Source organism: Ostrinia nubilalis, chromosome 12 (assembly GCF_963855985.1).
Source record: "Ostrinia nubilalis chromosome 12, ilOstNubi1.1, whole genome shotgun sequence".
Classification (NCBI taxonomy): Eukaryota; Metazoa; Arthropoda; class Insecta; order Lepidoptera; family Crambidae; genus Ostrinia; species Ostrinia nubilalis.
In genome coordinates this window covers 2,788,216-2,891,352 of record NC_087099.1, presented here as the reverse complement: position 1 = coordinate 2,891,352, position 103,137 = coordinate 2,788,216, and the positions used below count along the sequence as shown (strand labels likewise).

The 103,137-nt window shown below is 39.1% G+C and overlaps 9 protein-coding genes and 1 long non-coding RNA gene across 11 annotated transcripts; 4 read left to right on the top strand and 6 right to left on the bottom strand.

The window, feature by feature from the left end:
- Positions 1–6,529: 6,529 nt before the first annotated feature.
- On the bottom strand, positions 6,530–8,188 carry LOC135076466 (uncharacterized). Of its 2 annotated transcripts, XR_010258262.1 has the most exons (4): positions 7,780–8,188; positions 7,114–7,281; positions 6,828–6,924; positions 6,532–6,587 (listed from the first exon to the last, which is right to left on the bottom strand). It is a non-coding gene; the product is annotated as an uncharacterized LOC135076466 (long non-coding RNA). The 2 variants fall into 2 exon arrangements; XR_010258261.1 differs by having other exon boundaries at positions 6,530–6,924.
- A 129-nt stretch (positions 8,189–8,317) lies between these two features.
- Positions 8,318–55,724, top strand: LOC135076646 (E3 ubiquitin-protein ligase RNF19B-like). The gene is made up of 3 exons (XM_063971068.1): positions 8,318–8,954; positions 43,232–43,329; positions 55,539–55,724. Exons 1-3 carry the CDS (start codon positions 8,822–8,824, stop codon positions 55,722–55,724), a joined length of 417 nt encoding a protein of 138 aa, XP_063827138.1. The 5' UTR covers positions 8,318–8,821.
- A 213-nt stretch (positions 55,725–55,937) lies between these two features.
- LOC135076809 (E3 ubiquitin-protein ligase RNF19B-like) lies at positions 55,938–69,979 on the top strand. The gene is made up of 7 exons (XM_063971259.1): positions 55,938–56,023; positions 60,444–60,558; positions 61,035–61,222; positions 64,073–64,214; positions 65,101–65,335; positions 67,293–67,482; positions 68,207–69,979. Exons 1-7 carry the CDS (start codon positions 56,011–56,013, stop codon positions 68,494–68,496), a joined length of 1,173 nt encoding a protein of 390 aa, XP_063827329.1. The 5' UTR covers positions 55,938–56,010; the 3' UTR covers positions 68,497–69,979.
- Positions 69,980–72,557: 2,578 nt separating this feature from the next.
- On the bottom strand, positions 72,558–76,229 carry LOC135076788 (E3 ubiquitin-protein ligase RNFT2). Its single transcript, XM_063971221.1, has 6 exons — positions 75,915–76,229; positions 75,452–75,793; positions 74,986–75,140; positions 74,613–74,883; positions 74,310–74,525; positions 72,558–73,963 (listed from the first exon to the last, which is right to left on the bottom strand). The coding sequence occupies exons 1-6, from the start codon at positions 76,107–76,109 to the stop codon at positions 73,730–73,732; spliced, it is 1,413 nt and encodes a 470-aa protein (XP_063827291.1). The 5' UTR covers positions 76,110–76,229; the 3' UTR covers positions 72,558–73,729.
- A 1,595-nt stretch (positions 76,230–77,824) lies between these two features.
- On the bottom strand, positions 77,825–81,454 carry LOC135076645 (uncharacterized). Its single transcript, XM_063971067.1, has 4 exons — positions 80,854–81,454; positions 80,307–80,589; positions 79,034–79,650; positions 77,825–78,352 (listed from the first exon to the last, which is right to left on the bottom strand). Exons 1-4 carry the CDS (start codon positions 81,010–81,012, stop codon positions 78,170–78,172), a joined length of 1,242 nt encoding a protein of 413 aa, XP_063827137.1. The 5' UTR covers positions 81,013–81,454; the 3' UTR covers positions 77,825–78,169.
- Positions 81,455–82,663: 1,209 nt separating this feature from the next.
- LOC135076465 (prefoldin subunit 6) lies at positions 82,664–83,411 on the bottom strand. Its single transcript, XM_063970930.1, has one exon. The coding sequence runs from the start codon at positions 83,268–83,270 to the stop codon at positions 82,896–82,898; it is 375 nt and encodes a 124-aa protein (XP_063827000.1). The 5' UTR covers positions 83,271–83,411; the 3' UTR covers positions 82,664–82,895.
- A 476-nt stretch (positions 83,412–83,887) lies between these two features.
- On the top strand, positions 83,888–84,973 carry LOC135076463 (ADP-ribosylation factor-like protein 6-interacting protein 4). Its single transcript, XM_063970929.1, has 3 exons — positions 83,888–84,239; positions 84,318–84,423; positions 84,616–84,973. The coding sequence occupies exons 1-3, from the start codon at positions 83,972–83,974 to the stop codon at positions 84,746–84,748; spliced, it is 507 nt and encodes a 168-aa protein (XP_063826999.1). The 5' UTR covers positions 83,888–83,971; the 3' UTR covers positions 84,749–84,973.
- A 382-nt stretch (positions 84,974–85,355) lies between these two features.
- LOC135076462 (thioredoxin domain-containing protein 5 homolog) lies at positions 85,356–87,356 on the bottom strand. The gene is made up of 8 exons (XM_063970928.1): positions 87,058–87,356; positions 86,833–86,969; positions 86,622–86,740; positions 86,404–86,547; positions 86,150–86,305; positions 85,884–86,074; positions 85,651–85,777; positions 85,356–85,573 (listed from the first exon to the last, which is right to left on the bottom strand). The coding sequence occupies exons 1-8, from the start codon at positions 87,225–87,227 to the stop codon at positions 85,373–85,375; spliced, it is 1,245 nt and encodes a 414-aa protein (XP_063826998.1). The 5' UTR covers positions 87,228–87,356; the 3' UTR covers positions 85,356–85,372.
- Positions 87,357–87,954: 598 nt separating this feature from the next.
- Positions 87,955–99,519, top strand: LOC135076785 (serine/threonine-protein kinase Warts). The gene is made up of 6 exons (XM_063971219.1): positions 87,955–88,313; positions 88,638–89,129; positions 90,862–92,944; positions 96,340–96,439; positions 96,935–97,130; positions 97,753–99,519. Exons 2-6 carry the CDS (start codon positions 88,875–88,877, stop codon positions 98,173–98,175), a joined length of 3,057 nt encoding a protein of 1,018 aa, XP_063827289.1. The 5' UTR covers positions 87,955–88,313; positions 88,638–88,874; the 3' UTR covers positions 98,176–99,519.
- On the bottom strand, positions 99,435–101,834 carry LOC135076787 (valacyclovir hydrolase). Its single transcript, XM_063971220.1, has 5 exons — positions 101,541–101,834; positions 101,085–101,342; positions 100,651–100,804; positions 99,876–100,131; positions 99,435–99,667 (listed from the first exon to the last, which is right to left on the bottom strand). The coding sequence occupies exons 1-5, from the start codon at positions 101,628–101,630 to the stop codon at positions 99,574–99,576; spliced, it is 852 nt and encodes a 283-aa protein (XP_063827290.1). The 5' UTR covers positions 101,631–101,834; the 3' UTR covers positions 99,435–99,573.
- Positions 101,835–103,137: the final 1,303 nt, after the last annotated feature.

Below are 103,137 nucleotides of genomic sequence, written 5' to 3'. Positions count from 1 at the left end.
TAAATAAAATCGGAAAGTTAAAAAAGACACCCGCCAAGTTTAACGTTTCCCGCGCTTTTTTCAAAAAAAAAAAAAAAAAAAAAAAAAAAACTATTACTTAGGAAATGACTGCACAGAGAAACGCTAGCTACGACTTTTTTGCCTACACGTTTTTTGGTAAAAAAAAAAAGTTATGATTAAATTTAGATGATTGTCATTATTAGTTACATTTCATTTTGAAAAATCCTTCGGCAACAAAATTTACAAAATCATCTGTCATTTTATTCAATAATTGTTACCTATTACTTTGATTTGATAAGAGAACGATGGATATCAAACTAAAAATATGTTTAGAGACAGTCTCTGTTTTGCTTTACACAATCAACAAATCATGTCAACATTCAACATTTTTGTAAGCAGTTTGTTGAATGTTGAAATGTTTTTAATGATTGTGTGATGATGATATAGGGTAAAGTACGGGCTGGAGACCCGGCTTTATTGGTTGCCCAACGAAAGTTGAGACAAAACGCACTTACACTGATTTGATTATTCGATTAGAGAATCACTATTATAAGACATTGGTTCGTCGTTCGTTTCAGCCAAATGACGTCCACTGCTGGACAAAGGCCTCCCCCAAGGTTTTCCACAATGAACGGTCCTGCGCTGCCCGCATCCAGGCTCTTCCCGCGACCCTTACCAGATCGTCGGTCCACCTAGTAGGAGGCCTGCCCACGCTACGTTTTCCAGCCCGTGGTCGCCACTCGAGAACTTTCCTGCCCCAACGGCCATCGTCTCTACGAGCTATGTGCCCCGCCCACTGCCACTTGATTTTAGCAATTCTGCGAGCTATGTCGGTTACTTTGGTTCTCCTACGGATCTCCTCATTTCTGATTCGATCACGCAGGGAAACTCCGAGCATAGCCCGCTCCATCGCCCTTTGGGTGACCTTGAGCCTTCTTATGAGGCCCATAGTAAGCGACCACGTTTCGGATCCATATGTCAACACTGGCAACACACACTGCCCGAAGACTTTCGTCTTGAGACACTGCGGTATTTCGGACATGAGTATATGGCGAAGCTTCCCGAACGCTGCCCATCCGAGTTGGATTCGACGATTGACCTCTTTCTCGAAGTTGGACCTACCTAACTGGACTGTTTGTCCCAGGTATACATAATTGTCGACAACTTCGAGTGTAGAGTCTCCAACCTTCAGAGGAGTGGGTGCAACACGGACAGTAGACATGATTTTTGTCTTGTCCATGTTCATTCTGAGGCCCACTTGTTGAGAGGCTCTACTGAGGCCATCGAGCATTGTGCCTAGATCCTCCAAGGTCTCAGCCATGACTACGATATCGTCCGCGAATCGAAGGTGGGTGATGTACTCGCCGTTGATATTTATGCCAAATCCGTTCCAGTCCAGAAGCTTGAAGACATCTTCCAGGGCGGTGGTAAACAGTTTTGGAGATATGACGTCTCCCTGTCTTACCCCTCGCTGCAACTGGATAGGTTTCGAATCCCGATCCTGGAGGCGGACCGACATTGTGGCGTTTTTGTACAAACCCCTCAACACTTCGATATATCGATAGTCAATTTGGCACCTTTGGAGAGACTGTAGCACTGCCCAGGTCTCGACCGAATCGAAGGCTTTCTCATAATCCACAAACGCCAGGCAAAGTGGTTGATTATACTCCTCGGTCTTCTGTATAATCTGCCTTAGCGTATGTATGTGGTCTATGGTACTAAAGCCTTTTCGGAAACCGGCTTGTTCGGGAGGCTGGAAGTCGTCGAGCCTGCGAGCGAGACGATTCGTAATGACTCTTGAAAACAGCTTGTAGACATGGCTCAGAAGTGAGATGGGTCTATAATTCTTCAATAAGGTTTTGTCACCTTTTTTGAAGAAGAGTACCACCACACTTCTGTGCCATGTCGTAGGCGTTTTTCCTTCGAGGATGACGGAATTGAACAGCTTCTGAAGAGCCCTCAGTACCGGCGTTCCGCCTGCCTTCAAAAGCTCAGCCGTGATTCCATCATCACCCGGTGCCTTGTTGTTCTTCAGCTGTTTGAGAGCCATTCTAATCTCGTACAGACTGACGTCCGGGATATCTTCGGTATAGTGTCGGGTCAGTCTAGCTCTTGGGTCTTCGGCTAGATTTGTGACAGGTGCACGTACACTCGTGTATAATTGTCCGTAGAACTTCTCGACCTCTTCCAATATCTCCGGCCCCGACGAAATGGCTCTGCCATCCTCTGTCTTCAGCTTGGTCAGTTGACTTTGGCCAACAGACAGATCTCTTGCGAACACTTTAGAGCCCTTGTTTCGCTCAATCGCCTCTTTAATACGGTCTGTATTAAATTGGCGTAGGTCGCGAGTCAAAGACTTGGAGATCTGTCTGTTAAGGCGCCGATACTGAGCAGCATCTTCAGAGGACTGCAGAACCAAGTTCCGTCTCTCTTCCATGAGTTGATTGGTGAGGTCAGAGATCTTTTTGGTTCCTTTTGAACGACGGGTTTTAAAGAACTTAGACCCAGTCGTTTGGACAATTTCCACGAACCTGTCATTGTATTTGTCCACATTTTCGCAGTCTCCTAGGCATTCGAAACGATTTTGCAACTCGAGCTGAAAGCTTTCGGGGTTTTGGAGTTGGATGGGCGCTGGGCGGAGCGTAGACTTCATCAGTCGACATCTCTCGAGCTTGGGTCTGATATTCAATGTGCCTCTTACCATTCGGTGATCGCTTCCTGTTTTGACCGAATTGATCACAGAGACATCATTGAATATATGCTTCTTCGTCGACAAGATGAAGTCTATCTCATTTTTTGTAGCGCCATTGGGATGCAGCCATGTCCACTTTCGCTGTTTTGGCTTTCTGAAGAAGGAGTTCATCATAAAGAGGCCCTCCCTCTCCATAAAGCCAGCCAGCAGTTGGCCACGTGCGTTCCTCTCTCCGTACCCAAATTGCCCCACTTTCGGCTCATTATCGCTTCGTTTACCTAGCTTCGCGTTGAAGTCCCCCATCACAACGGTAAAATGGGACCGGGAGCCATGTATGGCTCTGGAAATATCCTCATACATGGTCTCCACTTCGTCGTCGGGGTGTTCCGTGGTCGGTGCGTATACCTGTATGACCTTCAGCGAATACCGTTTGGTGATTCTGAGTATCAGGTACACTACCCTCGCCGAAACACTCTCGATCTGGACCACGTTGTTGACAAGGGACTTGTGGACGATAAACCCGACACCACCCTGGGACTGCTGGTCGCCCTCCCGGAAATAGAGCAGGTTTCCGGATTTAAGAATTATGGTGTCCTCCCCCTCTCTTCGGACTTCACATAATCCTACGATATCCCACCGTAACCTGCAACATTGGTTCACATAATCAAATTCCTCGCACAACAAATTGTTAAAGTGTCTGCAAACGAGTCAGAAAGCACGACATATTAATCCAAATTCAGACATTCGAAGACCTTTGTTTTGATCGCTTCAACTCTTGCTGCGCTACTACTTTTTGCTGATAAAACCATAAAGTTAACGATCTTGCTCAATCTAGTTTTAATAAGTCAAAGTCATGAAGCTACAGATAAAAATGGAGGCCACACTCCGAATACCTACTTGAAGCACAAACTAAGTATCACTATCTCGCTCTCTTTTTTTTGGCAGACTCGCTCTTTCTAAATAAACAAAAAATATAAAATTGCTCAAATTCAATGAAACCAATGTAAAATCTTTATTTCTTGACATAGGTATCATTAAAAATGATAAGTGTAATTACTGGTAAAACGTTTTAGGAAGAAATTACTGTAAAAAATGTGAAAAATGTTTACAATGATTAAATGTCGGAAATCACGAAATAAACACTTACGCGTGGAATCGATTATGTCACTTCCAGGACACCACGTACTACCGCAACCACGCACTACAAAATTTTGCACCAATTCTTGTGATAAAACAATGATTATTTCCTTTAAACAATCTCAAACGAAATTAACTGCTTAATAAACAAAATAGTAAACAACCGCCATGATGCGCCGGATTGGGCCGATGTTGCCACATGGTACCGATTACCCAGGAATTGGGATTGTAATTCCCTGATTCGCCAACACATTAAGCCTAAATGGCCGACAATTTTGTGATTTTTTATTTAACTAGGTAATCTTAGTTTCAAATATTAATTATTTATTTGTTTAACTTCTGATTTGGTTAGTGAATTGGCTATTTCGAAGAATTTACAAGGAGATTTAAATCAGAAGATAGCAATACTACATACAGTTCACACTTAAAAGAGAGGTAGGGCCGCAGAGAGCGAGATAGATATAAGTAGGTATTTGACCAGTGTTTCCACATTGAGGGGAAATTCCCCTTTTGAGGGGAAATTAGGGTCAAGAGGGGAAAGAAAAGGGGAAAGACTATAAAAGGGGAAATTGCGGGAAATCGTAGATAAATCCTTTCGGAAGTAATGAGGGTTTTCGCGTATGATAAATGATGGCTCTAGCTGCTACGATTGGTGAATTTTGACAGTATCTATCAATGCTATGCCAAAAATATCCAATCATGCAGCACTCGGACGGACCTCACAAGTCACGCCTGCGTATTGCCATCTAGCGGATTTTTCATACACGAAATCTTTTATTATTTATGGACTCTACCGTGGACTAGTGTGTTACCGTATGAAAGGAACTGCGACAAGCGACAACACGAGCAGGTGGCGTATACTTACCCTTATTTCAATTCTGTTTGAGGCCTAAAATATTATTCTGTGCAAAAATGTATGCGCTGACAGCGTAAACTAATTTGGAATAAAAAATGAGTACACAACTCCAAGTTTTTATTATATTTCTGGTCAGTCTGTAAATAAAACACAAATCGTTTAGTTATATTTTATTCATGCTAAGTCTAATTTTTTTAGATTCGCTTGCACTTGCATTAGACTGTACAAACTTGAGGTGTGGTATTTCTAACTGATTTTTCATTAGTTGTACAGAAGTTGTTCCCGTTCTTTTCAAGCCAGATTTTACACAGAGGATTGATGCAACCGTTTCATTATCGAGCCTATTGCGTTTATCTGTTTTGATATTTTTTAGATCACTAAATAATCGTTCAACAGCAGCATTCGAAAAAGGCAACGACATGAAATAGTTCACTAAAATTGGCAGTTGAACGAATTTACATCTGCTGTCAACATTTTTTTTTTCAAAAATTTTTTTCCAATAGCTTACCGTATCTATGGAATCATTACAATCCATATCGGACAGGAGACTTTGATTTCTCCATTCCTTGTCCAGCTCTGTTAAATCTACAGCAATGTGCGATGGAATGTATTTTTTCGCGATTTTGTACAATGATGTAGGGTGCAAATCAATGGCATTTTTCGGGTTTAAAAAAGACGAATCATTGTGCACATCTTCAAATACAAATCGTTTCTTGATTTGTACGATCGCTTCAATATAAAACAATTTTGCTGACTGAAAAATTTTCTGAATTTCACTCTCTTCTTTCTTTTCTATCTCTGTTAATAAACAGATCGCATCTACACCTAAATAAATATGTTTTAATTCAAGATGTTCTTCTGTCTGATGAGGATTGATTTGGTTAGCAGGGATTTGCTTAACATAATTTCTGTTCATGAAATTTAATGCCAATGTTTTGATTAACTCCTCAGTTTGAGTCTTCAATTCTGAGAACTTAGGATAATCAGCTTGAAACATGCAATTAAAATCATTAAAAATTCCAAGAGCGTAGTCTACAAAATGCATTTGGCTCTTTATCAAAGGGTTCTCCAAGGTTTGGAGAGTGTGACAGTTTGCATGTGTTGGATCTTCGTAGTTTAATATTCTCCAGTAACTCTTCAATGGCTCCCACTGTTCTAAAATTCTTCGCACGCATGCTTGAAGTGACAACCACCTGGTTTGACAAGCTCTCAAAATCTTGTGAGGTTTGACTTCATGGAAGCTTTGAAATTCTTTGAAAGCAGCAGAATTTTTAGGACTCCTCCCAAAATGATTGTATACATTGCGGCACAAATCTTCTAAAGAGTTGCTTAACTTAGTGCATGCCTTACTTGCCACCAGATGTATCATATGGCAAGAGCATTTTGACACGAATACTTGAGGATAATTTAGTTTGATTAGTTGAGACACAGAGTTATGCTGTCCCATCATGACTGCAGTTGTATCAGAACAAAAGCCTATCCAGTTTTGCAGAGGTACATTATTTTCTTTTAGCGTGTTAATCATTTGTGTGTACAAACCCACAGCGGTCCCGTCAGGGCAATCTACTACGTCGATCACATCTACTTTTGTTATAAAATTATGGCAGTAGCTGACTAGTATCGCTAGTTGCTTTGTGACGCTTACATCAGTTGTTTCGTCAATATAAACGGAAAACAAATGATTGTTCAGTTCATTAATAAGTTTATTATTAAAAAATGGGCGCAATCCATTCCTAATGACATTAGTGGCTTTTTGTTTCGCTAAAGAGATTTGCGATGTGATTGCCTTCTCTGGTAAAGATTTAATCAATTCAATTAAAGCTTCAATTGATGAAATAGGAAGATTGTTTTCGACGATATAAGAACAAATGGCAGCTTCGGTATTTTTCAGCTTTGTATTTTCTGTAACGAATGTTGTAATACTAGGTTGATTAATATTACTCTGTAGCCACGCCTCCATATTTTTTTTATGAGCTTTTCCATCACCATGCTTTTTAAGCTCTGATTTTCCCGCCTTCATAACCACATTGCACACCTTACAAATTGCATTATCATCCTTATTCCCATTTAATAACCATGCTTTGAACTCAGGTTGCTTAAGCCAATCATGCTGAAACTTCTTCTTAAATATCTTTTTCCTACCTTTTGCCATAGATTTTGAACTACCAATCTGCTTGAACTGCTTTTTTTCATTTTCAGTATTGTATCCCTCTTCTTCGTCTTCAGTACAGTTATCAACCTACAAAATACAAGAAGGTAATGAGCAAATTTTAGAAAACTCATTTATAAAGGTGATTTATTACAGAATATGGAAAAATATGAATATTTTAAAAATCTCGGCGATTGTCCGGCGAGGCGATCCTATAATTTAAGTATATAATAACCCAAGCAAAAGTAACTTGATTATATTAAGTAACATGACAATTACCGATTTTTCATTTTCGATTTCCATTACTGACGAAGTTTGAGGATCTAATTGTTCTTTCTGATCCTCGACATAACTAATGGACTGAAAACTCGTTCCGGGTTGAAGTTCATAAGAGCATGTACTAGTGCCGGGTCTTTCGGATGAGCTCAGAGGAATCTTTTCTTCATTCTGAAAAATTATTGATAGGTTTAGCAATCGCCATTCACTCAAATTTAAATTCCTGTAGCAATGTCAGGCAAAAATTTATTTAAAATTTTTCCCCGACTCAAATCAAAAAACCAGTTGGCAACATTCTTAGCACTTCAATCTTATCTTAACAATGATCGAAGGAATTAAACTTTTTTAATTAAAATAATTTTTAACTCACCTGGAGCCTAATTCTCGGCCCGTGATATTTCTTAAATTGCGATATATATCGCATGAAAACAGTTTTTTTTGTATGGAGTTTCATTCGATATCCGCCATGTTTTTTAATATCGAAAATCCGAGAATAAGGCTCCTGTGGGGTGAATGGTAGTACAAATCTTTGCCTACCAATCAGCTTGGACATAAAAAAACAGTTTTTTCATAACATAACCTAGATATTTTTCATAACATTCTAACCTAGATTTTCATTGTGCACTAAATTATATACTGATTAATATAAAAATGGAAGCACAAACTTACCGATTTTTTAGCAGCAGTATTTATTAGCCACCGATCCATTTCTTTTCACATTAAACAACCGTCGCAATAAATATTTCTAGCTGTGATTATTTATTTGAATGGATCACCGTACCAACCACCATAGAACAAGTAGTACCAACAGTAAGGAAATTGATAGCTAGTGATGTGCAGCTATATCAAAATAATAGTAGTAATCTGCAAAGTCGACTGTCGATGATTTTGTTGACGAATTTTGTGTAAATAATAATATTAATACAATAGACTATAGAAGAAGAACGATAAATAAACTATAAATTTTAGGTGTGGCGTGTGGTGTCAAAACTACAGCAAAATAATTTTTGAGGGGAAAAAAGTCCGTAGAAGGGGAAATCTGAATTGCCGTGTGGGGAAAGGAAATCGTTCTAGTGGAAACACTGTATTTGACTCAAGTTTTTGTTCCAACTCTGCCCTCCATTTTTATCTTTAGCTTCATGGTCAAAGTACATTTGTTATTGTTTTTGGGTTTGGTGTTAATACTCTGTGGGCGGTTTAAAAAAAAACAACGCTAGTTTTCTTTTGACAGAAGTGGTTACGTTCGTTCTCATCTGTGGTTCGTTTCGCTTTTGTGGTCAATTTATTAGTTTTGTGACTGTTTAGTTAGATCTATGTTGTGACTATTTACATCGCTGCCGTTGTTTAGGAGGTATCATTTAAAATACCTCCGCGTCATACATTTGTGTTGTAGTGGCACGATTTGACATTTGTATACTGTTAATGTTAGCTAGCCCTGCACAATGGAAGCTCGATAAACAGCTTCCCCACCTGAGAGACTGAGAGTGCATCTGCAAGAACGCGGTCGCGGGCACGTACAATCCGTCTGGCCATCGGCACTTTCTCTCGCTGATGCGTTGCGAGTCTGTTACTCAATACACCGTTGTGCAAAGACTTGTGAGACTCGCCAATGTTTCCTAACGGTAGTGTGTAAACTGCGGGGGCTGTAGTTGGCCGCGTTGCACGGGTTCGCAAGAGTGTAGAGTGTGATGTGCTTCGGGAGTGTTTTGTGATGGTGGAGCGCGACGGCATGAGGCGTGGCAGCGGCGGCGGTTGCGGCTGGGGCGGCGGAGTCCTGGGCCGCTGGTCTCTCCGAAGACTGCTCCTCGACAGCCCTTTGGTGGGCAGGAGACTCGCGCACACAGGTAAACTGAACCACATCACCTAATACTTATCTTAATCCATAAACTTCGTTTCATCATGTCACATTTGGAATAACATTTGGTAAACAAGTGGAATTCAATCTACCTGCAAATATTATCAGAATATTTTTTTTTCCACATAGAACCAAATCATTTTTTTCTGGCAAATAAATTTATGCATAGAACGATTTTTCTTATAAAAAATTTTGGTATTTCCTTTGTACCAATTGATTTATTTGCTATTTTGGAGCTGAAATCAATTAATAGATGTTTATCATTTGGTGTTGAAGACATTCTTTGATACATTAACAACTCAGCCAATTGAGTGACATGCAGGCATTGGTTCCCCAATTATTATAGGTCAATGTCAGCACTAATCAAAGAAGTGTGACCTCATTGTTCAGTTGCATAACATTTAATTACTTACTTTTAATTAATATTCAACATTCTACTTTATACAGAGTGATTGACCTACATACTGTGCCTTGCTTTTAAGTGCTGTATACTTCCTTGATGTGATTAGATAACAGTTATTGTTTTAACTCTATTGTTTAACTTAATTATTGTTATGTTGCTTGTAAACAACTGAACTTGAATTACAATAATGTACCTTTAGAGCATGTAATTAAAAATTACTGCGTGTTGTAACAGTAAATTATTGTGTTGCATCATAATTAAATTCATATGTTCGGTATTTAATGATGTGAAGACTCACTTTATCATATTTTGATAAATGAAAAATTATTACTATAAGAATCATATTTTACAATAAATTTGACTACTGCTGATAAATTTAGATTTTTCAAGTAGCTGGTGCATACTATGGTTGAAGAAAATGATTAATTTTGGTGTCTGTGACTTTCTATGATCTATTGAATAGGCATGCAATTGCATTCTATTAATACCCACTTTCAGTTAAAATATTCTGTCAGGTTTTGAAAATTGGGAATCCTCATAAATAACAATATTTAACATTTTATAGATTTTTTGAATAACTAAATATTCAATGGATAATTAGCATAAAGTTTTGTAATATTTTTTCTGCAATACCCTTGAGAAAAATGGTTGTGAAATTAATCATGTAACAATGGTTTTCTGTTATAATGAAATAGTTTATAACTTATGAGATCACATCAAAGTCAGGTGTCACAACAAGGGACCATAGAAAAGAATACTATGTCATCTCAGGGCATTCTAATGTTATTGTTTCAATCTCAAAGTGATAACAATGGTCTGTCATTGTTTGAATTGTTTCAAGGGAGCCTGGGCACAGTTGAGTGCAAGATTCATGGGAAATAAAACAATTAAATATGTTTTTTCTGAGGAAACAATAAATGTGCCATAAAACAGCTACATTCAACGCTAGGTAGTTAAATACATGTTGTTGATAATAATCACTGTTTTAATTTAAAAAATATAGGGAACCATTGTTTCCTCAAGTTCCCTCAAGCTTTAGTTTAAACAAGCTTTTATTAAATCTGCTACCATGATCAATATTTGAGCCATTTTTCCCATAACACAAATGTTATAATGAACAGAATATTAATGTAAACAACCATTAAAAGTATGACAAAACATTAAAATGCAGTTTCAATCCGGCATTAGCCTTGGTACATAATTATCATAAAGTCTAAATTTAGATACTAGGTATTTCGACATTTAATCTCACACACTTGAATTATCAAGTAGGCAAAAATGTCATATAATATTAATGTATTAAGTCTGAATCGTAAATTGGATTGCTTTTAATGTTTTTCAATATTAATATGATTAGCTATTACAATAGTGGATGAGCAATTTGGTGCAATATTTCAATATAGACCATGTCACTGTCACTGGAGTCCCGAAAAAAATGAGGGACAAATGGCGTGGTAGTTCAATTTATGTCGGCAGGCACTGGATCCCAGGTTCGAAACACGTACAGATCATGTAAGATTTTTTTAAAAGCTAGCTAGGTCATCTAAGCCACGTTTAGGCAGAAACGCAATTTCGTGCGTAACTTAGAATGTTAGTTTTACATAGAGATTGTAATGTCACTGGATTATAATACCTTGACGCTACACGCTACTGTCGAAAACACCAAACATTTACAAAAACAAACTGTACAACAATCAAAATCCGCAATCCTTCAATCTATTGTTACGAACGAGCGTAGGCACGCCGAAGAGGAAGACTACAAGGCTCTCGTTAAAATGGTAATTCTACTCGGCATTTGTTGTATCTTCCGCTGCGGGAAGCGTTCTTGGACATAATCAATTATGTAATCAGTAATCAGTTGTTTAGATAAAAAAGGTAAATTATACTTTTCCGAGGTGGTTTAACGCAGCCCATAATTGATGGATTGTGAAATTGTGTCTTTAGATTCGTCTCTACGTCCTCCTCCTTCCTCTCTAATTTACCAGACAAATAGAGAAATTACTCCATGATGGACAGACAGAATTCACGAGATAGGGAAGCCCGATGTTCGTATATTTTCCCTTACTCTCCTTTTATGATATCCACGTCTATAGCTAGCCTTTGGGCCTATCTATAGAGTATTTCGATTTTGAGTTTACCTGGCCGCCGATCCATTCATCATCGCTCTAATCCATCCCACGGCCGAGGGATAACCGAATAAAACGTCTGATCAATCGCACTTTCTTTGACAGTGCGATTTATTGGAGTGGTCCATGGGGAACCTAATCTCCGCGATTATTTCTCACTAAAATATGAGGAATATCACGAATATTGTACCAGAACCAAGTCTGTGTTAATGGTAACAGGAAACAATAATTTTCCGCAACTTTATTAAAATCCAACTCCAACTGATCGGTTAATTTTTTTACCGAATTCTATCTTTTATCTGTATTTTACGAAATTTCCGGGTGATTGTAGACCTAGCCTTACCTACACTTTTATTGGTTTTGGCGGAAAAATATTATGGTCGTAATATTATCAGTTACAGTTTCCGCCTTCTCGGGCAAGTAGTAAAGACTTAAGTTTTATGTATTGTATTTTACCTGCGAATGCGAGTCGCCATTCACAGTCGCACATCATGCTCAAACTTGCCAAGTTACGGGCAAACAGAATATAAATCAAAGCAACCGTACACGATGGGAATGGATAACAAACGACGCCACGTTCGTGGAATGCTTTCCCCAAAATTTCCCATTTAGTGATTACGCTAAATAAGACCGGTGTTTGTAAATTATGTTTTCAGAACCCTTCGATACAATTAAAATTATTTGATTGATAGATAGGTGTATTATTTAAGACTTGAGCTATTGTAGTATAGTTTTTCATTAGCAAAGGCCTGAAAATACATAGTTTTAAATTGAGGAGAATAGTTTAAGTCGTTAATTTCGTCATCGCACAGACTCATTGTTGTCGTAGAAACTGAATGGAGAAAGTGACAATAAGTTTTTCTGAAGTGTTGTTTTGTGTCGCTCCTCATCTAGGTAACCTTAATTTGACTGAGTAATGACTTCGTTCCAGTAAAGTCCTCATTTTCATTTCATAAGTAAAGTTTCTTTTTTTCTGCATTGTGTGTTGGTGCCTCCCACAGAATTCTTTATAGCTTGTCGTACTATAGTCTCAAGGGCTGTGGTCGCTTCCCGTCATGTCATTACTCCCGAACCCTTTGTTTCCACTATCATTGTTGTCGCGCCCCATGTGACACGGTAAAAGCTTTTAGGAAGATCCACTCTGGTATCGAATTTCGAATCGTTTATAAGATACCTAATAAATTAACCTAGTCATTATCTCTGTCGTGAATAATGGAAAGCGTCGGCTCCCTTCGCTAATGTATGAGATATCGTCGGCTGATTTCCATCCATGCAAGTCCAGCTAAGTTTACTAATGCACTCGGCCAGCCAGTACAAGCAGTACAAGGGCGAATTGCACGCAACTGCCTCGCTCTCGCGAAATAACGCATTTGTACGTATACCTACGTTCGATAACTGATGCAACGGTTTCACTGCCACACGCTCAGTATGCATAACATATCGCATTCCTCGCTTCCAGACCCTATAATTTATTGTTGCTCCTTAGCGTCGGTGTTGTTGGCGCCTCTGTCTAAATTTACAACCTACATTTTGAAAGTTTAGTGATTTTGATTGGTCACCATTCGGTGAAGTCAGTTCTCAAATCATTCGGACTAAAGTATAGTAAACAGCCAGTTGCTCCCCGGCTAAAAATGTTTAAAAATAGGTATCTGAAAATCACCAACTTAAACTAATAGACATAATGACCGTCAAAGCAAATGATAGAAGAGATAATTTTAATTGACACAACGAATGATCGTTGACATAATATCGCCAAACGAATCGTACAGAAACAAAGCCTTGGCTCAAAGGTTTGTTTAAAGTTTGGAATTGGTATCCAGTATCTGATTTGCAAGCTAGCTGCATTCTTTACTGCTTTAGGTCACGAACTGATTTGACTAAAACCGGTCTTGGTATTTACTCTGTGTTTACTCCATCAATTCAACTTTGAGTTAGGTTCTTTATTGCTTTCAATAAAGTTAATAGCTTAAGCGTCATAAATAGGGCATATTAATGTTAACATGCTTATGGGTAAATCCGCGAAACAGTAAAAAACTTATGTTCCGATCGATAAAAAAAAAACTGTTGTAGTTCTGGTAAATTAAACTTCTGAATAACGATTCATACAAGTTTCCACATAAGGCGCCATGATCCATATTGATTAAATACTTCAAGTTATTTCGATAATCAAGAAAACACGCACTAAACGTCATTACCATCACAGTAAAAGTACTGACCTTTGCCGTTGTCTTTTAATTTTTTGTACTTTGCCTATACACAGACCAGATTTTGATTATAAATTTAAAATGTACATATTTACCGTGACAAAATAACAAAATTATATTGAAATCGTATTAGCCAATAAAATGGAATCATGAATTGAAATATTGTCACGAGAAATCGTCATAGCCATCGCGGCAGCATCAAAGGTTCTTTAATGCGGCTGCGACGCGACTTATCCCCGCTTGTGTCCGCGCGTCCCACTCTTCAATTCGTTGCTCGTAACAGAACAGAATGCACGTAAAATTTACCGGTAAATCCGCGAAACAGTAAAAAACATATGTTCCGATCGATAAAAAAAAAACTGTTGTAGTTCTGGTAAATTAAACTTCTGAATAACGATTCATACAAGTTTCCACATAAGGTGCCATGATCCATATTGATTAAATACTTCAAGTTATTTCGATAATCAAGAAAACACGCACTAAACGTCATTACCATCACAGTAAAAATACTGACCTTTGCCGTTGTCTTTTAATTTTTTTTACTTTACCTATACACAGACCAGATTTTGATTATAAATTTAAAATGTACATATTTACCGTGACAAAATAACAAAATTATATTAAAATCGTATTAGCCAATAAAATGCAATCATGAATTGAAATATTGTCACGAGAAATCGTCATCGCCATCGCGGCAACATCAAAGGTTGTTTGATGTGGCCGCGACGCGACTTATCCCCGCTTGCGTCCGCGCGTCCCGTTCTTCAGTTCGTTGCGCACAACAGAACAGAGTGCACGTAATATTTACGCAGCTCCGAGACTTTTTAAACCCCGTAAACGAGAGACACTCGCAGTTTGTCATCGGCTCGCGTCATTCCCATTTTGTGCGATTCGGTAAGTTTTATAATATCGATATTTTTCTAATAATTAACACTTTGGAGCATGTGATTACAATAAAAAAATGGCGATATTGAGGTCTCCCAATAGTGGCGACAATTATTTTTATATAATTTTAAAATCGTTTTCGTCATTACCATTAACATCATTACCATCTCATTTGGGCTTATGGTGATGACACTTTGTATATGGTAATGACGACTATGAAAGGTTTCCTAAAATTTCTTATGCGCATGGAGCTGTCACTGTCAAGTGTTAAAATAGGGTGAGGGGGAGGTAAGAGGGTTGCGCGCGGGTGATTTTTTGACAGCTCCATGCGCCAAGTTCATTAAAATAATCGTGTTGTACCTCTCTTTGGAGGTAAGTGCGTAGGGATGATGATACTAGGGTAGAACCTAAGGGCACCTTCATTTAGCGCGCTTTACAAAATAAATAAAAGATCGTAACTGGCACCTTAATATTTTAAATGCAAAAGTATGGGCTTGTCCACATCACGACGGCACGACGTCGGCGCCGTTCACCGGCACCGGCACGACATCGGCGCGGTGCCGGCCGACGTCGGTGCCGGTGCCGGTGAACGGCGCCGACGTCGTGTCGTCGTGATGTGGACAAGCACTATATCTGTTACATTCCACGCTTCAACCGTTGAACCGATTTGAATGAAATTTGATATGGAACTATAGAGGTGATTTCAGACCTGAGAAAGGACATAGGCTACTGTACTACGGGAAAATCGGATGAAACTGCAGGGGAAAAAGCTAGTTCGTTCATAAACGTAACCCACAACTATGTTTTATTTTCAATAAAAGCTTATTTAGCTATTTATTAAAATCCGTACATTCAATTCCCTTCTTAAATCCTGTACATCTCACACGTATATATACTTTTTATTATAAACAATAGTTATCGTATTGTTGAGTTCACAACTTACGTTAGCGTATTTGGTTGCAGATCATATTAAACAAGATGAAGCTGCAGTATTATATATTAAAAATAGAGACAAATCGTCATTATGTGGATCCCAAATATTTTTTGAGTATCATAGAAAATTTCTGTCCAGTTTTTGCGACTTATGATGGCGGAATCTGCCTTGCTTTATGCGAAGACTTTGATATGAAGTTATATAAAGACTTTGATGTCAATAATTTAACTGAGTTTTTCGCATACATTATTAAGTTATCTGATCGTGAGCAAATAATGGACTTATATGAAATCGTGAGAAGCCACGGTCAAGTAATAATAAACAATTCGAAGAAATGGAATGTGGTTCCATGAACAGAAAACTGCAAATTCTGCAATTTTTTTAATATTTTTATAATTAAAGTATTATTATCAAAGTTACTAAGTAAAGACCAAGATCAACGAAAATCTATTGTTGAGATATTGAATATAAATAATATATTATAATAAGGATAATTTTATGGAACAAGAGTTGATTTTAAGCAATGACTATGGTGTAAACTAACATAATATTAAGGAGACTAGTTATGAAGGTGTACCCCACAAAGCAGTATGTGGTGTACCCAATAAGTTAGTTATATTTTAGTTTAAACTGAAATGACTGTCTAGTTACCAAATAGTAATTATTTATGTAACCAATATTGTTATTTTTAGGGATTACTGCAGTCATGCCCAGGAAACAGAAACCCAAAATCAAACGGGCAGAAAAACAAAGAGTGTACAGAAAAATTAAATATGCAGATATTAAACAAGATCCAGTTTTATATGACTTAGAGAGAGAAAAGGAAAGAAAAAGATATCAGGAAAGGAAAAAAAAGAAACAAATCAAAAGTATCGACGAAGAATCTCCCCGTGATCAACGAGAAAGACGTAAAAAATGGCGAGAAGCTTCTCGAAAATATAGACAGACAAAAAAAGAAGACAAAATGCGCCCTATTCCTGTACCTGAATTGATTTTGGTAGACCAAGCAACAACAAGTAAAGAGCACCAGGCTGAAATTCATGTTACAAGTGACAGTCAACAACCAGTTAACAATCCATTGGGACCTTCGGAGTCAACAGTGAATATACGAAGAATAAAGCACATTGAAAAGAAAAAAAGAATGCACCTGATGCGAATAATACAAAATCTTCAAAAAGAAAACAAAATGTTACGCAAAAAATTACAAAAACAGGACAAAGAAAAAAATCACCCAAAAAATGTTAACATGTTATCTAAAAAAAATTCTCATAAAAAAGCTCAAGAGAAAAAAAAAGAAGACTCAAAACTGATGAAATTGATAAAAAAAGTACGAGAATTTTATCAGGATGATCTGAATAGCACACTTGCTGCAGGGAAGAAACAATATGTTACGAAGTTAAAAGTACAAAAACAAAAACGGTACATGACATGCACTCAAAAAGCGTTACACAAAAAATTCATGGCCAAATATAACGTGACAGTCAGTTACAGTTTCTTTTGTAAGCATAAACCATTTTGGGTTTTGAAACCAAGAGACTCTCAACGCGAAACATGCTTATGCATGATTCATGAAAATTTTAATCTGAAGGTTCAAGCTCTCAAGACACATTCTATATTGGACGAAACAGGTTCTGAAGATTTGATAACTAGCCTATGTTGCTCAAAATATGACGAACAATGCTTAAAAAGGGAGTGTGAGTCATGTAAAAGTAAATCATTACAAGTGAAAGAGTTTTCCAATGATCAGGAAATTACTTATTATAAATGGACACGTACAAGAGAAAGTATAAAGACAAAGCAAGGTCAGAAAATTGTTACTACGACTAAAAAAGAATCGGTATTAGCTAAACCAACAGAAGTGATCAATGATTTACATGAAAGTATACCAAAATTCTTAGAGCATTGCTATGCTATTCATAACCAATATTGCAACATGAAACTCCTAAAAGATTCATTACCCGTTAACTGTGCAGTTATCCACGCAGACTTTTCCGAAAATTACGGTCTGAAATTTAAAAATGAAGTGCAATCAATGCACTATGGTGGAAATCGCAAGGAAGTATGCCTTCACACAGCCGTAATATACAATTTTGATTTCCATGTTAGTGCAACCAAACCAACATCAATTTGTACTGCGAGTTCTTGTCTGAGACACGATAGTCCAGCTATATGGGCACACATCATACCACTGATCGAAAGAGCTCTCATAGATAATCCTTTCATAGACACTTTACATTTTCAGACAGACTCTCCAGTCACACAGTACCGTAATAAATACATTTTTTACATGATTTCCCAACTTCACCACGAATTTCCACAAGTAACCACAATTACTTGGAATTACTCTGAGGCCGGACATGGCAAAGGAGCCCCGGACGGTGTAGGAGCTACAATAAAAAGGACTGTGGATTCCTGTGTTAATCACGGTGAAGATGTGGGTACATATGACAAGTTCTTGCGTTTGGTTAAAGAAAATGTAAAAAACGTCGTCATGTTTGATGTGCCTGAGGAAAATATAGCCAAGAGAGAAAGTGCAATGCCAAAGAATTTACCGACATTTAGAGGCACCTTCGATGTACACCAAGTGTTATGGAGAAAAGATGTTGTGAACCTAACATTTCGCAAATTGAGTTGTTTTGAATGTGACTGTGGAGTCATATGTACTCACGGAAAACATCTAGGTTTTCTAAAAATGTCACAATATCATGAAGCTTCCTCCGTTGATGACAACCAAGTGGTTCCCCTGAGTGTCACCAAAAGACAAAGTTCCTTACTGACTGATATCACCAATAGGTTTGAAGATTCTGACATCAATATGATTTCTATCACTGCTAATCCTTCAAAGATAAGAATCCTCTCCAACAAACGCTTAGTCGTTTCGAAGACTGAAAACAACAATATTTAAGTTTTAAATTGTAAAGTTCTCTAGATTATTAACTCTTGTTTATCGAAAGACTGTTTTCTTATTATAGAAATCAAAACTGTGATTTAAAGCCATAGCGTTTAATATTAAGATAAAAAAGTAAATTCGAGCTTATTGTCAAAATAATAAGTTGTTATTAGTTAAAAAAATATTTTTAATATTTTCTTGTATGTTAATTTTTATCAATGGATGTCCATTTATTTTGACACACTGTACCTACATGTAAGTTTAGATATAGTAAAGTCCTTGTCCACATCACGACGGCACGACGTCGGCGCCGTTCACCAGCGTCGGCACCGTCGTCGTTCACGGTCACGTACCAGCTTGAACGGTGCCGACGTCGTGCCGTCGTGATGTGGACAATCCATTACTCTCTTGCTTATCGAATGACTTGTTTTCTATTTTAGTTATAAAAATCAAGACTGTGATTTAAAGCCATACCAATCAATATATAAAAAACAAATTTAAGATTTGTTTTCAAATGAGAAGATTTTTTATTACTTTACGAGAAGACGTTTTTTTTTTAAATTTATTGTATGTTGACTATTGTGTAAGTCTAAGTAAGAGCACCTAGGCATATTTTGCAATCAAAATCCTCATTGGTTTAAATATATTTTCTTCTGATTCTGAATAATAAATATTAGGAACGTAAAAAAATTTTCGTATTGTTCCAAATTCAATAAAAACATTAAAATATTGAATACATTTATTTTCATTTCCAACCCATTCTTTAATAGGTTTCTTTTTCTATAGAAAAAGTTGGTGTTTAGCTAAACAATTATATTTCGTCATCACCATTAACATAAGATCATTACCATTTTAATAAAATCATTACCATTAGGAAAACGTCATTACCATTTTGTGAAAAAATATTTGGACGCTTGTTACTTCTAAAATCACGATTGAATCTAAGGGCCTCACACTGATCTAAAAAGCTTATTGCTTAACCTTTCAGTTTAAGCTAGTTTGCACGCATCCCTGTTAAGTTTTTCAAAAAACGTAAAATAAATCCCGCGGAATAAAATCGGCGGATCTACCCTTACGCAGCTCCGAGACTTTTTAAACTCCGAAAACGAGAGACACTCGCAGTTTGTCATCGGCTCGCGTCATTCCCATTTTGTGCGATTTAGTAAGTTTAATATATCGATATTTTTCTAATAATTAGCACTGTGTAGCATGTGATTACAATAAAAAAATGGCGATATTGAGGTGTCCCAATAGTGGTGACAATTATTTTTATATAATTTTAAAATCGTTTTCGTCATTACCATTAACATCATTACCATATCATTTAGGCTTATGGTGATGACACTTTGTATATGGTAATGATGACTATGAATGGTTTCCTAAAAGAACAATGTAACAAAACGTCCCCAGAACTGTAGCACTTTAATACCTACCTTATAATACTATAATTTTATTATATTATGACAGCTCAAGTGTGACATGCGTGTCTCAGAAAAAAGTTATATCTAAAATAAAAATCCATAAGCAACCCTGAAAAAATACATACAAAATCACTTTTGACCAACTTCAATGGGTATCACGACAGCTTAACCCCGGGACAATTCGACTCCTGTGACAACTCGACCCCTGCGACAACTTGATTTTTTTCAACACTCAACACTTTTGACTTACTTCAAATGGTTTCACGACTGCTGGACAGTGGCGGCGTAGCATGGGTTGGCACCCGGGGCATAGCACAGCACAGCACCCCCCGTCATAAGTCCTTAATGTAAGTAAGTTGGGTATACATATAGCGGGGAGGTAAGACACCCCAAAATGGTCCTCCCTTACGCCGCTGGTGGCTGGACCCTACGACTGCTTAACCCTACGACCACTCGAACCCTCCGACAACTTATACTTGTGACCCTGTGACAAGTCGAACACTGCGACACGTCAACCCCTGCGACTACTCTGAGCATTTATTGTAGATTCTGTTCAGGCATTGATTGATGGAGCTAAATGGTTTACAATAAGTATCATAGTTGTCATCGGGGTCATCTGGACCTCTGTGACAACTCGACCCCTGTGATAACTCGATTAAATTAATTTTAACCTACTTTAAACGAAGGTCGACCCTACAAAAACTTGACCCGGACAACTCGACCCCTACGACAAGTCCAAAATATTCAACTATGATACTTATTGTAAACCATTTAGCTCCATCAATCAATGCCTGAACTGTATCTACAATAAATGCTCAGAGTAGTCGCAGGGGTTGACGTGTCGCAGTGTTCGACTTGTCACAGGGTCACAAGTGTAAGTTGTCGGAGGGTTCGAGTGGTCGTAGGGTTAAGCAGTCGTAGGGTCCAGCCACCAGCGGCGTAAGGGAGGACCATTTTGGGGTGTCTTACCTCCCCGCTATATGTATACCCAACTTACTTACATTAAGGACTTATGACGGGGGGTGCTGTGCTGTGCTATGCCCCGGGTGCCAACCCATGCTACGCCGCCACTGTCCAGCAGTCGTGAAACCATTTGAAGTAAGTTAAAAGTATTGAGTTTTGAAAAAAATCAAGTTGTAGCAGGGGTCGAATTGTCCCTGGGTCAAGCTGTCGTGCCCTTTGAAGTTGGTCAAAAGTGATTTTGTATGTATTTTTTCAGGGTTGCTTATGAATTTTTATTTTTGATATAACTTTTCTGAGACATGTCACACTTGAGCTGTCATAATTATAATAAAATTATAGTATTCCATTCAATTTATTCATTTAAAGATAACAATGATCCACATGGTTAGTAAATGGGTGCCTTATACAACTATGTTAGTAATTTACTTATTATAACATACCACTAATTATCCAACCCGTTCGGTAAGAAGTAGCCGAAGGAAATGTCGGATAATAGGAGAGTCGTACCTCTCCGCCACGGTCTTCAGGATACTGTTGGGGCTCGCCCGTATCCTACTGAGCAACGAGGCAGTCTTCTTGCATAGGACAGCAAAGAAGCCGTCAGTGTGCGACTGAGCAAACATTTGAAGCGAGGCAAGCCCAACAGCATCCTGAAACCGTTGTTTGTTATATTGGACCCGAAGGACGCTAAGCGATTTCTGCGAGTACGTGGTCCACAGGTTTCCCGTGTATAGACTCTGACAGTATGCTTTAAACAGAGTGATCTTGACATGGTCATTACATCGGGCAAACCTGCGAGCCAACATATTACACCTTACTGCCAGCGCCCTTCGTTCCCTCTCGATATCAACATGATCTTTAAGGTCATCAGTAACGTAGTGTCCGAGATATTTAAATTTAGTGGCTCTGTTTAACTTTACCCCATTAAGCAAGAGGTCGGGTACCACGTTTGGACATTTACTGGCGGCCTTAAATACCATGTATTCGCTCTTCTTCACAATATACAATAAGCCCCATGGCTTATTGTATATTGTGAAGAAGAGCATAGAGTGTGAAGTGTATGCTAAATGCCATCATTTAGCATACACTTCACACACACCCACCATCTTTCTGAGAGCCCCCATTGTTGGCGCCAGCAGTACCATATCATCAGCGTAGCTTATGTTGTTGATACAAACACCATCTACCCAGCATCCGATACGCATACTGCTAAGGGCAACAATGAGGTCATTTACGTATAGGTTGAAAAGCCTGGGAGACGTCAGCCCACCCTGTCTCACCCCGCACTGCAACCCATACTCCTCAGAAAAAACGTTAGCCCATCTTACGCTGTTAATCTGGTTAGCATACCAATAATGGAATATTTGTGATACTTCTGACGGGATGCCCTGCCTCCTCATCTTATCCCAAAGGATGTCATAAGACACAAGATCGAACGCCTTGGAGAGGTCGAGGAAGCATGCGTAAATGAGAGTCCCCTGATCCGTGTAGTACCTGACAGTGTGCTTAAGACTAAGGATGGCGCTCTCGGTCGACAGTCCAGGCTTAAACCCGAATTGAGCATCATGTGATTTTAAATATTTATCTAGTAGAGAGTCAAGCACACTGTCAAGGACCTTTGCCGTGATTGTAGCTAGAGAGATCGGTCGGGTATTAGCATGGTCTATCATATAAGGTAGGTATTAAAGTGCTACAGTTCTGGGGACGTTTTGTCCCATTGTTCTTTAAGCTTTGTTTTTAAATGAGAAGGTTTTTTATTAGTTTACGAAAAGACTTTTTTTATTCATTTCTTGTATGTTGACTATTGTGTAAGTCTAAGTAAGAGTAGCTTGGCATATTTTTCAATCAAAATCCTCATTGGTGTAAATATATATTTTTTCTGATTCTGAATAATATTAGGAACGTAAAAAATTTTTAACTAATGTCCGTATTGTTCCAAATTCAATAAATTCATTAAATTATTGAATACATTTACTTTTATTTCCAACCCATTCTTTAATAGGTACGTGCTTAGCTAGGAAAATAACATAGATAAAATTGGTGTTTAGCTGAACAATTATATCAAAATTTTAGTTTTCAAGTTATTTTAATTTAATGTATTACTATAAAATTATATTTCGTCATCACCATTAACATAAGATCATTACCATTTTAATAAAATCATTACCATTGGGAAAACGTCATTACCATTTTGTGAAAAAATATTTGGACGCTTGTTACTTCTAAAATAACGATTGAATCTAAGGGCCTCACACTGATCTAAAAAGCTCATTGCTTAACCTTTCAGTTTAAGCTAGTTTGCACGCATTCCTGTAAAGTTTTTCAAAAAACGTAAAATAAATCTCGCGGAATCAAATCGGCGGATCCACCCTTATCGACATTTTATGATTTCCATGTAATGCTTTAAAATAAGTTTGTGTTTGGGTAGATCCGCCGATTTTATTCCGCGGGATTTATTTTACGTTTTTTGAAAAACTTAACAGGGATGCGTGCAAACTAGCTTAAACTGAAAGGTTAAGCAATGAGCTTTTTAGATCAGTGTGAGGCCCTTAGATTCAATCGTGATTTTAGAAGTAACAAGCGTCCAAATATTTTTTCACAAAATGGTAATGACGTTTTCCTAATGGTAATGATTTTATTAAAATGGTAATGATCTTATGTTAATGGTGATGACGAAATATATTTTATAGTAATACATTAAATTAAAATTACTTAAAAACTAAAATTTAAATATAATTGTTTAGCTAAACACCAATTTTATCTATGTTATTTTCCTAGCTAAGCACGTACCTATTAAAGAATGGGTTGGAAATAAAAATAAATGTATTCAATATTTTAATGAATTTATTGAATTTGGAACAATACGGACATTAGTTAAATTTTTTTTACGTTCCTAATATTATTCAGAATCAGAAAAAATATATATTTACACCAATGAGGATTTTGATTGAAAAATATGCCTAGGTACTCTTACTTAGTGTGGCGACACCACATGACATACGTCCGCATCATACCGGCAGCACCGCCGCACTGGACGATGAGAGCTGCTTTGCCCTAGACTACGACTAGACTTTTTATTTTAAGATGTCGGTAATCTGTTTTTATTTATTTATTAAAGTACCCTTGTTTTTGTGTAATATTTATGTTGTGTGAAACAAACGTATACTAACTTCTTGCTGTCCTTATCTATCTTGCTTATTAATTAATATTCGTGTACCGTCTTTTAAGTGTTATTTCCATGTTGTATGAAACAGATGTATTTGTAAGTTTAGGCTATCTCATTCTAAATTCAGTATCAATAGTTTGTGTACCCTCCATCTTATTTATATTTGTGTAGTGTGAAATAGATATACTTTTCTCCTTCTGTCTCGCTCTGACCGTTTATGATAATGTTTGTAGGTAATCGTTTTATTGTCTCACCCTAAAATGTTTGTAATTGTTTTCTGTGAAACAGGTATATGTTTTGTCCTTGTCTCATTTTGTAAATATTTTTCTATATAAGACCGTCCGTTTTCGAAATAAATGTTCATTGTAATTTGGAGTCAGCCTTTAATTGACCACACATAGCCCCTCTCAACACTTAGACTTACACAATAGTCAACATACAAGAAATGAATAAAAAAACGTCTTTTCGTAAACTAATAAAAAACCTTCTCATTTAAAAACAAACCTTAAAGAACAATGGGACAAAACGTCCCCAGAACTGTAGCACTTTAATACCTACCTTGTATGATAGACCATGCTAATACCCGACCGATCTCTCTAGCTACAATCACGGCAAAGGTCCTTGACAGTGTGCTTGACTCTCTACTAGATAAATATTTAAAATCACATAATGCTCAATTCGGGTTTAAGCCTGGACTGTCGACCGAGAGCGCCATCCTTAGTCTTAAGCACACTGTCAGGTACTACACGGATCAGGGGACTTCCATTTACGCATGCTTCCTCGACCTCTCCAAGGCGTTCGATCTTGTGTCTTATGACATCCTTTGGGATAAGATGAGGAGGCAGGGCGTCCCGTCAGAAGTATCACAAATATTCCATTATTAGTATGCTAACCAGATTAACAGCGTAAGATGGGCTAACGTTTTTTCTGAGGAGTATGGGTTGCAGTGCGGGGTGAGACAGGGTGGGCTGACGTCTCCCAGGCTTTTCAACCTATACGTAAATGACCTCATTGTTGCCCTTAGCAGTATGCATATCGGATGCTGGGTAGATGGTGTTTGTATCAACAACATAAGCTACGCTGATGATATGGTACTGCTGGCGCCAACAATGGGGGCTCTCAGAAAGATGGTGGGTGTGTGTGAAGCGTATGCTAAATGCCATGGCTTATTTGTATAATGTGAAGAAGAGCGAATACATGGTATTTAAGGCCGCCAGTAAATGTCCAAACGTGGTACCCGACCTCTTGCTGAATGGGGTAAAGTTAAACAGAGTCACTAAATTTAAATATCTCGGACACTACGTTACTGATGACCTTAAAGATCATGTTGATATCGAGAGGGAACGAAGGGCGCTGGCAGTAAGGTGTAATATGTTGGCTCGCAGGTTTGCCCGATGTAATGACCATGTCAAGATCACTCTGTTTAAAGCATACTGTCAGAGTCTATACACGGGAAACCTATGGACCACGTACTCGCAGAAATCGCTTGGCGTCCTTCGGGTCCAATATAACAACGGTTTCAGGGTGCTGTTGGGCTTGCCTCGCTTCTGCAGTGCTTCGGAAATGTTTGCTCAGTCGCATACTGACGGCTTCTTTGCTGTCCTATGCAAGAAGACTGCCTCGTTGCTCAGTAGGATACGGGCGAGCCCCAACAGTATCCTGAAGACCGTGGCAGAGAGGTACGACTCTCCTATTATCCGACATTTCCTTCGGCTACTTCTTACCGAACGGGTTGGATAATTAGTGGTATGTTATAATAAGTAAATTACTAACATAGTTGTATAAGGCACCCATTTACTAACCATGTGGATCATTGTTATCTTTAAATGAATAAATTGAATTGAATACTATAATTTTATTATATGACAGCTCAAGTGTGACATGTCTCAGAAAAGTTATATCAAAAATAAAAATTCATAAGCAACCCTGAAAAAATACATACAAAATAACTTTTGACCAACTTCAAAGGGCACGACAGCTTGACCCCGGGACAATTCGACCCCTGTGACAACTCGACCCCTGCTACAACTCAAACCCTGCGACAACTTGATTTTTTTCAACACTCAACACTTTTAACTTACTTCAAAATAATGGTTTCACGACTGCTGGACAGTGGCGGCGTAGCATGGGTTGGCACCCGGGGCATAGCACAGCACAGCATCCCCCGTCATAAGTCCTTAATGTAAGTAAGTTGGGTATACATATAGTGGGGAGGTAAGACACCCCAAAATGGTCTGGTGCACCCCCTCTTTTGGGTTACCGATTGAATGAATGAAAGGTGTTAGTTCGAATGAGCTATATGATACTAATCGCAGCACCCCCCCCCCCCCCCCCCCAATCATGGCATATCCTCGTTATACTAGCGCCAGTGAGTACTAATCTGCGTGACTTTTGTCACCCCCTGATGAGTGGCACCCGGGGCGGACCGCCCCCCCCTTACGCCGCTAGTGGCTGGACCCTACGACTGCTTAACCCTACGACCACTCGAACCCTCCGACAACTTGTACTTGTGACCCTGTGACAAGTCGAACACTGTGACACGTCGACCCCTGCGACTACTCTGAGCATTTATTGTAGATACAGTTCAGGCATTGATTGATGGAGCTAAATGGTTTACAATAAGTATCATAGTTGAATATTTTGGACTTGTCGTAGGGGTCGAGTTGTCCGGGTCAAGTTTTTGTAGGGTCGAGCTTCGTTTAAAGTAGGTTAAAATTAATTTAATCTTGTTATCGCAGGGGTCGAGTTGTCACAGGGGTCCAGTTGTCGAACTGTCGTAGGGAACCTACGACAGTTCGACCCCGATGACAACTATGATACTTATTGTAAACCATTTAGCTCCATCAATCAATGCCTGAACAGAATCTAGAATAAATGCTCAGAGTAGTCGCAGGGGTTGACGTGTCGCAGTGTTCGACTTGTCACAGGGGTCGAGTTGTAATAGAGATCGACTTGTCGCAAGGATCGAGGTGTCCAGGTCGAGTTTTCTTAACGCTCAAGCAGTCGTGATACCGTTTGAAGTAGGTCAAAAGTAATTTAATCGAGTTGTCGCAGGGGTCAAGTTGTCGGAGGGTTCGAGTGGTCGTAGGGTTCAGCTGTTGTATGGTCCAGCAGTCGTGAAACCATTTGAAGTAAGTCAAAAGTGTTGAGTGTTGAAAAAAATCAAGTTGTCGCAGGGTTTGAGTTGTCGCAGGGGTCGAGTTGTCACAGGAGTCGAATTGTCCCGGGGTCAAGCTGTCGTGATACCCATTGAAGTCGGTCAAAAGTGATTTTGTATGTATTTTTTCAGGGTTGCTTATGGATTCTTATTTTAGATATAACTTTTTTCTGAGACATGCATGTCACACTTGAGCTGTCATATTATAATAAAATTATAGTATTATCATGTACTATCATATTATAAGGTAGGTATTAAAGTGCTACAGTTCTGGGGACGTTTTGTCCCATTGTTCTTTTAAGAAACCATTCATAGTCATCATTACCATATACAAAGTGTCATCACCATAAGCCTAAATGATATGGTAATGATGTTAATGGTAATGACGAAAACGATTTTAAAATTATATAAAAATAATTGTCACCACTATTGGGACACCTCAATATCGCCATTTTTTTATTGTAATCACATGCTACAAAGTGCTAATTATTAGAAAAATATCGATATATAAAACTTACCAAATCGCACAAAATGGGAATGACGCGAGCCGATGACAAACTGCGAGTGTCTCTCGTTTTCGGAGTTTAAAAAGTCTCGGAGCTGCGTAAATTTTACGTGCATTCTGTTCTGTTACGAGCAACGAATTGAAGAGTGGGACGCGCGGACACAAGCGGGGATAAGTCGCGTCGCGGCCACATTAAAGAACCTTTGATGCTGCCGCGATGGCTATGACGATTTCTCGTGACAATATTTCAATTCATGATTCCATTTTATTGGCTAATACGATTTCAATATAATTTTGTTATTTTGTCACGGTAAATATGTACATTTTAAATTTATAATCAAAATCTGGTCTGTGTATAGGTAAAGTAAAAAAAATTAAAAGACAACGGCAAAGGTCAGTATTTTTACTGTGATGGTAATGACGTTTAGTGCGTGTTTTCTTGATTATCGAAATAACTTGAAGTATTTAATCAATATGGATCATGGCGCCTTATGTGGAAACTTGTATGAATCGTTATTCAGAAGTTTAATTTACCAGAACTACAACAGTTTTTTTTTTATCGATCGGAACATAAGTTTTTTACTGTTTCGCGGATTTACCCGTTTGTATGGTGCGTTTAGCTCAGACACGTCAGCTATTTTGACTGTTGCAATAACTGTCGGCAGTAGCTTGCTTGTTAGCGAAAATATTTCCTTTGCATACATATTTTCAGCACCATGCTATTTTCTAAAAACTACTAGGTTTCTTTTTTAGGCTATAAAATTCTTTTTTAAACTATAAAAAATTTGTTGTCGAGAATCCTCTTGTTTATTAATACGTATTGATTCCTGATTGGAGCGTTTTGTTGCCTTTGTCTTGACTTGACATGTAGTGTATTATTCAGTGGATCATTAACATTCACGCGTTTCACGCTTATGTTGAAACAAAAAAGCGACCCCTGCAACCTTGCATTTTCTACTAATAACAAAAAAGAGTGGAGAGACGCCTTTTCAGGCAGCAACGATCCGGGCATAATATCTGCGGATTATACGTTCAGCAAATAACTACAGAAATTGAGATTTGTTAGCAAAACGAAACACGAACGTGTAGTTAGGCATATAACACGTTTTCAGCATGAAGGAAAACTGTACAAGTTTTACTGTGATAAAATAATTTTATGCTTTACTAATCAATATCAAGCACGGCAACTATTTGATTTAATATGCTGAAGCCCAATTGTAAATTGAATCTGTATTCTGTACATTGGCCTGGAAGTTATCGCAAACTGTAAGGGCGCATTCACGTTCACACGGTTTTCGTTTTCAGGAATATGACACTCGCAATTTTTTAGATAGATTTATTTACAAGTTTATGTTAAAAGTTTTAGAATTGCGAATCAGAGTGACCACCGAAGTTTACGTCAAATGTGTCATAGGTAATTTGATTGACATTTTACGTTGCCATTTGCACGTGTATATACTTGAGCGTGGACATTAGTTTCGCCCACGCCCTGTTTGAAACTCCGCGTGTGTATGCACAAGGCCTAATGTTTCAGTTGAATGCTCATTCGGGAGGGGCGGGAGATTCGTGTCAACAAACTTCAGCACTGTCATATCTAGAACGCTTTGCGAGGCGAGATACATTTCCATTTTCAATACAGTCATGAATTTTCCATGTCAATCGATCCTTTGTTTCGTGATTTCTGAGGGCTATAAATAAACAAATCTATTCAAACTGATGTTTCAATAACTACAAGTGAAGTACAAGTGTTGTAGCTGCATGAGGGTAAATTGACAAGCTCTATCTCCTGAACTCCGCTGAAAAACCTTTATTCCAGATGGTTTACAACGTAATATACGTTTACATGCTCTCGAAGGGTATGGCACTCAACAAGTAGGTTCATTAAACTTTGCGTTAATTATTGGGTATCTAACTTTGCGAAAAGTCATCGACTAGTTTGGTTTGCCAATTTCAACGCTAGCGTTATTTCGTGTTATTGAATCAACTTTCTATCACACGCTCGAGGCGATCCATCGCGATTGCGCCTGGTGGGTGACCCGGCCGCGGCCCAGTTGCGTCGGTGCTCTGTGTATTTAGCTTACACTCCGCTATGACGCGAGATTAATTGCTTTCTATAAAAATCGCGCTCCGCACACTCCATTCAAGGCGCGACGTTATTGGCTCTTTAGAGGCATTGATGGATGACTATCCGATGTTAGACGCTACATTATAAGTCAGTCGCATAATAATGGGCTATTTTTGTTACAACGCATATAATGCGTATGTAAGATGTATAAAACTCTCTAGAAAACTTCATAATGGCATTGAAAATTATGACGTAGTTAACAAATCACAAAAAAACCTAACTAACAAAATATCTTTAAACTAGGTAATTCAGAATTTTCCGCTACGCCAGTGCTTCCATTGTAAAGTCCAGACACTGTATTACCATATAATATTTATGCTGCGACAAAAACCACACGAGGAAGTGTTTGAAAAACCGCAGCTTGAATGGAATTTGAAGTGTTCTTGAGCCCACGGCCTCTTTGATGGTACACATCACCAGAAACAATAAAACATTTGATTACGCGTAATAAGTGGGCTCATCGGTAATAATTACACTTCCTGAATAAATTTCTTGGTTAACAACATCAGTGTAGATGACTGCAACAACAAAGGCAAGACGTGTACTTTTAAACCTTTTTGATATACAATATTGTTATGCATGCATCCTGAGCTTCTTGGCGCAAATTCAAAGTGGATCACAAATTGCCTTGACTGTAGCTCCATATCTCTTTAAGACTTACGGTAGTGTGGCAAGCCAAGTGCAAAGTAAAAACGGCGAAGCACGATTCATGTTTTATTATGATGATCTCTTATTGTCCAAATAAAGCGATGCTCCACCTAGGAAATTATACGCTTAGAATATTAATAGCATGCTTATTGCAGTTCACCTGTAATCAATACCCCACAAGGTCCCAACCTTGCTCCACGGCATCAGCGGTATGCCATGTTGCTTCGCTTGTGGTAATGCAAATGCCACAGAATACGTAATAGACTACATATTTTATTTAACAGTGACCTTTACCAAAACTAGCATTAGAGAATAATGGATAGTCTCATAAATAAGCGTGCTAAATTCATACCGGTGTATCGATCGACCTTTAGTTTGGTGTTTAGAGTCGACGATGTCGGTGAACGCAAGATTCGAATGGCATATTATTGCAAATAAAATTATCGAATGCTTCTAATTTATACCTACATTCGTTATTTACCAAAGACACACTAAAGTATTTTCGAGACTTTCAAACTTTCATAGTGTAAAAGTGAAATTTTACAAACGAAAATTTCAGTCCGTAAAGAACTCTATTTTTGCAGGAGATAATTTAAACACGACACAGATATTATTGTGTGTGACAGACAGTGTTACTGAAGTTGTCCGTAACCGTAACAATGTTAAGAATTAAGTTCTTATTCATATGGGACTTGTATGAATAAATCGTCAGTCAGTTAAGTAGGACTTCCGTCGGATTTGTTATTCAAAAAAAATCTCGGTAAAAAGTCTCGTTGTGATGGATAAACCTACGTCATAATTATTATGTCGTCACTTATTTTTTTGCAGTTGTATCATCCCAGATACTGGTTATAATCTCAGTTCTGTTTTTCCTTATGAAGGAAAAAGTAGAGGTCACGTGTAAACCAACCAAGCCCTCAAATGTGTCATTTGCCGGTTTTGCGCTGTGGCACAGTTACTTCAGGGAATTACAAAACGCGCTGATTGATGTTTTTTGTAAATTATTGTGAATTTCGTAACTGGGGCAGTGTTAAATGTTAAGTAAACAAGTACGAGTATCGATTAAATTGCGATAATTTCAGCGAACCTTTGTTATAAAAAATACAAAACTTTCATCTATCAATTTTGCCCCAGACAGAACCCAGACTGATTAAAGCTTCCCGAAAAAGGTATTACTATAGTGTAGTTTAACTTTAACACTTTAGGTGGGAGGCAAAATGAAGTCAAGCCGTTCAGCGCAGCCACCCAGGATACATGTTTGTAAAGTTGTTTCTAGCTTTGTTGTCTGCAGGCAGACAGACGCCGAAATGAGGTCGCTTGAACGTAATGAGCTAGCTTGTAACTCGAGTGCAGACTTCTTAGACCGAGCATTTTGCCAAAATCGTTGCTCTGACGCAGTGCTCTACTTAATTATATGACTTTTCCAAACACCATGTTTTGTAGAAAGTGTGATTTTAACCTCAATTGTTTAGTTTTTCTCACGATGTTTCTCAGGTTGACCTTAGAGATTATACTGTAGCAAGCTATCTTGACTGGAATGTTCTATGGCTCATAATAATCGCAAATAGGCGACACTAGAATGCGAATATGGTCATCTTTGCACATGGCTCCGATATAGACGTGACTCTAGCTGCCTCGGACCGCTAGTGCTGACCAAGTTGCGCAAACAATCGCGATTGTCTCCGTGTGACTCAGGTGAGATGATGAAACGGTGGCTCAAATATTTCCGCTGAGTATCAAATTAAAATATTTCCTGGGAAAGATCAAAGATTGCCGATGAAGACCGCACGTCACAATCTGCATAAAGATAGAGATTGCGTCCGGATTACATGTAAAATAAAAACTTTATAAAAACATTACAGTGGCAAAACAAAAACTTTATAGGTACAAAAACAAATAAATTATTATAAAAACTCCAACGCATTCCGTCTGTTTCATTAAACCAGTAAACGTCTCCAAATACGTATTGATTTATCGGTAATGTTTTCTATTACTGGTCAGGCCGACACCGTCCAATGTAAAACATTAAATACCCATCCATTCTAATACGAACCAATTCGAATTGGTTCAGTCTTCGTCACGGGCATCATCGACACGTTGTTTGTTACGTTGATCATTCGAATGTATTATTTATTGATTTTTTCATACGCAATTCGTTGCTGTGACTTTGGAATTTATTTATAGGTAGGTAACTAAGTTCAAGCTCTTCCATTATGCAAAACAAAATGCAATATAATTTATGCAGCTAGCGTTGTCCTTGTCCGTTTTGTGATGGGATGACGAAAACATGAATTCATTAAGTAATTGACTATGAAATTTTTGCATGTCTTGTAGACGAAACATGTTGAACCTGATTGTTTTTATCTGACATCTGTATTGTACCATGTTCCTGTGCAAATAAATGAATTTGAATTTGAAAAAAAAAAAAATTTTATACGCCTGTTTTTACCCGACTACGGCAAAGCAAAAGGAGGGTTATGATTTTGACAGGCTATGTATGTATGTATGTATGTTCATCTGTTCCCTCGTAACTTCTAAACTACTTATCAGAATTCGACAAATGTCATATCATTAGAAGCGTCTTAATTGTCCGCTGGTTATAGGCTATATGGGGTTTCACAAAATCTAATGTGTCGCCCTCTAGCGGACAAAACATACAGAGTAAAAAAATAAAGTTAAGATAAATATGCCGTGTTTGGTATCATTTGAAAGCGCTTTACTTGTACATTTTGAATATATATAAATTACTAGCATTTGCTTGTGACTTTACCTGTATTCATGGGCTGATTGCATATAATTCACATCTTTTCGTTCATAGCTAGGCTTCTTTACTACTTATTAGTTCATCAATTTAACTTTTGTTAATATTATGCGCCACAAATACACTTTAACACCAAAATAGTACAAATAATAATAAAAAGTAAAAAAACTAAAACCCAACTACGACAAAAAACGACGCTGAAAAAGTATAAAACAAGATTTTCAGAATACTGAACTGAACAAAGTTGCTAATGTAGTTGCATAGTAATTTTCATATTTGGAAAGGCGTAGTCACACGTTACATATACCTACCTACCGTAGCACTTTGACAACGTGTGACTGCGGTTTTCCAAACATGAAAATTACTATGCAACTACATTAGCAACTTTGTTCAGTTCAGTATTCTGAAAATCTTGTTTTATACTTTTTCAGCGTCGTTTTTTTTACTTAATACGGAGTTGCGTTGTACTCGTAGATGAATATTTTTAATGTGAACGATCAAAACTTACTTGAGATACAATGTTTTCGTTTAAATTCTATTACATAATGAAAATATCAATAAAAATCAACAATGAAAACCGTAACCTTCTAGCCTACATTCAAAATTCTAACTTGATGTGGCAGCCATCCGCCCGTAATTAGGGTAATTATAAACAAAACAATTTAACCTATATTTATTTTAAAAGTTTTCAAAGTGACCTTTTTATGTTTCACACGTATTTAATGTTCCATTGTTTGTAAATTATTTTATTTTGAAAACGAATTTGACCTGCGAATTAAATTATTTTTATAAATAATTTACTAATTAATATTGTATTTAAATAATATAAGCGATATAAATAATAGAAGGTCGACAGAGGTAATATCACAGAATAGGTACTATATTATTTAAAAACAAAAGAGAATTATCTGTATTTTATTTACATAGTCTAATCAAATTACATTTATGTTTGTGAAGCCGGATGATACATAAATAAATAAATACCAACAACATTAGTTGAAATGTTTTACACGTTGAGTATTTTCGGCCACAGCTATCAGCGCAGGTTTTCCCAAGCAGACTCGCAAGGGGAAAAATAACATTTTTGTCGTCAAACCGATGGGCAGACGGCGCGACGAGCTTGGAATTGTAAATTAATCTTCACAGTTTTAAAATTATACTTACTTACCTACGTGATATTATGCTACTGTAAATACATATACAGTGTGTCCGGGTTTGTAGTGATCAAACTTTAAGGTTGTAATCTATGGACAATTTTATCGATGAAAATACTTCAAATTTGGGGCTTGACCCATTTCTCGCAAAATTACGAGGATTTAAGTTTTTAATTTTTGGTTTTCACCTCTTCCTTCAAAAACAAGTGAAAGCGTGGGTAGCTTAACACTAATAAGCAAACATTTTATATCATGCGATAGCCAATAAAATTATCTATTAGCAGAAGTAGAAAACAGATACAAGTTTCATACATTTTAAGGGAGTAAGAATGGATTTAATTAGAAAAAAACATGACTTTTTTCACTTCTTTTTCAGTTATTTTCCAACACAAGAAAAACCAGGTCGTTAAGGTATGTTTTATTTGCATTGTATTATTAGTATTTGAGCTATTCTACAAAACGAATGTAAATTTATTAGTCTACGTTTATTATTTTCGACGTAATTGTTGACCAAAGATACCCCTTCCCAGCGGTTTCCATAGTAATCGGAATAGGTTGTGTGATTCTTTCAGGCAGTGTATTTTCGCATGTCGCGTGCGCTATGGAAACCGCTGGGAAGGGGTATCTTTGTTCAACAATTACGTCGAAACTAATAAACGTAGACTAATAAATTTACATTCGTTTTGTAGAATAGCTCAAATACTAATAATACAATGCAAATAAAACATACCTTAACGACCTGGTTTTTCTTGTGTTGGAAAATAACTGAAAAAGAAGTGAAAAATGTCATGTTTTTTTCTAATTAAATCCATTCTTACTCCCTTAAAATGTATGAAACTTGTATCTGTTTTCTACTTCTGCTAATAGGTAATTTTATTGGATATCGCATGATATAAAATTTTTGCTTATTAGTGTTAAGCTACCCACGCTTTCACTTGTTTTTGAAGGAAGAGGTGAAAACCAAAAATTAAAAACTTAAATCCTCGTAATTTTGCGAGAAATGGGTCAAGCCCCAAAGGACAATGGGCAAAATGGTACCCGGCTCCAATAGATATGAGTCTAGTATCGTTTGAAAGGTCTTACCAAGATGAACAACTTTTACTATGACCACCAGCCTCAGATCTGGTTGTGTACGAAGATATACATACTTTTTTGCAGAATGGTACCCGGCTCCAATAGTTATGTTTGTAGTGTCATTTGAAAGGTCTTACCAAGACGAACAACATTTACTATGGCCACCAGCCTCAGATCTGGTTGCGTTCGAAGATAAAGATACTTTTTGTGTAACCTAAGTATCATACAGTATGAAGGGGGACGCGCTCGGGGCAGGGCACCGACGAGATGGTCGGACGCGGTGAGGAAGACGGTGGGCGGGAGTTTGCATCGTGCGGTCCACACAGCTTATGACCGCAGTCTGTGGAGGAACACTATCATCTGTGGTCGCGATCCTCATCAGTGAGGGACCGAGGAAGAAGAAGAAGAAGTATCATACGTGTCCATCGTATGGTACTTAGGTTATGCGAGGCAGGAAGGGTTTACTGCTCCAGCATCCTTCCTTAACTCTATAATTATTGATGGGGATAATTGTGAAATAAATATTTTTATTTAAAGAAGTACTACCCCCTTATTAATAAAAAGTTACACCTAGGAAGAACCTTGGATTAAAATGACATTTCCATACCAAATGACAATTTAAGCCAGAGTTCAACTAGGGTGTAACTTGTATTAATAAAGGGGTTAAAGTTTTATTACCTCTTAAGGGTTTTATTATGGGTTGCTAAAGCGAATAAACCCACAAGACCCAATAAGTCCACCCACAAGATGGACCGACGACCTCATAAAGGTAGCGAGAAGGCGCTGGATGCAGGCCGCCACCAACCGGCCATTGTGGAAATCATTGGGGGAGGCCTATGTTCAACTGGACGTCCTATGGCTAAAATGATCATGATGATGATGATGAAAGCGAATAAAGGGCTAATAGCTTGGGTAGTTCATCGTAGGTATAATCCTTTCCTTTTCAATGCTTCTTTTAGTTATATTAATAGATTGTAGTCATAATACATACTCGTATACATGGATGATTGTGTTATACTTTCATTATAATACTTAGTGGAATTACTGCTTTCAAAACGTGAATTAGAACTGGCCCCATAGCAGACATTTTCCTACATCTAAAGGCCTTTTAAAATATATATTGGTTATGGCTATTGGAGCGGGTACCACTTTCCATACATTTGTGCCCATCATCCTTTGAAGTATTTTCATCGATAAAATTGTCCATAGATTACACCCTTAAAGTTTGATCACTACAAACCCGGACACACTGTATAAACAACACAAAACAGGTAAAACAATCTTACATACCTACACGTACAATACTAATATACCTATTATTACGAGTACATACAAACATTATTATGTATATTGACTGTTCGTGTGTGAAGCGTTTTATGCCGATAATTTTATCATAGATACAATGTTGCAACATGCAACTATAGCTATGCTATAATAACTAAACAATGTTAACTGTTTATGCAACTTTTTGTGCCAAATAATTATTTGAACGAGAATATTTTGAAAATAAAAAAATATAGCAATGTGTTTGCTGTGTAAAGGGTGCTTGAGTCGACAGCAAGTGTCTGTTTGTGTTTGTGTCGCTAAAAAGATGATACGTGAAAATCTGTGAAACTCAGTCGGGTGTGCCCAGCAGACTAATGAAGTGTAGATAATTATGCAAATGTTACAGAGCATTAATTTATTCGATAACATGTGAATGAATAAATAAACTAATAAGACACATTGTTGATATTAAATAATTTTCCGTTCACGTTATTTACATTTTATTCTAACAGCCATACGTCGCACTGTGGTCAATTTTCAAACTTTAGCGGTAGAAAATTCAACTTTATCAATGTGCAGGTAATCCGAAAAATAAACGATATTTCTATTTTAGGGTTAGTTGTTTACATTATAAAGAAATATCATCAGTGTACTCTTATCGGTTCCTAAGATTCATTAATTTAAAGTTAATAATCTGTGTGTTCTAGTATTTCTATTTTAAGATAGACGGATTTGTGCGAGTTTTCTTTTGTTATTTGCTAAATACCTATCCAATAGTGAGTTTAGTAAAAAATGGTGATAATTAGTGAAGGTCAGTACATTCTATTTTCATATTAACAATTTAAAATCTGGCAGATTTTCATATCATAAATAAATAGGGAATTTGACTACAGTTTTTATACATATTTAGCAGATAAAAAGGAACATACGTTTTTAGGAACTAATTAGAAATAAAAACTTTTGTTATTTGGTCATAGGCTGAAGTGTTACCTATTCAAAAATATCAGTTTTATTTGCAGAAATTTGCAGTTTCATTGGATTTTTTCAATTTTTTAGGCAATGGAAGTGCTATCAAAAACATGGAATTATTTGAATTATTATCAAAAAATCCTCCGATGAAGCTGATGTCCCAGAATAGCAAAGATTTATTGTTCAACTTTATTTTAGACTCTATTGGAGTATCAGAATTGAACATAACAAACCAAAAAAAAATTTAAAATGCAATTCATAATTTTTGTACAATTACTTCAAGATTGTGGCTGAAATCAGCTCAAAACAGTAGAAAATTGCGAAATATCACCTTCACATGCCTTCATAGGATTTTATGAGTGTCTGTTACATATTTCGTAAAAAATACAATAAGAAATAAACAAGCTCGTGGCGAAATAAACAAGAAAATTGTAGCAGAAAGAAAAGTACACATTCAAACGCAATTCAAGGAGTAACTTGGTTTGCTAGTTGATGTTCCTAAGCCTGGGTTCGGGAACAGCAATGATGGCAATACTGCTAGATGCTTCTTTGCTAATCCGGGTAAGTATATCGTCAAATATTACCGGAATTGATAGCGATCTAATTTAGAGGTTCGGTATCATCTTAAAAACCCTTATCTCTGGTTACAAAATAAATAGCGTCAAATTCGGAGAATATGCTAAAGACACTGCTATGAAATATGTTGATCTTTATAACTGGTATTCTATGACACCAACCATTCAAGTTTTAGTACACGGCAAAAACATCATAGACAATTTCATACTACCAATCGGCATGCTCGGAGAGGACTCGCAAGAAAGTCGCCATAAAGACACCAGAAAAATGAGCAGACAACTAAACAATGAAGATCTCATTAAAATACTGCTTCTATCTTCAGATCCCATCATGTCTAATATGAGATCTATAACCGTGAATAGAACACCTTGTCAGCTGAAGTTCTAAATTTGTTACAAGAACCAGAAGTCGTAATCATTGAGGGATGACATTCACATACCTAAATTATGTATAAAATAAAAGTATTTAACGTTTAAGCATGATATTCTATATAATATAATTAAGTACCCCTAAATTCTTAAAATTGACCACTGTGCGTCGTGGACTTATCGACGGCTTTTAAAGATACTTCTTTTTAAATTACTGCAATTTTCATGGAAAAGGCTGTTCTTTTTATTACAAGCTTTATATTGACTTCACTTGTTAGTATGTGTGGGACAAATCTTGCAACTGAATTTAAGACCAGTTCTCCTCAACCGATTGAGCTGAAATTTGGTATACTTATGTAAGTACGATGACAATGCAATATTATGGTACCATTGAGCTGGTCTGATGATGGAGTCGGGAGGTGGCCATAGGAACTCCTAAACAAAACGGCGGAAACTCATCGAGTTTGGGTTCGTTGGATTTGTCTTTTCGAGCACTTTAGTGTTAGATAATGTCCAGGGTCCTGAGATTAAGATATAACTAAAAAGTTTAAAATAAAATTATAATAAAAATAAACTTTTTTAAAAACAAGCTTTTATTCTGAATTTCGAAAGCTTGTAGCGCAAACAGAGAAAAAGAGGAATAAATTCCATGCGCGATACAAGCTTTCGAAATTCAGAATAAAAGCTTGTTTTTAAAAAAGTTTATTTTTATTATAATTTTTTTAATTACTGCAATATTTTCGGCTCCCAAGCCATTATTTTATAACATAAACCGTTGCACCAAATGGATTTCCCAGGAATGCTGGCCATTTCTATAATAGGCCATTCATAACGTAGTGAGAAGTCTCTGAGACCGCAGATCGTTCCGCGGCCATTCCGCTGAGCAGGTTTTATGAACGGCATGAACCCATTATTCGCCCGCTGCTATATGCCCTGTTTTATCTCGAATATTGTAAAGTAGAAATATTTTATAAATTAATTCACGAAACTACACGAGACTAGCTGCCAAACGCTAACAAAATTCGTGAATTCGTAGATTTGTTTATTTGTTTTCACGTACATCGAAACAGGATCGATCGATAAAACTACTTACTTAACGAGTGACGTGAAAATGCATTGCATTTTGGTGTTAAAGGTTACTTTATCCGCACTAAGTAGCCAAAAAAGTAAAAATTCTAACATGATAAATTTATTTCCTACTGAAGATGTAACCGTAAAACCCGTATCACGAAGGACTCGGAGTAAAGGCGATTGATGAGTCAGCAAAAAGTCGACTAAATGGATGGGTCACGATCCTAGGAAGGGATCAAGGGAGATATACTAAAAGGTTAGGTACTAAATTAAATTACTAACATGATATGGGCCTAACTCGGGACATTTTATTTCAGAGACTTAAACTCGCTGTAATAGCGCTACAATATTAGCCAAAAAATTTGTTCAACTTTTTTGTAGATTTTGTTATCTTTTTTAAATTAAAATTAATGAATTCTATCTTGGTTAGGCCACTCTGGCTTAAGATAGAAAAAGATACTATATCTTGAAGTTCGTCGATAGTCATAATAGCGGATAACTTTCACATTTCCATTATCAATTGTATTTTCCTTGATGCAAACCGCGAGTTATGACACGAATCAAAATACCTAATTTACAACTCCCAAGAAAGTGAATCATTTTATTATTGTTACGTGCACTACGTTTTCTTTCAAAACACAAACGTTCCTTGCTTCTACGATCACGTAAAACAGAAACAGTTTGCGTTCGTAACGTAAACAAATACCTTTTATTTTGACATAGAGAACAGTTGCATTCGTATTATAGCTTTTGGCAAGAATTTGAGCCCAAATTCTTTCTTGTTGGCTATTTCTGACGAAAGATATTCAGTAAATGCGCGTGTATGCACTTGAATTCACTTGATGAATGCGTGGGGGTGGACAAAATCAAACGATTGTGTAGAGGTATAGTGATCATGAGGATGGAGATATTATGTTATACGGCTAGATGTTTGTTTCCAGGCGGACTAGTGTAATGCTTGTATGCAAATAAATACTTCTTACACTGTTTGGATACTAATTTCTCGCACTGCACTCTATCAATAAAATGTAGGTCCAAAAGGATGTCTAGATATCGCTTTCAATGGAAGATACAACAACCTAATTCAACTGACTGCTAGCTATTATTAAGTAATTTAACTACTTATTTTTTCATTGTCCATTAAAGTAACCTATACCTATTTCACGCATGTATTTTATCTATTTTTAGGCAGTCCCTACTCTAACTAAATTCTTCAATAAAATAAACGACGTCTTGATTAGAATGCAACTACATAATTATGTTAATTTTATATTTTCTTTGTGTTCTTCTCATGTGAGATACTGTTTAATTATATGGTTTGCCGGAACATTATTCCATCCATATCATGTAATTACATTAACTACAATAAATATTTATCAAGTTCCTTTGCAATAAGTGAGCGTGTTATGTACCTATAAGAAATAATTTTATTACATTGAAGTGTTTGCATTTTAATGATATCAACTTGACAAACAACACGCTACTAAACGATTGTACTGTTTACAAATATGATAGTTTACGTTGTCATGACTAATAAGTATTTTCCCTTAACGCGGTGCATCGTGCGACCATGCCCTTCAAACCTATAACTGACGCTCTAATAGTCTCTAAACGTCACCCTACAAGCTTAAGGCTGACTCACACTAGAGTGAGTAATCCCATTTTCATCAAATAATGTGTAGAGTATCAAAACGTTTCCGTGTGCTTGCTCTCTAGACATGTGATAGTAGTTTATCGAATAATTTTCCTAATCGTTGCTAAATAACCATAAATTAATACGGTTTTATAGAGTCGAAATCGTAATAATTGTTGACATTTGTAGTGGTACTGAATCTTTTTGTTACATAATATTTTGCGACTGTTTTTAATTCGTCTCTTTTTTGTGAACTTATACGAAATCGAATCTGTCACGACACGAATCTTAGACGTACTGGTTATGCTCTCTAGAAACAGGTCCGGAGGTCGCCAACGAAAAACCACTTTGTGTAATTGTTCCCAATTTGGTTAAGTCATTGCAAACTAGAATTAATCTGATTGTTCGATAAGGAGTAATGATTCAGTGCACATGGGCGCATGTTTAGCCTTTAGATTGCTTGAACCATGTCAGATGCTAATATTTATTTTGCTTATAAAGTCTGTCTGTCATCAGGCTATGATATCAGTTGGGACAGCCAGCCCGCACGATGGAAGTATTATGTCAAAAACAATTTGATTACTTGATATTTTGTTAATCCAACCAAGTGTAAAGGCAATATCTAGCGTCCAGTAATCAATTAAGAACAATGAAAGTTTACTTTTTGATGGAACTAATCGATCAATAAACGAGACGATGACACGGTTTATTTAATTCGAACTCTTGACCTGTAAATACTTTGGACGCTTATTAACCGTTAATGAATATCGAATTAATTAAAAACTCCATTGTCATGATAATATTCGGAGATAAAATATCAATTTACAATTAATTTACTTACCACATTGCGGTTAATATACGGTACTGTTACGGTGAAATTAAAATTCAATTGTTTAATAAAACTGTGCTAATTGGTGTTGTATGTTTTGATAACAGTCGTTTACGACATTTATTACTTTTCGTTTTCCAATTATTTTACATCACAAATACTTGCGACGTTTATCTTTTCAGCAGTAATCTTCTTGTTACATATTATGATAATGTTATGTTTGATGATGTACTTATTGATTGATTCACTAATTATTATTAAATGAAATGTGTAATTTGCGAACTACTTAATTAGATCATATTATTATTATTGTGAGTAATCATTGGTATTTGGTATAATTACATTATTGTGCCTGGTGCCTTAAAGGCACATAGACATCCCCTAGAAATTACCCATTCATGAGTTGGGAATTTTGGATACATTTACATTACTCCAAAATACTTTGGAATTAATGTATGGTAGTTATTAATTTAAAACAGTAGACAGCGTAAAAACTACCGATTGCTAACGTCACCTTCTATTTTTACTTGCCTTAAATTGGGGGCGGACTGATTACGCGCTATTGACTGGGTCAAGTGCAAGGCACGCAACTGTATCGAATCAGCTTGGAGACTACTGAAAAACTCCTCAGAGGCATAAGCATAATAATTATTACTATGCTATGTAACCTACATAAGTGCGTTAAAAATTCCGAACTGTCCAATAGGAGCAATCAATCAATCTCTTTCAGGAATGTGTATGTTAATTCCTAAAGCTCATGTTTAATAACATTAAACCACTCGTTTCATGAATATTCGACAAGCAGCCATTGGCCGTGAAAAATATGTCGAAACATTTTTTATTTTATTTCAATGCTTGCCATATTTGCGGACATGAATTTGCTCATAATAACGAACAACTTTTACTATGGTATGATTAACTTGTTCGAAAAAAGGACTAAATATTCGCTCTAGGTTATTTATTAATGGAAAGACAAAACCTGTTATTTTAATTGTACTGCAAGTTACTTGTACTGACATGGGACATTCGGTCGTTTATGACCAGGATGTAAATCAAGTCTGCATTCGTGCAATTCGTTCACATTGTTTTTGTTTTCCATCTACGAGCTCCATTCCACATGTGTTGTTGTTTGTTTCAGTGCTAGACCAGGGCGACTCGCGGCCGTCCAAGTCGAGCGCGGAGCAGCAGCAGAACAAACAGCAGACTACCGTCGAGTTCATAGCGGAGGACGAGGAGGTTCGTACCAACTGCCACACTTCATACTGATGACTGCGCTACATGACGCGAACTGCGATCGTGCATATGTTAGCTAGGGAACCTGAAGCCTGAACCTTGTCGCAAATATCCGTGGTCTTATCCACTTTAGGTTTATTACACCTTAATGAATTTGCCTGTTTTTGCTACAGTGCAGTAGGGTCTCTACCAACCACTGCTATAGGTACTGAATTTCCAACTACAATCCAGTTAGTTTCCAACGGAACTACTCAAACTAGTTTTTGTTTTGCAGAGCTATCTTGGATATACAGGAGTTGAAATCAGAAATTCCTTTCTGAGTTAGTACTAAATATGGGGGGGTGCGTGTCCTCCATCTCCATACACCATAAGAACTCGTGTAGACTTGATATCACCAAATATAGCCACGTCCCAAACTTATAATGACCTTCCAATGGCGATCTCACCAATTTCTCTTGCCAAGATAATATACCAAAAAGGATAAAGAATCGATTCCGACCAGGGTTTCGATAATCGTGTTCATGTGACCTTGGTACAGCGCCGCGAAGTCTTGACAAACAAATATCATTGTGTAAGCGGCTCTACAAGGCTACCTTGGCGAACGCTGGCTGGTCACGTCGCGGATGCCTTAATCCGCATGCCTCGGGCGCGCCACTACAGAAGAAAAAAAACACTTTCTATCACAGAAGTAGATGCTAGTCGCATGCAAATTATAGTGTATCTATTGCGATAGTTACGAAACTGCTAATAAAACAAAGGTTTTACTCGTAACTTGGTAACAGCTACAAGTGCCTTTACGACGTTCTGGTGCAATATTGCCTTTAATTAAGGGAAATTATTGTATTATTATGCTTGTCACATCGTAACGTAAATCTGTCCGTTATATTGCGGCGATAAGTACACATAAGCTAAGTAAACGGAATTTATACGAACTTTCTGTCATAATAACTTATGGATTTATGAAACGTCGTTTTGTATTTAAAATTAAGTAAGATTGTATTTTTGTTTAATAAGATTCCTTTGCCAGCTTCTTTGTTTCCAGAAGATCGCGGTAGTAGGTAAACTTTAGCTGCGTCATTATTTGGCATTAAGTTAAAAGTTACACAATTTGGAGAACCGATTGCCTAAATGTGACGCTCACTTTTATGCTCACATAATGAGCACACTCGAAAGCTATGATGTAAAAGTTATCATGTTATTATTACACGAACACACACATACGTTAAGTTCGAGTACAGCACGAACTTTGGAGTTAACAACGATAAAATTGTTCCCTGGGTAGAGTAGCAACAAGTAAGAAAATGTAGATAACGATAGTCAACTCTACTTTATAGAGCAAATTTTTCTTTTTAGAATACTTGCTTGTAAAAGGTTGGCCATCAATGTTTTAAAAAAAGTCAAAGTAACTGTTAGCTCACGAGTGTCGTGAGATATGCAGGTGTACGTGCAGTGCACGTGCCCGATCCGTAGGTGTATAACACTCAACATGGTTTTCCTTATTGCGGTGCCTCGTTGGTAAACGTATGGCCAGATATTTAATATTAACTAGCGTCAAACAACTCCATCCACTTGACAGTGTTGAGAAACCAACTTATTTGAACTTATTAGCAGAGTGTGATCTCATCTACGTGGGTTTGAGATCATGATATTGTTTCGTCATTAAAAAACGTTATGGGATTGTTTCTTTATTCTGCATAAGGTATGCTATGGGATGTATTTTAGGAGGCAATCTTTATCGTACCAGTAAAAAAATACACCAAGTTAAACAACGATGCGCTTTTTGTGGTTGTATAGCGCTATCGCGAACAAAAATATCGTCAGATATCTATTATCGATTGTATAAATGGAGGATTTCATTAGCTTGCTCTCGTAGTCAGTTTCATAACTAAAAATGACTGGCAAAATTCAGATCAAACAGTAAAAAACCCTGATAAACGTAGATAAAAACATAGACACATCTGGGATTCATTGTGCATTACTTTTATTGAACCACTTTATTGCAAATTGGTGTTATTAGTCCTTTAGCAATCGGATCACATTAGCTCCCATATCTTATCTCAGTGAGTCCACAAAACAGATCATACAGATAATACGAGTACCAGAGCTGTACATAGTTTTCAGTGGACTGGATTGGATAACTAATATTCGTATTAATAAGCTTAGCGTGAACTACAAGGTTATTGATTAGATAAATAAGGTGACTATGACGTAAACCAATCCTACACCTATCATTCTGACTCTATGAGCTTCGATTTGTGGATTTTTTTTAGTTCTCATATAAAACTAGTTATTTATTTATATTTCTGTTCAACTGTTATTTTCTAGTTATTTGCTATCTGTAAACCAAATAATCAACCGACGTAGAAAACCTCTCTTAATTAATGACGCATTAATATGACATTAAACTCGATAGTGCACTCGAACGATGCACATCAAATGGAACTATGTGACATCTTATCTCGTTGTAATAACTGCGATTTTGCAACAAAAATATTATAACCTGATGTGCTGCACTGTAACCACCACATAATAATATGTTATTAATGAAAACCGCACCGCTCTGTATTGCGTCAATAATAATTTTACCTGTTTCGTTTCAATGATTTTATTTTTAAAATACTCGTATAATTCCACAATATTTAGTAATTTCATAAACAATATAAATTACTTTTGAGTTTATCTGTTAGCTTTTTTGTTTGTTGGTCTAGATACTTACTAGGTAAATCCTAATATTATGTTGTTTTTTTCTTATTGCCTATTTTTAGAAAAGGCTGACTACGTAACTTCTCTAACCAGTGTTTTATGTAAGGAAAACAAAAAGTACCTAAGCTTAGTCCTCATTAAAATGGGAACTACAGTTTTATGTAATTGTTTATCATAAGTAAATGTTCTTATTCTGCATATCAAGTTCATGATCATGACGCCATTAAAGTGATGGGGTTTCCCACGAGCATCATACATTACTTGCGAGTTATGGTTATGTCGTCAACCTTATTTTGGTTAATTTTAAACGCATACGTGTTGTTTACCACTACCAGTACCAGAATGATGCAGTTTGTTATTAATTTGCCATACAGTCGCGCTACATTGTGTGGCACAGTGATAGCACATCAGACTATTCGATTTTTGTCATAAAATAGCATCTATTTCAACTGAATAAGATGCCACAATAATTACCTTGACATGCCGTGGTCTCTACAAATCACAGTGACACAGATAGAGCTCGTACGCTCGATATCTCAGACCTGCCTAATTGCCCGTTCTGTTGTTCGGCCATGCTCTATGTCGGATATCCTGTTAAATAATTACAGGCTTAGCCGCTCCTCAGCTGTTTGTCCATACTTTTGAATTAAATTAATATCATCCAAGTATACATAAATACACTCAACATCAAATAAATCGCACCTCCCGCAACAAGCACTTTCAAACGAATGCATCCCCACTTCCCACCAATATTGGCACCATTTAAAAGCCTAGTTCTAAGCTTCACTTCATTAAAGGAAAGGTTTTTACCCCAAAAATGTGTCTTTAGAAGGATCCAGAGTCACTTCTTCAAAAAATAGGCTATTACGCTTGAGCCAACTTTTATGGCTATAAAACTGTTAAGTTGGGATTAATCGGTATCCATCTGTTAAAGAGGACACGTGTGATCATTATTTGGTTTTATAACCATAAAATTTGGTCTAATTGATCCCAGAGGTGAGCCCAAAGTGAGGTCTCTTTTCAAGTCACATTTATGGTATATGATAATCATTTATTTAGAAATTAAATGTGTTTTTCTTTAAGGATATTTATTGGGCTTTCAAATAACACCAATATTGTTGGGGCACCATGATTGTGTCAGAAGAAAATCTTTAAAGTTCGCGTCGCGGAAGGTGCGGTTTATTTGATGTTGAATGTATCATAAATGATATGGGAAAGTTACTCTATCGTTCTGTTATCAATATGTCTAAACCTCTGAATAAATGTAATGATTTTATAGGCAATCCAAAAATTATCTAGTTGCATAAATTCAAAGGAGAGTTCGTCGTCTTCCAGTTAGAGATAAAGGCGATATGTGCGAAACAGACTTTCGGTGACAGATCTAATCTCACGCGAGAATAGTCGCGTGCTGAAGCTTGTATTCATTAAGTCTCCAACAGCCGTATAAATAATCAAATAACAGAAATAATGATACCGTTGTGATTAAATGAAAATTGTATTATTTTCACGTGACCAATTTAATATTCATCAAGTCATCATCTGGTTTTTAGGGTGTTTTTCCTCCAAAAAGTACAAAATAACTTATCAATTTATTAGTCCAGCTGTTTTTTTTTACATAAATCTGGAGTTAATATTTTTTATCACCGCAGGCACCTTGCATTTTTTTTTACTTTTAGACCATTATATTGAAACTAGCTGTGCCCGCGACTTCGTCCGCGTGGAATAATGACTTTGGGTAGGCACTTTTAATAATTTAGTCTAATTATTTTACAAATAGCTTTTGCCCGCGACTTCGTCCGTGGAGAAGTCGAAAACGTTCTCATACGATTATTTTTAAATGTTTTAACGTTATTTAAATCTAAATGTTTGAATACTTTTAAAATATAAAAATCAGGTTAAATAAACATGAAAATATTTTTTTCTTATATTTTATGAATATGCAGCTCGGCCTTTGATCCGGTGAAAGTTACTCGGTGGTATTATTTTTTTACAACGAAATCGAAAACTACACCTACCGCAGTATTATTGGTAAACTTTTTTTTATATTTTCCTACGGGTGCTAGAATTACCAAGCTTCCAGCATGCCACTGGCCGTGGGAGAAGAAGCTTTTCCTCAAGACTACTCCCACTACCTCAAGGGCCTCCGCCAAAACTCTCGCGCGAAAATGAGTTTATGTATACAGCGCAAGCAGGTGCCCGCGGCATGACTTTCATGCATTACTATGCATTGTTGGGCGAGCGCACGCAGCGGGCACCCACTCTAGAGTATGGTAGTCGTTAACATGACGTCATGATTGTAAAAAAATGCACTAATAAGTAATTAATATCAACTTTGAAGCAAATCACCACTAAAATAACTTTCTACCCCTTTTTAACATAGTTAGGGGGTGCATTTCACTAAAATACGAAACACGTCTTCCATTAATTCTGTTATAGAATGCTTATGCAAAATTTTAAGTAGATTGGACGAAGGAATCTCGTTATTTCATACAAACTTTGCCCCTCCTTTTTACCTCCTTAGGGGTAGAATTTTGGAAAATCCTTTCTTATCAGATGCTTACGTCATACAAAGAACACACTGTCCAAGTTTCAGGTCTTTACGATCAGCGGTTTAGGCTGTGCATTGATCCATCAGTAGCGCGCGTAGTACTTGATCATTATTTTGCTGCGATGTGATTTTAAAACTGCGATATCTCCTAAGATATTTATTGAAATCGAATGGTGTAAAGGGCAAGAATGTTTAAAATTAAATACTTGTGGTGAATAATTTATTTATTTGGATAAGGATTAATATCATGTTTATAAAAACACCTTCGCAAATAATGCATTATTTTAAAACAGATTTTTTTTGCATAAAAATGGTTACTATGAGCCAACCTTAAAAGATAGACATATGCTACCGCGGACTTTTTTAAAGAACTTTTAAAGGGGAACAATCCTGTCATACATGATTTTTGCGAAACTTTAACCGTTTACGCAGCGTCAGCTCTCAAAAGGAAAAAATTCACTGATTTGAAATATTCTTGATTGGTGCTCCGCTCCTATTGGTCTTAGTGTGATGATAAATAGCCTAAAGCCTTCAGGAACTAACGGGCTATCCAACACAAAAAGAATTTTTCAAATCGGTCCAGTAGTTCCTGAGATTAGCGCGTTCAACCAAACAAACAAACAAACAAACTCTTCAGCTTTATAATATTAGTATAGATTAATTAAGTAATACTAATAATAGTGCAACGAAATACATTTAAATATATTTACTTTGCTCATTTTTAATGCAGGAAAAGTCCACTGAAGAGAGTTGTCCACACTACTGTGTGTGGACACGACATGATTTTGCGATGTGGTCCAGAAAGTTGATACGTAACATGTCGCCCATTCTGTTCTACTCTAGAACCTGTTTCATAAGTTAGTTGTTTGAGGTGACTTGTAATTTGTTCCTCGACTCTGGCTTATACTTGGTAACACTTAGCTACTAGGTATTCTAGCATTCTGGGGCTTAGTTATAATTCTGGAGCTTTGCAAGACTTCGAAAGTGTCATTATCATCAAAATGCATGGCGAGGTAAATGTCAAATGAGTTATCAATTACAAATGTATTTATTTTAGGAATTTAATGTTATTATTTATGATAAAGTTATGTATCGTTCGAATGTCTCAAAATAACAAGCACACCAATTATTGTCTAGAAACTTCGAACACGCGTGGAATTTTCCTTCTTATTATAGAAAAAACTTCACCCTGGAATTCAGGCTTGAATAATAGAGTTCTTATTGGAATGAATGCTGATATTATCAATATTGTTTTAGAGTTACTTTGTCTGATTCTTCGTATAATGCTTATTAAAAACGATACAGTTGGCTACAGATGTTTATTAGAGTGGTTTTCATTTAGTAAAAGATATCACAAATAACAATCTATCCATAAAACATCTTAAATATCAATGAATATTATTCTGACATACGTATAATTAAAGAAATAATAACATCTTGTCAAAACGATGCAAGGACAAGTAGTCTACGCACTTTTTCCTTATACGGCACTGCGGAAAAGCTCCTGCCTGTTGAATGGATTTTAAATCAGATTTACAATAGCCTTCGAATTGTTGGAATTCGCGATATACTGTCAACAACAAATAAGTAAAAACAAGTATATGTATTGAAAATACTTTTATGTATTTATAATACATAATATGTAGATAGAGTCGTGCTTAACAACACATTTTATTAATCTATTTCTCGGAGGATAAAAATGTTCTAAAAAGGGTATTGAAATTTTTACAAAGTACATACTTGCAAAATTTTTTTATTACTAGTCCATGGTAGAAGCGGAGAAGAAACTAGCCGGTTGAGTGGCTTGCTTACCTTTAACGCGTATGTCGTAACTAGCAGACAAAACTGCCTTTCTCTTGCTGCACTGTGTAGCACATGCACTGAGATTAAGTGGTTTAAAACTATAAATATTGCTGATCCTAGAACAAAATGATAAAGATGTTATCAACATAGGTATTCGACAGTTAGAAATAACTTTTTAATTAAGTACTAACCCCGAACGTGGGTACGCATTATTATGTTATAGGTTATTATACCTTCCTCTTGCGTCATTAGTTAGGTAAAACTCCTAGAAAATTCCCTGCTGTAGATTTTGAGGTAAACCTATTCAACAAGCAGGGGTTGGAGATATGAAGTAATACCTTATAAGCACTTCCCAGTATTGAGCTGGTTCCAACAATTGAATATTTGATACGTATCCAGAGTACACTATCTTACCATCGAATCGAAGCGAAGACTCAGAATACCTAATAGTATGCGAAAGTAGGGTTACCATCATAAATCTTGAATTTTTTTTAGTTTTCATGGTAGAGCGCTCGGATATGGGTCTCAAAATAGTGTCTTAATGAAATTTTTCTAGTAAAAAGTTTTTTGAATGGTTCGTCTGGTAACGGCAGTTTCAATGATGACAGCCCTAGTCGGGTGTCTGACACTGTGTGTCTAATGCGCTCGGTCACTCCTCTGGCCAGCCAGCTCCCGCTTTTAGCATTCTTAGAAATGCAATGCGATATGGTCGGAAATTCGTAATACTCGTACATTACGAACTCTACTTTTTCCTTAAAGGACAATGAGTTAACCTTGTGAGTACTGTAATTGACTCATTAAGCAAACGAAGTTTTTGAAAGTAAGGGATACAATTTACGCGGACAATAAGGTTGATTGTGTTATGTTTCAGGAGAATGTGTTCACGGATATCCCCGAATGTTTAAAGCTACAACGATGCATGTTTTATAATAAATCTTTAAAGTGAGCTAAGGCAGCGTGCAAAGGAAGCGTAATTTTGAAGCATTAGAATTCCAATTCGATTTATACGATTTTGTTAGATTTGTGGCTCGTACATATTTGGTGTAAGAATCATTATCTATATCTATATATATATAAAAGAAAGTCGTGTTAGTTACTCCACTTATAACTCAAGAACGGCTGAACCGATTTAGCTGAATATTGTCAGGTAGGTAGTTTAGAGCCAGGAGAAGGACATAGGATACTTTTTATCCCGTTCGAAATTAAAAAAAAAGTCTGCTAACTTATTGCCATTAAGGCGGAACAAAGTTCGCCGGGTCAGCTAGTTTTTAATAAAGGTTACAAGTGAAATCGGCGTTATTAGCCGGTTTTCGTTATTCTCCAAAGGTTATCGTCAGTTTTCTGATTTCATCGGTCAACTAAAACAAAAATCATCAAGAATGTTTTTTCGAAGTTGCTTAAAAATAGACGTGACGAAAGATATTAATGTAACGCGAGATTATTTTAATACACTGATAAGATAATTATTTGAATTTTGAATGGACACGAATACATCCAAATGTGGTTGTGAGATAAACCGCAACAGTAACTCAATAGAGGCAATGCGTGTGACATTAAGTAGAACATGCTTGGCACAGACAGACAACTAATTTGGTCAGCTGCACAACAGTAAGTTATAGTCACCGTATATGACTCATCATGACATAACTATGCTATACTCATTACATTATGTTATGTTCACCCTTCGAATAATTTAACGATGAAGTATCACCGCCTATCTCATATGTAAAATCTAAACTTCTCCGACCCGAAGGTAATTCTGGAGTATTAATTATATTAATTGCCACAAAAACAAAAAACTAACAGATGAATGTCATCTTTATGTCTAATCTACATATACCCAAGGAATAAGACTTCAATATTTAGTTTAAAATTTTTAAACTGAATATTAATGAATAAAACATTTCTACTCTTAATAAAATAGATTGAAAATAAAATAGGTAGGTAATTGGGAATTTCAGGCGAATATTTTTTACCTTCGTCATTTGAGTTAGCTAGGTACCTATTATTTTAGTACGGACTTACGGATACTTACAACGAAAACCTTTATTGGAAATAGGATAGCGTCGATTCCACAAACTGAGAACCTACATAGAATCTCTGATAAGCTCTTTCTAGAAGGGAATTATTAGATTATACATTAGTTAGAAATTATTGTGGAACTATAACATAGTTGAGACATGATAGTAATAGTTTTCCTCTTAGAAACAAAACTAACTAAATTTATGCGTGAACATGATTCTACCAAATCGTTTCATTGGTGACTCTACATAATATGAACCTTGATAATTCGCTAGGCATTTATTTTGAACAAGTATTTAAATTTATACTGCTTTCTATTCACCCTGTATTTAGAACCTGTGGTGGGTGTAACCAATTTCGCAGAATAGTGTTTTCGGATTCAAGCTTTGGAGTGCTAAGTCTCCAAACAAATGTTCAAAGCTATTCGCTCCGTAACTTGTTTATTGCGAAATATTTTCCATTGATCTCGTGGAAAATGTTTTTCTCTTTAACTGACGTACCTACTTCGGGGAAAGTTCTATTATTACGTTTTCTCGGATTCCCGGAAAAATGTCTCAAAAGAAATTGTTTTTCATTTCTTGGTATTATTTATATTCCCTTTCAAGGCTCTGGTATGAAATGAGTAGCTAGCTAGTTATGTACCTAGTTGATATGTAGTATGTTGGAATTGGGAGTGAAACTCCGTTAGCGGTGTTTTACGTAATACAGATACACGTAAAAAGCTTTTGAGGTGAAGCAAATAATGTCAGACGCACGCACGGCACGTCGATATAACACTTTTGCATTCAAATGATCAATAAAATTATACCTACCGCGCAGTTACCTCTTAATAGTTAATGGGTAACAAGCCGATTGCATTCATAAATCGATATCTTAATACTGTATTACGCGAATTACACAGTTAATTTTTACTGTTTCAAATGTAGCGTGTCGTCATTTTAAGCAAATATGTGGGTAACTATGCCGTTATGGTTCGTTTACCGTTTATTTGGAAAAGGGTAAACCATGTAGTGTCGGGTATCTAAAAAGCAGCACGGCAATGCTCGTTTGATTGAAGTAGGTATGAGTAGTAACAGTAAAACTAGCGTCACACGGTATGTCGGGTTCATCGGCCATTATCTACCTTCTTGTAGTCATCATCACATACAATCTAATAATCACACTGTACGAGGTTGTGTCCAATGATTAAAATACACGTCAAATCATACAAAACCAGGGTAGGACAGCCAGGTTACGAATAAATAAAGCAGACCAAAGATATTGAATTGAGAAAACTACATCCACAGGACAATGGGCGATGTAGATGATTTCATAATGTTTGTTTTCTAAATTAATGCGACTGGGAATCGGCGCTTTGGCATATCACCACACCATCAAGCTGTCAAAATAAATCATCTCATAAATACATCCGTAGCGTACCTAGTTCTGAATAAACGTATGAACAGTCAAGAGCAAAAGTGTTTCCAACAATTTTGAAGCAATTACCAATAAATTAAACAAAATGTATATTACCAACTCTGCCATAGTAACGACGACCCTGCATAAACTTTTTAAGCGTCTCTACCCAGAAGAGCTTTTTTCTAGCAAGTGCTTTGACCGTTCGAAATCGAGTTCCTGTTCTAAAAAATGATTGTTTACTGACATGAGTTCATTACACTCACCTGTAGAATCGTGTCGTTGCTTTGTAATATTTTATTCAGCAGTCTGGCCAAGTTATTAATTAACTTTATGTAGGATACTGAATAAAAGGTGTGGTTAAAATGTCAGATACAATCCGCTTGTAGATAGGTATAATAGCCTCCATCTTTGTTTTACCCATTACAACTACAACTAAGGACATTGCATGTAACAGAGTTTAGCTTGGTGTAGCATCGACGCTATTGTCGGTACGGAATTAAGGACCTATTGACACTTGCATCAAGGTGTCGAAAACGGGTGAACATTAATTAATTGCAATTACAACAATCCTTTGACGATAGGTAGAGCGTATCAGTAACAATTGATTCGATCCAATTGGTCGAGAGGCCGTGCGTTACGTTTGGTGGCTCTGCATGTGGCATGCATGCACATTTTCACTCATATGCCGATTCATAAACCAATCTCAGATTTGTTTTTTTTTTTGTTGTTGCATGAACAATAAAAAGTATCAACAATTATTGTTTCTGATAAATGAAATTACGATGAGATAACGAGCGATATTATAATAAAGAGGCCTGCAGTTACAATATGACACGATTATTGGGGAACCTAATCGTTACTTTATTTTCATTACATTTTCTTTACATCTGTTTGTGTGTCTACCTTCTAATCTACCGACTGCTCTGACGCTAGTCCAAGTGTCCAGTATACTTTCATCTTGCTAGAAGTACTGTATTGTAAACTCGTAATGACTAGGCGATTTACTTACTCGATTAATAAATTCTCAAAGACTGAGATCACATTATAGGTATGCGCCGCCAGACCGCTGTTGCGCTGCGGCTAGCACGAAAACAAAACGCTATTAGTTTTGAAACATATTAATGGGCTCTGATTGCTTACATAATTAAAACGACGATTGTTATTATAGCGTGATAAGAATTAATTCGGAGGCATAAATAAACTTGTAACATGCAAAATATCCTCATGCATGCTTAGGCTCAGTTAATTATTATTAGGTCATCTTGCGTAATGTGCATTTTATGCTATCGTTAGCGGCAACATTTATGGTGCATTGTTTCGGAACGTTACTTTGTAAAACTGCATCAGTGCACACAATGTATTTTTATTTCAAAAAAGTGTCTACATGGTCGTGTTGCCAAAAGAACGCCCTATTTTCTGACTGAAAATGCGTTCGTGTTTAAAATATTACATGGCCATTTGGCCATGCGGGCTGCCAAGTGGTTAAACCATTTAATGGAAAATAAAGTAAAAATAACAAAGTAAACTATCAATAATACAGACGTAATTAACGAAAATAACGTTTAAGGAGGCTCAGTAATAAGGCGATCTAATGGGGCGTAGGCGTAACGTTATTTGTCTAACTTTGGAAATCTTTATTTATTCAGTATTGAACAATTAATATGAAAAACGTGTAAGGTTTATAATTTTACTCATATAGGATCCATCTTTTCTCACGTTCTGTGTCTCCTTCTTACAGAGCGAAGGGCTCGAGTGTCCACTATGCCTGACGGCGGTGACGTCCGCCAGCGTGGTGCGGCTGGCTGGCTGCTTCCACCGCTGCTGCGAGTCCTGCCTGCGCCAGTACCTCGCCATAGAGATCTTCGAGGCGCGGGTACCTGTCAACTGCCCCGTCTGCCACGAAAGCATGCACCCATCAGGTTAGTGCCAACTCTATAGAGACCTATGGTATTATATTGTTTCTTCAATTACTGCTGTGAGTTCTCCCTGCGCCAGTACATCGCCATAGAGATCTTCGAGGCGCGGGTACCTGTCAACTGCCCCGTCTGCCACGAAAGCATGCACCCATCAGGTTAGTGCCAACTCTATAGAGACCTATGGTATTATATTGTTTCTTCAATTGCTGCTGTGAGTTCTCACTGCGCCAGTACATCGCCATAGAGATCTTCGAGGCGCAGGTACCTGTCAACTGCCCCGTCTGCCACGAAAGCATGCACCCATCAGGTCAGTGTATAGTCGTCTTTTCCACCGCTATGCGAATTCAGTCTGCGCCTGTATCTCATCATCCATGGATATCTTCGAAGCCTGTCATCGGCCACCACCCATCAGTTCTGTAGTCTGTACGCCCTTTGGTCGCGGTTGCCATGCTTCTATGGCGGCTTCAGGTTATGACGGTCCAATACTAAGACACCTCTACCATAAAAGAAATATAACATCCTTCATAAATAATAATCACATGTGATCTATAAATAGACGAATCGAAAAGTGATTCAAGGATAACATCAAGGTTTTTCCTTACCAAACCAAACATAATAAATCCCGAAATAGTTTAACTTAAGGGTGCCGAAATAAAAAGCTGTCTTAGCTGTACGTACTTGGAAAACTTCTGTTTAATTAATCTATAGAAGATGAACTCGAATTTAAACAACTTAATTATTGAAATCTCCTCTCAAATTGCAAAACCCTGAGTCATATCCGTAAATAAATGCTGATATTTCACCCCAATAATGTGATTTGTAACTTTCTTGAAGCTGTGATTGCTTTAATGGCCTGACTCAGGCGCACGTTCACCATGAATCGACTTTTCACAGAAGTCTTATCTCAGCGTAAAATAATATTAATGCTGATTATAAAATTTATATGTAGCTGCAAAAAAATACTGGGCCTAATCGATTGCATTGTTACTGGTGAGGCGTTTACGTGTTATTGGCTGCCCTTCATACGGTCAGAGTCATGGTCAGAAAATAATTCACCCATCAAAAACAATACTTGTCAAAAAAACCAAGTCTCGCAACTCAGTTGTTCTACGGTAAAAAGTTGTGAGATCCATGTAATACCAAGTCCAGGCCAGGAAATCTTTAACCTTTTACATAAATATATTGACTAGGCCATCGCACTAAATAATTTAATTTACACGTGTTTTCATGCGATGGCCAAGTCAATATATTTATGTAAAACGTTAAAGATTTCCTGGCCTGGACTTGGTATTACATGGATCTCACAACTTTTTACCGTAGAACAACTGAGTTGCGAGACTTGGTTTTTTTGACAAGTATTGTTTTTGATGGGATCTCATTTCTTTTTGTATTTTGTAGACAGCAGTTATGTATCTAGAAAACTGGACCGAAATTGAAAAATTTTACTCGACTTGGCGGTTGCACTACCGTGCCCCCAAATATTTTAGTTTTTCCTTGATTCATACACCAAACACTACTTATATTCCAAATTTGAAGCTTCTAGGTCTGCTAGAAGTGCCTTAGAATTTTGATGATCGGTGAGTCAGTCAGTGAGTCAGTGAGTCAGTGAGTGACAAAATTAAGTAACTTTGACCCGTTATAATTCTTAAACTACTGGTTCAAATTGAATGAAATTTTAAATATACCGTGTCTTTACAATGCCTGCATAGCTAATGAGAATTCAGCCTTCTAGTTTTATCCACAACGAAGTTACAGGCAGTCGAAAATGGCCTGAATTGCTTCGAGAAAAGGATGGTACGGCCGTGCCGCTTTTTTGCTCGACTTGGTGGGGGCACTGCCGTGCCCCCAGATTTCTAATAAGTAATTTCTTTATGGAAATCCTTGGGGGAGGCAGCGTGGACGTCATTTGGCTGAAACGAACGAACGAACAAAGTAATTTAAAAATGAAAATGAAATATTTTATTCAGCGACACAAAACAGCATCAAAAATATGAAACAAAAGTAAAGTAAATTTCGATCATATCTTTAAAGAGACATTATCATTTGTACCCAATTTGTGTAGATGCGAGAGTCACGACTGGTTAGTAAATAAACCGTAATTGTCAATTATCCAGCTCTTCCTTTTGGGGTTTATATTATATGTGATTGTAATTAATGTTCCACGTGTATATCTTATACAGGAAACAGGATATTAGTATACGAAATACCTAATATACTATTACTTGTAATAAAAAATGCAATCACATAAATTACAGCTCAGTTTATATTTTCGTAATAACTTTACTAAACGCTACTAAACCAGTTATTTGCAGGTGTTTTTAAAATTCGGTCTTTTAATTTATGTCAATGTTTATGTTTATAAGTAGATGGTGAAGCTCTGTATCTTTAATATAATCTAGATCCAAATGAAGATATACTAAGCATCTTGACTGAAAGTTAACCAATTAGGTTTTTACAAAATTAATTCTGCCAGTGGCGTCCAATTAAATCCAAATTGTGTTTTGGAATTTGGGTTGACCGGATAATGGTTTTTTATCTTTATTTTACAAACTTACAAATACATGGTCATTATGATTTAAAAAGCGCGTTAAAATTAATGAAACGGATACACATTACATAATACTTTAAAGGACAGTGCCAATCCATGTATGGAAGTTGGACCAAGTGCTGCCCAGAATGAAACCATAGTGCATTTTGTTCCTCAGGCCAATACTAATTTATAAACCGGAGCGCACTGAAATCTATCCCTGGAGTTAAGAGAAAAAAAGAGTTTTGTTTTGAATTATTTACATACAAAATATCATCGATGTATACGTACTAAGCATAAGATTTTGCGATTGTGGCATAAAATAACACGCGATATGTTGAACTTAACCATACTGCATCCGTACACCGTACTTTAGTACGACTTCGACATTCTTTATAAACGATCAATTCGAAACAAAACTCTTTTTTTCTCTTAACTCCAGGGATAGATTTCAGTGCGCTTCGGTTTACACATTAGTATAGGCCTGAGGAACAAAATGCACTATGAGTTGATTCTGGGCAACACTTGGTCCAGACCCTGGCACTGTCCTTAGGAAGCTTCACCAAATACAAAAGCAAGTGAGTTTCACTTTTACTAATGTAAAAAAAAAATACAAATTAAACCTATCGCGTAGTTAATTATGAAAATAAAATTTGATCTTTCGAATGTTAAATTGAGATTTTGAATGTTTTTAAGAAACACAATTGTGTTTTTATTTTTGTAGATAGGTACCTACTAAGTTTGTAAAATTACTAAAAGGTCTAGGCTGTCTCAAATGTCACATTTGTGGCTTAACATTTGCCTCGTTTTCCTCAATAGTTTGACGCGACATGTAGGAACGACCGGCGTTATTTCAGAGTATTGGTCGAACTATATTCGAGTCTTATTTTAGCCTAAGCTAATGCATGATATTTGTTATAATGTGTTGATCTGATCACACGAGTGCTCCTTAAAATTTATTAGCATATTTATCATTTCACGTGTTTATTTCGCCTAGATTCAAAATAGTACATTAACTGCTTATTTATTTTATTATGGCCCCTAGAAAACATGTAAATGTTTTTCTGCAATATGTTCTGCAGTATTCAATTGGATTATGATATCAATGTAGTATTTTATCAATGATCCCAGAGACGCCAATAATTTTATTGTTAAAAAATAAGCGCTGTATTTTACCTACCAGGAAGTAATCTGGACTCTATTTAGAACAGAATAGCGTAAAATATCTTGCAATAAAAGTTTTAACATTTTCCCTAAGTTAGTTCAAGTTTTCTGAAATAGGCAGCCCGATTTAGATAAGTAGGTACTCTATTAGTTTCCGAGCATAAAAAGATCATTTCCTAACGTCAGTCTTTTTTGGAGATTAGATTTAACTACCCCGCCAACAAAGAATCCAGACAGATCGATAATACAGCCAGACGGAACCTCTGGAAATAGTTCTATTACTCATACATATGTATATTTTATAACTAGTCGCGACAAGCTTTCGTGATGTGAGTAATATGTTAGAACTTAGGTACGTGTATGATTCATGGTTCTTACTTGAAAGCTATAAATGGTGGATATCCTAAATATCCATATCAATAAAACTTTTTCCAATAAAAAGGTATCACATTGAATAAACCTTATCACCATCGTCACTAATTGTCGCAGTCATTGTCATTTGCTATTGGCGTTTATTTTTGGTCCTTTTATCTGTTGCCGACTGTTTTTAATTATCATGGGGCAACCCCACTTTATCATTCACACATTGTTCCAAACCCTAATGATGATGTTGAAGCAAAACGCTATGTAATACCTTAATTTGCATACCCTTTGTAATTTTTATTATGTTTCTTTGCTAAAAAGCTACAAAACTTCCTAATCAAACTTGGATGTGTTCGCAATTTCCTTCTGTGGACCTTAGGCTGTCTGACCGCTTTGATAGAAGCGCATGTCACCTCAGTGCTTCCAAGCAACACTAAATAGGACACAAAGTAAACAGGACACAGGGTGCCCTTGTTGATAAGGAATATCACAAGAAATCCTGTTAATATTATAGATCTGAAAGTTTTTGGGGATGCATGATTGTATTTTTGTTACTCTCTCACGTAAAGACTAGAACAGTTGTAGCAGTTCAATTTAATTTCACGCAGGCGAAAGCCGAGGGCAGAAGCTAGATCAAATGTAAATTTATGTTATCATCATATTTTGTTTACAGATGTACATCGAATCGTGGACAACCCTGTGCTGTACGAGAAATATGAAGAGTTCTCGGTGCGGCGCGCGCTCGCCGCCGACCCCGACACGAGGTGGTGCCCCGCGCCCGACTGTAGGTCAGTAAAGACTGATGATGATGAGGATTCAATGATTGATGATGATGAAGAGAAGTGCGATGTAGTTTTCACAGTTTTGATAATGTTCTTTTGTTTCGTTTTGCCTCTGACGTTAGCTCAGTTACAGTTTACGTTTGAAGTTGATAAGAGGTGTCTGAAGTGATACTACAGAAATCAAATAATTCACGCTTTCCAGTAATTCTTTAAATGCATTCTAATCCAATTCTTGCCCCTTATGAAAAAACATTCCAATTCATTTTAACAAGAGGGAAACTGGTTTCTCTGTCGCTTGATTGTAAGTGACATTAACATCGCAACATCTTCTTCTTTTATTAATGGTGATGAACTTGTGTATTTTCGCCACAGGGCACACTGTTCCGCCAATATCACGCAGCTTTTACAAGTTATCAATACATCCCGCCTTTTTAAAGAAAATCAACTGTGTTTTCAAAACTAACAAAGCGTCCTATTTCCAGTTTCGCGGTAGTGGCGACGGGCTGCGCATCATGCCCGAAGCTTACGTGCCTAGCGCCGGGTTGTGGAGCGTCATTCTGCTACCACTGCAAGGCGGCCTGGCATCCTACGCAGACCTGTGACGCCGCGCGCCGCAGCCGCCAACCGCCGCCGCGCGCGCCGCAGCCCTCGCACACAGACCTCGACCACGGTCAGTAACAGGCTGTTCCCTGTGCTACTGCTGTCTAGGATCAACAGCTGGATAGCCTATAGAGTCAGTGTCGTTCTGCTACCACTGCAAGGCGGCCTGGCACCCCACGCAGACTTGTGACGCGGCGCGCCGCAGCCGCCAGCCGCCGCCGCGCGCGCCGCAGCCCTCGCACACAGACCTCGACCACGGTCAGTAACAGCTATTCGCTGTCTAGAATCTACAGCTGGATGGACCACCAATAGAGTCAGCGTCTTCTGCTACCACTACAAGGCGGCCTGGCACCCTACGCAGACGTTAGACGCCGCGCGCCGCAGCCCACTGCAAGATGGCCACCTCACGCGAACCGGTTAAGGCTGCGACGCCGCGCGCCCAAGGTCTCGTATATAGACCTCGACCACGGTCAGTAACCAGGCTATTCCCTGTGCTACTGCTGTCTAGGATCCACAGCTGGATCGCCTATAGAGTCAGCGTCTGCTACCACTGCAAGGCGGCCTGGCACCCCACGCAGACCTGTGACGCCGCGCGCCGCAGCCGCCAGCCGCCGCCGCGCGCGCCGCAGCCCTCGCACACAGACCTCGACCACGGTCAGTAACAGTTATTCGCTGTCTAGAATCTACAGCTGGATGGACCACCAATAGAGTCAGCGTCTTCTGCTACCACTACAAGGCGGCCTGGCACCCCACGCAGACGTTGGACGCCGCGCGCCGCAGCCCTCGCACACAGACCTCGACCACGGTCAGTAACAGGTTCCCTGTGCTACTGCTGTCTAGGATCTACAGCTGGACCGCCTATAGAGTCAGCGTCGTCTGCTACCACTGCAAGGCGGCCTGGCACCCCACGCAGACTTGCGACGCCGCGCCGCGCCGCAACCCTCGCACACAGACCTCGACCACGGTCAGTAACATGCTGTACTTTGCTACTGCTGTCGGTTTGCTCAACGGTGTCGGCGTCGTCTGCTACCACTGCAAGGCGGCCTGGCACCCCACGCAGACCTGTGACGCCGCGCGCCGCAGCCGCCAGCCGCCGCCGCGCGCGCCGCAGCCTTCGCACACAGACCTCGACCACGGTCAGTACCAGGCTGTTCCCTGTGCTACTGCTGTCTAGGATCAACAGCTGGATAGCCTATAGAGTCGGCGTCGTCTGCTACCACTGCAAGGCGGCCTGGCACCCCACGCAGATGTTGGACGCCGCGCGCCGCAGCCCTTACACAGACCTCGACCACGGTCAGTAACAGGCTTCCCTGTGCTACTGCTGTCTAGGATCAACAGCTGGATCGCCTATAGAGTCAGCGTCTGCTACCACTGCAAGGCGGCCTGGCACCCCACGCAGACCTGTGACGCGGCGCGCCGCAGCCCTCGCGCATAGACCTCGACCATGGTTAGTAACCAGGCTGTGCCCTGTGCTACTGCTGTCTAGGATCAACAGCTGGATCGCCTATAGAGTCAGCGTCTGCTACCACTGCAAGGCGGCCTGGCACCCCACGCAGACCTGTGACGCGGCGCGCCGCAGCCGCCAGCCGCCGCCGCGCGCGCCGCAGCCCTCGCACACAGACCTCGACCACGGTCAGTAACAGTTATTCGCTGTCAAGGAATCTACAGCTGGACGGACCACCAATAGAGTCAGCGTCTTCTGCTACCACTACAAGGCGGCCTGGCACCCTACGCAGACGTTAGACGCCGCGCGCCGCAGCCCACTGCAAGATGGCCACCTCACGCGAACCGGTTAAGGCTGCGACGCCGCGCGCACAGACCTCGACCACAGACCTCGACCACGGTCAGTAACCAGGCTATTCCCTGTGCTACTGCTGTCTAGGATCAATAGCTGGATCGCCTATAGAGTCAGCGTCGTTCTGCTACCACTGCAAGGCGGCCTGGCACCCCTCACAGACCTGCGACGCGGCGCGCCGCAGCCCTCGCACACAGACTTCGACCATGGTAAGTGACAAATATTCCTACTGGTGCAACTCCTGTCTAGAGTCTACAGCTGAACCGACAATAAAGTCAGCTTCAGTCTGCTATCACTACAAGGCGGCCTGGCACCCCACGCAGACGTCAGTAGCGCCTGTTTACTACTTCAACTGCTGTGTAAAATTTACAGCTGGAGCGCCAATAGAGTCAGCGCCGTGCTGCTACCACGGTCAGTAACAGCTATTTACTGATGGAACTCCTGTGTAGAACCCACAGCTTGATTGTCAATAAAACCAGTGTAGGCCCTGGCCAACCTCCGAGACAAAGTCGAAAGAGGGAAGACTTCAAAATCAAACTGCTGCTATATTCTTCTGATATATTTCAGAGTGCAGCAGTTTCAACTTTCTTTGTCCCAAGGACCTGCCCTCTAGACAAAATAGCATTCGTGAGTTCGCTGTGCTGTGTTTATGATGGCTCACTCTTAATTCATCCGATCTATCTGTCTTCGCTTTCTCTGTGGCGTTGAACATCACAGACTTCCCCAACCCGTTTGGCTAGTGTGAGGAGTTTAGACACATTCCTCCACTTGCCTTAGTAAATTAGAGAGGGTGTGCTCCTGCAATGTAAAGTCTGGTCCGTGAGCACGTAGAATTTTGTCCAATGACCCCTAGCTACCCATCCTTATCGCTCGCGCGTAATTATGTTGCTATTGCGCTCGCACACTCAATATAATTACGCGCGAGCGATAAGGATGGGTAGCTAGGGGTCATTGGACAAAATTGTACAGTCGACAGCACATCAAGCTATACATTTTCGTTGCAAAGTCGCCCCTATCGCAACTACGTAAGATACCACAGTGTTTACGTTGACGTGCTGTTGACCGTACGTGCTCACGGACCGGGCTTTAGTCAAAATGACTTTATGATGATTTTGTATGTCGCAGGCGAAGTGAAGCCGTGCCCGCGCTGCTCGGTGCTGATCGTGAAGGTGGAGGACGGCTCGTGCAACCACATGGTGTGCTGCGTGTGCGGCGCCGAGTTCTGCTGGCTCTGCATGAAGGAGGTCTCTGATCTGCACTACCTTAGGTGAGGACATGATAAACTACTGATTAACAGAAATTTTGTTGTAGGCTAATGAGGTATGACTAGGGACTGAGTCTGGGTTAAGAGCTAGTAGTTGTTACCGTAACTCTGAGCTACGGTGTTAGCAACATAAAGTTCAAAGTTAATACTTTACCTAAATAAAAATTAACCTTATGAGATCAGCATAAGGAACATATTGTTCCAAATGTATAATGAGTTCCTATATTGAATTTATAGTGAATTTCATTCATACGACAAGATTGAAATATGAGGTGTGAACTGTGTGAAGTGAGTACTTTATTAGCGCGAGTTAATTCTGCACACCGACATCTATCGGCAGGTTTTAGCACTTAGAAACAAATGTGGGATAGTCGCAAGAAATAAATGCGTGTTTCAAGTAAATCTTGCTGTATTCACACCGTACTCTTAGGCCCAGAACAGACGGTAAAACGAAACTGCAACTTTCTGATGATTCTTATGAATGAAACTGAAAGTTTCAAACTGGTCGCGTCATGTGTGGTCTCTCAACGGACACAATGGCCTATATTTCACCGGGACACCATGGCGGCGCAACTAGTAGCCGCTACCAACAAAATGTATACAGCTTTGCGCAACCAAACGGACACCAGGTGAGTAACTCTCTATAGAGCTGTATACGTTTTGTTGGTAGCGGGCGACTGGTTGCGCCGCCATGGTGTCCCGGTGAAATATAGCCCTATGGCAGAAACTTAGATGCAACTCAAAAGTAACTAGCAGTTGCAGTTGCGTTTCACCGTCTGTTTTGGGCCTTATCAATCCGCCATCTTATATCACCTCTCCCCTCTCGCTCACACATCTTTTCCTTACCTTCCGTTTGCGTTTCGTTTCACACAAACGCTTGGTGTTCCAGCCCGAGCGGCTGCACGTTCTGGGGCAAGAAGCCGTGGTCGCGCAAGAAGAAGCTTCTCTGGCAGCTGGGCACGCTCGCGGGCGCGCCGCTGGGCATAGCGGTCGTGGCGGGCGTGGCGCTGCCGGCGCTGCTGGTGGGGCTGCCGCTGTGGGCCGGCCGCCGCGCGCACCGCCGGCTGCGTCGTGCTCCGCCCGCCCGCCGTCGTGCTGCTGTAGCCGCTGCCGTCGCTGCTGCTGTGAGTACCTCTATTAGGACCCCGACACTAGCGTCTATCAAGTGTCATTGGGTGGGGCTGCCGCTGTGGGCCGGCCGCCGCGCGCACCGCCGGCTGCGTCGTGCGCCGCCCGCCCGCCGTCGTGCTGCCGTAGCCGCTGCCGTCGCTGCTGCTGTGAGTACAATCTCTATAAAAACTCCCATCTTAGCCCACCGCAGCATAGCATCTTTCGAGCGAAGCGTCGTTGCCTTGCAAGCGCTTGCGCAGCGTCGACGCGGCGCTATTGCTGAGCGGCGGATCGACGTAGCGCTGGCGTCGCGTTATTATAGTTTGAAGAGAGTTGATGCCGCGGCGAAGCAGCGCAGGCGCTGACGAGACGACAACGTTCGATACGCGCTGCGCCGTCGTGCTGCCGTAGCCGCTGCCGTCGCTGCTGCTGTAAGTACAATCTGCATAAAGATCCCACATAGCGTCTATCGAGTGTGGTTGTCTTGCCAGCGCTCGCGGAACCTCGTCGCTGCGAAGTCTCTAAGCGGCTGCCGAACGCGTCGAACGGTCGGATCTACGTAGCGCTGGCGTCGCGTTATTTAGTTTAGGCGCTGCCGAGACGACGTTCGATACTCGCTGCTGGTGGGGCTGCCGCTGTGGGCCGGCCGCCGCGCGCACCGCCGGCTGCGTCGTGCGCCGCCTGCCCGCCGTCGTGCTGCTGTAGCTGCCGCCGTTGCTGCTGCTGTGAGTAGAAACTTCATAAAGACCCCACATAGCGTCTATCGAGTGTGGTTGTCTTGCCAGCGCTCGCGGAACCTCGTCGCTGCGAAGTCTCTAAGCGGCTGCCGAACGCGTCGAACGGTCGGATCTACGTAGCGCTGGCGTGAAGAGAGAGTTTGAAGAGAGTTGATGCCGCGGCGAAGCAGCGCAGGTGCTGACGAGACGACGACGTTCGATACTCGCTGCTGGTGGGGCTGCCGCTGTGGGTACAATCTCCATAAAGACCCCACATAGCGTCTATCAAGTGTCATTGGGTGGGGCTGCCGCTGTGGGCCGGCCGCCGCGCGCACCGCCGGCTGCGTCGTGCTCCGCCCGCCCGCCGTCGTGCTGCCGTAGCCGCTGCCGTCGCTGCTGCTGTGAGTATTAACCAGGGTACTCATCTAGTCATGTAGCTCTATATCAAGTGAGTACATAGGCACTAGCCCGCTGCCAGCTGCTCGCGCGTGGTTCGCAGGGAGATCGCAGCGACCCGCCGACTGGCGGTATCACTGCGTGCACAACGGCGGATCGCAGTAGGATCCAGGAGCTCGCAGCTATAGTCTGGTCTGTGAGCACGTAGAATTTTGTCCAATGACCCCAAGCTACCCATCCTTATCGCTCGCGCGTAATTATATTGCTGTCGCGACTGTGCGACGGGCGGCCGCAGTGAGTGTGCGAGCTTTAGATACGCGACGACCGTGGACGAGCCGTACTAACTTGAAGGTTGGACACGTTACATGCTACGTTACGTGCTACATGGCAGGTGAGTACCCTGCCTTAGAACCCCCACACTAGCATCTATCGGGCTGGAAGACGTAGCGTGGGCAGGCCTCCTACTAGGTGGACCGACGATCTGGTAAAGGTCACGGGAAGAGCCTGGATGCGGGCAGCGCAGGACCGTTCATTGTGGAAAACCTTGGGGGAGGCCTTGGCTGAAACGAACGAACTAGCATCTATCAAGTGCCGATGTCTTGCAAGCGCTTGCGCAGCGTCGACGCGGAGCCATTGCTGAGCGGCGGGTCGACGTAGCGCTAGCGTCGCGTTATTATAGTTTGAAGAGAGTTATCGCAAACCAGTCGAAAAGTGGTCGAAAGACCTTTTTTATGTATGGAGTTATGACAGATTCGATTTTCGATTCGATCAAAAAATGCAACTTGTCTAGGGGGACTGATCTGCTAATCGCCTTGAACTTTAGTCGTTTTTTTTTCTAACTGTGACGTTATATCCCCAGCTGGTGGTGTCTCCGCTGGTGGCGGGTCTGGCGGTGGGCATCGGCGTGCCGATCCTGCTGTTCTACGTGTACGGCGTGGTGCCGGTGTCGCTGTGTCGCGCCGGCGGCTGCGGGCCCCAGCCGCCGCCGCCGCGCTTCGACGACGCGCCCGACCTCGACGCCGCCTCGCGCCGCCTCGAGCCCAGCATCGGTGAGTGACGTCACCCGCCATGTCTAGTGTACCAGCCGCCGCCGCCGCGCTTCGACGACGCGCCCGACCTCGACGCCGCCTCGCGCCGCCTCGAGCCCAGCATCGGTGAGTGACGTCACCCGCCATGTCTAGTGTACCAGCCGCCGCCGCCGCGCTTCGACGACGCGCCCGACCTCGACGCTGACGTCACCCGCTATGTCTAGGCGTCCCAGTTACGTGTACGGCGTGGTGCTGCGCAGTGATGCGCCGGCATTTGTTTATGCGGCTAAAGCCTGGTCCGTAAACACGTAGAATTTTGTCCAATGACCCGAAGCTACCCATCCTTATCGCTCGCGCGTAATTATGTTGCTGTCGCGCTCGCACACTCACTGCGGGTGCCAGTCGCACAGTCGCGACAGCAATATAATTATACGTGAGCGATAAGGTTGGGTAGCTTGGGGTCATTGGACAAAATTCTACGTGCTCACGGACCAGGCTTTAGACGTCATCATAACGAACTTCTTGTGCCTTTTGATTGTGTTTTGTTTGTTTAATATTTATGATGAAGTCTGGAATGACGTCGGTGATAACGAGACAGTGTCGCGAGCGACTGATCACCTACTAGAAGTAGTATTCATTTATCGAAATGTTTAAAGACACCGCGTTGCAGATTGCACTCGATTCTTTATTATTTCTAAGATGCCATAATGCGTGGCCAGTTATTGAATTGATATTCGTGTCTTAGGTGACGCGTCGCTGTCGGCGGGCTCGCACCACGCGGAGTTACGAGCGCCGTCGCTGGCGGCGCTGGCGGGCTCGCTGGGCGGCCACGACGCGCCCTCGCCCGCCGCCGCGCGCCTCGACGTGGCCGACGTGGCGCCCGACGCCGCCTCCGCCGCGTCCGCCGCGTCCTGGCCCGACGACCTGCCGTCCACGTCCTCGCGAGCCGCGCGCCTCCGCTCGCTGTTCCTGTACGGATCCGCCGCGCCGCCCGAACCCGACCCCGAGGCGCCGCCGCCGCGACCCGCCGCGTAGCCGTGACTGAGACGATTCGGAATTGTAACGAGACAATTGACGTCGTGACGCCGATGGGGCAGCAAGGTTCTGGAATGGAGGCCACGTACCGGAAAACGCAGCGTGGGACGTCCACCCACAAGGTGGACCGACGACCTGATAAAGGCAACGGGAAGGCGCTGGATGCAGGCCGCTACCAACCGTGCGATGTGGAAGTCATTGGGGGAGGCCTATGTTCAGCAGTGGACGTCCTATAGCTGAAATGATGATGATGATTTGACGTCGTAATAAGAATATCAGTGATCTATGTCCGGTTTGAATGAACGCAGCTCACCAGTTCGATTATGTGTGATCGCCGCCTCCGCCGCGTCCTGGCCCGACGACCTGCCGTCCACGTCCTCGCGAGCCGCGCGCCTCCGCTCGCTGTTCCTGTACGGATCCGCCGCGCCGCCCGAACCCGACCCTGAGGCGCCGCCGCCGCGACCCGCCGCGTAACCTTGGCTGAGACGATTCGGAATGACTGCTATCGTTTTTATACTTAACAGTTGGCACCCCTGGCGATTGACAGGACCTTACTCTACAGTGGCGCCATCTTGATGAGCGCAAATGCGATAGTCCTCCTACCATTTTCGCGCTCACCAGCCGGCGCCACTGTCTTCGCTACTAGCAAGTGACAGGACCTTACACTACAGAGGCGCCAACTGGTGAGCGCTAAAACGATAGCCCTCATTGTAACGGGACAATTGACGTCGTAATAAGAATATCAGTGATCTATGTCCGGTTTGAATGAACGCAGCTCACCAGTTCGATTATGATGTGTGATCGACGCCTCGGCGATACGTCCGCCGCGACCGCGCTCCGGCACCGGACAAACGGACGTTTGAAGTGAAAATGATTGAAATTGATCGAAATACTCTATACGTAATTTCTCAGTTGTGTAAAAATATGATTGATAGTTTTATTGAGAGTTAGAAAGCAGAAGCGAGATGCGTTTTGCGCTGACGCACCGCACTCTAGTCCCGCAGTCCGATGAGTATGTTTCGAAAGCCGCAGTGGAGAACGTAGATGTGATCCGAACGGAAATAGTATTAATGAATCGTGCAACGACAGATGTGCCCTAGTGCGGACGCCGCTTCCCGGAGTGTACTAGCGTAGTGAACATGATGAGGTCGCATGCTCCCCGTCTCTCGATAGAGTATTTGTCCACTGATGCACCAATCTTTGTGCCAATATAAGAGTGTATCGATTCGAAGTAAGCACACGACTAGATAAGTATTGTAAGGCCCCAATCTGAAGTTGGCAGCCCCGCTACGATAGATGCTTCGCGCTTACAGTGCAGTGTTACTCTATCCGATATTTGTGATACTTTGAATAATAATTACTATTAATGATCTAAATTATTTAATTTTTCACGTTTGTAGGCAAAAAGTAATGTTAAGTGATAATTATTACGTTATGTGAATTATATAAAATGTAAACTATGATTAAAATGTGATTAAATCTATCATTTATTTTATTATATTATACTGAATTCCTCAATAATTATTCTTATCGGTCTTCTTTACTAGTAAAGGAGACGTAGTAAAATAAAATAAAAAATGTGACTACTTGTTTCTTAACATCTTTATTTTATGTTTGGACGATTATACAATACACCCATATTTCATAGGATTTAGTAGGCAACGCTCCTACAAAAATATTTTACATAGAATTATATTTTTAGACTTACAGTACTTACTTAGTTTGAAACACACTTTTATTGTTTCTATAATTCAACAATGTCATATTTCGTATAGCATATTTTAGGCTATCATTAATTCATTTTATTATATTTACAAAGATAAATGAAGCTCATAATATTACTTTTTACAATTTTTTTAGATATACGGCTAAATTGGTGCCTTTTTTGGTAGAAAACTGTATTCAATCAATTTTTATTTTATAAGCCAACCACCAACAAAAACTGCAATTATAAAGTCTTTTTAACGAAAAAAACTTAGTTTTTTTGTTTTTAATTATATCAAAAGAATAGAATACACTTTGCATTCTGGAATGTCATGGACAACCCTGATTCTAATGAACATACAGACTTCGAATTTAAATATTTTTTACGAAATACATTCACAATAATAAACAACGAAACTGACTAATACGTATTATATTAAGGTGTAACGCTCTTTTGTGAAAATCTAAAATATTAATATAACATTGTTATTACTAAAACACTTGTCTTTTTCCCTCACAGCGATATTTACATTGAGAGAAACTGACAAAGCATTTATTCGGTAAAACAGTACTATAACGCTCTAAACAAAATTAATAAACGGTACGATGATAATATTAAAATAATAATGAATATTATGTAGTAATAACAAGCACTCATAAATATAAAAAAATAAATAAACACAATGCAAATTAATATTTGTAAATGTTGTAAATAAATGTAATAAGTACCTACATGAGAGCATACATATTACCGGCAGTGTACACAAAAATTCACAGAATGCTGATCCTTATTATCTGTCAAGAGATATAAAAATAATCATAAATACATTTAACAGGTTCTAAGTTGGCTACACAAATTCAGTGTTGTGTAATTTGCTGTGAGATTATAATGGAAAGGTTTAACTTGGTTAGCTCTTGACAATTTTAACTGCATGTGCGTAGCTTGACCAAAATATTTATGCAGGCGTAAAAATAAAATAACCAATTATTGAAAATAAAGAAGATTCATTACCTTAAACAACTATATTAATGTTTAATCTGCTTCATGCATAATATATAAATAAATAATATACAGGGTAGCTAAAACATATCACATTACGCTTATTATTTCTAAAAATATACATAAAATATATTATTGACAGGTAAGGTATTTACAAATTTTAATAATATTTTGGCTTTCTGGGTTTTGGAACTGGAATAAGTGATTTTTTTAAGATAAATGCGATAATGAGCGGCCTTGTCAGGGCAAGTGATAATAGCACTTATAAACAGAGAAGCCCTAAAAGATGCGGCGTTATTTATATTGAATCATTTACTTATGGCCTTTAATGATCATCACGGCTAGCGAAGCTGCGTAAGTGAACGTAATATGGAAGAGGAACCGTACGGAAAATTTAATACATATTTCAAATAAAGGAAGGGGTATAATCACACAATAGATTCACAATCATCCATTCTAAATAGAGAGAAATCAATTCTAAGAGTAGAAAAAAATATTGTTAATAATGTTTTAATTAACAATATTTTTTTCTACTCTTTTATGTTTCTCCTTACTTAATTTATTTAAATCGTTTTATATGCCAATTGACCCCCTAATATTATTTTTTATATTTACACAACAAATTCTTTTTTGGATACTCAACACTACCAAATCTGTGCAAAACTACATCTTTTTACCAAAAGAGTCTATTCATCAAGCAAGTTCTGAAAAAAATATCTTAAACAGACACGTATCTGTACTCACACATGAATGATGTTGACCTTAGAATGAGTCTGTATTCAATTGCCTTTTACTGAACCGTAAAGATAATATTTACAAAAAAATACATTAAATATTTGTTTAGGCCCTTTATCATTATAGTCACCTATAATCATACAGTCATAGGTACTACATAATAATTTAGTTCATTCCAAAATAAATTCACAAGAAAAAGAGTTAAAATGTTACATTAACATTAAAATATTAATAGTTACTTATATCACACACTGGAATCTTAAAAAAATATAATGTATCCAATATTTCTTGAGCTACAGCCATCAAAGACTTGAGACTTGAAGAATGTTACTTGACTTAATTTTTGTACAATTCTGATAATTTTTTACATGTCAACCAGGGCAATGGAAATTATTATTCATTTAAAATAAATGTATGTCTGCTTCAAATGGCGTGAAGGCTATAATGTGCTTCTAGCTCCTATACACTACCACTAGTTTACCCTGATTGACGGTTGTCAAAGGACAGCTTTTATAATTTTGGCAAAATGAGCAACTTTTAATTACTAAAGCTAACATCTACTTGAAACAGCACATTAATTTTATATCTAAATAGATTGGAAGGACACAGAGAGAAGCAACAGTTAGAATTTAGAGAAACAATTTTTAATTACTACATTTATATTTATATCTTGTAACAAATACATCAGCAGCTTTTATAAAACTTAGCTTTACTTAGCTGCATTTTTCAAAGCTTAACAGCAGCAATATGATGATATAAATAAAGTAACAAAAACATTTTCACTTTTGGTGAATTCATATTTTATATAAAATAACAATAACGGCCAGAAAAGATGAAGAATTAAAGACATTTTATAAATAATAGATATATTGAATATCAATAACTGATGAGGAAATCAATATAATATGCAATATGTATTGTATACTAAATAAAAATAATTTGTAACAGTTATGTACATTCTTTTTATATGTAATAATTCATAGTTCAATCAAAAAAATAATATTTACAAAGACTAAATATTTGTGGTAAAAGCATTCGTCATTAGTGTCTTTTATCTCTTGCCTTTGTTCTTTGTCTTGTATTACTTTAATAGCAGTGAATTGAACATTTTGAATCATCTTCACGTGATTGTCGTGATTAAATTATATGCAATAGCGCCAATAGCCCACTTCTGGATGTATACTATCATTTATCTTGTTGAGTTAATAAACAGTTATAAATAATGTAAATCATCATCAATTGAGAAAAATACGATAATAAGAAAAGGATATTTCTTTTTTTTTTAAAGATGTATAACAGTAATTAAGAAATATAAATTAAAATAAAAAACATAAATATATAAAAAGCAATTTGTAAATACAAAATTGCGATAGTTAATTAATTATTCTAAAATTGGATATCAAAAGTACATTTACTATTAACAAAATAATGCGATTCTTCCTCTTTCAAACATGAGATAATCAGATCAGGTCCAAAAGAGTTCAATCATTTAAAAGAAATAAAATGGAAGGTCTAGATACAGAATAGCCCCTTACGTAATGGATTAAGTGATCATGCTAGCTCTAATTAAACAAGATGTTAATCTATCGCATTGGCTAACAAAAAAAGTTGCTTCATCATAACAAGGAATCTTATATTTTTATATCTAACAAAAGTGAGTTTTAAAAGCAAGTCGATATAAATACATGGGCCAGATAGTACTGATGGTAGATAGAACTTTTAATACATACTCACTATCCAACAAAGATGGATTAAACGCGCAGTGCGGAACGTAACAGCAAAATTACCAGAGCTTCAATACAGTTGGAAGTCGTACGTGGTGGATCCGTCCCTCCAGGTGGGTTCCTCGGCGACCTTGGCGCGGCACAGCGGGCAGGTGTGCTCGCGGTCGAGCCAGGCCGAGATGCAGAGCTCGCAGAAGATGTGGCTGCAGCCGAGGCGCACCGGCGTCGTGTAGTCGTCGTGGCAGATCGGACACGAGTCTCCCGCTGACATTAGCTGCTCGCCAGTCGGCTTCGTCCCCAGATTCTGATAATAATAATGTTTTTTATTCAAATGAAGAAAATTAATGAGCCTCACAGGACAATGGTAACAGACTTTTTCGTGAACCATGTACATTGGTTAGTTGATAACTAAAAAAATTAAGAAGCTAAAGGCTAGTTTGTGGTATGAGATTGGATAATTCATTGATTTCAATGAATTAAACTGATAAAGATTATATGAAACAATTGTGCAAATAAATATTTGAATTTGAATGATATTTTGTAGCAATAGCAATGTTTATTACACCAAGTTACTTTAGTATCAGATTAGACAAAATTACTAACAATAGAAAATGCTAACTTTGGTTGGAATTAGAAAACAAATAACTTACCACACTCTGTAATAAAGTCCAGGTGGCATTTTTGAACAGCCTCAATCTCACAAGTACCTCCACTATCTTGGCAATCACATAGATAGATGTAAGAAACATCCCCACCATCTTTTCAGAGCCTTCATAGGACTGCATCAAGTAAAATATCCATGGCTGGATGGTCAGGAGGGAACGGTACAGTTGAGATACTGCTTCAGTGAATAAGTATACTTTACCCTGTAAATGATTTTTCATTAGTATTAAATAAAAGACAGACTAATATAATTGTAACTGGTTACAAACCAGTGTAGTTAAAATATTTACCCTTTTCTGGAATGGCAATATAAATGCAGGCATCATTGTGACCAAAATTTTGATGTCCACAGTGATGATCTTAACTATTAAATCTGTAAGCACTACAAGCCATAACAGTTCCCATACATCAATAGGATCTGTGTATGCAGGGAACATCACCATATTGGGCAGTAACTTTCCATGCCCAAACAGAAAGTGAACAATGACAATACAACTGGCAGAGAAAGCTAATTCACTAAATAATGCTACTATGCTTCTGTTCATTTGTTTTCCATGTTCTCTGAAATATAAAAAAAAAACCAAATTATAACATTGCTGCTTTGTTCAAATATTTACAATTAATCAAATAGTCCATGATTTAATTGTTACACAATTTTCTTACCTCCTAACTAAACTGTTGCTATGTGTAAATGTACAAAACAGTATGATAAAAGTGAAGAGACCTTCCCTGCTATCATACATGAACTTTATGAAGAGCAAGAAGTAGAATGGGGCATAGCGTATCAGCAGGTTTAATGTTGCTCGGACATCCACCACCTGCAACAAAGTATGATCCAAATAATGATAAGAAATAATACAAAGATGTTATATCTTATTCCCTCCATTAATTAACTTGTAGCCATAAAAAAGATAGTAATAAGATGGAATAATGTACTTAGGAAAGCTTATCATTATTTCTCAGAACTACTGTTGTCTTGAAAATATTACTTATACAAGTAACTAGAATTTATTTTTAACCTTAACAAGTTATAGCATGAAAACATTGTTAAGGCAAGTCATGGTTCATTATGAGGTATTAGAATATCAGTAACTACCTAATAACCATACAAAAGGAAAACATATTTTACCTGTTGTGTGCCATCTTCACTTTGACTGTCATTATCAGCATTGTCATGGATGTTGTTATTGTTGGCAGGGTTCACAGAAACATTGATCTCAGGGTGATCGGGGCCATGTTCAGATAAGTTTGAGTCATTTGATGGACTGTTGCTGAGCCCGTGGCTGGCTGACGCGGCCCGGTTCGTAGGCGTCGTGCCGCGGTCCGTCACAGCATAGGTTTGAGCCCCAGGCCCAAGGTTCACATGTGCTATGGAGCTTTGTGGCCGTTGTAAGCTTCCCTCCCCTACTTGATGAGTGCCAGGAGTGGTTCGCGGCAACCAAGTTGGCAAAGATAATCTGGCATTATTACCCTGAAGCACAATATGTCAGGTGAAAAAATGAACACATAAATAATTCAGTTTCTAGAAATTTTCTCTTAGGAAAGTGTGTTGCATTAATCGCGATTTTTAAGCACTAATTGGTCATACTTACCATACGAGCATGTTCAACGAGCGGCCGGATTTCTCTAAAAACATTATTCAAACGGTCACCGAAACCTAAGTTATTTCTATTAGGAAGCACTGGTCTGGAAACTGAGTCAAGTCTGTGTAATGCGTTGTTTCGCGGTGGGCTCTCAGTGGGTGCCTCATCTTCGATATTCAATGTCACTTGATTAGATTGGGCCATTATTGAAAATAGGGCCTCAAAAAATATCTAAAAAATGACTTAAAACGATCAGTTTAATGTAAAAACGATCATTTCCAAAATATTTATGAAAACGCACAGCGAGGGTCAATTTTTGACATTTGTGACATTTCTGACATTTGCAATATACGTCCTGAAACAGTACATCATCCTCTAATCCTTATCTGTGACATCATCGATGGAACGATTATTATTTGATTATAATCGAGATATTCTTTGTTTTTGGTCATGGTCATGGCCACTGAAGAAGTAACAACTTATACCGAAATATTTTTTTTCTATTCGAATATTACTTTGAGATTTTCTTCTTATATGCTGTTTAGCATTATTTGATCTTTCTTTCTATTGCTATGAGGAGAAAATCACAAATGTATTTTATCATTACTTTGTGTTGCCCAACCTAGGCATCGAATCCACCGACATCGCGCTATCGCATCACGGTAACTTTGCTAAGTTTGCTATGACTATGATATTGATAACTTTCCGCGCACAGTCACGTGGTTAGGGGGCGTCCATAAATTACGTGAGACAATTTTGGCCATTTTTCAACCCCCCCGCCCCCCTTGGTGAGATTTGGTGAGATTTTGCCTGACCCCCTCCCCCACCCCCCTAATCTCACGTGATATTTAATAAAATGCCTATTTTGCAATGCCTATAGATGCTTCAATTCTATTAGATTTATATGAAAAAATCAATAACCCAGTGTCGTGCCACGCGCAGTGCAGGGTTCCGTAGCTTCCCGTCGTTTAGTAAGACAAGCAATTGCTTCAACCTAGGACCAGTTTTTTGATTCATAGTTAAAATAACTAATTGTAAAATTTTGCTACTAATGGTTAAATATTAATAAAATGTAAACTAATAGTTAAAAAATGTACTAAAAGCATATGAGTAAAGAAACGGAACAGAGACAAAGCTTCTAAAGAGCTAACAAAATTTATAGGTACCTATTTTGGTAGGGTGGACACCAGTGTTGGCACAAATCAATTAATTTTTTAATAAATTAATTAATTTGATTAAAATAATCATGATTAAAAAAGTAATCATAATCAGGATTAATTTGTTAATCATTAATCAATAATCATTAATTTGATTAACTTCCTAATGTTCTATGGAAAACAATGGAAATCATTGAATTCTAATATTAGATGTTTGGTTTTAGGCTACAAAGTCAAAGTCAAAGTTAAAGTCAACCTTCCGTAGGAGGATATCAGTCCACTTCCCCTACCGTTCCAGCGCCTACTCTAACCAACCAGCACCATCCAAAATCTCTCAAAGCGATGCCGGTGACGTTTTTTTTTAATTTCGAATTTTCTTAATTTCGAGATTTATTCTACATCTTTAGTGTTCACAAATGCAGATGGAGGCATTTTTAGTTTAATTTGATGAGACGGTTTAGAATAAATTGTCATTATCATCATATTTTATTTTTTTCATTTTTTTACTTCAATAACCCAGTTTTCTGGCAATTTTACTCTATTTCTTGCGGGAAAAATTACGTGATATTTTCCGAGACCCCCCCTCTCCCCCACGTGAGATTTAGTGAGGTTTTCGTTGACCCCCTCCCCCCCCTAAAAGCCTCACGTAATTTATGGACGCCCCCTTAGTAGTCAAGTAGACTTGAATTGGGTATGTGGAAACTTTGTGTTCTACAAGGTAGTACAGGTAGTATGGTGGGTTTACCTATTAAATAAAATTAAGTCTTTGATAATTTAATTTTTATTTAAATAATAGTCAATAGACCGCAATGAATCTCTAGCCTTTGATACGATGAGCAATATACCTACGTTAGGTACACACACGCACAAATGCACTATGTAATACCGTAAATTCAGTCTTTGATTAGGCTTCTCACCGCCACCAGACACGGAGGAGGCGTCTCCTTCGACGAATCCAATCGTTGTTAATAAAGACGAATAAATAACACACGGCTAACGTATTTGTGCTTTAAACATTCGGAAACTAAATACACTACATCGTTACCGGACTGCAAGTCATACAATGATAATCGGCAATCGAAAATTCGGCACGCGCTTGGCACACGTTCACACAGAACCGTCCGTGTCCGGTTTGAGGGCGAGCACGCCCTGCGCGTGCAAGTCGCGCACGGCCTCCAGCAGGCGGGCCTCGGCGCGCGGCTCGCCCAGCGCCACGTCCACGCTGCCGGCGCACAGCAGCAGCGCCCGCAGCGCCGCGCGCGCCCAGTCCGGCCGCAGCCCGCGCCGCACCTGCGCGCAAAGATGTGTCGTTATGGTTTTTTGAAATAACTAAACGCGACGGTTTTCGAATCACGAACAACGTTTTCAAAACTAGTTTTTTTTAAACGAAGTGATTTCCACGACTCAGAAGCAAGCGTGATAATTATAACGTTAGGTGTTTGGTTAGCTACAAGGCATTTAGGAACTTATGACCTTCAAAATAGGACTCAAATTCGATTGAATATCTAATGTACGACCTAGTATTATATTATCTGTGGTACGACGAACATTATACCTATTTCATCCACACTTATGTTAACGTCCTATGGCTTTCTCACTCGCACACGCACTCGTTTCGTTGCGATCCTTATTAATTGGACACCATACATTACTAGCTTTACTCCTTTAGGTTACAAAAATATGTTTAAGAATAGTCAATGTACGACGTTGTCCTCAAATATGTCATAACGAAGCGGGAAACACGTTATTTTTTATGTCAACCAAACATCTACCTTATGTTGTTTGCTTAAGAGTGAATTCAGTTTAGCTTTAGAGCGTTGTGGAAACAATCGTGTTGAATAACGAAGAGATTCTAAAGTTGTATGACGTTAAGAAAAAAACTAGTTTAGGCGTTTCTGGATAACGAGTGATCACTGGTCAGGCTGATCACTCGTTTGATAACCCGTGATAACGAATAACGCCCATTGCTACCTGCGCGCCCGCCGCCGCCGCGCCCAGCCGCGCGCACTCCCGCTCCAGCCGCTCCCCGTACTCCTCCACCAGCGCGTCCCCCGCCGCGCGCCGCAGCTCCGGCGTCAGCGACGACAGCAGCAGCAGCGCCACGTCGTCCATCGGCCGCCCCAGCGACACCATCTGCCAGTCCAGCGCGATACACTCGGTCACCCCCTCCCTTTCCCGGAACAGGAGATTTCCGCTCCAGAAGTCCGCATGAGCCAGCGGCGCCGGTTCCGCCGGTCTCAGGAGTGTGCCGAGCAGGGAGGGAGCTCGCGCCACTAGCGCGGACACGGCCGCCGCTTCCTCGACGCAGTCGGTTCGTTCTCTTAGAAACGCTTCGAGCTGGGGCAGCCCTCTTCTCACGAGACGTAGGTACCCGGCGGCCGCTCTCTCGCATGGGAATAAGAAGTCGAACCTTTGGTCTAAAGGTCCCTCTCTCTCACGCAGTGCGAGAGACAAAGCGTGTAATCGAGCTGCAGCGTGTAACGCTGCTCTGGCTCTCTCTTCCGTCAGACCCTCGGCAAAGTCTGCAGATTCAAAACCGAGTGAAGTTACGTCTTCCAAAACAAGCTCACTGTCACCTCCGATTTCATCTGAAAACACAAATATAACTTGAAGAAAATGTAAATGTAATTTACAATTTAAAGTTACTTATTATAATCAAGTAAGTAGCTGATTATCACGACGTATAATCTCGATAAAGAGTGATCAGTTGAACGATTTACCTACATATTCCAAAAATCGGGTCAAGCGCTTTTGGAATTAGAACACCTATCGTCAGCAGTCTGCAGCTCACTAGAGGGAAGGAGGTGAGTGTCCTATTATAAAGACATAAGTGGTGCACGATGCAGGCAAGCAAGATGATTAATACAATGCACTTTTCAACGTACCTATACCTACTTAATATGTGGTATTAGGTACTACTTAAGTAGGTCAAATAGCTATCATAGTCATAGTAAGTAGCACCTAGCTACTTCTATGACCTTGCGGGTCGTGTAAAAATACATTTTAGTGTCTATTGCGCTACTTATACCTACGCTGCAACTATAGTGTAAAAATTTCTTACATAGGAATAGGACTAATTCGCACGCAATTTGTTTGTCGCGTAAACTCCCGTGTATGAAGAAAAAGACTCGTGAGTTCATTCACAAAGACATTGATTTCTGTGTGATGACCTTATGGGAATCTAGATGCTAATGGCATATCATCTAGATCTTTGATTTTACTAACTAACCTGGAGAAAACTAACCTGGTAACCTAGCCTTTATGCATTTGGGGATGGGCAGTCCAGCACCAGGGCCCAACGCTTCATCAGCTATTTTATTCAAGGCGGGGGCCAGTTCTGTATAAAAGAGGATCTCTCTGGTATCAAACTGGGCTTCAGCCACGAAGAGTCTGCCGAAGGGGTCTCTCGGCGGCAGTTTGACGACCAGGGGCAGAGCTCGGTGCTCGCCGCCGCTCTCGTAGGCGACCGTGACGGCTAGCACCCTGCTGAGCGCCCCGGCCACGCCAGCACGTGATTCCACATTGACCTGTAAAAAATAACAGAAACATAATAAAGACGGTGACGCGGACTTTTCCGAACTAAGAAAAAGAGCGTTTTCTCTATATCTTCTTAAAAATAGTTTTTCGATAGGTACCTACTTACTATATACATTATTATTATTATCCATAGTTAACGAAATACATAACTACTTATATTATTTCTTTCAAGATTGTAGATAAAAGATAAATGAGTAATATGTTCTCCGCTCTGAGAAACGCTCAATTGCACCAATTAATTAACAAATTAGAACCTCATTAGCGCCGACCACGCCCGCGCCGAGCAGCAGCTCGCGCGCCCACTCCTCGGTGAGCGCGGCGTCAGCGTCGGGCTCCGGCACCGGCTCGCAGTCCGAGTCCTCGCTGCTCGGCGCCTCCGACACCGCCGTGCTGTCCGGCCCCCCCGCCTGCATCGTGCGCACTGAACTCACGCCCGACCGAAAGCAAACAATTACAACGCACACATCTTAAAAACACACCAAAATTAATACGATTTCGCTCTCATCTCTCGAGTTTATTCAACGCAACATCAGTTCGGTGGAGTGATGTAGCGTTACTGGGGCTCCGGGAGCGAACTCGCGCATGCGCGGTCCTCCCTCAATTATTCATCGGGCTCCCGTGACGTCTCGCTCGGCGCTCAATCACGAACCAATGAGACATCGCACTTAGCAACATAGGATGGCGCATCATTTAATACCTACCTAGGTAGGTAGATGAATACCAGGATGAGTTATTTCAGTTCTACAGTCTTCCATCATTTATGATTTTGGAATAATATTAAATACCACCACACTGGCTTCTCAGAAATAAATACCTACACGATTTGGTAAAGGCCTTAGAAAGGTCACGGCAGCAGACGGTAGACAGGAAACCCTTTTATTCACTAACCTACATACTTAGTAATACCACCTGTAATACTTACTTACCATAGGATTCCATAGGCCTTCCTTCTTAATTCTACCTATCGTACCTAACTGGAAGCGCATTTTGTATGCAGCTATGCAGTCAGTCGAGCATGCATGCATGACTCGGAATATACTGTAACTGAATTATTTGTGTACTTATGTAGGTACCTATTACATTTTATCACAAATATCTACTTTACCTCTTTTAGAGATGACTAATATTAACTGAAGACGGACGATGACTTTATTACTCAGCAAATACTTACGTCGAGGTGTGGCGATGATGGTGACCTCGTGTGAATAAATCACGATTTAAAAATCTTGCGCAAAAGTAGGTACGTCTTCTTTTAACATCAAGCAGTATTATTTTTAATAGCTTTCAGCTAGGACTAGCTTTTGTCCGCGGCTACGCGTGTCGGTTGCGTGAAATATTGGTCTAGTCTTAAAATAAATTTCCTCTCTTTCAAAAACTGGAATAAAAACTATCTCTTGTTTTCTTCTTGACATATTATATCCAAAGCCTTCTTCATGAATCACTCTAGTGCTACACAACTATGGGTGTGCTACAGGGATCAATATTGAGACCTTTTCTATTCCTTATTTTTATATTAATAATGGCCTTCCTTACAATAGTTCCATATGATATTGTTATTTGCTGATGACCACATCTTTAATTTTGAAAATTGGTACAGGTAAAGAAAATTATGACGACAAAAATGACACTCTTTCACAGGTTTACACTGATATCTCTTAATGAACCTTTGAAAAGCATAAGTTTCATAACATTCCTGATTCCTGGGAATCACTTTAGATTCACGTCATCAGTGGGGTCCTCATATGGTGATGTCTCTGGGAGTTTTTGTGCTACTGCAGTAATTCTTTCACCAATGGTTCTATTTTTGATAGGTCTATCAAAAAGTTAACATCATGCCTGTTATTACTTTGTTGTCTAATTAAAGAGGGAAATAGCTAGGTACTCTTATGGTTTCTTTATAGTCTTCTAGTTTTTGCTCATTTGAATTTTGGTGTGCAGAAACACAGACAACAGAAAGACTATTACGATTAAGACTTTGGCTAAGTTCTTATTACATCTCCTGGTTTGATAACTTTAGAAAAATATATTGACTGAAGGTGAATATATTGATAATGAAGCAAGATGTGACTATTGAAACTAATTTATTAATAAAGAAACAGCATAATACTTATAGTAAAAATGACCTAGTCTAGCTAATGACTTACATAATTATCTTGGAGAAAATAAAACATTTATATTAGCTTTTATAAGCAAAACACTTTAATTAGTTAAATACTATGATATATTCGTTAGAAAACATATTTTTCATAAAGTAGCATTAGAATAAGTAGCGTTTGTGTAATCTTCCTGGTTCAGATTATGCCTTAATTTTTAACTTTCCGAGATCATTTCTAAGCTTATTGAGGTTCTCCTGTAATGCCTCCTGTTTGTTTTCTAATGCAGAAATGTGATCATCTGTTCTCTTTACTTCCTTGTTGATGTACTCCATACGCTTTGAAACATTTTGTTTGGCTTCTTCCAAGTCTTGTTTCACCAAAACAGGTCCGATTAGTTTATACACTTCAGCATCCTTCTTCAGCAATAACAGCTCTTCTTTTACGGCTTTATTTTCATTCAACTGGCTATCTAGTTGCTGTTTCTGGGCAACGGCCTTATGATACTCTTTTTGGACGCCATTGAAAATCTCTAGCTCCTTTTGCAATTTCTTTTGTATTTCTTCAGTCATTGTCATGTAATTTTTGATTACTATTAAATTAATTCAAATTAATCACCAAAATTCGTAGTGTAAATCGGCAAAATACATACAGCTAATTCAATGACGATCAATTTTTAGGTTAGAAAATTAATCCGTACGTGCTGTCACTATGACAGAAGAAGCACAGATAATAAAAAAAGCATGAAGAGCGAGCACAGATATGGATGAGCGAGCTAAGGTTGGTTTTCATTAGATTCTCATCAATGATATAGATGACCCACGCTGAACTGTCCCACCAAACTCAATGACAGGGGGGCGCTACCATCGTTCAACTTTATGGTTTCCAACATGGCAAAAATCTGAACCAGCGATCCGGTATTGACGGTGGCGCCCCACTGTCAATGTCATCGACAGGACAGTCCAGTATTTTGGAACTATAACTAACTTTTGTTTTTATATAATATCATTGATTCTCATAGAAACTTATAGAAAGAAATCATCAATGCTTCATGCTTTATAAGGTCAACTGAGGTACGTGAATAAAATTGTTTCTTTTCGGTTCAAACTTTTCTCTATGGGTTCAATTAAAAAAAATGTTTAGTCAAAGTGACGTTTTGTTGTGTCAATATTGTCAATAACAGCTGATTGTTTGGGTTTGGTACTTCCTGATTGTTCCTGATTAGCGATTTGTTTGAATTAAATTGATTTAAACCACCTTTATTTTCTTTTGTGATAAAATGGATAAAAAGAAATCTAAACGAAGAAGATCATCTTCAGAAGATAGCACTAGTTCCAGCAGCTCCGACTCATCGCGTGAGAAGAAGAAGTTAAGAAAACTGAAAAAGAAATTGAAGAAGGAACAAAAAAAGACCGAGAGAGCGTTAAAAAAGAAATTAAAGGAGGAAAAAAGAAAGCTAAAGAAGAAGAAAAGCAGTAGCGACAGAGGCAGTCGCGACGAGGGTGACGACATCAAAAAAGATGACAAGTCAGCCGACATACCACTTGGCAAGTGTTTAGCTAAAAGTGACAAAAAAATTGTTTCAAGATTAACATTTGTTTGCTAACCATATGACTTATTTACAGAATTAATGGAGAAGTCCAAAGCCATGGCACCAATGACAAAAGAAGAGTGGGAAAAGAGACAGAGTGTTATAAGAAGAGTTCTAGATGAAGAAAGTGGAAGATACAGGTTATCCTATTATTCTTTTTTCCAAATTGACTTTGTTAGCATTATAAAGTTTATAGATAATGTTTATAGTTTAATTTTACCCATGCCTTTTGTGAATTTAGTAAAAAAAAGTACTGCCTCAGTTATTAATTGGTCTTATTTATAATCTCAACTTTGTTTAATCCGTGCCTCTCAGTTGTCTCTTGCTTCCAGGTTAATAAAAGGTGATGGTGAAGTGTTAGAAGAAATAGTGTCCCGAGATCGCCACAAGCAGATTAACAGACAGGCCACGCTGGCTGACGGAGCCTTTTTCCAATCCCAAACTATTGAAAAGAAATTTAAGTGAAAGGGATTTAGCTTGTAATTTGAATATGTTGAGCATATTAACTTGTTTGATTGTCAGACACATTTGTTACTAATGTTACCTCAGTATGTGCACTTATTCTAGTTAGTCAAGCATGTTGTACCAATTGAGAGTAGAGATAGGTTGCTATATTTTTATAAACCTAAGTGTCATAGGTCTGTTTTGCAACCAACCCATTGAAACACTGAGAATAAATATTTATTAGATTATTATTTACCTTTGAATTCATAGCTCTCTAACATAATTGATAAAATTGCTTTTAGTGTAAAAGCTTCAAGCTGCAGTGAGTATTATGGCTTAGCTTTGTACACACAGTTGTATGAAACAGGTATGATCATAATAGTAAAAGACCAAAACTCATTTCTTAATATCTTCAACAGGGTTACTCTCACTTGCAAGATAGAAAGGATAAAATAATAAACATACAAATTATTTTTAATAATTTATTATTTTTTCTCGAAGCGCTGGTAGGGTAAAAAGATTATGAGACATGTAGAGGCTCCTTAAGAGCATATTTTATGACGATTTGTAAGAACTATTTATTAGTCTAAACAAATAAAGAAATTTTGACTTTGACTTTGACTTTGATTTGACTAGGTACTTATTCTACAGCTCATCTTTGGTATTTTTTGTGTCCTCATTTTGATTGCTGTTATCATCACTGTGTGCTACCTCCTCTATAATGTCACTTGACTCCTTCAGATGTTCCTTGACCAGGGAAATCAGACTTTCCAGTGGTCTACCACCGTGTTCAACATTAACAATCTTTTTGTGTTTGTAGAGTACCAATGTTGGTAGTCCATTTATCTAAAATTAAACGATTTAATTAAACAAATAAACCTCATTTGAGCAAAGTTTGTATGTTTCAATGGATAAAAAGTTACCTTTTCAACATCACATATTTGCTTCGACCTTACACAATCTATATCAGCTATAAGTACACGACTTTCATTTTGGAAATTCTCACCGAGCTTCAACCATAGTGGACCCATTTGCATGCAATGAGCACACCTGAAATCAAAGTTCAATATGTATAAGCAGGTAAAATACTGTTTTCTTTTTATCTGTTTATGATTCCCCACTCTCTTGACTTATTAAAGACTAAAGACTTTCTTACCATGGAGCGAAATAGTTGATAAATACCAAATCCTTTTCCAAGAATGTTTCAAATGTTTCCTCTGTTATTCTTGCAACTGGTAAAACCTTCTTTTTCTTCATAAACTTTTCTGGGTCATGGTTTTCTTCAAGCAACATTTTCTCAACAAAAGCCTTAAGTTCATCTAAGGTTGTTCCTTCTGCTACACCCATCTTAAAAAAGAAATTATAGGCAGTAGGTACATTATTACAAATGGGTAACTTTGGGTACTACTCTGTATAACTTACAATTCTTCCATTAACAATCCATAAAAGATATGGATATAGTTTGATATCAAAGTTTTTGCAGGTCATCTGGCTTTCCATGCAGTTCACTTTTCCTATCTGTATGTATTCATTGTGGGTATACTGCACTGCCAATTCTGCCCACACAGGAGCTAGTTTCTGTAAATAAACATTTAATTGTAAGTATGCACTCATTTAAGAGAATAAAAACTCCCAACTAGCTAAGTTGCAGGTTAATATAGAATGACAATAACTACCTGAGACTCTTTGCACCAATGTGCATAAAACATTACAAAATGTTGACCTTCAGATATAAACTTCTCAATATTCTGATCATTGAGGTAGGCCACACCGCCATATATTTTAACATCATTATAAGCGTCTTTTACAGTCTCAGCTTTCTGGAATCAAAGTAAATTTGCCTTATAATGTGTTTAGAAAAAAAAAATACAACTATAAATGTTTGCAAATTCACCTCAGTCTTAGTAGTAACCACTTCACTTAAAAACATCAATAATGAAGGCAAATCATGGGTCCCCTTATATTCTATTGAATCAAAGGAATTTTTATGGAAATATAATAAAGTTGGATATCCTGAAATAAAAGGTGATAGTGTGAAGTAGGTATTAATTAATGAAAATAAATAAGGTTACATAAAAAATATGTTTGCTATTAAAATAGTATACCTGTAATATCGTTTTCATGGCACAGTAAGCGATGTTCAGTGCAATCAACCTGCGCTATAGCAAATTTGGAATCTTTAGAATTCACTAATTTCCCAAGTTCTTGCCAAATTGGATGAAATCGAACGCAAGGCTGACACCTACAAAGAAAAAATGATACATTGCATTTACAATCATTGTGAAAATTTCAGTTTCAAGCTTACTACAAATTTACGCAGATATACCAACCAAGGTGCGAAGAACATGATAAAATTGCCATCCAATTCTTCTATACGTTCTTTAAAATTACTAGGGCTATAATTTAGTACAAATCCTTTTTCGGGGGCAACAAAATACGGTTGAAATATAAAAAATAGTAAAACTATTCTAAACATTTTCTCAATTAATTTTGAGATCATATCAACACTTTAATTATTATCAACGGTTTATTACTATACAAGTTGCTTTTGTAAAAAAACGATTAAGTATGCCTATTATCGAATTAATTTAATTTTTATAACTTTTCGCTGTAGCTGTGGAAGAAAGTGAAAAAAGATGAAATGTCATTGTCAATAATGTCACCGCTTATCAATTTGACAACTTTTTTTTTCAACAATGACTGACCGGAGCGGAGATTTGATAAATAAGATTGAGGTTGCGCGTCATCTTACAAACAACATTATGCGTTTTCATTTCAAAGCGGAGCGGAGACGCGCTGTGGCTTACCGTAGCGGCTGCGCAGCGCTGTCTCATCTGTGGCGCGGCGGACATATTGGTGGTATTGGTTTAATTCTCCCTTATAAGGAAGGCTGATTTTTCAATCGTCAGATATCTTTTAACTGATAACTTATTTAATCTTGTCATTTTGACTTAATTCCCACAGTACGACGATTTAAAAATCAGCCCTTTGGAAAATGCTGTGACCGCAAGACCAAACCAAGGTGACCGCATTGTCCCCATCTACGCACCGAGGAATTACAAACTCTTTGTCACAAAGTTTGTTTCATTTGTTTTCCGTTCAGAAATTAATTGTGAACTTTATGAATAAATTCACTAATTAAATGAATTCATGCAGTATACATTTTTATTTTTATAATTTGTATAAAAACCTGATAATTCTACTTCAACAGATTTTTTATAAACAGAATAATCATTAAAATCACGGATGAAATGTAAACGTCATTTTGGTGTAGCTTTTCTGAACATACAAAAGAATGTGGTAATTCTTCAAAATGGTTGCTTTGTATGGTTTGCCAACTTGCATGTCTGTGTTTCAGAGTTCTTTGTTTTCTTAGTTCGGTTATTTTTTGTAACATTCAAGGAAAAGTAATACTTTTTTCTTCATCATTAGAATAAAGTTCAAATAATTACTTTTGCAATCCAAGCCTGTGGTGTGTGAGAAAGATGTCATCGGTAATGTGAGAGCTTTCGACGATCATTTTTATTTTATGGAATTATGACGTTTGTGATTCTCTTTTGGAATATAATCGAGTGAAAAACATCAGGTAATTGGCATTTAATTAGAATTTGCTTGTAAAAACAGTGGTCGTGTGCTAATTAAGTGAAACAAAAGCTGCCTCTAATTTTGGCATTCCTGAGCTGTATGTCATGATAGATTCATGTTGAATATCTTTTCGATTGTGTATTAAATGTTTATTAGTTATAATTTTAAAATCCAGTTGTATAAGTTCTCGTAAGATGGTAGGGTGTTTTTCGCTAGAACAGATACTAAGCAGATAGAACACAACCCCAACAAAGTACTAATCCAACTAGAAAGTGTTCAGTATGAGTGACCCAGCTTGCTGTTACATATTTTGTTTTGTTTTCAGAGTTATTCGTCATCAATTCTCATAAATTCGGAAGTGTAAACATGTGGTTTTGAATCAAAAGTGGGACTGAGAAGACCAGTGTTGACATTGAAATATCCCAGTGAGCTAATTACTGTTCAAGGCATTAAGTGTAAACAAGTTGCAAATGCGAACGGTGACTGATCGGTGTGGAGGGTGGGGTGTGCTCGTGTGATGGGAGGGGTGGGGTAAGCCGTGAGGCGCTCGGGCGCGGGCGCCATGAACCCGCCGGCGCCCGGCAAGACGGCCACGCGCTCCTCCGGGTACAACCAGAAAGCGCTTGCCGAAATCAGAAACTCCTTGCTTCCATTTGCTAATATTGGAAGCTCTGAGCCTCCTGGATCGTCAGCGGCAAGCACTGTTAGTTCTGGGGTCAGTTCCGGCTTCAGTTCGTCGTCTGGGAATGGATTAGACAAGGACTTAAATGTGCTACCACAGTCTCTTAACCAACTCCTTGCTTTGGGATATGATGAGGTATGTTTGTATAAACCTTATGAGTAATATTTATTTACACTTCCTTTTTTATCAATATTTATAGTATTAATCACTAAATTCTCAGCTAAGATGTATAAGACGGTCAGTAAATATTAATTAATCACAAGATTGCTAAAAATATTAAGCTGTTTCCTGTATATTAAACTGTAAACTCATATTTATTATTATAATGTCAATCGAGGAGAGTTATTAAAGAATACATTACATAGAATCCCGATTATCCGGATAAATTAAAACCAGGGGTATTCCAGATAATCAAAAATCCGGATAATCGATTTCAAAGTAAAAACAAACTATAATTAAATTTTTACTATAGAAAGGGTTTACATACATCATTTTAGACCATTGGGTGAATAAAAAAAAATCCCTCAATCATTTTCTTTGTGCCACTTGAAGGTTCCATCAAGCAAATGCTGGTTTTAATGACCACATACTTATACTAGCCAGACTGATGATGCTCCCAATTGTATATATTTTTCATAAATATTAGATTTCATAATATTTAGAAACCTATTTTATGAATGCACATACTTAACATAATTAATTACCTTTAGTGTAAAAACTAATTATCTGCAATGTATTGGTACAATCAACTTAATTTTGATACAATTTAATTGCAGATAATTGGTTTTTACACTAATGGATGATATTTAATATTCCTTGGTGCATAGGAATGTACAGTAGAATCTCGATTATCCGGACTTCGATTATCCGGATATCCGATTATCCGGACTCGTTCTTCATGGTTTCTAATTGCCAACTCAGGGTCTGGACCCATAAAAACCGAAGGCACCGCCACCGTAACATGGTACGGACGTCTTCTTAGTTCATTGTTAAAAGAAATGGATGACCAATGGTCTAAAATTTAGATTTTTAGACTCTAAAATGATGTATTGAAAACCCTTTCTATTGTAAAAAGTTAATTATTGTTTGATTTTAGTTTAAAATGGATTATCCGGATTTTCGATTATCCGGAACACCTCTGGTTTTAATTGATCTGGATGATCGGTATTCTACTGTACCTTATAACTATGTCTATATTCTCTTCACTTTTATTAATGAAAATTATTATTATACTAGCTCAACACACCTACAATCTAAAGAAAAGTTTATTGCATTCACAGAGCCATCTTATTTACCATCAAAAATATCACATTTTAAAATCTTACTAAAATCTTGTGCTGATTGTATTTTGTAACCATTTGAGGCCAATTTTAGAAACGACTGTAAGTACTTTAAAAAAGAAATAAACAAGTGGTAGATGATTTCTTATTAAAAGTTTGGGGTTATTTATAATATCTGTGTGAATGAAAATGCCCACATTATTTTCTTAAATGTAGATTAAATTTTTTCTATGAATATTTTACTCTATGAAACTAATGGATATAGGAGACCCTAAGATGACCTAATTTGTCATCTCTTACCAGCTAATTATTTGTATGCGAATTATGTAATTAAAGCTGTACTGTTCCAGAAACCAATCACATTTTCTTTATAAATAATCCATGTATTTTACACAATTATCAGGAATATCAGTGAAAACAGCATTGAAATTCATAGGGTAATAGGGATTAAAAATGAATAAAATGAATCTGTGGATAGTAGCAGCAGCCTAGCAGTTTTTGAAATGTACATACTTCTTTTGTGTGATTTATTTATAGTAAAAACATTTTTTTTTCAAAAATATATATAAATGACTTTCGTCTTACAGGATTCTGCGGTGAGAGCACTAAAATTTAACAGCGGACGTTTCGAGGCGGCACTGGATTATCTGTCCAAGCAGCAGGAGCCCCTCAACGGTATCCTAAAAACGAGCGCGCTCAGCACCAAGTTGATAAGGAAACCGAGCCTCGAGCGAGACCTGCACCGCGGCAGCCCCGCGCTCGACTCGGGCGCCGGCAGCTCGCGCTCCGACAGCCCGCGCCAGCCCGACGCGCCGCACGACAAGCTGTGCCGCCAGTACTCGCCCTCCGCCTTCGCCGAGCCGCCGCCGCCGCCGCCGCCGCGATGCCCGTCCACGCCGCCCGTGCCGCCCTCCGTGCAGCAGCTCATGAAGCGCATGTCGCCCGCGCCGCCGCTGCCGCCCGCGCGCGGCACCAGCCCCGTGGCCGCCGCGCCCGCGCCGCCCGCGCGCGCGCCCATGGTCGTCCAGAACGGCCCGCAGGCGCAGCAGCAGCTGTCCCAGCAGATGCAGGCGCTCGCGCTGTACCAGGCCGGCGCCGCCGCCGAGCTGCCGCCGCCCTACCCGCTGGCCGGCGTGCCGCCGCCGCCCTCCTACTCCGTCTCCATGCAGAACCGCCAGAGCCCCCCGCAGTCGCAGGACTACCGCAAGAGCCCCTCGTCCGGCGTCTACTCCGGCGGCACCTCCGCCGGCTCGCCGAGCCCGATCACGGTCACGCAGTCCGCCGGCTCCGCCTCGGGCGTCGCCCGCCCGACGCCGATCCAGGCGTGGACCGCGAGGCAGGCCGTGCAGCCGCCGATCATCATGCAGTCCGTGAAGAGCACGCAGGTGCAGAAGCCCGTGCTGCAGACGGCGATCGCGCCGGTCGCGCCGCCGCCGATCGCCGGCTCGCCGGCGCAGCCGCCGCCGCCCTCGTACGCCAGCTCCATCCAGCAGAAGCAGCAGCAGACGCCGCCGAGCTACCCGCTGGCGCCGAAGCCGTCGTCGCCGGGCTCCACGCCGCCCGCCGCGCCGGCCGCGCCGCCCGCCGTGCCCACCACGGAGCCGCCGAGCTACGCGATCACGATGCAGGCGCTGGCCGTGCAGCGCGGCATGCAGCCGATCCCGCCGCCGCCGTACGGCAGCCAAAACGAGAACACGACCACGGTCAACTCCCACCACTCTCCTTTGCATAAAAAGTTCTCGAACAACGGGGAGACGTCGCAGGGTTTCGAAATCAAGTGTCCGAATCAGAACTGTACGAATAATTTACTGAAAGACACGTGCGCCGCCTCGGGGTCGGACAAGAGCTCGAACGGCTCGTCGGAGCGTCGAACGAAGGGTTTGGAAAAGATCAGGCATCAGTCGCCGATTCCGGAACGAAAGAACATCAGCAAAGAGAAGGAGGACGAGAGGAGAGATTGCAAAGTCAGAAATTACTCGCCCCAGGCGTTTAAGTTCTTCATGGAACAGCACGTGGAGAACATTCTGAAGTCGTACAAGCAGAGGACGTTCCGGCGCATGCAGCTGGAGAAGGAGATGAACAAGATCGGGCTGAGCGCGGAGGCGCAGTGCCAGATGCGCAAGATGCTGTCGCAGAAGGAGTCCAACTACATCCGGCTGAAGCGAGCGAAGATGGACAAGTCGATGTTCACGAAGATCAAGCCGATCGGCGTGGGCGCTTTCGGGGAAGTGACGCTGGTGCGGAAGATCGACACCAGTCACCTGTACGCCATGAAGACGCTGCGCAAGGCCGACGTGCTGAAGCGCAACCAGGTGGCGCACGTGAAGGCGGAGCGGGACATCCTGGCCGAGGCCGACAACGAGTGGGTGGTGAAGCTGTACTACAGCTTCCAGGACAAGGACAACCTGTACTTCGTCATGGACTACATCCCGGGCGGCGACCTCATGTCGCTGCTCATCAAGATGGGCATCTTCGAGGAGGAGCTGGCGCGCTTCTACATCGCGGAGCTGACGTGCGCCGTGGAGAGCGTGCACAAGATGGGCTTCATCCACCGCGACATCAAGCCCGACAACATCCTCATCGACCGCGACGGGCACATCAAGCTCACGGACTTCGGCCTGTGCACGGGCTTCCGGTGGACGCACAACTCCAAGTACTATCAGAGAAATGGTGAGAATTCTTTTTGAATCCTTTTTACATATTCTCTTCTAATCCTTTAACGTAAACGACAGATTAAATGGCACAGAATCTAGGCATCTGATAGTGCGAGACCCACAAAAATAGGTCTATTAAAAATAGGTCTGTTTTTTATGAAGCCACGATAGCCGAACGGTGAAGGGGTCGGACTGGCCGACTCGTGATCCGGGGAACGCGGGTTCGGTCCCCGCCGCCGCTCGACTATTGTGGTGAGCTCACTCGTGACACAAGCATATTTAGCTTAGTACGAGGGGCTAACGGGAGTATTTGTGAAAATAACAAATTACTAATAATCTTTTAAAAAAAATAATAACTAAGAATGAATATTCTAATACATGTACTCATTTTATTGTCCTAGATATGATTCCACCACACAACGAATCAGTATTCACATAAGCTAAAGACAGTATTGTTCACGTAGGCAGGTCGTACTGACGACGATATATCGCTCAACAGTCGTGGCGTCTTATTTAGTTGTAGTAATAGTTGTTATTTTGCAAAAAGAATGTTTTTAATCTGTTAGACTCATGCCCGTTTTCACCATTAATCCCTAACTTTTAAGTGACACCAAGATGATTCACAAGATGAAAAAAAAATCATGTTATGGTGCGTCCAGACTGGGCGAATTTGCTCGCGCGGCAAGCTGGTCATCCTGTTCACTCTGCTTTTGAGTGAGCAGGATGTTGAGTTTGCCACGAGAGCAAATTCGCCCAGTCTGGACGCACCATTATGTTCATAGTGGTCACTTAAAAATTAGGGATTGATGGTGAACTCTATTCAAAGCCACTTATTTGTGATAGTCAGCCGTTTGGTGTAGTGGTTCAGAACGGACTACTATGCCGAGAGGTCCCGGGTTCGATTCCCGGCCGGGCAGAAATTGAAATGATGAATTTTAATTTCTGTGACGGGTCTGGGTGTGACTATGTATAATATGTATGTATTAAAAAAAAAAGTATATAAGTAGTATATTAGGGTGTCCCTTATTTTTCAAAGTTTTAAATTTGTAACGCATAGGTCTTAGTTTTGTTTGTTTGCTTCTGAAACACTTGGAAATAAATTTTTACTTTATTTGGAGTACGATAACCCGTGCCGACTTGAATCGGAACATGTTGCGCGGCAGTAGCGGTGCGTATTCGCGGTATTTGTCATTTGTTCTCAATTAATCTCGTGATTAACACCTATTGTTTGACATTTAGAAGATGGCTGTGGAATTAAGAAGCAATAAAAAAAGTATTTTCTTAGTCGGGGACGTAAATTTATCAAATAATAGGCACAAAGTTACCGTTAATCGTCAAGTTTTTGCAGTATTTTTTAACATATTTTGCGAAGTTAATTAACACTGCAGTACACGCGCCCCTTTTTTTACACGAATACACGCGCGGCCTACTCTGGTAAGCCAATTTAAAATCACTGTAAATCAGTTTATAAGCAATTTTTGAATAGAATTACTATGTAAATGATAAAAGTGTTTATTATAGTTATTTTATAATCAAAGTTTCTTTGTATAACTATTTGAGATCAAACATTATACAGATTTAAAAGTTGTAAATTTTTTGGACCAAATTGGCACTCTGAGACCAATGTTAACAAAAAAAAAATTACTGAAAAATATGATTAGTTTTTTATCTGTCATAGTATTCATGACTTTCTACAGCCTGGTACATGGTGTAAATCCATTTGTTGCAAGTCTTTCATAATTTTTTTGTCGAGTGATTTCGGGCTTTTGAGTAGACCCGCAGTTTTGACGGCCAATTTTAGAAAAGTGCGTAGACTCTAGCGACCCAAGCTTTACTGGCTTACTGACAAATTTAGTAAACGAGGCTTTCCTGGAATGCCAGCTCTCTGGCGCAAGTTTCCAAAAAGTTATAGCGTAAAATGTTACCCTGGTCTACTATAGTAGTCCGCGCGTGTACTCTAGTGTTAAATGTTATTGAAAGCTCTAATCTCATAAATCGGGAGTGTATTATATTTTGGGAAAAGCTATAAATCCTACTAGAGCCTAACTGTGTAAAAACTTTACCATGCTTGGAGGGAGTTGCAAGAAAAATTATTTAAAAAATTCAAGATTTATAAGCGCCGGTGGGGAGGATTTAAAAACATATAAAATATTTTAACAAAAACAAATAAAACCAAGGCGTCCAGTGTGTTAAGGTGTAGACAAAAAGTTAGTTAAGAAAGCATAAAGTGCAAGACAGAGAAAATTAAATAAATAAATCAATAAAAAATAGAGCAAATATGTTTCAGAGGTTTATCGTCATCCCTTACTACGCAAGATTCTATACAAACGCAAGGACATCACGACCAGCTTACCAGCTCTGAGGAAAGCCTTAAGGAACTCTTGACATCCACTTTCCAAAAGGTATATGAGAGTGTTGACAAATTGATTTCCTAAGCAGCCCTGAGCAATTTCAGTCAACATCTTTGGTACTTCATATCAGAAGAAATTGCCGTTTTATCACTCTTTGATGATGAAGGTAATGAACAAACACCGTCAATATTGTAGTAGTGTACAAAGAGAGAGTATGATTCTGGGAAGAGATACATTCCATCTGAAGAAGGTATGATTATTTCTATGGTAAATAGGACTTTGTACTAATTTTTTATCCTGTTTTTAATGAATTGATAATAATACTGCCTTATTTATTGTTGCTGGAAAACCATTGAGTGGTTTTGTGTCTGTCAAGAGTATAAATTTACTTTCTCGATTGAAAATTGATAATAATTTCCCCCTGAGACACATTTCTATATGAGAAAAAGATGTTGCCTATTTAAAGGCAAAAAAGTGCTTTCTTTAGGGTAGTTAATGATACAGCTGAAAGAGCTATAAAGCTTATGCAAGATTTTCATGGTTTGATCACTGCAAAGAAAGAGCAAAAGCTTCTTTTGCTACGCACGGTGTAGCAAAAATCAGGCCAATATTCAGGAGCATGGAAATCTGTATCCAGAATGTAAAAAAGGGTCCCTCAAAAGTAAAATATATTGTCTGATCTGTAATGTTATCTTCTTTTTATAAATATTTTATAAAAATTAAATATTTTAATTGATTCAGCTACTTAATAAAAGGAGTAAAACCAACATTTTTCAAAATCTTCAGAGCTCGGTCGGCACGGGTTAATGTTGACGTAGGAAGATGAAATTTTGTATTTAAGTATGTCTGAGTAGTACGAAAAGAAATAGGGGGTATGCATTTCAATATCTAAAAAAAATTTTTTTTCAGCCATATAAGGGACACCCTATAGTATATCCGTTAAGCTAGCACCCATAACACAAGCATTAAGTTGCTTACTTTGGGGCTAGCTGGCGCTGTGTGAAATTGTCCAAAGATTATTTATTTATTTATTTATTTATATGCCTTGTGTTGTTTGCAGACCACGGGCGGCAGGATTCAATGGACCCAGTAGAGGGTGAGTGGGGCGCTGAGTGCCGCTGTGCGCAGCCGCAGCAACAGCAGCTGAAGCCGTTGGAAAGGTCAGTTGGCCAGGTCATCTCTAAGGCCCGGTTCAGACATGCGGTAACCGCGTGTGTCTGGGTGGTTCTCATTGGCGATACACTGAGGAGGTAACCGTGCGGTTACAGTTTGAAGCAAATGTACGAGTACCGCCTCGTTATCGCGCGTATTTGAATCAGACTTTGCATCCATTATTCATAACATTCGGTCAGAAAGAAAGAAGTTTGTGAACATCCTCCCTCCATGCCTCTAATCCATATAGCTAGCGAGGGGAGTGTAGTGCGAGCCCGTGCGCCCTATGTGGACGCACCATAAGCGAAATCTTCCATTTGTTTCTGGTAAATTAGAAAAGTTCGTCCTCCTGCAGTATAGGACTAAATGGCCTGATGATAATGATGTTGATATTAAGCTGAGTTGGTTCCTGCTGTAGATGGTAGTTACCCCATTGCTTGTGCAGTAGGCTAAGAGCGGATAGAATAAGGATCTGTATAACTAACCAAGTTCCCTGTCCGCAGACGGCGCAAGCGCGAGCACCAGCGCTGCCTGGCGCACTCGCTGGTGGGCACGCCCAACTACATCGCGCCCGAGGTCCTACAGCGTACGGGCTATACGCAGCTTTGCGACTGGTGGTCCGTCGGCGTCATCCTCTACGAGATGCTGGTCGGCTCGCCGCCCTTCCTGGCCGCCACGCCGCAGGAGACGCAGCTCAAGGTATGACTGACGTTGTAGCGGCCAGTTATAATAGAACAACAACCATAAGCTGTCAAACGAAACCGATTTTAGGATGTCACTGGATGTCATTTGTGTGTCAATGTCAGGATTATTTCACTGTGTTGTACGATAAATAAATCACTGAATCATGACTCCGTTTCTGAAGTACTATTTCTCATAAACATCCACGATTTCACTCATGTAAAATCTGAAAAAATCTCAGTTCATCAGCGTGTCAATAAGTGCAAAGAACTGTCAAATAGTTTTATCACACGGTGTTGCTGCTAGTGACATCTCACTCGCTCAGTCCTTTGTTGCTCTATTACACTAGGTATATTAACTATAATATGACAAAGACTACTAGACTGAAACTGGGGCGGTGTTGAATGTTTGGGACTGCTGAAGAGATAAACGAGTGAAGAATTCTCCACGTTCTTGGACAGTACTACAGTTACAGTTGGTAGATTGTGATTTATGTACGAGCTAAAACTAAATTTATTAATTGTGAGACCTATTTGTATATTTCATCACTCACTAGAAAGGCTTCAGCCAGACCTCTAATCATTGACTGTCACCAAAAAGTTTTATTCCCATCTCTCACCAAACACTTTCTCCGTTGCAGGTGATAAACTGGGAGAAAACCCTGCACATCCCGGACGCGGCGAACCTGTCGCGCGAGAGCAAGGACCTGATCCTGAAGCTGTGCTCGGGCCAGAGCACGCGCCTCGGCAACCACGCGGGCGAGCTCAAGGCGCACCCCTTCCTGCAGCCCATCGACTTCGAGCGCGGCCTGCGGCGCCAGCCCGCGCCGTACATCCCGCGCATCGACTACCCCACCGACACCTCCAATTTCGACCCCATAGACCCCGACAAGCTGCGCAACTCAAACTCCTCCGACTCCAACAAGTCCGACTCCGAACTCCTCGACAACGGAAAAACCTTCCACGGCTTCTTCGAGTTCACCTTCCGACGCTTCTTCGACGAGGGCTTCACCAACAAAATCAACCTCGACGACGGCGACGCGCAGGGACCCGTCTACGTCTGACGTATCGAGTGTGACCCGCGTGTGCCTTGACTCTCTCTATCGAAACGTTAGTCTTGTAAACGTAACGAACGTGACGTATTTAAAATTTAATTAAACCGTACTGTTAATGATCCCGGTGATAATGTTGTAATATTGTATCGTTATGTATTTGTAAGAGTAATCTTATTTCATTGTAATATATGTGACGGATGGACGCGAGAATACGTCAATGGTGCTGCCCGCTCTCGGCGGATCTAGTGTTGTTCCATTCATGTATACTATTTTTGTAGAGAAATTATTTATGAGATAAGAACAAGCTTACTTGAATTAGCGAATGATTTGATATTGTCACTATATTTTCTTATGTATTTATCGAGGTAGGTCGCTTAATGTGTGTTTGTTTATATAATTGTAAAACGTAATTTATGAAGACGCCTACGATGCGTGCCGGCAGCGGCGAGCAGTGATACTGTGCTTCCGAGCCCTCGCGTGCCTTACTTAGTACTGGTGTATCTGGTCACCACACTAGAACAGGTTTTTATAACTCGACTTTTGTAGAGAGTGCAATACATATTTATTAACATGAATCGATCACATTGTTGATGCGTATTTTATTTTTTGACTTCGGTTGAAGGTTTTAGATGAGCTCCAAATTCGTAACAATATCAACGTTTTCCAAATTTGTGATTATGTGATCAGATGGCGTGATATCACCCATTATTTCCAGGAAATTTGAACCGTAGACTACTGATACGTTGATGGCTTGAACTGCCTGGAAATAGAGGAAATAAACGCCCGCAGTTGATTGTTTTCACTGCAAAGTAATCAGGCTTATAACTTTAATTAAATGAAACTTTCGGTAAAATGTAAATCTTATCAAATTACAAAAAGGTACAGTTGGTACATATCTACTTATTTATTAATTGTATAGCATTTGAACAATAATTAAGTATATTGCCGCGGAATATATTCGTCAGAGAGCACTACGTGCCTGATTAGTGTCATAACTAGCACAGGGCGATATCAAAGATCGTTTCGTTATATGAACAATATTTATTTTAATAGTAAATGTAGGAAAAACATTTTAATATTTTGTTTTCACTAACAACGTCCAATATAACGTGTAGTTGCAAAATAATCTTTTTGGAAGTCCACTAGACTCATGTCCCAAAGCCTGGTTAAGGTTGCCACATCTACGAAACAGCTCGTCTGTGGGTCCCGAGACCCAACTTTTTATCATTTGTACAGTAATATTATAAATGAGTCACTTCAACCTTGAATTATGTGTTATTGAATGTAAATTGTTTTATTCTGAAATGAAACATGCTTATAAGAAGTAAATGAAAATAAAATATGGGAATTTTGTTACATTTTTTCGTTTCACCCCTTACATTTATTTTGTTTGGTCGTTTTTATATTTTAAGGCTGTAGGAGGAATTCTTGTACACTTTTGTTGAACTCGTCGGCGTATTTAATGTGGATATTGTGCTTTCCTTTCCGGAATAGTTGAAGCCTGGAACAATAGTATTACATTAATTTAAAGTCGGTAAGACGAGGGTAGGCAAAGAAGAATAAATAAAAATGTCAGGTAACTTCGAAATATAGTGGGTCTGTTGACCGAGTTTTTCTAGGACATGATTTGCGACAGTTTTATGTGCAGTTTTCATCAGTTTTGACGACAAGTGTTTCAAGATTGTTATGAAGCTTAATAAATAACTGACCTTGAACCAGTAATATTAGTGAGTAAATGCGAGGCGTGTACTTTGTCGACCATCGGGTCCTTTTCTCCGTACAGTATGAACGTGGGACACTTGATGTCCTTGAGCATTTCGTTGCAGATGTTGCCATCCTTGGCCCGGAAGAGAGCGATCATGCCGTCCACCCACTGAGCCCAGTACTTGGCGAACAACTCCTCGCCGTATACTTGGATCATGGGTTCTCGCATTGATTTCGACCATGAGTTTACGTCGCGGATTTCTAAAAAAAAGACATGAGAATTAGCGTTGTTTTAGGCAAAGCCCGAGTGGAACGTGTGTGATATGATATGCAATTTGGGTTTCTAATTTTGGGATCGATTATTGTGCAGGCTAAAATATTGACATAATTTAGATAGGTTTTAACGCGACGCATTGACGGCCTTACAGAATAGAGACACAATAAAATTAGTGTAGAGTGTGACGGTACTTGGAGAAGAAAAATAATAACATGGAGGTAGAATTAGATGATTGTGGATCGCGCACCTCCAGTGAACCTGTGACCACGGCCGGTGCAACCCGGTCGAAACGTCAGGCAATATTTCAATATTATCTATCCGCGTATCGCGTTAAAACCTGTTTAAATTAATTCAATTATGAAATGCGAACGTTTAAAATTAATTAAAATACTGACGTCCCAAAATGATACTTAACAAGAATCGCACCCCGAAACTGTTTGGTAATAATCTAGCACATTTTTTAGGAAGTGTCCTCTAAGAATGGAAGTGAAGTGAGAACTAACTTTGATACAAGTCCAGTTCGTGAGGCAAGATGAAGGAGTTGGTGCCCCACACGACCATCTTGCGCACGGCGGCCGGATGCTTGGCCGCCAGGATCATGCTGGAAATGCCACCGTCGCTCCAGCCTAGCAGCGAATACGAGGGGATACCTAACGCCTGAAAGACATTTATTTAGGTAAGCTTCTAGTTTATTTCGTCAGTCCTAGAATCTTAGCGATTCCCGAGCAATATCACGAAAAAGAGTGAAAATGAAGTCAACAATCATACGACATTCTGGCAAATCGAATCTTTAGTGCAGTCGTTAGAGTTACGTTACGTCTTCTTCTGGGCGCTTGGGAGAAGTCTTTCAGAAACTCCCGACATTCTATTTTTATTAGATATGTTTTGAACGAGAATCGGCCCCCCCAGGTACAGTAATCAAGAAAAAACTACCTACCTTCATAAATTCATGAGCGTATTCGGCGTCCTTCTCATAGAAATCGGTCGGGAAATCCCTTTCAGGTGGTCGACTCTTCCCGTATCCTGGCGGGTCCCAGGCCACCAGCGTGAACTGTTCCCGGTCGAAGCCTTCGACCTGCGGCCTGAAGTCAGTCCAGATGGAGCCGAGAGCGCCAGGTAAGCATAACACATTGTGGGGCCCGTTGCCGACTTTTATGTAGTTTATGTTGCAATTTCCAACCTTAATTCTGTCTTCCTGAAAGAATTTATTTTAGATATGATTCTGATTTAATTTAATTTATTTATTTTGTTATAATTGTTAGTACAGTCGGAGGCAAAATCGGAATAAATAACACAAATTCAGCTACCTACCCATTCAAATTTGCCGCCTTTATTTACATCTATAGTGAGTTTAACAAGAATTTGATAAACCGAAACACTACCCAACACTTACCTTTGGTAATACATTAGTGGAAAAAGGAGCACAAATAATTCGCACTTTGGAGCTCAATGGAATTAATCTATTTAAAGTCTTTATTAACATTTTTACAATACACTTCACAGGTTAGTGGTAGCGGTAAACTCTTAACCTTGATTAAAATAAATTATTCTGATAGCGCGAGTTTACGTAGATGATATGACATTTATTCCAAAACAGTGTAGATTAAACCCTCAATGCAAGTACACAAGGTTCCTTTTTAATAAAATGTGTGTGCAAGGTGCAAGTAAATACCTCTTGACATTTCCCCCACTTTCCCCTGCCTGACGTTACTGGTTACTGTGCTGTGTTTTTTTTTTTTTTTTTTTTTCTATTATGGCATGCACGGCTTGTGCGTCAGCCACGACGAGGTAAGGTAAAGTTAGGGAAACGTATAGGAAAGTAAAAATGGAGAACGGAAAAAAAAAGGTTGCAAAGGATCAGGAAAGTTAAGGAGAAAACAAAATATTAGGTAGATTAAATTTTTATGTTATTATTACTCATATAAACAGATAGGGTATTATAAATATCAATAGAATGCATATTAAGGAGGCAGGCTATGGAAGTTGGGAATGGTACTCGTAAGGATATAAGGGATTCGATGAAAGAGGATCGGTCATGTAACGGACAAATGAAAAACAGATGATTTAAGTCACCTGTGCCAGTACCACACTCACACAAATCAGAATTCACAATTTTAAGTCTAAAAAGATGCGTAGGTATACAGGCATGGCCAATTCTCATACGGATAATATTAGAGGTAGAGACCTTTCCCAGTTTCATTTTAAAAAACCATGGTTTCAAAGGAATGGTTGGTTGAATGATCTTGTACCATTTTCCTTTAGTTGCACTAGTGTGCGCCCAATCCAATTCCCATGATTCACGCAAGTAGGACTTAGGGAGGGACAAAAGGTCATGACAGTAATTTTTATAGCTAATCATATCACCATTCACAACAGCTTCATTGGCAAATTTATCAGCCTTTTCATTACCGAAAATATGGCTATGACTCGGAATCCAGGCGAAGATTATTTTGTACCCCAAAGTAGAACATTTATGAAGCAACTCTCTGCATTTAATTACAATTGGGTATTGAATATTGCATTTAAAGGGAAATTTTTCTAAGGCTTGTAAAGCGCTCTTAGAATCTACGAAAATTACTGTTTTTTTCAGTTTCATAATTTGGACATATTCTATGGCTTTATAAATTCCACAGCACTCCCCGGTGAAAACTGATGTTTCAGGAGGTAATCTGACCTTTTCGTGAATACCATACTGATGATGGAAAAGCCCTACTCCGACCACACCATCGTTGGAGTGTTTGGATGCATCGCTATATATATGATGCCAATCGGCCCAATTATCTTCAATAATGAAGTTAAATTTATATTTAGCGTCAAGTGAATTTTTAGGGATATCTAAATCATATATTATTTCAGGAGAAAGAACTAACGACTCAAAAGTAGCAGAAAATATGGGAAATTTTGGAGTTCTGTGAGTCGGAGCTTGAAAAGATATAAATTTACGGTAACTTAAAACTAAACAGGGAAGGTTTTTATGAGCCCAGTAAGGA

What these genes read in the sequence shown, in the direction of transcription:
- LOC135076646 (XM_063971068.1), top strand. Translation starts at nt 8,822, where the DNA reads ATGGTGGAGCGCGACGGCATGAGGCGTGGCAGCGGCGGCGGTTGCGGC. An exon ending in CAGGAGACTCGCGCACACAG is followed by an intron (nt 8,955 to 43,231) that starts GTAAACTGAACC and finishes TGTTTGTTTCAG; the next exon opens with TGCTAGACCAGGGCGACTCG. An exon ending in TCATAGCGGAGGACGAGGAG is followed by an intron (nt 43,330 to 55,538) that starts GTTCGTACCAAC and finishes TCCTTCTTACAG; the next exon opens with AGCGAAGGGCTCGAGTGTCC.
- LOC135076462 (XM_063970928.1), bottom strand. Translation starts at nt 87,227, where the DNA reads ATGATCTCAAAATTAATTGAGAAAATGTTTAGAATAGTTTTACTATTT. An exon ending in TGGTTACTACTAAGACTGAG is followed by an intron (nt 86,548 to 86,621) that starts GTGAATTTGCAA and finishes CTTTGATTCCAG; the next exon opens with AAAGCTGAGACTGTAAAAGA. An exon ending in GGATTGTTAATGGAAGAATT is followed by an intron (nt 86,075 to 86,149) that starts GTAAGTTATACA and finishes TTCTTTTTTAAG; the next exon opens with ATGGGTGTAGCAGAAGGAAC.
- LOC135076645 (XM_063971067.1), bottom strand. Translation starts at nt 81,012, where the DNA reads ATGCAGGCGGGGGGGCCGGACAGCACGGCGGTGTCGGAGGCGCCGAGC. An exon ending in CATAAAGGCTAGGTTACCAG is followed by an intron (nt 79,651 to 80,306) that starts GTTAGTTTTCTC and finishes TTGTGTTTTCAG; the next exon opens with ATGAAATCGGAGGTGACAGT. An exon ending in CGGCGGCGGCGGGCGCGCAG is followed by an intron (nt 78,353 to 79,033) that starts GTAGCAATGGGC and finishes CTTTGCGCGCAG; the next exon opens with GTGCGGCGCGGGCTGCGGCC.
- LOC135076463 (XM_063970929.1), top strand. Translation starts at nt 83,972, where the DNA reads ATGGATAAAAAGAAATCTAAACGAAGAAGATCATCTTCAGAAGATAGC. An exon ending in GTCAGCCGACATACCACTTG is followed by an intron (nt 84,240 to 84,317) that starts GCAAGTGTTTAG and finishes ACTTATTTACAG; the next exon opens with AATTAATGGAGAAGTCCAAA. An exon ending in GAAGAAAGTGGAAGATACAG is followed by an intron (nt 84,424 to 84,615) that starts GTTATCCTATTA and finishes TCTTGCTTCCAG; the next exon opens with GTTAATAAAAGGTGATGGTG.
- LOC135076788 (XM_063971221.1), bottom strand. Translation starts at nt 76,109, where the DNA reads ATGGCCCAATCTAATCAAGTGACATTGAATATCGAAGATGAGGCACCC. An exon ending in TCGTTGAACATGCTCGTATG is followed by an intron (nt 75,794 to 75,914) that starts GTAAGTATGACC and finishes ATTGTGCTTCAG; the next exon opens with GGTAATAATGCCAGATTATC. An exon ending in AGCAACAGTTTAGTTAGGAG is followed by an intron (nt 74,884 to 74,985) that starts GTAAGAAAATTG and finishes TTTATATTTCAG; the next exon opens with AGAACATGGAAAACAAATGA.
- LOC135076809 (XM_063971259.1), top strand. An exon ending in CCGCTGCCGTCGCTGCTGCT is followed by an intron (nt 65,336 to 67,292) that starts GTGAGTACCTCT and finishes TTATATCCCCAG; the next exon opens with CTGGTGGTGTCTCCGCTGGT. An exon ending in CCGCCTCGAGCCCAGCATCG is followed by an intron (nt 67,483 to 68,206) that starts GTGAGTGACGTC and finishes TTCGTGTCTTAG; the next exon opens with GTGACGCGTCGCTGTCGGCG.
- LOC135076785 (XM_063971219.1), top strand. Translation starts at nt 88,875, where the DNA reads ATGAACCCGCCGGCGCCCGGCAAGACGGCCACGCGCTCCTCCGGGTAC. An exon ending in CAGCTGAAGCCGTTGGAAAG is followed by an intron (nt 96,440 to 96,934) that starts GTCAGTTGGCCA and finishes CCCTGTCCGCAG; the next exon opens with ACGGCGCAAGCGCGAGCACC. An exon ending in CGCAGGAGACGCAGCTCAAG is followed by an intron (nt 97,131 to 97,752) that starts GTATGACTGACG and finishes TCTCCGTTGCAG; the next exon opens with GTGATAAACTGGGAGAAAAC.
- LOC135076787 (XM_063971220.1), bottom strand. Translation starts at nt 101,630, where the DNA reads ATGTTAATAAAGACTTTAAATAGATTAATTCCATTGAGCTCCAAAGTG. An exon ending in ACGCTCATGAATTTATGAAG is followed by an intron (nt 100,805 to 101,084) that starts GTAGGTAGTTTT and finishes AATGTCTTTCAG; the next exon opens with GCGTTAGGTATCCCCTCGTA. An exon ending in CGAACTGGACTTGTATCAAA is followed by an intron (nt 100,132 to 100,650) that starts GTTAGTTCTCAC and finishes TCTTTTTTTTAG; the next exon opens with AAATCCGCGACGTAAACTCA.
- LOC135076465 (XM_063970930.1), bottom strand. Translation starts at nt 83,270, where the DNA reads ATGACAATGACTGAAGAAATACAAAAGAAATTGCAAAAGGAGCTAGAG.